This window comes from Oreochromis niloticus, linkage group LG20 (assembly GCF_001858045.2).
Source record: "Oreochromis niloticus isolate F11D_XX linkage group LG20, O_niloticus_UMD_NMBU, whole genome shotgun sequence".
NCBI lineage: Eukaryota > Metazoa > Chordata > Actinopteri > Cichliformes > Cichlidae > Oreochromis > Oreochromis niloticus.
The window spans coordinates 20,017,902-20,121,540 of record NC_031984.2 but is presented as its reverse complement, the minus strand read 5'-3'; the positions used below and the strand labels follow the sequence as shown (position 1 = coordinate 20,121,540).

At 40.9% G+C, this 103,639-nt stretch overlaps 5 protein-coding genes across 9 annotated transcripts; 2 read left to right on the top strand and 3 right to left on the bottom strand.

The window, feature by feature from the left end:
- Positions 1-7,981: 7,981 nt before the first annotated feature.
- l1cama (L1 cell adhesion molecule, paralog a) lies at positions 7,982-52,307 on the top strand. 4 transcript variants are annotated; one of them, XM_005478091.4, is made up of 29 exons: positions 7,982-8,134; positions 30,345-30,710; positions 31,839-31,853; positions 33,454-33,556; positions 34,044-34,246; positions 37,136-37,258; positions 37,621-37,791; positions 38,787-38,901; positions 39,190-39,374; positions 41,187-41,318; positions 41,399-41,545; positions 41,634-41,745; positions 42,087-42,250; positions 42,360-42,519; positions 42,691-42,815; positions 42,997-43,098; positions 43,981-44,178; positions 44,261-44,331; positions 44,426-44,651; positions 44,767-44,882; positions 46,079-46,295; positions 46,543-46,665; positions 46,930-47,106; positions 47,192-47,305; positions 47,447-47,596; positions 48,013-48,144; positions 48,850-48,922; positions 49,084-49,095; positions 49,461-52,307. In XM_005478091.4, exons 2-29 carry the CDS (start codon positions 30,581-30,583, stop codon positions 49,714-49,716), a joined length of 3,852 nt encoding a protein of 1,283 aa, XP_005478148.1. In that variant the 5' UTR covers positions 7,982-8,134; positions 30,345-30,580; the 3' UTR covers positions 49,717-52,307. The 4 variants fall into 4 exon arrangements, with proteins under 4 accessions (XP_005478148.1, XP_005478151.1, XP_005478150.1 ...); XM_005478092.4 differs by lacking the exon at positions 7,982-8,134 and adding an exon at positions 16,212-16,297; XM_005478094.4 differs by lacking the exon at positions 31,839-31,853.
- Positions 52,308-52,417: 110 nt separating this feature from the next.
- Positions 52,418-57,274, bottom strand: ribc1 (RIB43A domain with coiled-coils 1). Its single transcript, XM_003448234.3, has 8 exons — positions 57,081-57,274; positions 56,620-56,840; positions 56,240-56,457; positions 56,001-56,115; positions 55,596-55,714; positions 54,767-55,003; positions 52,729-52,895; positions 52,418-52,568 (listed from the first exon to the last, which is right to left on the bottom strand). The coding sequence occupies exons 2-8, from the start codon at positions 56,816-56,818 to the stop codon at positions 52,487-52,489; spliced, it is 1,137 nt and encodes a 378-aa protein (XP_003448282.1). The 5' UTR covers positions 56,819-56,840; positions 57,081-57,274; the 3' UTR covers positions 52,418-52,486.
- A 133-nt stretch (positions 57,275-57,407) lies between these two features.
- On the top strand, positions 57,408-70,249 carry LOC100708270 (structural maintenance of chromosomes protein 1A). Its single transcript, XM_003448166.5, has 26 exons — positions 57,408-57,786; positions 58,804-58,992; positions 59,359-59,471; positions 59,734-59,937; positions 60,474-60,712; positions 60,805-61,063; positions 61,200-61,340; positions 61,427-61,509; positions 61,627-61,726; positions 62,052-62,159; positions 62,281-62,466; positions 64,797-64,976; positions 65,078-65,224; positions 65,411-65,548; positions 65,637-65,753; positions 65,837-65,943; positions 66,047-66,188; positions 66,268-66,413; positions 66,521-66,674; positions 66,766-66,873; positions 67,044-67,200; positions 67,316-67,470; positions 67,619-67,770; positions 67,860-67,929; positions 68,041-68,151; positions 69,428-70,249. The coding sequence occupies exons 1-26, from the start codon at positions 57,678-57,680 to the stop codon at positions 69,506-69,508; spliced, it is 3,696 nt and encodes a 1,231-aa protein (XP_003448214.1). The 5' UTR covers positions 57,408-57,677; the 3' UTR covers positions 69,509-70,249.
- Positions 70,250-70,618: 369 nt separating this feature from the next.
- cacna1sb (calcium channel, voltage-dependent, L type, alpha 1S subunit, b) lies at positions 70,619-89,143 on the bottom strand. 2 transcript variants are annotated; one of them, XM_003448235.5, is made up of 45 exons: positions 88,688-89,142; positions 87,210-87,315; positions 84,954-85,093; positions 84,684-84,817; positions 84,382-84,534; positions 84,100-84,305; positions 83,909-84,012; positions 83,678-83,823; positions 83,515-83,596; positions 83,275-83,435; positions 82,956-83,181; positions 82,654-82,861; positions 82,168-82,288; positions 81,941-82,055; positions 81,757-81,856; positions 81,565-81,634; positions 81,132-81,264; positions 80,897-81,026; positions 80,751-80,810; positions 80,440-80,546; positions 80,221-80,308; positions 79,120-79,227; positions 78,942-78,994; positions 78,711-78,857; positions 78,309-78,510; positions 78,030-78,188; positions 76,905-77,015; positions 76,735-76,818; positions 76,102-76,146; positions 75,587-75,613; positions 75,368-75,493; positions 75,202-75,267; positions 75,003-75,094; positions 74,763-74,922; positions 74,509-74,636; positions 74,313-74,409; positions 74,129-74,231; positions 73,919-74,020; positions 73,693-73,826; positions 73,417-73,542; positions 72,923-73,134; positions 72,779-72,843; positions 72,509-72,555; positions 72,356-72,430; positions 70,619-72,125 (listed from the first exon to the last, which is right to left on the bottom strand). In XM_003448235.5, exons 1-45 carry the CDS (start codon positions 88,870-88,872, stop codon positions 71,814-71,816), a joined length of 5,556 nt encoding a protein of 1,851 aa, XP_003448283.1. In that variant the 5' UTR covers positions 88,873-89,142; the 3' UTR covers positions 70,619-71,813. The 2 variants fall into 2 exon arrangements, with proteins under 2 accessions (XP_003448283.1, XP_019205092.1); XM_019349547.2 differs by having other exon boundaries at positions 73,919-74,231; positions 88,688-89,143.
- A 907-nt stretch (positions 89,144-90,050) lies between these two features.
- Positions 90,051-93,750, bottom strand: tmem9 (transmembrane protein 9). Its single transcript, XM_003448236.5, has 6 exons — positions 93,590-93,750; positions 93,352-93,497; positions 92,162-92,253; positions 91,918-92,026; positions 91,562-91,693; positions 90,051-91,457 (listed from the first exon to the last, which is right to left on the bottom strand). Exons 2-6 carry the CDS (start codon positions 93,442-93,444, stop codon positions 91,314-91,316), a joined length of 570 nt encoding a protein of 189 aa, XP_003448284.1. The 5' UTR covers positions 93,445-93,497; positions 93,590-93,750; the 3' UTR covers positions 90,051-91,313.
- Between the last annotated feature and the right edge of the window lie 9,889 nt (positions 93,751-103,639).

The window sequence follows — 103,639 nt, the reverse complement described above, 5'->3', positions numbered from 1 at the left end:
TCACAGAAATGAGCACAGCGCACTGACTGCACAGTCCAGACCCAAAGCAGAAGTGACAGTCTGCCTACTGTAAAGGTCATAGTCTTTATTACCTCTGTGGTCGCTATCTCTCTACGCTTCACATCTGCGACCACCTCCCCTCCAAGCTTCTCCCTCACCTCCCCTCAGGGGCACAGCAGTAGGCACCTTGTGGCATTTTAGAGGAGCCAAGCCACCGCGTGAAATTCAGCCCTGCTGTAGTGCAGTAATTTTACTGAGTCACTGAGAGAGATGTGCTACAGAGAAGGCAAAGACTGCGGGACGATTTAATGGCACCACATAAAATCTGCGTATTTATCTTCAAATAAGGCACAGAAACCTTAACAGTGAATAAGCTCCATATCTTTGTGGGACTTTTTCCCATCTCTACTACATTACATTACACTTAAAAATGCAAATGATTAGATGATGCAACTCCCACGTGGTCAGTAGTAATACAAGATAAGGATGGTAAAAGGTCGTTTCTATTTTTGCGGTTTGGGAGGGAAGCCTTTGAAGTGAATGTCTGTAAACAACCATCACAGTCATTCCTTTGCTTTAACAACACAGCACGCAGCAACAAGTTCTATGCAAACACCTCAATTTGAATATCAATGACATGAATTTGAGTATACATAAGCTGCAAATGACCATTTCCGATCTGACTGCCAGGCCTCGATTTCTGGTACCAATGTCTTATCTGCAGTGGTGTTCCAACCTTTGGTGTACCACATCTGGTTTGTCTGAAGCTGACTCACGGCTATTTACATTTAGTTAACATGCATAATGAGATGGATTCTGATGAGTGAAGCGCCGGTCATATCTAGCAGCCATACCACTCCAAGCATGGGCGGAAACTAAATCAGAGTCATTTCCCCTCAATTACTGAGTGATTAACGCCAGGTCAGAGACGACCGGCTGACCTTCTGGCCACATAATGACTTTACATGGATCAATAGATCTCCAAAAACCAGACACACCAGCAACCCATGAACTGTGCAGTCAAAATCTCAGGGAATGAAAGTTGGTGAAACCTGCTCTGAGTGCTCACTTCTCACTCTTGGTTTGTCTTTTTTTTTTAATTTTTTTTTTACTTTTGTTACCTGTCACCTTTCTCCATTTTTTTCCCCTTTATAAAATAGTCACATCGACCCCCCCGTCTCTTTCTTTTTCCCAGTGCTGGCAGTACTGTTGACTCACTGCTATTTTCTTTTGCGTGTCAATGTGTTTAAAACATTTTTCTGTCACTCTCTGCGGCTCCTCCATGCATTTCCTCAATATTTTCTACTTGATTTAACTTTCTGTCAACCATGAACTCCTCTGTACTCTAGAGTCAGATTTGAGGCCATCTATCTGACAGCTACATCCTGGCCCTAATTGGGTCATGCAACTAGACAATGATCCCAGCAAACCAGCAAGAAAACAAGTGTTGCAATGGCCCAGTCATAGTTCAGACCTCAACCTTGCAGACCCTTAAGAGAGCTGTACATAAACAAATATCCACCAACCTCAATGAACTTAAGCATTCTTCTACACTGATGTGGAAACTAATAAACTTACAAAGAAACTGCATTGTTCCAAGTGGCATTGACTCACGGGCTGCACTGCTACCATACTTGACTTAATTTTTGTTAACTAACAGTGCAATATGTCACGTGTTGTTCATGTAGAACCTGGTGAGAGTCGGATGATTTAAAAAAAAAAATTATACCTAAAGCTTAGATTTTTCATGTGACTGTACATATATTTACATATATATTTAAATATGCTGAATTTAACAGTGACAGCAACATTAGTTGAAAAAGCTGGGCGAAGGTTAATAAAGTCTGGAAAGACGTTAAAGAACAAAAGTTCTGTCAGAGCTAAAGATGGTGAAGGGTTCATCAGTCATTGAAGAACTAGGGGCAATAGTTCAATAATTTAAGAACCTTTTTCAACATAAAATAAACGTATTTCATCATCTTACATACAGATTACAGTTAAAATGTTCAGAGGATACAGAAATATCTCTGTATGCGAGGGACAAGGCTGAAACCCCAATTTTCAATGGCTGTGATCTTTAGACCTTCAAATGTCACCATATTTAACTAGAAAATAGAGTTGCATAGTAAAGATTAGCGCATGGGCTCAGAAACACCTCTAAAACCCGCTGACAGTGATTAGTTGTCACTGCATACACATACAGTTGTAGTCAGAAATATGCATCCACTCATAATGGGCGTGAATGTTGTGGTAATGTTTGGTTAAACATGCTTTAGCACCTCGACCAGATGCTTTTGATCGCCATCGACAAGCTTCTGCCATAATTCTCACTTCTGCCATAATTCTCACTCTACCAAGAACACTCTTCTTGATAGAGTTTATTTAAATTGGTTCATTTAAATTTCCTGGCAGAGACCCGGCTTTTTTTGTTTTCTGACAAAGAAACTTTTCTGCAGAAGGCGAAATGCTTCTGTTCACGTGGGCGGCTACAAATTTCAGTCGAGTTTAAAGGGGTCAACTTTGGAGATGGGGCTTCTTCTATTCTCAAGCTAATGAGTGCTATCAAACAAATCACTTTTATACTGCAAAAAGAAACTGCTGCTCGTAGTCAATCATGATCACTTAAAAGAAGTTTACAGGCCTTTGTCTTTATAAGTTAAAAGACACTGAAGAACTATCAGCACCACTTTTAAAAGATTTGATGTGTATACACAAAGTTTTGTGTAGTTCAGAAAATCCCCCAAAAATTCCAATTCTTGTGTTTTAAAGTCATTAAAGATGTTTGCTGTACAATCATTACTGCCTGGAAAAAAAAAGGTTCAAAGAAAATTACCATGACATACCCATGATGGAAAGTTCTGAGCACAACTGTATGAAAGCTAAAACTACAATGCAAAGAAAGACACAAGATAAAAAAAACCCAACACTGCCTTCTCTGCATCCTTTAACACAGACTGAGGTAAAACGGGAAAACTGCACATCTCATAAAACCAGATATTGTATTGACAGTAGAACATAGAAAACATATGAAATGGTTAAACACACATTCTACAATTTTAAGAAAAATACCAGCTCATATTTGAATGGGACAGCAGCGACACATACCCCAAAAAGTTGGGACAGGGGGAACAAAAGGCTGGAAAAGTAAGAGGCACTAAAAAGAAACAGCTGGAGGAGCATTGTGCAACTAATTGGCTGCTGATGTGTCAAACTGTCTTCAGGCAGCTTGCCGTGATAGACGAGAGATTCAAAGCTTTTTGCATAACATTTGGGCTCAGAAGATGTTTTAACATGTCACAGTGGGAAGATCAATTAAACACATGCAAATAATTTAAAAAACTCAATTTTTAAAAGATTTTCTTTTCCGTAGGAAAAGGAAAGATGCTTTTGTCAGTATTAAACCTTTCATTATTATCTATATATAGCTCACTCTTTTTAACTCTATCCTAATTTAACCATGAAGAAAAATGTTTTTTTTTTAAAGCTTTCTTTGCTTTTCGAGCCAACCAGGAAAGACTTTACACAGTGTTTGTAGCTTTTTTGAGGACTATCTGTATTTATTTTTGAGTCCACCACGCCATCCTTGGTGACACACTATCCTCTTTTTCCTCCCTTAATCTCTTGTTCCCTCCTCCATCCCAGTACCTCTTTTCTCTCTCTCTCTCTTGCTGAAACTCCACACCCACATTGGAGCCCTTTGCTATACTGCCCCTGTCTGCTCGCTTCTTTTTAAGCTGATGAAATTGCCCCACCTTCCCCGCTCCCTCACCCCTCTCTGTCTTTTGCTGACTGTGTCTGTTTTTCCTGCAACTCCGGGCTTTAACTTGTTCATTCATAACCTTTCCTTCTCCCTCTCTCTCCCATCCTCCTCCTCATATATCATTCCATCTCTCCCGCCAGTCTGCTAGCTGACTCACTTACAGTCAAGTCGGGAGGAAGGAAAATGAGCAGAGAGCTTTTGCAAGGGCGAGAAGTCTCTCACAGATGAACGGGTTTGAGTGAAGGCCCAGCCAGCGGGTATGAAGAAGTGACAGCTGAGAATAAAAGTCTCCTCACAGATATGTTTATACTGCAAAGGTCGTGGAGGTGATTTTTATTTTATTTCTTCCTTTTGCTCGAGTCTCTTTAACATGAAACTGCTTTCAGGAAAGTGAAACGATCAGAAAGAGAGAGCAGAGACGTCACCCCTATTGATTTACTTGAGTGCAACTTCATACAAGCTGGATGGAAATTTTCCAACATCCTCCACTTGCAACTGCCTCTGGAATATTACTGCACTGGATTTTGGATGTGGACTAACAATCACTAATGAAACTATAAAGAGAATAATAATGATGATCCAGCTTTTGGGCTTCTTGTAAAGTTGTTGCATTTTGGCTTATTGGCCTCTGTTGTTGCTCTGTAAAACTGAGTTTTATTCACCGCTTTTCAACGTCTGCTTAAAAAATGTTACCAAACACAGATTTTCTTTTAGCATTTCTATTTTCTAAGGTAGCACTGCCATCTCTGCTCCATGTTCTTGTTCAGCCTGTAACCCAGTTTTAGTCTCCACTCCTGGCATCCAACCAAGCACAGATTTCACTTTGACCTTGCAGCCTTTCTTCAGCCATCCAGCCTCTCCTGAGAATAATGGCTGGGGTTTTCACCTAACTAGCATCATCAATCATTATTCCCATCCTTTCTGCTGCTGTAGCGGCTTTTGTCTGAATGCTTGGCAGATCCTCGGACACCAGCGGCAGATGGGCACCCTCAGGTTGATGAGGAGCACAAAGAGAAACTACAGCAGCTCAGAAACTACTCAGCTACATCAATGTTTCTGGAAGGGTCAGTGATTCTGCCAAAATGTAGAGTACTGTGAAAAAGTCTTGAGCTGCCCCTCATTTCTTTAAATTTTGTGACGAAAATGGGAAATATGTGCAGCAATTTTATTGAAACATGCAAATGTACATGTAAATACAGTATATGAGGCAAAAACAGAATTTGTACAATTCTAATGAGCCTGAAAATTAATCCTTGGTGTGACCACTTTATCCTCCAACACAGCGTGAATTCTATTAGCAAAACTTTCTCATAATTATTTAAAGGGTGTTCAGGAGTAGTTCTCCAGGCTTCTTGAAGGACATTCAAAGCTCTTCTTTGGATGTTCTGTTGCCTGTCAAGATGATCCCAAACAGCTTCGATGATGTTGAGGTCTGGGCTCTGGGGAGATCAATCCATGACTGATAGTGATCCATTGTGTGCTTTACTGTACATGTATCTGCACTGGCAGTGTGTTTGGGATCAGCTGAAAAATGAAGCTGTTGCCAGTGGTGCGCAAACATGAGACATGCAGCTCCAAACCAAGACAGAGCTTCCACCATGTTTTACAGTTGGCTCTAGACACTCACTGTTATACCTATTTATAACAAATTGAACCAAAACGCTCATATTTTGGATTAATAATATGTGTTCCTGCTGATTTTCAGTCCAGGTCTTGTGTAATTTAGTGTACCTTAGGTCTTCCTCTTTTCCCACTGCCTGGCACCACACTTCATCCCTCATCTGCACATGTCCAAACCATCTCAGCCTTAGCTCTGTGACGTTGTCTCAAAAAACACTCAGCCTGAGCTGTCCCTTCTCATTTCTAATCCATCCAGGTCATTACCAATGAATTTGAGCATTTTTAGCATTTTGATTGGAAAATTTGAACATCTTTAGCTCTGTCACCTCCAGCTCAGCCTACCTGTCTTTTTGCCACTATCCCCAAACCATACATCATTAGCAGGACTCACTACCATATTGTCTCCACCCTGCCCCAACTTTCTTCTTCACATCTCTTGTGCATTTACTGTTGCTTTGGATGGTTGATCCCAGGTATTTAAACCCATCTTCCTTCACTGTCTTGTGAAGCTCCTTGTGTATTCACCTTTCCACCCATTTTCCTCTCACATTTTATAGTAACTGCAGTTATCTTTTCCAGTCTTCATCCTCTGTATAGCTGTCCTCACTTCCTCCTTACTAATCCTCTGTGCTTCTTGACTCACTCACTGTCCTCCATCCCTTCCCCTCCTCCTCGTCCTCTCATCCTCATTTTCTTTATTCATCAGCTTGTCAGAGTACTCCTTCTATCTTCTATACACACTCTCTTCACTCTTTAGTACATTTCAGTCTCTACCTTTAATCACTCTCACCTGTTGCACATCCTTTCCAGCCTTATCTCTTCGTCTAGCGTCAACCTCACATATCCCACTTTTCCCATCTCTCTCAGTCTCTCTCTTTGATTCACAAAGAGAGAGATGCACTGCAGCATTAATTACTCTAGGACTGCCACCTCATAAACACATGTAAGAGAATTACAAAATAAGTAGTATGTAGTAGTAGAAGTAGTAATGATAATCTTAAAACAGCATGAGGGTAAACATTTACGCAGCCTGAAGGCAACACATGTTTGAGTTCAGCTAGGTTTGTGAAATTGTGTTAAATTAAAAGAAGCAACTGCTTAAAGGATTGAAACGTTAGGTGTCACCTTTTTGTAACGAGCTTGTTGACTTGTGGTTGTACTTTGTATTAGTCTGAGGGTCCTCGAGATAAAGAAATGTTAGAAATGTTGTAATGTTCTGTAGGCTACAATCAAATGGATTACCCGGAGTCAAGCAGGAGTCCCTGCATGATCAACCATGGCATTTCTATCTAGGACAGAACAAAATAATTTTATTTATATGGATTATAGCATAAATGTGAGTTTTTAAATGTGAGCTAGGAGTTTGGCCATTTTTAGACTTCACAGTGAAACTATTACATACAAGACTACTAATATAGTTTATAAGAACAGGAAACACGTTTAATAAGAGCGTGTGGAGTGCAGCTGGTTCGGTTAAGCAGTCTAGTAGGCAGTCAGAGGAGTGACATGATACCTCTGATTGAGAAAAACAAGTGTAGATGATACCTCTGGGTGGGAAAGAATTATCTTTCCAGTGCCAACCCCAGCCTACCCCTTTGTCCCATAATCCCGTGTTCTTTTGCAGGATTAATACACTTTTTTGTTTGTTTAACCTGACTCCTCTGTGTTTGCATTTTGGATCCTCCCTTTGAACGCCTTGCAGCCCTAAAGGGTTTTAGAGAATGAATGGGGATGGAGGAGGTTTTAAAATAGTGCCACTTTATTCAGTGCTTTAAAAGCAAATAAAAGAACATTCAGTTCTACATTCCTTGATTTTTGGATGAGCTGGAGGGGGAACAGAGAAGACTGAAACACAGATTCATGCTAGCAGGATGCAGCAGATAAAAGGACGTAAAATAAAAGACCTGCTTTATCCCGTGCGACAGATTATCATCACCTATTGTCACCTAGTTATCTTGGCCCCGACAACAAACACATCCAGACAGCCCCTGAATTACCCAACCCTTCATTAGCCTCGAATCAGGACATCTTCCCCCAAACTCAAATAAGAAATGGCAGATATTCCTGACACATTTTTATTCACCAGCGTTATGTAACATTCATCTCAGCTATGCCTGCGATTACTCTATAATGAACTGAAGTCCAGTGAAATTCTTAATAGTGCAATGAATTAAAAGAGCTTATGAAAGTTGAGCTCAGTGGAGCGTAGAGATTACAAACACAAAACCTCATATGGACATTATTTCACCCTGTAGTCTATTAGCCTCTGAAATGGTGCAGGGAGAGAAGGGAGAACAAGTGCTGGAGAGCCATAGGCTATTTCCTCTGTCCATTATTATGCCTGGCACTGCCCAGGTGAATACAAGAACAGTAAAAAGAGCTGCTGGACCCTTTAATCCTGACCGTGTGGAAGGAGAAAGGGGAGGACAGAGGGGTACAATAAAGGAATGGCCAGAATCCACAGAGAGTGAGGTGAGGAGAGTGATGGGAGGGAACAGAGGAGGAGGAGGGAGAGAGGCAGGCAGAAAAGGAAGGGTGATGTCACCTCTAACAGGCAGCCAATGAGAGTCAGGGAGGGAGAGTGAGAGAGAGAGAGGCCGAAGGAGGGTGTGTTTTTCTATCACTGCAGCATCAGCAGAGGAAAGGGGCACGATCATTTTCATAGAGAAGAGAAAGAAAAGACACAAGTAGATCAGGAAAAGAGGGCGAAAAGGACGGGAGGAGCCGAGAGAGCGAAGGAGCATCACTCTGCAGGTAAGAGCATCTTTTTGTGATACGGTGGGCAATTTGTCATCATATGGAGAGAGGGCGGGAGTGTGCTGGTGAGTGGATTAATTAGGCTGCTAGGTGGAGGTGGCTTGTTTTAGAATCGCACCTTTGGCTCGTCTCATGCTGGCGGTGAAAAGATGACCGTCTGGTTCGTGTAAATCACTTTATTCTTATTTAAATGTCTTCACATTGGGAGGAAATCTTATTTCCACCAGACTTGTTGATGTTTGGGGGAAAAAATCAAATTAGAATTTTTAAACATATTTAACTGAAAGAATAATTAGACAAATGTCAAAAAATGTCACCAGAAGTCTGTATTGCAGTGTTTTGGGGGAAATATACTGTAACACTGAATCACTTTTAATTGTTTAAGGAAAGTCAGGTGCCAGGAGTAACCTGTTGGTGTAGAATACTTTTAGAGGAAATCTCTTCTCTTTTGTGGCTGGATTTATCGCTTGCTGACTGAAGAGCAAGAACGCTGCATGCAACAGGCTCTCCTCTCATCATATTGAATACAGAACAGTTCTGATTGCCATTGAACCTTTACTGGTCGGCGTTACATTTCCCTTGCCTTTTTAGCTAATGTTCCCTAAAGCTGGCGTTTGTCTTAAATAAAAACTATGAAATATTGATTAATGGATATTTTTAAGTGCACTGAACCATGTTTTACATTTATAATACTCTATCAAATGCAAAATAAAGCTGCCGTCTGCTGCAACTGTCTACTGCATCACATTTGTAAAATTCTTCGCTTTGCTTCTCCTTCTGCCTTTTTAATTTAATATGAATATTCATTTTCTCCATGCATTCCCCTCCCCCAGCTGATATCTGGGTGGCTTAATGTTAAGTACAGCCTATGATTGCAATGTCCTCATCAGATTTTCACTCGGGTGTATAGCAAACGACAAAGCAGAGCAGACCCCAACAGTTTTTCTTATTTCCTACACACCTGCAGTGAGTGTTTTGTAGCAGGTCCGTGTGAGGCTGGGTAATTTAAACCTGCTGAAATAAGAGAAGAAAAGGAAAAAGAAGTGGGGTGGTGAAAGAAAGGCAAAGAAATTCAGAAATCAACAGGAGATAGACTGAGAGAGAGATATTTAGACTGAAGGAGACATCAGAGTGAAAATAAGGGTGGGGCAGCACACGCAGCAGACAGTGGAGGTGTGCCGACGAATGGAGGCGCTCACCTGGCTGTATGCCATACAGATGCCTGCTGTCAGCCTCTGCGACCTGTGAACCGTCAGTTTTTGAGCCCAACGAAAACAGATGGTTGCACCAGTTGTGTCAATGCTACAGATTATATACAGTATATCAATGTGTATTAAATGGATTTGCCAGAGACAGCTGCTGATGGTCATGAGATTTTCCCCACTTGACGGTTCTTCACTGCCTGTCTGGTGTTTTGTAAGTAACGCACGCATATCATGCACAGAGATGTGACTGGATTTTTAATAAAGCAGTGATTAAAAATCTGCGCGTATCACGAGTGTTTGTGTGCTAGTGCTGCCGTGAACCGACACTCTCCCCCTTCCTCGATGCCTCAGTAGCCTGGAGCTTGTCCCAGATGAACCCAGTCAAGGGACTGGAGGGGAAGGAAGGCTCTGTGCCTCACAATGACTTGTAACCATCTGTACAACATCCATAAACACACTGCACTGCACACATCCACACAATAGATCAAGATACAGCTGCTGCTGAAGGGGCGTGTTGGAGTGAATGAGAGTGTGTTTGTGTGTGTGTGTATGGATCCTCACTGTGGCAGCGATGCTCCAGAGACCCACTGCTGGTCATATTATCATACTATTAAATGCAGCGGATTTTGTATGGCAGTGGCAGTGAATCTCTAGACTGCGCTGGGAGCTGCTTGTGTAGCAGTGATATTGTTGTCAGAGTAGCCAGACTTGGACTCCGTCATTACCCTTGCTACAGTATGGTGCAGAATGTAATCTCCCCTCTGACGCTGGCTGGTTAATTGAGCTGTTTCATCAAAGAGATGGATGGAAACGGGGATTTATGCGCGGAGAGAAGGACGGACGGATGGGGATGTGCAATAAAAATAAGCAAAGGAGGATGGTGTAAGCAACATTTTAAAAAAAAAAAAGCTGAAGGAGAAGAAGAGGAGCGTCCTTTTGAAAGGCAAATCACTTTGCATCATTTAAAGCATGGTCACTCCTTTTAGGGAGCGGAGAGAAGAGCACCAACTAGGACGAACAAAAAAAGCAATGCCATAAGAGAAGACACCAAAAGGAAGAATTGTTTATTTAAACATAAATACTCTAAATATTATTGAAGAAGGTTATAGGTATGTAGAGGCCTGCAGTGCTTTGTGACATATTTATGCTTTTGCTGTATACGGTTTTTAATGTCAGGGACTGGCCCATTTCCAAATGCCTTTAGTCCAGCAGTGGAAGTCGGGAGCTGGTGTTGTGTAGGAGGAGAGGAGTGATTTGCTCTCAATATGCCAGCTAGGAGCAACTCCAGAGTAGAGCAGTACAGCTCTGGCCCTTAGCTCCTCAGCCACCTGTTATTGCCTCGGGGCATATTTGTCAGTCATCCCGCTCACCAAACACAGATATACGAACACACACAAGCATAAACACATCTGTACGGCACATCCTCAGCAACCCAAACAAACACTCTTCAAATACACGCTGCAGAGGTCCTGTTGCAGTGCGCCAAATTAAAGATTCTCTAATGTTGCCTACACGGCCTGATTACTTAAGCGTCTGCGACTGATCAAAGACCGCACTCATCACTTTCTGGGGATTCAGCCATTAAAGCGGCAACGGGGTAAAATAAGGGTTAAGAGGAAGTGCTCGCTCCTAGACTGAAGTGTCAACAATAACACTTTCAAGTCTGAGTTTCTTTTTATCCTCTTTTGAGAATAGCGGTTGTAAAGTTACAAACTCACAACTGCAGATTCAAAGGCTCGTGAGTGAAAGGCTCCCTTGAGTTATCTTCCAGTATGTGTGTGTGTCTTTTCGATGCTGTGTGTGAGCGTGTGTGTGTGTGCGCGCGCGTGCACTGTTCAGCATCAGGATCCTGTTCCTTCAGGATGCTGTCAAGATGGAGAGTGAGCCCCCCCTTCCCCTTCCACCAGCTGCAGCTTGGAGGCTGTTTGATTTAGACTGTGCAGATGGGAGTCGACCCACTGGGTGTCAAGTAGGGGATCGTGTCGACATGCTGTCAGGGTTTGGTGGGGAATACATTGTGGTGATTTAGGGAGCCAAGGGTCAGATAGATTGACAGGCCAGCAGGGGTAAATTATTATGGAAAAGTGAGGAGGAGGAAATGAAGCGAGCAAAGGGGAGAGGGAATTTTGCAAAGGTAAGGTGAGGCAGAGGGGGGCGAAACCATAAAGATGTAAAGGACTGATTTAAAAGGCAGGAGGATGGTATGGAGATGGGATAAATATGAAAGTTGTGCTGGAAAGTAGAGACGAGGCGTTGTGATCTAAAATCACTTTTCCCGCTCTTTGAACCTTTAAACATGGCTAATCCCTGGGACGGCGTGACTATCTGTAGAGTCGGGGGAATTCCCAATGGGACGGCTCACATTCACCTCTCTTTTGGGCCGCCTGGGTGGGGAAAAATGACTTTTTCAAGAGAAAATGACATTTTCTTCACAATGCCCATTCTACCAATGTGAAAGAGTTCCCCCCTCCCAAATATTCAAGTCCGTTGGTGATTATGGAGAACAGGAAGAAGCCAATAGGAGCTGAAAAGGCTATGCTCAAACAAAGAAGGGGGTTGGACGAAGCTGTCAAATGTGCTGAGTTAACCTGTTTACCACAGGATAGATCCCAGATGCAGCCTGTAAACAGACAGCCTGCATAGACTATAAGGCTGGCACAATTGATATAAAACCAATTCATATAATAGAGGTGACTAGCCTAGTTTATTTTGTAGAGCCCAATAGGTACACGATGAATCACAGATGTCCTACCATTATAAGAAAAACATAAATGGTTCCAGGATGATCTGTGTAATATTGAATTACTCCTTTTAATTTAATGTTTTTGTAGCATCAGAGCACCAGCTAAGCCCATCAGACACTGTTGAACCTGATAAGCTTGGAGAGGCCATGACAGAGGGGACAGGTAGAGAATAGTCTTAACAGAGTTAAGTCATTTAAATTAAGTTATTCGTGTGTAGTGTAAAATATAACACGCGGAGAATAAACATGATAGACTCTATATCCTATCAAGACTGAATATATCCGCATGATGGTAGCTAGCCTAATTCATTTCCGCCTGTCAAGTCAAATAGTCTAGATTGTGCATCACAAATATTAATTATAAATTATTATGATATGTAATATATAATTGTTAAAAAAATAAATAAATAAATTCCTGCACTGTGGAAAAAAGCCCCCACTTCATGTTGCTGCCTTTGAATGTCTTGTTTTTTCTCCTTCCCCCAGTCTTCGTGTGATGCTGTTGTTTGATTTCATGTCGTATCAGTATTCATACAATGATCAGACAAAACCGCATCAGGATCTTAATCAAAGTAATGGCTGAGGCTCCGATTAGCCTTCCCAGAAAAAGACTCAGACAAAGACTCATAAATCCATCCCTATTATACAATTGAACCTGTGATGGAGACCAAGGCCCAAATAGAGGCGTCATGTATGGAAACAAATTTAATTTGGCAGAGTGAATTACTTTATCACTTTAATATAGCTTTAGAAGTGATGGTATGGGAGAGGAGAAATGGCAGTATTCCCCAGGGTAACAAATATGATATTGGCAGTTAAAATTGCAAAACTGAAACCCAGGAGAGAAATTAATTACTGACAAACCAATAACCCAGCTGGAGGCCCAAGATATTGTGGAAAGAAACTCTTTAAATAAGATAATTAAAAATAAAAAAAATCGTTATCGCTCTATCATTATGTCGCAAATCGTTCTAATCCTGTGACTTCAATTTTTTACTCAATGTGTCTTGAAATGAAAAGATGTAAATCACACAGAATCATGCTGAAAAGCTGCAAAGCAATAAAGCTACACACTGAATATGAATTAGGGGAGATATGAAACTCTGTCTGTCCTCCCGGATGCTCTCCTCATCCTTTTTCTGTCTCTTGCAAAATTATCTCTTTGTCTCAGCAACATAGAGAATTCCCCTCAGCGTCACTCCTTGTGGACCACAGTCAGCTCTATGAAAGAGGCTTTATTGTCCACCTCAGTAGCTATAATTAGACTAAATTGACCCTCTGTCCAGTGTATTTCCCCACTGCGTGTATCTGTCTCTATGAAGTCTTCTGTTTAATGTTGAAGATGTTCCTCTGCCTAATTGTGTGCATCAGTCACAATTCACAGTGGCCAGATGAAGGAATTAATTATTCATCAAATACCAGTGTTGGAATATTGTTTTTTAATTTGTTAAAGACAATGTAAAGTATCTTTTGATGGATTATTCATTATTCACATTAAAATTTATGTGCTATAGCTTCTAGATAGCTGCAAAATTACACTACATTAAACTATATCAAAATCACTGATGTTGTTTTATATATATATATATATATATATATATATATATATATACATATATATATATATATATACATATATATATATATATATATATATATATATGTATATATATATATATATATATGTATATATATATAGATACACAACTTTTTGTTAAAGAGGTACAACAGTGAGTGTCTATAACCGTCTGTGAAACACGGTGGAGGCTCTGTCACGGTTTGGAGCTGCAGTTCAGCCAGTGCTGTTGGGCATCTTGTCAAAATGACAAATGCAGAAATGTACCACCAGATTTTGATCTACCATGCAATGCCATCTGGAGAGCTTCTGACTGGCAACTACTTAATTTTTCAGAATGAAAATGATCCTGAACAAACTGCCACTGCAGTAAAAGCATGCATGGATAGAAAAACACACAAGGGAACACCATCAGTGATGGACTGGCCTCCCCAGAGCCAACATCTGAACATCGCTGAAGCAAAGTGGGACCATTTTCAAAATATAAAGAAATGAGGGCCGGCTCATGACTTTTGCACAGTTCTTCATATTAAACACAAAATCTCAATGGTATTATCAGAGGTGGGGAAGTAACAAAGTACAAATACTTTGTTACTTTTCTTAAGTACAATTTTCAGGTATCTGTACTTTATTTAATTTTCTGACAACTTTTTACTTTATTCCCTACATTTTAAAACAAATATCTGCACTTTGTACTCTATACAGTACTCTTTACTGTAGATTTTCAAAACGGGCTCATTACTAGGAGTTATTGTTTCACGTCACTGCGAGCCTCCAAACATCAAACCGATTTGAACCTGAACAGTAACACCTGAAAGGCAGTCCTGCTCGTGTATTAATCACCGAGGATGTAAAAGAGATGATGTGTGCCAAAGTGTGTTGTTGTGGTGCTTTGGGTGTTGCACTACAGAAGACAAAGGAAGTGGTAGGTAACTTCAACAGCAATGTTTCTTTCAGCTCAAGAAACATCGGCAAACACAAACTGATTTTTAGATGATGATGCTTAGATTCATTGACTGAATTCCGCCTTCATAACAAGTTTATGTCATCTGGAAAAAAGACAGAATAAACTGTGTACTGTCAGTGTAGAGGATGGAAATCAGCCAGGACAACTCATGAAACATCTGCTGACATCTGGTTGAACTCAGTTGTGTAAATCCACAAAGAGCAGCAGCTCAGCTGATCACAGCCTGTCCACTAAGAAAATCTAATGGAGCGCTCAATAGAAATTATTGTGAATTGTGATTATTTTCTCCACACGAAGCCATTACAACCAACTTTAGGGTTCCCCCACCTGCTGAATCCTTTACTTTAACCTCTTCCCTACTCATTTTCCTATTTAGAGGCAAAGTCACCCTCTACAATTTAGGCAACAAAAAATATTTTCTTATTTTCCTTCTGATTCAAGCTGAATACAATTAGAATAATAAAAAAAAAAATTAGGCAATTAGGCATCTTCTAATATTATCTTATTATTACATTAATGTAGCACAAGGCTCAGGTAGCTTTGCACATGAATAGCTGGTAGAAACATCTTCTAATTTTTACTTTCTCACTTTGAGTATATTTCAGAGCCTGTACTTTTTTACTTTTACTTGAGTAAAGTTGAATCAGCACCTCAACTTTTACTGCAGTATTTTTTAACACTAGTATCTGTACTTCTACTTAAGTACAGAATGTCTGTACTTTTGCCATCTCTGGGTTTTGTAGTCACAGTAGTGGAAGTGGCTGAGTGTTATAGCATCTCACAAACACCCTTCATTTGCATTTCATAAAGAGATTTTGTAGGCGGGGAGGTATCTCAGCGTGTAGCATCAGCATGTAGCTCTGGACTAACATACCTTCTGAAAAAAGCATTTTTAGAGTGAGTTGTCTTTAAAAATGCATGTATAAAATGTAGGTCCTCTGGAGGAAAGCATTGTCTTTTTTTTTGAAAGCACTGAATTTTATTTTTCCTGACATCTGCAGTCAAAGCAACAGTTGACTGGACCACTGGTGAGATATGTGAGCATCACCTTTTTTGCTAGCGCCATGCTACCAAATTTAGCTCGGTGTGATAAAAATCTGTGTGACCATACTGACAACATCTCTGACCGCATTATGATACTTTGGGGAATTCACATGTCATCGCCCCATTGTGGCTTTCATTACACTGGCTGTTTATTAAGAAGGCACGGCCTCGTTGGTTTACTAATTTATTGATTTGTTGCTGAGAAGCTGGCTGCATTTTTAATGAAATCTGGGTTTGTGATATATCTCAGAACTGTAGGCTACTTCTGCGCTGTTGCTTTAAGTTACATCATGCAGCTCCTCTGAGATTTTGACAGGGTTTCTCAATACTTCTAGAATTTATTCTTCATCTGTACTCCGTGCTTCTCTTCTCGTTTTCCCTTCGGACCGTTCTTCTCAGTGTCCTTGGCATAACTTTCATGCCAGCTCATTTGTTTCCCATCATAACTGGATACACTTTTAAACAGTTTAGACAGACAGGCAACATTTTACTCGTACAAATGTATCTTTTGCACAGTTAGTATTTCATAGACGTGGCTGAATGTTTGAAACAACGGGGAGCCCGTTTGCCACACGACATGCATAATTGGGAGCACAGACAATCCACTTTTTTTTCAGACATTAAGGTAAGTGTGCTGAAGCGTCCAGTGACGGAGTCGCACTCGCCATTTTCTCACATTTGAAATACAGTGTGCTTTGAGTGTTCTGAATCCCTCTGATGGCTTATTTATTTGGAGTGTTTACATTTAAGTGTATTGATTTGCTTTCACTTGCCTCATTCTCGCTGTACTCCTACACCTCATTTGAATGAGCCATAACTGAAATAGATGGGGCATGAAGCGCAAGCATGAGGACAAACTTGCACTGAGACGGCATCTTCAAGTACTTCAGGCAATGCAAGTATCAGACTGTTGTATCTGTGATGGAAAATTTGATAAAAATCATCCCTCAACTTATGTCTGCACGAGAGCAGTTATGATGCAAAAATAACGTGTGAGACAGGAAAAATGTGGTTGAAAAAGAAACCAGCAGTGACACTAACTGAAAACATGATGCAGCGATGGGAAAGGTTGAGATAAGATAAGAAGAAATAAGGATAAGATCATACAGTTTTGGCAACGTCTGCACATTGAAGTACTCGTAAACACTGTGTAACTCAGGATGCGACCCCCACTCCTTGCTTCAAGTAAAACTTGTTGAAAATGCGATTCTGTGACTCTGTGGTCATTGCTTAAATGTTTGATAAAATTGCTCCTGACAATCTGTCTTCTCTTCATGTCTCAGTGATGTTGTGACTCTACTTTCTTGGAGGCGTTTTATCTGCTGTGTCAGCCATGATATATTCATTAGGGTTGGATTACAGAGAGTGGGAAAGGATCAGGTTTTGAGTGGGTTGTAATCCCCATACATGGGCCTAATTTAATCTTACCTACTGTGCCATCCTGTTACACACTACACCCACTGCATGTGTTCAAGTGCTGGCTGGAGGAGAGCAGATGGGGGGCATACGGGGTTAAAACAGGGTAACGTCAGACAAAAGAGTGTGAGACAACGAGGACGGATCGTAAGAAAAGACCTACGGAGAAGGAAAATTGATTATGAACAGCAGGAGAGAAAAAAATCAAAAGCAGAGGAGAAAAAAAAAGCCGAAAACATCAAAGAGAAAAGAATTATCTGATAGATGAGATTTGGTGAAAGGTGTCCAACTATAATGGTTGCTGGTTTCTTTCCTGTATAAGTAGGCAGAAAACATTTCTTACAAAAACTGTTTATCTCCGAGATTTCATTTTTATGTAATTAAAGACTTTAAATATCCCTCCCGCTATAAGACTGCAAATCCATCACACTGTGCTAGAAATTATTCATTGCAGTTATTAGAAATTCTAAACAGGGATGTCTAAAGAGTTAGTGAAGGAAACTGCTTAGGCATATTTTGTTTGGCAACTTCTCCTTATCTGCCTTCTGCCCAGTGTATCCAGGGATGCCTCGCCACCTCATTATATTTATTTGGCCAAGTTGCAAAATAATTTGCATGCCACAGAGACTTTACACAGCGACGAGAGCGGGTTTATATAATGTAACCTAACTTCTGTTGTTTTTGCTACCATTTCTGACCTACATCCCTCTCATCATCCATCCGTATCTGCTGCTAGCCAGAATAAAATAGGCCACGCTTCCCTGCTACACAATCCACACGCTATCTACCTGAAAAGGATCCTGTATGTGAAACTGTTCTTCTTATCCCCCCCTCTTTGTTTTTAAAATTAGGTTGGTGTTGCAGTCGTTTCAGTCTGCTCTCTGAATTGATTAGGGGTAATTGGGCAGAGCACTACAGAGAGCCTCTCACAGGCCCAAGTTGCAATAACACGACTCTATATTTTGCTTTAAAACGGTCTGTTTACGTGTGGCCAAACTCACAGGGCGCACTTGGTGCATCTATTTTGTAAACCATTTGTTTAAATCTTTGCTGAAGAGAGGATTTACTTGTGTAGCAGGACGCCGTGAGGATTGTTAATGTGAGGAAAAGATGAAAGGGACAGTCCCCAAGAGAAAACGCAGGAGCAACAAGAAGACAACAACACAGCTTTATTCAGGGGGGCACGTGCCACATGCAGGGAGATGAAGAGGCAACGGATGCAAAGCATAAACAAACCACATGGAGATGGATAAAGAAACTGGAGAGAATAGACCGAGGGTCCGGACATTGTTAATGAGCTTAACGAGGTAATTACACGCAAACGCAGAGACCTCATCCTCCAGGCCCTCACGCAGGTTGGGAGGGGAAAGGGGAAGCAGGCGAGAGAGCTGGCAGAGAAAGAGAAGACCTTTGTTATCAGTCACCTTTTAATCGTTTTGATTGAACAATCAAAGTTTGATCCTGCTCGGGGCGTGCGTAGGAACTGTGAGAATGTGGAGGTTGAGATGGAAAGGCGCTGAGAGAAGATAAAGAGGAAAAGACACAGGGAGCAGAGGGAGATGGGAGGGTAAAGGACAGAGAGCCCGCAGCGATTAAAATGTCACCGCGAGCAGAGGCAGATGCACACCTGTCAAGCACAAATTCGCCTGCACACCTGCAGACTGAACAGACAGCATGCGCTCTCTGCTGGAATGACTTTAATTCCCAGTGTGCATCTTCCACCTTCATATGTCTCTCTAGATGTTTTTCGATGCTAGTCCCCCTCCATAATCCTATGTGTCTTTTTGTTTCTCCTTTCCGTAGTCCAGACAGTTTATGTTTTATTTATGTATGCAGCGAACGCTGTTTTGACCAGTCTGTGGTTCAGAAGGGGGACAAATAAGCCAACAATAAAACGTTAGTGACAGGGCTGTTACCAGCTTTGCAGCCATCACACACGCGTCGCTTCCTGTGCTTCGACCCCTCGGCCTGCCTGCGGGGCCCGTCCACAAGTGTCAGGACAGCTGGTTTGTCCTTTCAGTTTCAATAAAGGAAAGATGTCTCAGAGTTATTTGAGACGTGTTGTCATGCAAAACCTGTGTTTGTTTGGCTAGTTGTAGCAGGCAGGAGTTGCTGACGTGCTTTGTGGGTGTCCTATATAGAAACCAGCAGAATCAGCGGGTTTAATCCGTACTATCATGGGGTGAAGATGAATTAGATATCTGCCACTGTTGCAGGGGATTTAGTGTACCAGAGCGTTACCCCGGGTCTTTTTCTCTATGAGAAAAGATGTATCGTTATGTTCTGAGTGCTTAGATCAACAGTTGGTGTGTGTGTGTGTGCATATAGACGTGCATTGTCAGAACATGTTCCTCAATGAACATAGCATCTTGTTGTTTAGCTGCAGGCGAAGGTTGCTAGAGTGTTCGGTGCTTCCCTGTGGCCTTTCTCTCTCTCTGTTTTCCTCTCTCGCTCTCATTGGAATTGGAGACAAACTCTTTCTGTCACCTTTCATAACTGAAGCAAAATGGGAAGGAAAGAGATATGCGAGACTATTTTAGGGACAAGGCCGAGGCTGGGGCTTTTTTGTTTATGGGGCAATACCCCAAGTGGATAGGGAAAAGAAAAGTGATGTGATGCAGGAGGAATGAAGCAAGGAAGATAGGAGCTGCAAAAGAGATGAAACAGCATCCTCACTTCTTTCTTTTTGTATTTATTTATTTTTTGCTTATTCACTCCGTCTGCCTCCTGGAATAGATAATATAAAGCCAGATATGCTTGTCAGTCCCTTTAAATGTCTGACGGGAGATGATGCAAACAGACTGATGCGCACACAGCCGGGACAGAACAGGTTGTCTGTTTACCCTCTTTCATATTGCGCCTTGCTGAAAATTGATGCACGCTCCGCAAAATGTCACGTCCTTGATCTCTTTGCACCACTACACACTGGTGCGTAGAGGGGCTGGAGCTGTGCAGAGACGCGGGGAGGGGGATTTACAGAGGGGTCTGCAGAGGAAACAGGGCTGTGCGCCTCAGATAACACTGCAGCCTTTGATGGAGCCTGGCCCTTCTCTGTTGGAGAGCGCAAGCTGCTCCGCCTCAGATACATCCCCACCTTGGACTCCGCTGGTAATGATTGGATTTAGTTACAGAGCAGAAATGGTTTTCTGATGATAATGATAACAGATGCGAAGGGAGTTAGTCAGCCACTTAGGGTCGAGGGACCGTATCGATGCTGTGCCAGCCTGCAGATTTCCCCTTAGACTCCCCTGCCTCTCGCAGGCTTGATAGAAGCTGATGGTGGAGGTTGATAGAACGCTACCTGTAATTGCATTGTGTATGATCCTAGAAGGGTGGCTGTAATGAAGATGTAGTGCAGGATAGCTGCATTCCACAAGCCAGCAGAAGCTTGGTAGGGGGTCTGAAGGAGTTTTGAGAGAGAAAAGGCGTGGTTTTCTACTTATAGCATGAAGCACTCAACAGGGAGCAGGGAACTGACAATAGAAGGGTAAGAGAGACAGGAGTGGAATTAAAAGACTTAAAAGTTGACAGCTGGGAATGATGAACTCTTTCAAGTGTTGGTAGCATGTAGACAAAACGAGAGAACTGGAGAAAGACGGGAGATCGGGGAAAGCGCAAGTGAAGGCGACATGCAGGAGACAGAAGATGAAGGTAGTGAGTATAAAAGTGCACATCTATGACGAAGGAGACAGGGGATGGGGGGATGGGGTGAGGAGGATGAACATGTGGGAGGGGGTAGGGAGAGAAATATTTGCACTGTGCCACTGAGCTGGAGTCAAGAGGTTGTCATGGTGATAGTGAGGTGAGAAAAGAAAAGGGAGGCAGGGGTATTGACACCTACACACACACACACACTGAGAGACACACACATATAAAAGCTCATACACACAAACTACAGCAAATAAAATTCGTCTTTCGTAAGAATACTGACCTGTCACATCTCGGGTAAACAGACTTTTTCACGGGGATGCACACAGAGTGGGTGTGCACGACTAAGCTGAGGTCATGTATGAAGCCTGGTAGTCATATTACTATGCAAACTCTGTTTCCCAGATCGCTTTGCTTTCTTTTATCCTCAATCAATCCCATTTGAATGGCATGCAAATCCTTTGAAACCGACTTTAGCGTTGCCTTTAGTCTGCTGCTGCATGCACCTGCCTGTGCGTCGGTGTGTGCATATGAGCCTTTCTGTGTGCGCAACAAGCAGCTCTAGTCGGGCACGTTTGTCTGAGCCTGTGCACATACTTACATAATAACCATCTGTAGATTCATATAAATATTAAAAATGATAAACCTACAGAGGCAACAGAAGGAAATGTAAAAAATAGAGGATTTTTTGGGTGTTTAAGAGAGTAGTTTTTATAATCTGAAACCCCGTAAACTTTATAACAGCTTGCTAGGATTAAGTCCCAGTTTTTTTCCCTCTTAAATAAAATCAGCTTCACGTTAACTATTAGGAATTCATCAGACTCGGCTGAAACCATCTTCAATCCTTATTGACTAAACCAAACGACTGACTTGCCTTTGTAGTATGGGGAAAGATTGGGTGTGTAAAAGGAAAAAAAAGAAAAGAAGCAAGCACTGCAGGAAGAAAAAACATTTCCATATTGAACAACAAACAAATCAATACCACTGCTCATTCATAATGCTGGCTCTTATATGAAATATGCTTTTAGTTGTGTACTGAGTGCTGACTGCAGCTGATGACTCGATAATCATTTTTAAACTGTTTGAAGTTTTACAAAAACCTAAAAAAAACAGCAAACATGATCCTCATCCCATGAACATTCTAAACAGCCACTTTGTTTCCACTCCATACTGTAGATATTTACCAGCTGTTTAGGGATGTTATCTCCTCTCTTGTCCCCAGAAGACCTTGTATTTGATTAAATGAGTAGCACTTAAAATGAGTGCAACTTTTAACAAAGTTAATGGGTTTGTTGAGAAGCTTTTTGTGTGACCTGGTACATCATTTTAAACATGTCAATCAGTAGACCTTCCAAGCTGTTTCGGTAGCTCTGCATTTCCTCTACTTCTATTACTGCAGCTAGTTTAGTTTGTGTTATATAGTTTTTTATTTTTTTTGCAGGGTTTCTCTTGTTTGCTTTGTTTTGGCAATGAAGTGATAAGTTGGAACATTTTGTGTGTGGGTTGTGTATGTTTTCGTTAATGTGATTTCTGTAATTTCCTGTGCGATTCCTTCATGTCTCTACAAGCCCAGTGTAAAGCTAGAAAAAAAAAATCCATCCTCTTTCCCACAGTCGTTCGGCCACTGGGGCTCTTCCATGCAAACGTGTTAGCAAAGCACTATGTGTGACCTTGCCCTGCCAGCAGCTCATTTCCCTGAAGTGGTGGAAAAAAACGGATTACATCCAACGTAAGGAGACCTTGACAAATGTGTCTGGCAAAGACTGAAGTCTTGGCATAAAGCTTTCTGCAGAGAAGCCCACGAGCAAATCTATCTACTAGAAATTTAAGCTAAACAAAAATAAAAATACCTGCAAAACCTGGAAAATGGAGACACAGAAACAACTCTCACATTTGTTTGGTATGAATCCACTTTCACTGAGGTACGGGGCTCTCTGCTATCTATCCTGTATGATGGAGGCTGTAGGCGACATAAACACTCCGCCCATCTCTTCAGGTTATGGTGTGCGGCTTTTCCCTATGGATGTGGCCACGTGTTCTTGTGTGTCACACAAGTGGCTGGCAGCTGAGTCCTGCAGCGCTATATAGGCCACTTATCACCTGACCTGAGGGACGACACCCTTTTCTCTGTCAGATGAATGACTGAATGCACAGCACTTCTTTAGAAATCACTACCTGCAGCACACAGCAGGCCTCCCTCCACCTGCTCTCTGCACTGATGCAACCCACACATATGCAGACATATGCTCCTATTCACACCTGAGGCTCATGTGATAACTAAAGCACTACAGCCTTCCCCTTTTATTTTTTCAGCTTTCACTGCATTTATGGATGGCTGATTCAATAACAGCAAGACCTATATGGAAAAATTATCACAGAGTCAATGTTTTGTGCCCATCTAAATAAAATGGTATAGCTTTTCAAGCATCATATGTAATGTTTGAGTGCCTGGTTTCCTGCTGGCCCTCTTACTTTTTTTGTTGCTGTAGCTTGTTTGTGATCTGCAGCTAAGCTGCTGCGTTTGGTGACAGATACTATACTAATGTTAGCTCCTTTTCACAGCCCAGCCTATCTCCAGTTTGATCCCCAAAGGCTTTAGTAACAAACAAACATAAAATCTCCTTTTCCCCCATCTGAGCTGGTATTTTTATTTATTTATTTTTATCTCTAAGGGATGAATAGCTGCATACAAACACATTTACTGAAGTATCTCCCCTGAATCTCAGTTCCCAAACAGAATATGTCCTCACAGGGGAACAAAAAAAGTGTCAGTGAAGGTCAAAATGCATGTCAAAATAAAAATAAAAAGAAGCAAAGTTATTTACTCTGGGGGACGAGGAGCGGGAGGAAGAGGCTGACTGTCAGAGATAAAACAAACAAACAAACAAACCAAACAAAAAAAAGAATGCAAGGAGTGTAGGATGGAGCAGGAGACATGAGAGGGGAAAGAGAGAAGGTCACTCGTAATAGCTCTTCCACATAATTTCATAATGCCATGATTGCCCCTATTTACTCTGGCTAACACCATTAACTCTCTGCTGTATGGACACTAAAGCATTATGGCACAAGAAATAGCTTCACAAGCTGTATACGATCACCACTGGATGCTCCTACAATACAGTTTACACAACAGTGTGCCTGTAAGATATATGATGTGCATAAGTGTGGAATTATTTCGTAGTGTGCTGCAGAACCATTGTGTGTTTTATCTTACCTAAGAGGAAGTGTGGTGTGTGTGTAGGTTGGGTGGAGGGTATCTGCATGCAACACATCTTATATCTTCAGCGTGACACTGAGGGTGTGTCTGTAATTAGCGCTCTTTGTGCTGCAGGCACAGACTCTGACTGATGCTGCTGCTAATGAGGCAAATGACGCCCACGAGCAGAAGTTAAGCAGCAGTAAGGGTTTATATTTGAGTATGTGTGAGTACGAAGTCACAGTGTGTGTGTGAGTGTTTGCATGCACATACAGAGCGCACAGCAGGCTTTAGTGTACAGAAAAGATTTGATTTGCTTCCTTCTCATTATCTGTGTGTGTGTTTGGTTTTTTTTAAGATGGAGTTTTCTGTTTCCTTTTAATTTTATTACGTTTAATTTCCAGGTGAAATGAAAGGAAATGGGAAGTGATTTTCATTGACCACATGTTGAACCTGTTTTACTCCCCCAGAGCAAAGTCTGCGCCCATGTTTTTAGCTACCCAGTCGCAAAAACATCTCCATTCAATTTTTCCCCGCTTTTTTGTACATACATACATTTTCATTTCCCACAACCAGCTGACTGACAGGCAAGACAAGTAAATTGTCTTATCAGTTTTGTACTTAAGTGCGCAGCAACTAGCATGCCAGAAGGAGAGAGTCAGAGGCAGCACTCCATCTGCAAGACTGGCTCCATTAGCTGATAAGAGCGATTAGCTGACCTGCTGACACACAGACTGATCTTCACTGATACACGCAGCAACAGAGATGGGCTTATGTGCACCTAAACACATGCACACCCACACACACACACACACAAACCGGGAATCTGATACACTATTACATGGGGTAACACCCCTAATGTTGATCATTAAAGAGCTTTTACTGGTCAGGGTTCCCATAACTAGATCTCTCTTCCTTTAATGTCATTTAGGATTCACCTTTCTTTAAAAAAAATCTCTGCAACCTACTTCTTTCTCTCTTTGCTTTCATTCACGATGAATTTATAATTTTTCAGACTTTTTTGTTCTCAACTTTGTTGTTAGCCCCACCCATCTGGTCTCCCGCCGGTGCTGCCCTTCTTTTCTCTTTGTTGGTTTTCCTTTCTCGTGCCTGCATCCCTTCTTCCCTCCATCCACCTCTCCTGCATCTCTCCGGACCTGACGGATATCTTAATGAGTCCACTCCCTTCTCCTTGAATTATTCACCACTATTTTTTCCTCTCTTTTTTTTTTGGTTGTTGCCACCATTCCCATTGTATCTTAAGGGGAAAAACATCAATAAATAAACCGCGCCAGAGGTAGCTTCTTCTGCAGTCTTGGTAATACGCTGAATAACTGTGAAATAAAGAGAGAGAGAGTGAGAACAGAGAGGTGAGGAGCACTTTGGAAATCTTGCACTGCTGTTTTGCAATTTAACTTTCTGTTGTATAAGTTTGTAAATTATTTAGCCTTATAATCCCTGAATTTGCAAGCTATAAATATGTGCAAACAGTGAATATACGAGCACACCCAGTAATTACACTTGTGTGTGTGTGCTGAGAGGAAAGTCTGTCAGTTTGCACCACTCAGTGCCTACGTGTGTGTGCATATGTAAGTGATACCGCAAACCCGATAGTGTCCATGTGTGTGAATAACTGAATTTGTATGTACAAGGGGGGATGCAGAGTGGAGACCATGTTGTTATGGCAACCAGGGTAGGGAGGGAGTGGGCGGTTGCCCTCACTGCTCCTCTGACAACCTTTATTTTCTCCTGCGTTGAGCCACTCTAATATTAACCCCTAATGCATGTCAAAACGAAGGGAGGGGGGTGAGGCCTGTAGTGAGGTGGGGTCCTCGAAAACAGGTGCGCGTTTTGGAAAATGATGGCGATGCTGTGCGGTGTGCCTTCTGCCATCATGCTTGACACCAGTGGGAGTAGTAAAGTATGCAACTGCTGAGCTTATGCTAATAGTGGTATTGATAAATTCGCTGTCTGTGTATCGTGATTTCAGATAAGCTGTAGCTCTGCAGCTTTTTCCAGCTACTAAATTTCCATTGGAGTCGACTGTGGATCATCAGTCTTGAGATATATGTTACTGGGCCTTTCAAACAAAGAGTGCTGGCATGATGGCACTGGGAAGAAGCTTTATAGCACAGTGGTTTCCCCCTGTGCTATAAAGCCACTTTTCCATTAAAGTTGCAAATATTGAATTAACCAACCACGCTGCCTATTGTCCAAGCTAAAGTGCTACACCAGCAGTTTATTAAAGTGATGGAGTGAAAAGGGGTTCAATGCAGAGAAAAGAGGAGAGAGGAGGAGGGACTCTGAAACGTATTGTGAAAAGCGATCAGAAGGGAATTGAAGAAAGCTTTTAGTGTCGGCTACCAAGAGGGCTGACACTGAAAGAGAGGAGAAGACTGATGATAAAAAAATGGTGACAGGAAAATGGGTGCTCATCATTCTTGGACAGTTCCTATTATAAAGGTGGGCTCCTAAGTAGAAATGCTTTTGCAAAATGCGAGAAAGTCCTATAAGAAAGGCAATCTTCACAGCGGTGAGTGATTAATAACAAATGACTGTGTTAAAATTGGGGAACAGAGCGGAAACAGGGAGCTGGTATTATTTCACATGATTTGTGGTATTTTTCTGCTGTAGCGACAAAGTGGGCCGGAGACTGGTCTCACTGCAACAGGCTCATGCATTAACTATGACCCTGCCAGAGAGAGGAAGAGGGGAGGGTCTGAGGGAGAAAATCAGACAGCCACACCAAAGGCAGCAGGTATGGACGGTCACTGTCAGTCTGGGACCAAACCAAATGTATGGCAAGGGGAGTGGATGAATTATGAATTTGGGTGAATTTAGGGCAAATTGTGCCGACAGGAAGAAGATATCTATGAATAATTCACTCTGTAGGATGCCTGATCATCTACCCCCCACTAGCATCACCTTGTTTCACAGACACCCCGCCTCGCTCGTACTCGCCATTGACCTTTGCAATTTCTCACTGCCCTTCTCCTGTAACGCCTCCAACCATCCGTCCTCTTTCTTTAGGTACTTCTCCCTTTGCTTTTGTCTAAATCACACCATCTCTCCCCTGTCCCTCTATCCACTTCTCTCTCTTAAAAAAAATAAAAAAAATCTGATGCTTCTTCAGACAGAAGAACCCTCAGGGAAGAAGAAGGGGTAAAGGGGGGCACGTATTCATTTATTTTTCTCCCCCCTCCTTCCGTCCTGCATCTTCTCCTCCTACACGTCTTCACAGCTGGAGGTAGTTAATATTTAAAAGCAAGGCATGACAGGACACGAGACCTGCACACATGCTTGAACACACCCACACATGTTCACTCGTGAATCCAACAGAGCGGTTGTAGCCGATCAAAATGTGCTGCAAATTAAAAAAATAAAAATAAACACATATATCTATATTTATGTGGCTTTCTGCGTCAAGGGGAAGGAATACCAGCTATGTTCATTAACAAAGTAGCTCCTCACACGAATGCATGAGGCTACGTATAAAACAGGAGTGAAATGATGTACTTGTGGCTGACTGGCATAATGGAGATGAGAATATATGTGAAAGTCAAGACCTGATTAGACTCCTGAGGTTTGATCCTGTGTTATTGCCCCACCTTCTTCATAAACAAGCGAGCCTATTAAGCACAGGAAGTGCCCGACAACGCCCAACATGTCTGCTTAATGCTAATTACAACATTTTGCAGAGGAAGGATGGGTGGGATCTTCTCTCTAATGGGTGACAGGGGGTGACACATCACAACAGCGCTGCAGTGGTTAAACTTTACTAATGATGGCAGTACTAACAGCATAATGCAAAATGTTTGAGTTATTTGCATTTTCTAGGCAAAATGCCTCAAAGCAAAGCATGAATATTTAAAGGAGCTGCTAAATCGACTCGGTCGATTCGGCTTGTTTGATACACGACCTGTTGGTGGCTAATTTTCAGCAACGTTGTAGCAAAACAGAAATGACCTTGCCCTCGGATCTCAACACAATGCTGTTCACTCTCCGGTCTCTCTGTGATTGAATGACTTTTGATGGTGCCCGTTGACATCCCAGTGGTGATAATAGTTTTTAAAAGCACTCAAACACCGTGAAGGTTCATCTCAGCCCAGCTGCGAGCAGCCATCCCAGGCGTGACCTTTGACCTCGTCAAATGAAGCAGGTAACAGGGATGGGATTGGATCACTGACAGCTGCACAGCGGACGCCCTGAAGAAGTGAAATCAGACATCTGCTTCAATGACAGTCTCTTGCTCCTGTGATAATGGAGCGACCACGAGGCTTCATGCTGTGTACACAGTGTGGAAGCTCTCTGTGTGTATGCGAGTGCGTTAGTGTGTTAGTGGGGCTGAGCGGGGCTTCAGTCTGGGCGATCGGCATGTTTGGGTGGCAGGGTTGGCCTCGTTACATGGCAACCTCTCAGCCTCAGTCTCATGTGACAGTCATTTCTTCACCATTCCCATCCCATTATAGTGTTCCCCTTTACTGCTCCTCCTCAACATGACTGGAATATTCTTCTGCAAGCTTTGCCTCCTCCTGACTAAAGCCCACTGGACCATGCCCTTTTATCTTTTTGATATCCTCTGTCAGACCACTCCAAGTGTCTGTCTGTCCTCTTTCCTTTCTGTCGGTCTGGTCATGCATTACAAGCTTCTTTTGTGTGTATCCCTGTGCGTGTGTGTGTGTGTGCACGTAGCACACTCCTTTGGTGAACTGTGATTGGCAGAATGACAAGGTATAGCATGCCTAATCATTAATCAGCGTCTTGCTTTGCTCCACACAGCGCTCCCTTGCCATCTCCTTGAATGCTAGGCAAGCTCTCACTTTAGATTACATTAACACCAGTATTAATACCCTGACTAGTCCTGCTTTATTCATCCCCCTCTAATGGTATTTTGGAGAGGCCGATTTAAGACCGGATCACTGTAATTGGCTCCCTGTTTCCCAAGAACAACAACAACTAAAGAGGCTTTAAGCCGACAGAAGGACTAAAGAAGAAGAGGACTAACAAGAAAGTGAATGATGCACACTGATTTGAAGATCTTGCACATGTGTGTCTATGTGTGTGAGTGGATGGATAGGATTAGCGTCACAGCTGTCACCCTTTGTCATCCCTCCTCTCCTCCCTCACATCTCTCCACCCAGCCCATCAACCTTTGCTCCCCCCTCTTTTACTCTCCCTCTCTCCGTCTCACCCCTCCCTTGCTCCTCTCCTCAATCCCACTTTCCACTTTTTATCCTTGCTAAAGTCTTCCACCTACTTCACCCCTCCTCCCCCTTCTCTCTCCATGTTTTCCATTCTTCTGACAAAGCAAGCAAGTGAGTTTAATGGCTCATTTAATCCTAATGCTGTTAGTTTAAACGGCCTAACTAAAGACTTCTGTTTGGTCTTTAATTTAATCTGAATGGATCTTTTGATGTAGACAAATCCCACATTCCTGTGTCCTTTTGTAGGATATTGTTCAGCACAATGTCTGCTGAGTGACACAAAATCCACAATAAACACATGACCAGCAATTATCCACTAGATACAAGAAAATGAACGATAATCACCACTCTCTATCGTCCTCCCACCCACCACGCTCTTCATGCTCTTCATCTCCTCTTCTCTCTGACCTTCCCCCCACTCCCCAAGGTCACTCATCACTCTGCCGTGGCAGTGCCAGCAAACAACGGTGAGCGGAGCCAAAACTCCTTCGATCAGGCTGCAGAGCTGCCAGATCAGCCCCTCTCTCTATTATCGCCACTTTCTTTTGTCTCACATGCACGTCTTAATCATGGCGTGCTATAACAGCTCTTTGTGTGTGATACTGAGTAGTGTAAACAGTCAGCGGGCTGCGCCACGTGGTGCCGCGGGGGAGGACAGCCTGCATGTTGTGGCGAGGACCGACTCCAAGGATACAGATGGAGAATGGATAGACTAAAAGGAAGGGGTGGTTTTCCTCACTCACCACGACTGATAGCATCTTTATCGCATACTTAGCACAATACTATCACCCCAGTACACTACAAACTGTTCAGTTCATGCAATGCAGCCCTGACCAGTCAACCTAATTATCAACTATTTGTTTGTCTGTCTTGCGTATCATCAGATTTATATCTCCATCACTCTGCATTTGCCTGTCTGTAGCCCATCTGGGTGCTGGGAGGCTCTGTTCAGCTTCTTGTTGTGGTATTCAGCCCATCTGTCCTGCTGACTGGCCTCTCCGTACGGGCCACTGGTCATGCAATTAAAACCAAATAGTTCTTTTCTTTTTTTCTTAATAGGAACAGGTTGGTGGTGACTGATTGGTTTGTTAACTCTATGTCTCAGTCTGTCTGTTGATCTAACCACATGGCTCTGGGTATTTTTTCTCCCATTCTGACACATGGCCCCTCTGTGCATCTCCTTCCCTGTTTTCCTCTCTATCTTTCAGAGCAGAGACCAGCAGGAGGGCGTGGACCTGGTTTGAAGGGGAACACTGAAGGAGAGGGGAAAACAGAGGGAGAGGACAAGAAGATCAAAGGCATATGAGGCAAAGCCAAGGCCTCTTGCACAAGAAACATTGCCTCACACTTGCTCAGCACGAGTCTGTGTGTGAGTGAAGTTGCTCCCTGTGTGCATTTTACTGTAAGTGTGTGAGCAGGTGGGACTTTGATGGGACAGTGAGCAATGCCTGACACGCAGCGACAGCAGGTTGGCAGTAGGGGGCAGTGCTCCAGCTGCCTCCTCCCCCTTGTCCTCATCCTTCTCTCCCTTGCAACCCAGCCCAGCCAAGCAGCCATAAATATTCCCCCCAATTGTGAGTACTGATTCATAATATTCCTATTAATGGGTTGTGAATGCTTCCATGTGGTTCAAAGATCTATTTGTTGTGGTAATTACATTGTTGCTTCATCAAAGGGCTCTAATAATAATCTTTTATCATGATTAATTAGTGCAAATGAGCTGAATGAACACGAGTTTCTCTTTCAGTAACCTCAGTATTCAGTGTTACAGAGCTCCGTTATGCTGTAAATACATAACAGAACACTAGTATTTAGAGCTGGGGTTTCTTTGGCTAGGCCTCCTTTGTGCCTGTGTGGCGTCTAATTGCTTTGCAGTTGATCCTCCCCTACTGTATTGATTAGTCCTACTATTGATCTGGTTTCTATGGTGCAAACCAGAATCTGATTGGCGAGTAATTCAATCAACAGTTGAGTTATACAACAAAAAATCCAGTGATGTTTATCCTCACTCCCCTCCTCGATGTAATATGTGGGCATTAGAAATACAGCTGAGTTTGTGGCCCCACAGGGAAATTGATCTTCATCTCCTCTGCTGCTGTCAACCTGCCCACAAAGCTCCAGCAGAGAGACAGAGAGAGAATATTTCCTCCACTGCTGCTTTTGTTGTTAACTCTTTATCTAAGACTACTTGCAGTGAGTCACAGCCGCCTACACTAATTTCAAAAGTGCCTGTATACAAACACATGCGCATCTCTCAAATGCTGATGAATGCAGTAAATCTACCCATATGGGTCCCCGAGGAGGCTAGGTGACAGCGAGGTGAGAGGGTTGAAGGGATGAAGGGAGGATGATGGTGAGGAGGAAGAGGAGGAGGGGGGAGCAGGTCAGAGATGCAAAAGGTCAAGGTGTCTGGTGCCTTTCAATTAGGAAGCCTGTGCCATGTCAATAAGAGTCACTGAGAATGAATGATTAGGATCAATAAATGGCATACCTTAGGATCTGTGTCAAGGAAACAGGGGTTAAAACCTACACCCTATTAAAGGCGATATTACACCGCTGCTTTGTTCCTATGTCATAAATACTATTCAATGCTATCTATCTATCTATCTATCTATCTATCTATCTATCTATCTATCTATCTATCTATAATAAAAATATTTTCCTTCATTTCCTTGACTCTGCCCACCACTGTGGACTAACAGACCGCATAAGAGATCGTAAGTGCTTTTACGTTTATTGATGTCTTAATGTGGATGCTGGCAATGTTTACTGCAAACACTTTAACTGTACATTTAATTTATTAGAATGTTTTTGTTTTCCATCCAACACGCATCAAACAAACTATACTTCAGTGCTGAACTTAAATGAGTCCTGGCATCAGTGTGCCCTTTCAGTGTTATGCTGCTAGTGTCTGTGTTTTATCCTGCGTTTGTGATCGCATGTGAGGACGTGTGTGTTTTATTTTCAACAAGCACCTGCGTCTAGGTTTGGGTGTGTATATGTGTTTAGCCTCATTGGCTCCCGGTAGGTGAAATTCCTGCAGGAGAAGGGAGGAGGAAGTTTGAAGAGCTGCTGTCGGTTAGGAGGCAGCGGGGCTGTCAGATCAAAGACACGAGGAAATAAAGAGGAGTTAAAGCACTAAGCACCAGCTCCTCTCCTCCTCTTCTGCCAATAATGGAGCAACGCCCGCAGCCCAAACTTCAATTTGATCAGCTGAGGAAATGGGCTTATTTCCCTGTATCAGTGGGAATTCTTTCATTAAATTGCTGCAGTTTCCCTATCCGTCTCTTTCCAAATCTCTGCAAACTTGCCCCTTGTTTGTTTTGTTCCCTCTCTGTCTCTGCGTCTTTTTGCTCAGTTTTTCTGCCGCACTGCATGCGCTCTCTCTTTGCTGCACGTTCATCTATCTCTGCTGTCTGCTTAGCTCTCCATCTTCATCGCCTTTTTCTCATCTACCGCGCCCCCCCTCTGTCCTTTGCCTTCCTTTACCCATTTACCTACATAATATAAATTTATCTCTGGCTCCAGCGCTGTCTCTTTCCTTTAAAGTCAAATTAAAGACTCTACTCACAAGTATCAAGCTGTGGCTTCTGTTCCACTGCAAAGGAGAACAGTGTGAATAGTTCCTGAAGATATGATATGAGAAAAACATTAAAATTTGGATTGATTTTGAACTATATAACCACAGCACTGTGGTTTATAACATATGTAAAAGACTCAGACATGTTGGTGTTGTGCCCAAAAACTAGTTTTTCTGTGCATATGTAAATGCCACATTTGCTTTATGGCTGCTGTGCACAGCCATGATAAAGAAAGATAAACCTGTTCATTTGGTCTTTAAAAAAATCCCTGCTTCATTTCCAAGCCCACTTTTTCCTCCCTCTTTCTGTCTCAGTCTCACAGGGGACACCGTGCTATATACCTCTTTTATATGAACTCTTCCTCTTACATTATGCTGTATCAATTTTCTCTCATCTCAACCCATTTATTCCTCCTGCTCTCTTGCTCTTACTCTTTCCCTTGGCCTACATTTCATCTCTATCTCAGGGGACTCTTTTTAAGAGATATTGACTGTATAGTTATCTGCAGCTGTTAAAATATGGAAATAAGTGGTGTCTCTGGTTATTCTGTGAAATTTGCTATGAGTCTGAGATGCGTCTTATGCAATCTGTATGTTAAAGCTGGAGATATAGCAGCATGCATCATGGACACTCATCATGTGAATCTAACAAAGCAAAGCCTGCAAGTCAGTTTGGGGTGTGTGCATTTACTTGTCTGTGTTGTGACTCGACTAACTACGACTTTTGATGTATACAGTCAAGAGGCCTCCAGTGATCAAAACACAGCCGGAGTCTGTCACCGTATTTAGCACTGAGGACTTCGTCATGAACTGTGAAGCCTCTGGCAACCCTTCACCCATGTTAGTCAACACACGCACACACACACATTCACAAACATAAAGATCATGGTTTGATTAAGAATGAAAATGCTATATTATTCACAGGGGAGACCAACTATTGGTTATCTGGAACAGTGACCTTCCTTCTCCTTGTTCAGCTGACATCTACATATTAGCATTACATGAGAGCACAGCTTCTCCCAGTCAGATTTCTTGTTCCATTTGGGGATAAATGTCATTAAGCCCTCGAGCAATCTTTTCAAAGTGTCTTAGCTGCTCTGAAGTGGAAAAGTGCTCCGATTGCCGAGGAAAAGATGAATATCACAATTACAGCACGAGTTCTAAGTCTGACTGGGGCATCTTGTGTAAATTTTGCAGCTATTCCTTTGTGCCCTTAAATTAAGCAACATGTAAGGACACCCTATGTGTGTCATCAAAGGGACAGAAATGACTGTGGATTTAATATTTGAAAGAAGAATCATTCAGCCTCTTCTGTTTTTTGTTTCAGCTTCCGATGGGCAAAGGACGGAGAAGACTTTGACCCAGGCAGTGACCCAGAGCTGAAGGTTTCTGAAAGCTCTGGCTCATTCGCATTCTACACACTTAGCAACACCATGGACACACTGAACAAGTACAAAGGCAAATATGTTTGCTACGCGTCCAATGAGCTGGGGACAGCTGTGTCTAACGAGGCCATACTGAACACGGATGGTAAGAGCACGACTCATGAACCACTGACCGCTTTGACGAAAGATATAGTCGTGAAATTTTTGCACCAATTTGTAATTGTTTGTCCTTGCCCTCAAGGCAAGAACAACATCATTGAAATACTATCAAAGATATAAAACATCTCTATGCTAAAGAGCAAACTGCATCACACCAGAGGAATTACCAATCTCTTAAATGTCATTTCCTGTGTTAGCTCTCCTATGAATGCCTTCAAGGTTCAGTTTTGAAGCGAGCTGCGGTATTTGTTGATTTATATATGGTTGATTTAAAAAGCTGTGAAGGGAGACAGTGCTTTTCCTGCTTTATACAGCGCTCATCTGTTAGCAGATGGGGCTCACACTGAGAGTTCAGAGTATTGCCACCTGGAACATAATTAGACGCAATAACGTGATAATCAGCATATACACAATCATCCACACACATACATGAGGACCCCTGAGCAAAAGTAAAGAGCACCTCTGCACATCCATCTACCTGAGTGACTGGCTCGCTCCTGGACGACCTCATCCCTCCACAGTTTCCCTGACAACGGTTTCCCCAGAAACGCTCTTGAGTTGATGTCATGTGAAGAAGCACTCTTCAGTAGCTCCTGTGAGGTTATCAACGGATGGGAGGAGGGAAAGCAAACATGTATCACTCACAAATTAAGTCTTTTACAAGACAAAAATAAAACAAACAATGGTACTATCTCTGTATTTGTAGAATCATCAGAAGTCAGTATTTTTAATGTTGCATAACAGCAGAAGAAAACTGATGCACGTCAGCTGAAAAGCAAATACTACTAGAAAAATTGTAACTCTGTTGATCTCAATAGATGTACAGATAACACATATTATACCACCTCTACATAGATATATGTACAACAATCAACACACCAGACTGCAGCCTAATAGTAGCACAGAAAAATTATAGTTATGTGAAGACTAATTAAATGCATGTACACACAGCACTACAGTGGCATGGTGGTTCGCACTGTTGTCTTACAGACTCCTCATTGTGTCAGTGTGAATGGTTGTCTGTCTGTGTTAGCCCTCCAACAGACTGCCTACCTGTTCAAGGTGCACCCCACCTCTCACTTGATGGCAGCTAGGATAGGCTGTAACGCCCAGTGACCAAGAAGTGAATAAATGGAAGAAAATTGTTATAAGCATGTAGGCACATCAGCTAACAGTTGAGATATCCATAATCCTAATAAACAAGACAACTTATTGAAGCCCCAGAATACGCTTTCCAAGTGTTATACCCAATAGGCCTGTTTTTAGAAATGTTTCTGGCAATAGAGAGTCTCTCTTTGCTGTTATTAATGCAACTCTTGTGCTAAAAAGTCCTTAGTCTCAATTTGCATGCTATGTTACCCACATACTGAAATAACCAAGGGCGTTTTATCAGGTCGACTACATATGTGGTCTTGTGTGAGAATCTGCCCAGCAGCTTAATTTTTTTCTGCCTGTCTGTGGATGTGAGACGTGGTCCACTTTAATCGTGACCTTAAAGTTCACACAGTAAAAAAAGAATGTTTGTGGGGGAAGGAAGTGCATTGAAATTTGTCTTAATAAACGTGCCGGACAGATTACTTGACTGCTTCATAGCCAGCTCTCAGCTGACAGTATTGACAATGAGCAGGATGTCTTCTGCTTATTTGAGCAGCTGGAAAATAGGCAATAGGCAGTGATCGAAACACCACCAGCTCTTTTGCAAAACTCCTCTCCAAAGATCCTTCTCACAAAATCTTTAGTTCCTTTCCTTTAAATTTCAAAACTCTTAATCTGCTTGGCTCATCCACAGACACTGCTATAGTTTGTCTGTTAAACATTAGTTTTTATTATTATATCTGTGGCTGTATCATGATTTGAAATAGGATGTAAAATTCTGCTATGTATTCAAGATTAATAAGAAAAGATACACAGCTTTGAAGGGAACCATCAATTTTTTTCCCTGTTAGAGCCATCACAGAATGATTTTTACAATCACCAACTGCTTCCACCTGTAAACTTGTTTTGTTTTTACCAATTTGGCAAATTTCTTTATTTTCACACACAGATAAGGAGCAGATTATCCTGGGAAAATGGAAAAGATGGTCATGTTTCACATCAAATATGTAAAGTTTCATTGAAAACAAGGACACTCTAATAAGAGAAAGTTTACTACATATTAGTTTATATGTTATTTTAATATGATGTATTTTTAAAAACCAACATTTAAAATCAAGTATTTTTTATTATTAAAAGAATGCATCTGACATATAACTGAGTACAACTTACAAAACAAAAATGTTTCTAATTTATGCATCTCACTGTGTTGCATATAAATCATATGATGAACAGTGTGTCATTTACTACTACGGACACTACAGCCTGAAACACGCTGCACAAAACTCGCCTCACAAGCCTGAAGCATAACTCATCCTCTTACCTGCAGCAATATCATATGCCTGGTATACATAGTACTTATAAATAATCAAATATAGTAAAGTAATGTTTATGTTTGTTGTTGTTGCAACATTATTACATGTTAAAGACATAGCACAGTTTTACGGACAAAGTTGACAACTTCAAAAATTACATGTTGACATGAAGATAAATTCATACATTCAAGTGATCCTCATACATACTCATACTTATAATTACAACCTAAACCTGTGAGAACTTTATCACTAGGACCAGCTCATATAAAATTACAGTATTTCCTGGAATATAATATTGTTTTACACATGTACAGTAAAGCTGATTTTGCCTTTGCAGTGTGATTGACCCGCACTGTATTCGTTGTTCGCGATGGCTCGTGTAAGATTGTCTTGTTGAACGTCTATATGAGCTCGTCCATCACCTACGTTTTTACAAAGACCTTTTTTCTGTCTTGCCTCCCTTTAAGTTCCCCCCTCCCAGCAGAAAGATAAAAAGGTTGATGAGACGGCTGACGAGGGAAAAAGTTTTATTCTGAAGTGTAACCCCCCACAAAGTTCTATGGAGCCTATCATTCACTGGATGGACTTAAGTGAGTACATTATCTTTCCATCTCTCTGCTTCCATTACATGCTTCCTGTCTCCAAGATTTTGTTGTCCATTTACCGCTTCAGAGAAAGCTAGTTAGCAATTTACTTCTGCATCAATATTATCAAAATTTCTCTATTTTGCAATATGCTGTATTTCTGCAACATTTTTTCTCTAGTGCTTTTTTACAATCCATGCAGGATCTACATTTTTCAGCTCCTCTCATCCTGTTGCATCTGTATCTCCTGCCCAATCTATATCCTGCTGTTAATACACCCCTCTGTTATTGTAATTATTTCTAATTCTTTTAAGCAGTTTCAATCATTTTGTCAACATTTTTCTCACTTCTTCTTTCCCTTCTTTCAGGGTTACGTCATATCGAGCTTAGTAAGCGGGTGATGGTGGGGAAGGACGGCAATCTGTACTTTGCCAATCTGGAAAGTTCGGACAGCAGGGATGACTACACGTGCAATGTCCAGTACCTGGCAACACGCACGATTCTGGCAAAAGAGCCCACCTCTCTGAAAGTCAACCCCTGTGAGTTTTGTTGAAGATTATCTAAACTCATCTGACTCAGATTAAGCTGATCTAACCTGAATTAAGGGTGGGTTCCAGTTAACAACAGCTTTATTCAAAATTTAAACCCCCCAAAAATTTCAAGGTCTTAAGGAATAAGAAAATTCAAGGCAATTTAGTTCACATTGTTGATTTTCTGATTGTGTCTGAAACAGGATCAGAAACAACAAAACAACAACTGATCATCATCTATTCAATGGCTTCTCTGTGGTTGAAACATGTCTTTCAGAACAGTAAATGAGAGTCTCATTGTGGTGCTAGATTTTTAATAAATCAGAGGATCCCAGTCAGTCTGGCCTAATGTCTGGAAATCTGGCTTATCTGTACCAGCGTTCCATGAATCCTACAACTATTGATACACTCGGAACTTTAAACAGGAGTTTAAATTATTCTCCAAGCGTGTATCATGGTTGTTAAAGTCATTCAGTTATGGAGCTGTTTTGAAAAATAACCACTTTACATTCATACACCTCTTAAAATCTAACTTCTTTCATTCTTAAGGATATATCTGCTATATTTAAATGCCATGTGCAGTATATTAGTTGAGGCCACATAATTAAACTACACATCACCATGTGGTGGCATGTTGTGCTGACCGAAGCAGTGACCAAATCCAGTAGGTCCCACTGAGCCAGCAGGGGGTCTTCCTCTGCTCAGCCCATATTGTAATGAGATTCAGTTCACACTGCGATGTGGCTGCCAGCAAGTGCGACCCAACTAGAGGTCAGAAAGATGAGCACATGTTAACATGAGACCTCTGTGTGTGTAGAGAGTCTAGATGATGGTGTTTTGTTAGAAAGCTAAAGTCTATCAACAAGAATCCACGCCCTGCATCTCTACTTGTGTTCCTCAGAGTCTTTAAAGTGGTTGCTGTGTCAGCAGCAGAGCAATCTAAAAAAATTACCCATGCATATGTATGAGTGTTTCTCTTTGTGGTTCCTCCTCTCTTTGTCCAGCCAACTCGGTGCTGCGGAACAGAAGGCCCCAAATGATGAGACCTACTGGACATCACAGCACGTACCACGCCCTGAGGGGACAGACACTAGAGCTAGAGTGCATCGTCGAAGGCCTGTGAGTGTGTCAGCCTGCACATGTGTGTGCTTCCAACCCCTTTAATCAGAAAACTTAAGCCTTCAATCTTACCTGTCTCTCATCCATCCACCCCCACCCTACGCATTATTCCATTATGTCTTTCGCTTCTTCCTGCCAACTCTGCTTCCTGCTGACATCTTGTCTTAATGGTCCTCATCATTCCTTCCGGCATTTCTCTTTCTCTCTCTGCCTGCTTGCTTTGCTCTATGTCCTCTCATTATTTTTCTCTCTTCTCTTTAATCCCTCCATACATGTCGTCCTTTCTAGTCCAACTCCAGAAGTGTCCTGGATGAGGAGGGATGGCGAGCTGTCAGAAACTCGGACCACCAAAGATATGTTTGACCGCCGCTTGCGCTTCACTAATATCTCGGAAAGTGACGGGGGTGAATACCAGTGTATAGCTGAGAACTCCCAAGGGAACACCAAACACATTTACATGTTGACTGTGGAAGGTATATCTCTTGCTTTTCCCTATTACACCCTCATTCCCTCACACACACATACACACACATATATATATCTTGAGAGATAGTGAAAAAATACACAGCATGCTATTATTTTCCATTACATATTTCTAGGTTGATATTTTAATCTCAATATATATGATGTGGTTTGCTGACCATTAGAATATTTTCTGTGTTTTTCTGTGGGTAGCTGCATAGACAGAGACCTCCCTCACTAACTTTTTTTTGGAACTGCCATAAATTTGGGTTGTTTGTGAGAGCCTGTTAAAAATAACATCAGTCACAAGAGATGCCACAGAAGCCGAGACGTCTTGTGGTTCACACTACACTATCAAACTGCAGAAACACCAGATCCTGCCATTTCCTCAGCTCCCCAGTGTCTTTCATAAGAATAGCTCTGCTTTGTAAACTTCCATGTTGAAACTAATGGGGCTCATTTTAAAGTGCAACCTCATTTAAAAAAAAAATCTATAACAATGTAACACAGCTGCTTGCAAAAATGTGCTTTTTTCATGTTTCAGAAGAAGTTTACCACTACGCTATATCGCCTCTTCTTTTAACAACACTCTGTAAACTCTTGGGCACTGAGGAGACCAATTAGTCTGAGCAAATTACAAAAACGTTTTCCAACTCCTGACTAATTAATGATGCGCCAAATGTTTGCAATGCCTGCCAGGTCCAGACTGCAGACATGACACAGAGACTGTTGTTATGTGGTTTGGCCTTATATCGCCGAATGCTTTCTCTGGGGAGGATGTTGTTTGGGTGGCAGCATATGTCCCACAAAACTTTTTATATCGCTGAGCATTGATGGTACCTTCACAGATGTGCTAATTATAGTTATGTACACCCGTGCCACCAGAGATTATGGCTTTTGAACAGTTTAGTCTCTTTAGTCTTTAGTGTGGAGGATTCACTTTTCATGCTTTCCAAGGAAGAATTGTTTCAGTTTGAGAAGAAAACTGAAATTAATTGAGAAAATGAGACTAACACAAGCTGCAGAGAAAAAACGTTACAGATTATAAACCAGGAAACGATAACACAGAGTTGGACACACAACAACACACATACACTTTGCACAAGAAATTCAAAAACTGAAAGCATCAATATTATTAACTAAAAAGCTAAAAAAAATAATCCCCCAAACCAGAATTAATAATAAACAAGGGCACTCAGAGTGTGCAACTGTCCCCGAAGGGCAAGGGCTAAAACATTCAGGTTTTATGCTGATGTCAGCATTGGTAATATGGAAATTTAGTTTAGTGTATTAATCTTTTTGTGTCATTGTGAAGTCATATAATGGATATTAAAAATTAATGTTTTAAAGAGCTAAAACAATGACTGATATATTGCTTGAAAAGTTTGGAGATGGAAACTAAAGCTTTTTCCTAATTCATGTGGTCCTGAGCTTTGCCCTATTACCTTGAACCATTACATACTAAAATGGTGTATTTAATTATTTTAAACCATATGTTTGAAGCAGAATTTGAAGAAGTCTTTGGCTTCTCTAAGTTGTAAAATCTTGCGATTTTAAGATATATTCATGTGGTGTGTGATTTTGCGAAAGTCAGTTGCATCTTTGTGATGTCATAGGGTTTTATATAAAACAAAGTGTGTTGTAAAGCTCCCTCCATGACCTTTTTTCAAGGTCAACAATTTTGAATTTAATTATGGACAAAGAGCAGTGTTGTGATCACTTGCTTCATTTTTTTTGCCTTTGTTGATTTGTAGGTAGTAGAACTTCAGTCTTATAGTATTTTGCTTGTACTGTTCAGGACTGATATATTCTGTCACTTGCAGCTGCACCTTATTGGATCAAGGAGCCAGTCAGTCAGCTATATGCCCCAGGTGAGACAGTCAGATTAGACTGTCAGGCAGATGGCATTCCCTCTCCTATCATCAGCTGGACCATCAACGGGGTCCCCATCTCAGGTCAGTGCACACACCTTAACATGCGCCACCACACATCTCCCGGCACTTAAGATGTACTGACAGGGTATACTCTTTAACAGGAGTTGATAAGGACCCTAGGCGTACTCTGACAGCAAGCGGATCTCTGATCCTGGAGGATGTGAACTTTGGAGACACTGCCATCTATCAGTGTCGGGCCTCCAACAAACATGGAACCATCCTCACAAACACCAATGTTTATGTCATCGGTGAGTGCTAGTTGTTACGTGCTGTTTGTTTAACTGAATTCAGAGTTTGTTCTCTGTGTATCTCATTTGTCTTTGTGTGATGTTTCAGAGCTGCCTCCCCAGATCCTTACCGATGATGGGAATACATATGCGTATACAGAGGGCCAGAAGGCTTTACTGGAGTGTGAGACCTTTGGCTCTCCTAAACCAAAAGTGATATGGTGAGGCGGTATTGCATATTCCAGCGCTTACTGGCAGATTTTCCTATTAATACATTTTAAAAAGGTGATATTATTGCGTGGGTAGGTCTTCATATGCATAAATTAACAGCTAAGTGTTGTTACATCTGGGCTGTGACTGTGAATTCTGTCAGTGTGGCAAATATCCAATCAGGCTTTGCTCCTTGTAGTAAAACAGGAAAAGTGGCATTTAAGTTATTCAATTTATCAGCCGCTGCAGTTGCTGAAAAAACTTCACCCGCCAAATTTCTGATGTGTGTGTTGGTTTTTAAATTGATGTGTGTGTGTGTGTGTTTGTGTGTGTGTGTGTCTGCGTTTCACAGGGAAAGAAACAACGACAGCTCCTTCCTTCTAGCAGATCGCAGAGTTAACCCTCTCAGCAATGGGTGGCTCGAGATCGCTAATGTCACCCACAGCGATGACGGGATCTACACCTGCACTGTGCCAAATTCCAATTTGTCAATCAGTGCTGAGCTGGAAATATTCAGTCAGTGACACTCACATGCTTAGAGACATAGTAACTCTTGGCAACTTTATTTATTACTTGTACCTCCTGCAGCTTGTCTCAGCATTGTATCGTTTGCTTTCTTCCGCAGATAGGACAGTGATACTGTCACCCCCACAGGCTCTGAAGGTCCAGGCTGGAGAGAGAGCCATTTTCACCTGCCTGAGCCTCGCTGACCCCAGACTCGACCCTCCTTTCATTCAGTGGAGAAAGAACAACCAGAAGCTGGCTGATTCCAACAATGATAAAAAGTGAGACATTTTTATATCTGAAAATAAAGAGGATAACTTTGGAAATCATAAAAGGATGATTATGCTTGTGAGCAATTTGCTTATTGGGGTGGGGAATGAAGGATAAAGGGGAAGGATGATGATAATAAATTGTAATTCATGATGATGATGACAATGACTGTATTTCCTCAGGTATACAATGGATGGACCGGATCTCAAAATAGCTGATGTGCAGCCAGATGATGAGGGAGTGTACACCTGTGAGATCATCACAAAACTGGATGTAGCAGAAGCCAGGGGTACCCTCACCTTATGGGGTAAGACCACTGACCACATATGACCACAAACTGACAAATGTCCAAACCCTGTAAACAACAGGCCTAAAAATCATTCTGTAGTATTAAACTCACTTATAACTTATAAACTCATTTAAAACCTTTATTGTGCATGTAGTGCATAGGTAGTCATGCTAGTAATAATATTGTTGTCCCCTATCAGATCGTCCAGACCCTCCTATCCTCCTACAGATCTCTGATCCTAAGGATCGTACTGTCACCCTCAGCTGGACTCCTGGAGACGACCACAACGGCCCAGTGACAGGTGCAGTACAAACACATATAGTTGCACACTTTTAAGCACTGACATGTACAAAACCTTATACTTCACCTAACCTTAAAAGCTACATATTAAGCCTATCTCTGTCACCACAAGGAGGACAAATCCTCATGACTGCAAAACCCCCACAACACAATCGTACAGACATGCACAGACATAGCTGTCTTTCTCCTACTTCAGAGTATTGGATTAGACATAGAAATAGGGAAAATGGAAGAATTAGGTCAGGACATTGTCCACAGTTGCTCTTTCTCACATGAAGCACACAGCAGGAGATCTGCCATATTAGATATGTTCTTAGTGCTAGAAACACACTGTTAGTTTTAGGCAAGCGTGGCATCCTTTTGGGGTGTGCGGGAAGCGGGACACATAACATGACAACCTGTGACTGTGTAAACAGACTGTCTCTACAACAATGACAAAAAAACACAAGAATACAGACACGCACACAGTTTGAGTGCTCAAATCGCTTAGAAAAGCTTATAGCTATCCTTATAGCTATACAATAAATTCAGTTCAGTTGTATTCATGTAGCGCCAAATCACAACAACAGTTGCCTCAGGGTGCTTATATTGTAAGGTAAAGAAAGAAAACAGAGAAAACCCCAACAATCAGGTGACACCCTATGAGCAAGCTCTTCGGCGACAGTCAGGAGGAAAAACTCCCCTTTTAGCAGGAAGAAACCTCTGGCAGAACTATGTTCAGGGGAGGGGCAGCCATCTGCCATGGTCGGTTCGGGGTGAGTCGAGAAAGACGGGATAAAGACAGACACAAATGCAGCTTTATGAGTGTTGAGTGTTTAGTTATGTTTCCATTACTTCCTTGGGATAACGTCCTTTCTCCATCATTCCTTGACTTTTGTCGTAGAGTATGTGGTTGAGTTTGAGGACCAACGTTCGAATGAGAGCGTCTGGAAAATGCTGGCCAGAGTTAGGGAAAACAAAGAACGGGCCGTTCTCTCCCTATGGCCCTTCATGTCCTACCGTTTCCGGGTCATCGCCATCAATGACGTGGGCAAGAGCGACCCCAGCAAACCATCTGGAATACACAACACACCTGCTGAAGGTAAAAGCCAGGGATCTGTAGCTATATGTTTATGAACTGTCAATCTCAAACAACACTAAACCACCTTGTTTGCTAATCCCAGCTCCAGATAATAACCCTGAAGATGTCAAGAGTGAGTCCATTGAACCGAACACTCTGGTCATCACCTGGAAGGTATATCTCTTACCTGAATGCATCATTTTGTCAAAGCGGTTACTGATAATCTTTGAGAAATGGTCTTATTTGGCTGCTGTTCCCATCTTTACAGAAAATGGACAAAACCGAGGTCCACGGACCTGGCTTCAAGTACTGTGTGCAGTGGAGACAAGCAGTGGGAGGTGGGCCCGACTGGCATGAGAAAAATGTAACAGAGCCGCCATTCCGTGTTGACAATGTTGGGAACTTCTCTGCGTATGAGATTAAAGTTCAGGCTCTCAATGAGATAGGGAGGGGACCTGAGCCAGACCCAGTCATAGGCTACTCGGGAGAAGATGGTACTATATTTTTTTTAAAAACTATTATTTTTTCAGCAGCACACTTTTCTTTTCCTGGGATTACTTCTACTTGGCATTCTAACCCGTCTCCTTCCTGTCTGTCGTTGGCGCTCAGTTCCTTTAGAGGCCCCAATGGATGTGGGTGTTGAAATAATAAACAGCACTACAATCAAAGTGACCTGGGCACCTATAGACAAAGAGACGGTCAGAGGACACCTGCTGGGATACAAGGTACTGCCCCAGTATCTCATCTGTTGTTTGGCCTGACGTATGCATGAATAATACATGAGTGGTTTTAAAGTGGAGGCAGACAGATCGTAGCTTAGCGGCGTCAGGGTACTTTGTAGTTTCAAGGTTGTAAAGCCCTTTCTCCCCCTCAAAATATATCTCACACTCTAGAAATACTCCTTAACTTTCCTTTTATTTTGGTCTTTTATGATTCATGTTCTAGTAAATGCTCCATCCCTGTTTTTAAAGTCTTAGAGAACCAAATGGGAACATCAACAGAGTCATAATATAAATGTAAATATAAATGCAAAAAATGTTACAGTTTCCCTCATTTGCTTGGGCTCAGTTACTGAATGAGAGCTAAACCTGTCGAAATGATGAAGAGCATCATGAAGAGCATTTAGTTTTCTTTGTTAGGCCTTTCAAATGTTTCAGAACACTTAAACAAATGTCTCATCCCAGCTTTGTGTGTTTTGAGATTTAATTATTTTATTTATTATTTCTATCATCCAGATAGTTTTAGCCTCCAAAATATGTTGGCATGTAAATCATCCATGCAGAATACTCCATATAAATGTCCAAATCTGTTGGTGTAAGCCGTATGAGTACTGGATAATATTAAAAAAAACAACTGACTGCAACAATGTTAGAGAGGAATAAGGATGTGTGGTGGTGAAGCAAGGAGAAGAAGTTTTAATACCTGTGGCCAACCATCCAAAGCAACGGACAGAGCACATGAGAGGGAAGAAGAGAGTGCAGGCAGGGTGGAGTGTCGGGGTAATTTGTGACACAAGGATAGCAGCAAGTGTGAAAGGGAAGGTCTACAAGATGGTAGTGAGACCTGCTATGATGGATGATTTGGAAACTGTCCTTCTAACAAAAATAATTAGGTTAGGAGCAATCAGGACGTGCAGGGTTAGAAATGAGAACATCAGAGCAACGGCTCAGGTTTGGAGACAAAGTTAGAGAGGAAAGGGGTAAGGATACGATGAGAGGGAGGGAGATAATCCACTGTGGTGACTTATAATTTGTTATCCTGCCAAACGGAAAACATTTTGAGCTGTTTTGGGAGATTCATCTTCAGATTCAGTAACTTCAAAACTGTTCAAAGAAATGTGCCTGAGCAATTGAGATAAACTGTAATTTTCCAAATATAAATAAAAAAATAAATCCTCATTTGTGATGTCCTCTTTTGCCAGATCCACTATACCAGGAAAGTGCATAGGAGCCACCACCGAGGCCGCAGGGCACAAGAGTTAGAAAGCACTGTGGTGGTGAAAACGGAGCCCAACGAGAAGAAGAAAGTGATCAGTGATCTGAGGCCGTTCTCCAACTACACCCTTAAGGTGACTGTATACAACATAAAGGGAGAAGGACCCTTCTCTGAGGCGCTGCCCTTTGAGACTCCAGAGGGAGGTGAGAATAAATGGGTTGAAGGGGCTAGAATAAGGCTAGAAAAGGGAGAAGTGATGACAAAGTGGTTAAAGATGTTTTATTGCAGATGATAAAAATAAGAGGTCAAGAAACATGGCAAAGGGAGAGGGAGAACTATAGGTATAAAGAAAAAAGAAATGAGACTGGTAGCAAGGGGTGATGACAGAGTGATGTGATGATAGATATTACTAAGTGCATTATCATCATGCATTTTTTGTATTTTTGCTAGTCCCTGGTCCTCCCTTGACCCTGACCCTAGACAGCCCATCAGAGACAGAAATGACCCTCCACTGGACACCTCCTGGCCAGCCCAATGGAGTGCTTATTGGATATCTGCTGCAGTACCAACAGAGTGAGCATGTGTCTATTTCAACCTTGCCAGCAAAGTGAAAATTGAGTAAAATCCTTCAAGTTGGAAGTTCTACTATGCTGCAATCAGGCATTGGAAAAACGAGCAATGCATCTCCAGTGAAATCAATAGTGCTAAAAATGTCAAAAGGAAATCATCCCAATGAGCTTATCAGTCAGTTGCTTGTCACCATGAACAATACATTATCCATACATGTGTTGACAACCAAAAAGTGATTAAATGGTTTTTTGGCACTGCTGTGGTCAGTTACAGAGAGTGATGACAGCCCCATGCAGGTGGAGACAATAGATGACCCCACAGTCACCCACATCACCCTGAAGAACCTGGACCATAAGAGCGACTACCGTTTCTACCTCAGGGGGCGGACTGCTGCTGGGGATGGAGTACCTATAACGATGAAGGGTGCCACTATGCTGGATGGAGGTATAAAGCCGATTCAGTCTTTTAATATGTAAAAGCTAATAAATGAAACAAAAATTTGATTTGCACTTGTCTGAATGCATTACAGTAGTTCCTATGGAGATCAGCCTGTCTGTGGGGGAAAACGCAGTTAACTTTAGCTGGGTACCTGAAAAGAGACACAGGAATGTTGGTTTCCAGATCCAATACAGCAACAAGAACGGTATAATATTCACACTTATCTGTGCATAAGTTACGCATCTTTGCATTCAACCTTTTAAAAGGATTATTACCTTGTGGGAGTAGCTACACAATCCTGAACAAGAAAAGAAAGAGACACAGGTTTCATGTTGTGCTTCTGCAGATGGCAATAAATGGAAGGCGACAGAGAAGGTGAACTCCTCTCAGTCTTTCTACCAGCTCCAGGGCTTGACTCCTGGCTCCCAATATTCTTTCCAATTTATCTACAACAACACAGTCTTCTTCAACACTGATATCAAGACAGAAGGAACAGGTACTATGAGCCTTCATTCATCCTCTTTCCTTTTATCCCTACTGCTCTCTCCTCTGGGTTTCCCGCAGCTAAAAATATAAAGCCTGATCCTACAGAGAGTGTCTTGCAGTTCTTTCTCTGCCTGTGAAGTGCTTTCAAAGACTTTTGTGAAAAGAGAGCTTGGTTAGCCATATGAAATGATCCATTACTTGTGTTTGTTTGCTGTATTTTGCTGTATTCTTTGGTTCCCTGGTGAAATGCCAGCCTGTCAGAATGCATAATGATCTGTCTCCTTTGCTCTAGATTCTACTCCTTCTTTTATCTTGGTCTCCCTATCTGTTTCATACTTTCCATTTGCCGTGTATTTCATTCCTGCTTCCTGTTACCAAAAAAACTCTAACTCCTTTTTCTACCACCTTCTTTTTTCCTCTCTTAAGGAGTAACAGAGATGCAGCCAAGCTTTGCAACACAGGGCTGGTTCATTGGCGTTGTGAGCGCCATTGGACTGTTGTTGCTGATCCTGCTCATCCTCTGCTTCATTAAGAGGAGTAAAGGGGGAAAGTACTCAGGTCAGTGTGACCTACCCTGATAAGTGTTTAATATTAGGAGAGCTATTAAACTGAAGCTTGACAAGCAGACATTCTCCCTTTTTAAAAAGTCCACACAAGCTTTGTGTGGGCAATGCTGGCCAGTCTGGCTTACTGCACCACAGTAAATATATTATATTGACTGGGGAGAATACTGCATGTTCTTTTAAATCAATCCCAAACAGTTTGATTAACTTTCAGTGGTTCCAACTGTAAATAACTGTCCCATTTCACTCAACCTGCTTTCTCATGCAGCTGTCATGTCAAACGTGAGACAGACCTCTAAGCTTACACTTCCTTGCTGTGATAGTAAGGAATAATCTCTGGCTCTTTCTGAAAAAGACAAAAAAAAGTAAAAATAATGGTCCATGTCTGACTGAAAAAACAGACTTTTAGCAATTTTCACATGAGAGAGAAGTGAAGACAAACCAAATAATAAATCTGATGATACCTACTGCCATTCTAGTTAGCTGTTATATTTTTAGAAAATCAGTGAGAACTTAAAACTATAATACAGATAAACTGATAATATCTACAGATAATCCAGCTTTTTTGCTCCACCTAATCATCCTTGATGTTATCTTGCTTTTTAATAAAACTTCACTGTTGAGATTTGAGACTTTAGATAGAAACAAGATAGAAACAAGATTAAAATTTGCCTGATAATGAAATCTGTCACATTCTCAGTGAAAGATAAAGAGGAGGGCCCGATGGACTCGGAAGCTCGGCCCATGAAGGATGAAACTTTCGGAGAGTACAGGTGTGTCACCTGAATGTACGCTGTTTCTTGAATGCTTTGTTATGTTTCTGCACATTGATTTCTAACACAGCCCTGATTCCCTCAGCACTGCTTGGTTTTCCTAACCCTCTCTGTTCCTTTCATTGTCACTCTCCTCCCTAATGCCTGCCCCTCTTATGCAGATCTCTAGAAAGGTATGCTGCGATATGATTTAATATCCTTAACCCACTTAATTTTTACCTCTGCCGATGCCTCATTTACCTTCTGCCTTCCCATAAACATTCAGACTAATTTTAATGTAATATATTTGTTTACTGATTCATATGGTGATTGCATTATGTTCAATCAACAGTCCAAAATCCTATAACATTCACCTCAATGTAATGTGAGACTCTGAAAAGCAAATAGTCACGATTTATAACTGGGAACTCACTATTTTAAAAAAATTACTTAAAATATTAGTACATAATATTCAACCTTTGGCATGCAGCATTGCATTTTTCGTATGTATCGTGTTAACATTTCTTACTTTTGACCTCTTCTGTTCTTCATGCTGCAGTGATCTTGAGGAAAAGCAAACAGCCAGCCAGCCGTCCCTGTGTGAGAAGAGCAAGCTGTACAGCGAAGACAACCTCGACTTCAATGGCAGCAGTGCCATGACCACAGAGCTCAACATGGATGAGTCTCTGGCTAGCCAGATCAGTCGTCCCAGTGGCGGTCCAGAAGGTTTCCTGCCAGAGAACGCCCCGCTGAACCCCACTACCTTCTCTCCCGCCACCAATGGCGTGCCCAACTCAGTCACCATCCTCGATTAACCCCCACACATCCACCGGGGACCATCAGACCAAAATATGTCAACACGTATGTGCCCATATGCTCCTGTTCCCTACTGACTTGCTGATCTGTACTTCGACGACTAATAAACAATCATATTCAGATGTCCCTGGCAGCCATCTGATTGACTAGACTATATTGACCAAAGGAGTGTCCAAAGTAGTGGACAGCGATAGTGATATAAGCCTGACTGACATGAACATGTCCTTTGACCTCCCTTCATTTTCCTGTGCAGTTTACAACTAATGAAAAAGACTAACATTCATTTCTCTCCCTCCTCTTTCGTTCTCTCAGCAAACAACAGCGCAGAAGCATAAAGACAGAATGTTGTACAGTTAGAAATATCAGGGGGTGTAGGTAAAGATGCAGAGTAGTGCATTAAAAGTAAAGGATGATGGTAGAACCCAGTGTAGGGAACAAGACAGCTAATGCTGCTGTACAGAAAAAAATCTTGAATCTTAGATATGAATCATGTTTGATGTACTTCCCACATGATTTTGTATGTCTAATTGCCATTTAATGTCTCCGATTGTACTTGCCAGTGACATTTTTTTGGTTTTACAAGCGTGTTTGAATACCAAACATCATTTTTTTTTGTTGCTGTTGTTGTTGTTGTGTCATTTTTTGTTACGTAATCATTTTTCATATTGTTTTCTACACTATTTATATAAAAAGCTACGACACATTTCATAGATTAACATGTTTTCAGCAAAATCAAGTGAAGCCAAGTTTCTTACTATTTGGACGCATTAAGTGGAACTTGCTGTGAAAATGCTGAGTAGCATCTGGTGTATATAGCTGCATCTACACTTATCTATTTAGCCATATTACAGTATTATAGATCCTTATAAGTTCCTGTGCCTGCTGGGTCTGCATAAAGCACCAGATTGATGTCATTACTCTCTCGCCTTCCCACCAGAAGTGTAATGTCATTTTTGAAAACAATGTTGTAATTTTTTTGTGTGTCGAGACCTATGTGTAGTTTTCTGTATCGCTGTCTTTGTCTCTTTCTACGCTGTATTAAAACATTGTCTCTAATTAACAACCTTTCATACCTGCTCATCTCATACTAAACAAACTGAGGCGCAGTATTTATGTATATTTCAGATAAGAGGGTGGCGTCTAGTGCGCAAACACTCTCTCAAGTTTTATTTTCAAACCTTCCTCAATGCAAGCTGATATTGTTGACAGTTGTAAAGGCTGCCATTTGATATATGATAAAAGTTAAAAAATAGTTGTTTATATCAAACAGAGAATGTATTCCTTTCAGGGTTAGGCAGACACTGTATTTACTTGCTTCTGAAAATAATCTGAGCTAAAAAGGTCAAAGGAGAGTAAAGTCACAGGAAGAGCCGGGACCATTTGTTTTCCCTCTGAATGTAAATACAACCCCTACAGAACCATGTTTGATATGAAAATGTGAAAAATGTGCAGGTTTAAAGCCACTTCACTTAATTTTAAAATGTTGCAAATTGTAGTTTTTTTCCTTCTCTGTACTATTGCTATGAATTCAGACTTTTCTGTTATCGACAAACGATCACAGTGAGATTTGGGTGTAGCAAAAACATACTCCATAGTTGAATAAAGGAGAAAAAAAAAAAAAGGAAAAAAAAAAATCACATTGTTATGTAGATGTTTTTGCAAACATATCGAAATTTGAAAACGGAAAAAAAAAAAATCAATTTAGTGTCACTTAGTGAAAGTAGTTACATTACAATTTAAGCTAGGATTGCGCTCATGCCCTTAATCATCCAGCAATGCAGTGCAGTGAATATCTGTGGAGTTTTTGTCTGATGAAGTTGTGCGGGGCAGAAATGCAGTGAGCCACAGGGAACACTTAAACGCAACACTCTCCCTTCTCAAACAAAAGCTCGCCACTGGCCAAACATCAACTGTAGTCTCCGAGGTAGAATATGAGATGTCTAAAGAGGCTAGTGGCACTGAAGGAGGTTTGTGTAAGCTCCCTGTTGTTGGTTAAACAGACACACTCAGGACAAATAAAGCTTTTAAAAAAAATCTATTTTCATACAGGAGCGATGAATGACGCAAGATATGCCAATATTCTAACTCAACTATCTGCTGCTAAACAACTGTGTGTCAGTGTTTGGAGGCAAATGTTAGCTCTGAATGAGGAATGAGTGTACACACACAGATACTCACTCGACTGCCGCTCACTCTTTGCTTTTCATGTTTTGTAGAGGAAACCTGGGGATGCTGGCCTTTGCTTTCTCACTGTGGTTGTTTTTTCTTTTTTTATATAGCTAAAGAAGAAAAATCGACTGAAAATGAATTCGTTTGTGTAGAGAAGCTTCTCTAGGACATTTAAGTGGAAGTAGATGAAACAGAAGGGGCAAGGGAGGCCAGGGGGTGTGCGCCGCTGCTGGGGATGATATGCCACTTCGCAGAGTGTGGGGTGCAGTATTAGCACAACATGACGATGCCTATATTTGTCATGGGTGGATGACTGGAGCTGTGGGTCTTGTACCACTTTTGGGGCCAATATTGTAACTGCATTATGAAGCTACTGCTGTAACTGGATATATGACTGAAAAATAAAGTACGTGGAACAATCTGTACCAAAAGAGGCTCCCATTTTTTGTCACTAATCAGAAATAACCGTGTTAATCTGAAGGAAATGTCTGTCACTTAAGTTATGATTAATGTTGATCCAGTTCACACTGATTCATTGATTAACCAAGTTTATTTAGCCCAATGCCACAGGAGGACAAGCTAATGTCAGGTCACTGGCAGTCAGCGGGAGCTGGTGTTGAATTGATAAAAGTAGTCCTTGGTGGGTTTGTTGGTGTACAGTCTCTTATTCAGGTACTCTTGCCTGGGGCAGAAACAGAAATTTAAACACAGTAAGTAGCTTGTTCCCCAAAATGTTTATAAAATCTGAAATCTATATTTCCATACTTTATCACCTAAGCCTAAAACACATTTGCTGACTAGTGTCTAATCAGAGAGTGCATGAATATGTGCGCAGTGCTTACTGTGCCAGCTGTTCTCGGGCCAGCTGCATGTTGTAGCGGTCCATCTGAATTCTCCGCTCTCTACTCAGCTCGGCTGCTGTCAGATCCTCCTTCTCGGCTTCTCTGGACAGCTTCAGCAGCTTCAGGTCCCAAGCTGCATCCCGAATCTTTTCAGCATCTTGCTGTTTCTGAAGGCAGAGAGGAAATAAATCTAAAAACGCACTATACTTGTTCTCCTAAAGGCAATTCTGCTTCATTATTTAATGATTTAGGTTCCCAGACTTCCTCAGATTTTGATTTCATGCTGATTTTGGGTGACTTTAACATGCCTGTAGATAACACTGAAAAATGCAAAGCTTCAGAGCCAAATAATCTGCTGGAGGTCTTATGGCTTGGTAACTGGATCCACTCAAATGTTTTTTTTCTGTGTTAGCACTTTATGTTTATGCTTATTCTCGCCACTATTGCATCTTGAAATCAATGTTGATCCTGTTAATCCAGGTCCAGGCACTAACAGGAAGTTTAGGGCCTTATTTTAGTACACTAGAAAGACTAAGAAGATACCATCATCCTGAATAAGGAGAAAACTGATATATGATGGTATATTTTTTTAATATCTCCAGCACACTAAAATAAGACCTTTTATTACTTGCTCAAACCTACTTTCAGTGCCTGGATGCTGGTTTGAGCACCGCTGGCTTGATGGACACTAGTAGTGCTCCTGTTACTTCAATGGCTTCCAATTAGTTTTAGAATTGATTTTTAGATGTTAGTGCTTTTTTACGGTGACGCAATGTTTGCGACCTCAATATCTATCTGACAAGCTAGTAAGCTACCTGCAGACCTCATGGATTATTTACCGAGTCTTAACCAATACTGGTGATGTGGCTTTTATCTTTTCTGATTCGCTGCTGAAACAACCTTCTGAATCACACCAGGAGTACTCCAACATTTGCAGTGTTTAAAACAAAACAAAAAGGAGGGACAAACCTAAGTTGAACACCTTTTCCACTGTGGGAGAAGAGCTACAAAAACCTGGGTATTCACATCAATAATAGACTAGACTGGAAATGCAACACTGAGGCTTTCTGGGTCATTTAATGAATTCAGTAAAACACTACTGTCTGTTACTGCTAGTGCAATCTTCTTTGTAGGTTTGTTTTGGGGTAGCAGCATCAGAGCCAGTGACACTGGAAAGCTGAACAAGCTGATTAAAGGCTGAGTCTGTGCTGGGGACTAGCCTGAAGCCCCTAGAGGTAGTTATTAAGAGCAGGATGTTGCACAAACTGCTAAACATACTGGACGACACACAACATCCCCTTCATGACCTACCCGTCAAGAGTGTTTTCAGCAGGTGGCTCCCTTAACTCTGCTTTAATAATGACTGATATTAGTATTTTAATATATTTTTTAAAGTATTTTTAGTTTAGTTATTTCTTTTTGTTTTATGAACTTTGTGCTTTTAATTCTACTTATTTCACTGGTTTTAAATGATCATTTATACTCATCTGTCATTAGTTTTAATTATCTTGATATATTTCTTTTATTTTATGGACTGAAGGTATAGATCTCATATAAATGTATATTTTTACTATTAATATTGCACTGTTGCTTTTTTGGTTGTTTTTACTTGTGATTACAGACTTTGTAGTTTTCACATTTCCATCTAATTTTTTTTTTTCAAGTCTAGGATCATTCTCTTTGTGAATGAGTAATCTCCTCAAAGCTGAAAAGTTTACAACCCTTTTTGAAAACAACCCATGTAGAAAAGTTGGCACAGATGTCAAAAACTCTTTCCCTTCATCCCAAAATGGTCGCGGCAGATGGCTGCCTGCCCCTGAGCCTGGTTCTGTCTAAGGTTCAACAAGAGTTTTTCTGTCCCACAGTGCCAAAGCACAAGTACTTGCCCCGCCCAATTCCCCCGCTGGCCACCTCTGAAGTCGCATTAACAAAACACACAAGTACTCAAGGGATTGTGTGCACATGGTATTCTACATACCATATGTGGGATACTGTGTGCAGCTTTGACTATATTACTGTGGAGTACAGAGTGTAATACCTGTCTCTCAAGGCATTGTTGTTCTCTCTCCTGCTGAATGCTTTTCAGCTGTTCAGGGCTCATTCCTTTCCACCTGTCTGGTAGAACCTGTGGTGGCCTCCCTCCTCCCACCTGTCTCTCTGTTGCCTCTGCACACTCTGTCATCATGTCAGATGTCATTGTATGCCACATCTCTGCCAGATTTTCCTGTTCCTCTCTCTTGTGTTGCTCCTTCAGTTTCTCTGCTTGCTCTTTAGCCTGTGTGTACAGAGCATGGTGAGGCTTTAACACAGATCCAGGGACAGTTAATTGATTATCCCACTGATGACTGATGATTCAGAAGCATTGCAAAACCCAGTCTCTAAAATGTGGTTACTCCTAGCATAGAGCTACCAGTCAGCCATATGGCGAACGTCGTCCTGAGAGAGCCACTCAGTCAGCTGTATTTGCTTGTGCATCATGAGTGGTTATTAGTGAAACCACTAAACACTATGAAAAAGTACAGTGACCTGAAGAATTTACAATGATGCCTCCCAATGGGGGATTCAGCCGAGTGCATTCAGGCAAATGAGGGAAGAGCTAAATGGGGGCTTTTAAAAACAGACAGTAACCACGCATACATCAAAGCTGTTTAACCATCCATGTTGCCTGGTGCCAAATAATATGATTGCCGCCATCCTGCACCAAGTGTGTGCATGCATCATTTGACATTTTCAGCTTGCAATTCCCACATGACAACATCATGTCACAGCTTGCCCCCCCCCCTTAGATTTTTGCCTTGAGGATTCACATTAGTGAGTGGTGTGTGCATATCTGTTTGTCCATCTGTGAGTGTGCACATATACTGTACCAGAGCCTGATTGTAGTTGTCGAGCGCGATGCGGGTAGCTCTCTTACACACCTCCTCGAGGGCAGCTTGCTGAGCCCCTCTCACATCTTGTTGCACCAGCTCTTTGCTCACAAGCATCTCTGTGACACACATGATTTGGGGATCATCTGATGTGTGTTTTTCACACCTGCATTAGCGGTTGTATGTGGCTCTTCAACTGCACACTTCACACTTACAGTAAGGCTCTTAGGGATGAGCATCCATCACTGTCACCTGGTAATAAGGGCTGTGCATGGGAGTGTATGATTGTTTGTGCAGGAAAGCATGAAGCATGTGTGTGATGTACAGAGGTTGTAGAGTAAAGGATGTAAGCTCATTAGGAATGCTAGTGAATGTGTGTACTTGTGTGTGTGTGTCTCTTTTCACCTATGTGCTTGTCTCGCATGTGCCTTTTTTCATTCTCATCCATCTGTGCTCGCAGATCTCGTTCTGTCTTTCTTATTTGTTCTCTCATCCTCAGCTCCTCTCCGACACCCTCTCCCTGTGCATGAAACAAGGACAGATGACCATAAGCGGTAACAATATTACATATTTAACCATTAGCTGGAGCCCCCCCCCCGGTCTTTAAAGCATACAAATCACCTGCTTTGTCAGAGCTGCCCTACCTTAAAGATTTGCATACTGGCAGGCCCTAGCTCATCCTCTGGAATGGCGATCTTGAATGCCCCCTTCAGGTCAAATTTAAGATCAGCATCACGAGAGTCCTCTGCTCGCTGATGAGTAGCCCAGTAATTGGTGAGTTCAGAATTCAAAACTCTTCGCTTCTCCTTTTCAGCATTGTTCTGCTGCACCAGTACTTCATCTTGGCATATTCTCAACTTATCTGTAATACATTAAAAATACACCTGTGACCAACCAAAGCTCATTAATGGAGAGGGCCTGAAACAATAAGGGGACCAGGGGACTTGCATTTATAGCGTCTTGCAGGAATTATGTCTGCAATTATACTGCTTTAATTCTACCTCATCCCTGTCCTTCAGTTTACCCAAAGCTTTGTCCCTTTGTTTCTCCATGTTTTGCTGGTGTTTCTTCTCCTGGACTTGTTGGTTTAGTGTATCTAGGTCGAGACCCATCACACGAAGCCGGGTGTTGAAAATGCGGGCCTTGCGTGCTGTTTCTGCAGCCTTACGCCTCTCCACAGCCTTTTCCGTGGACTCGTCTACAGGCAAATCCACTTTGTACATGTTCAAAGTTTGTAGTGACTTCCTAAAGAGACAGCATTACGACACTTATTATCAGAGCTGATAATCTTGCCTGAAAATAAATTATTAAAGAAATGACTATGCCGATTGAAATATAAAATCCTGGTGGGGTTCATCTTCAGAGCGATTTGCTCCTGTCATCACCTGATAACATCAAAAACCAATGCTTCTTTAAAGGCATATTTAAAGAATAAGTGGACTAAATTAAATGGCTTTTCCTTAAAAATGGACATACACCACTTACCGCTGACGTTATAAATCTGCTCAGTTTCTTTCAGTCAATATCAGTGAATGAAAATCTGCTCCTGTTGTGTTTGGAGACGCTTGGTAACCATGGAAACATGTGGACACACATCGATATGCTGGAAATACATAACGAGAGTGACAGGACCAGCTAAGGAAATGTCTTTTTATTTTTTTAATAATGTGTATAATTTGTAATAAAGTAGCATTAATAGTAGTAAAAAGTGATATCCAAGGCCGAGATAACAATCAAAACACGACAAACGCCAGACAACTAAATTTGGTCTCGCGAGAAACTGTGAGGTTTCGTGTCTCGCGCGCTTGTGGGTCTTCCTGTTGGATTGTAAAATGGCGCATTGTTGTCGCCGCCGTACCGAATATATTTGATAAAGATTATAATTTTTATTTTAATTTTTAAAACGATTGCGCAGATCATAATGTAACTTGTGCATAGAGCAGCAGTAGATTGACCAGAGGGGTTCATTCATTTCGTGCACACTGCGTCTTTGCAACAGCTTACCGGGTAAACATTGGTTGTTAGCATTAGCTAACTGCTAAGCTAATATTCACTGCAGACCAGCTAAACAAATAGAACGAGATGGGTTATTTAAAACTGATAGAGATCGAAAATTTCAAGTCGTATAAAGGAAGGCAGATTATCGGACCTTTTCACAAGTTTACTGCAATCATCGGACCCAATGGATCTGGTATGTAATGACAGCTAACATAAGCTCGAAGCTAATGCGAAATGCAAACTGCTAGCTGTGCCTAACGGTAAACAGAGCTCCACAGCCCCGCTCTATTTGGATCATAACTCTCAGTCTGTGCACAGCTGAACTGGACAGAGGTTCAACTGTTGGTGATGTGATGTATCGTAGTGTTTCATGTTTACATTTGGCACTATAGAATTTATTTAAACTTTATTTCGGTGTATTTATGGTTGTCAGTTTGTAGAATGTCGTTTTTGCATTTTTATTGAAGTCACTCCATTAGACCGTTTAAGCACTTATGTCGTATAGGCACGTAATATATTTGTAAACATTGGTGTTGGACCCATTACACAAGAGAAAGACTTTCAACGGTCTTTTCTCGTAATACAGTGCAATGCATCATCAAAACTATCTGGCCTGTAAGTTTAGCCATATCAACTCAAACAAAACAACGTGTAAAAACTGCACACTAATAGCCAATGAGATGGATTTTATTGCAGAACTGCTGTTTGGTACCAGACTTTACAAATAAAAAGTGAACCTTACTGTAATATTTACAGGACATGCATAGGATCTAATCGTTGTTTCCCCATCCCACAGTGTGCAACTAGAAAGAATTAAAAAATATATAATTTAATTATGTAACATTAAATAAAACAAATAAATAAAACTATAAGAATCTGAGATACAATGTACAAAATAATATTAGGTAACAAAGTATGATTTACATAAGGGATATTAAAGCCTATATATAGTTGTTGCTGTTTATGTATAAAAGCATGAGGCTTTCAAGGGTTCTTAAAGTATAAATGTCATTGCAGATCTTTGTGTACAAATATTAAGGTATAAATGAATCATTAAAAACCTATACACATAACTGCAAGTCCATGTATATTGCAGTGCAGTGCATCAGTATGAGACTGAATGTGTAGATGGCAGCAACATGGTCTTAACATATGCCTTTTAATATAAAAAGGTCCCAAAGTTTACTAAGATTCATCACAATGTTTGTAGGAAAGTCCAACCTTATGGATGCCATCAGCTTCGTGTTGGCAGAGAAGACAAGTAACCTGCGTGTGAAGACTCTGAAGGATCTAATCCATGGAGCGCCTGTAGGGAAGCCAGCTGCCAACAGAGCCTTTGTCAGTATGGTGTACCAGGAAGATAATGGAGAAGAACGTGCCTTCACAAGAGTCATTATTGGTACGAAGCTCCATTACCAACTGTCCTTGAATATAAAATTAACTTTCTTTTTGAATAGTTGTCTGTGTGAATTAAGAGACACTGATCTAGTAATATTTGAATGCTTTTCAGCTGAATAAAAGGATAGTAGTAAAGCTGCATGGATATCAGTTTTCAAAAATTGACTCATCATCTAAGAAAACATTTTTACACATCTTTGGCATTTGGCGTTTAAAAAATATTTAAAATCTGTTACATTTATAAATTGTAAATAAAATGCACTTTTTTACTGTAGTATATAAAATAATATAGTTTAATAGTATAGTATATTATTTGTGTGTGTTGATGATGAGCTAATGCTTGTTTTGTTTTTGGAATATGCACCAGGTTCTTCCTCTGAGTATCGCATCAACAGTAAAGTAGTGGGCCTGCCTGAATACAGCGAAGAACTGGAAAAACTTGGAATTCTGATAAAGGCTAGGAACTTCTTGGTCTTTCAGGTAAGATTTAATTCTTGTAAATGTTGTCAAGATCTTTTCAAAAGCAATTTATGCACAGGCAGTCTTTCATAGTACTCCTGTACTAATCCACTAGGTTATTTTGATTGGATAGTGCAGTAGTAAAGTTTTTAGTGTGTGTGCGTGTGTGTGTATATCATTGGTTTGAACGTGACTTGGCCAGTTAGACCAGAGATCAAATTAACACCAGGTAACATTTTATTTGCTATTTTAAAATTCAGTTTTGTCTTTATTTCCCTTTAAGGGAGCTGTTGAGTCTATTGCCATGAAGAACCCCAAAGAGCGTACAGCGCTGTTTGAAGAGATCTCCCGTTCAGGAGAGCTGGCCCAGGAGTATGACCGGAGGAAGAAGGAGATGGTGAAAGCAGAGGAGGACACGCAGTTCAACTATCATCGCAAGAAAAACATCGCTGCAGAGCGCAAAGAGGCTAAGCAAGAGAAAGAAGAGGTTTGCCATTTTTACTGAGTCTGCATAGGACCCAGAGTGTCATCATTAGTGTCTATGGTTATTTGCATTTACTGAATTCCTCCATACAGGATTCATTGAGTGGTATAGCCTGTTTCTACTCTAACAGATTTTAGGTAATATATAATTCCAGATAATGCAAATACTTGTCATTCATATGAATGCACCAAACTTCAACAGTAAAAGACAAACTAGGAACTTTTATCAAAGCTCAACATAAGCTTTCAGCAATGTAACAGTTTCAACTGCACATCCTGCATATAAATCTTTCCCACATATATATTTATATAAGAGATAAAATTTGGTGTTAGGTGAACAACACAAAGATGAAGTAAAGATTGTTACACTGTAATCGGCAGCAAATCTGTGCGTTTCTTATTTGAAATGACTCAAAAATAGCCTTAAAACAAACTTTTGAATTTTCGTGATTAGTTTTTTGTGTTATCTGATGGAAAATTGAATCTGTTACATCTCTAATCATAATTTGCTCTCTTCTCTATTTTCGTTCATTTTACCAGGCTGAGCGTTACCAGCGTCTTAAGGATGAAGTAGCCAGAGCTAGTGTACAGTTGCAGCTCTTCAAACTTTACCACAATGAGACTGAGATCGAGAGGCTGAACAAAGAGCTTGGGCAGCGGAACAAAGAGATCGATAAGGACCGTAAAAAGATGGACCATGTGGAGGAGGAGCTGAAGGACAAGAAGAAGGAGCTGGGCAGGCTGATGAGGGAGCAACAGACCATTGAGAAAGAAATTAAGTAAGTGGCATTAAATAAAATAAGTTTTGACATTTAAAGCTTAATGCACTATTAGTCATTTGACTTACATTAAACGGTTGACTTGACTACAGGGAGAAGGACTCTGAGTTGAACCAAAAGAGGCCTCAGTACATCAAAGCCAAAGAGAACACCTCACACAAAATCAAGAAGCTTGAGGCAGCAAGAAAATCACTGCAAAATGCCCAGAAGATGTACAAGAAGCGGAAGGCAGACATGGATGAGCTGGACAAAGAGATGAGGGCAGTGGAGCTGGCTAAGCAAGAGTTTGAGGAAAGAATGGAGGAGGAGGCGCAGAGCCAAGGCCAGGATCTCACCTTGGAGGAAAATCAGGTCTGATGTGTGAAAACTACATTTTAGACTTGCATGATTTATTTTGAAAAAATACCAAATTAGTTACAGGATTTTAGTAAAATTATAATGTTTCATGAAATTGAAACATGCACACTCTGTGTCTCGCTTCTTCCAGGTGAAGCAGTATCATCGTCTGAAGGAGGAGGCCAGCAAACGTGCTGCCACGCTGGCACAGGAGCTGGAGAAGTTCAACCGCGACCAGAAGGCTGACCAGGACCGCCTGGACTTAGAGGAGAGAAAGAAAGTGGAGACAGAGGTAAAGGAGAGAAAAATGGAAAATGATGGAAAAGTTTTATGAGCCAGAACAAAATTGATTTGATAGAAGTTGTTGTTTCTCTTTAGGCCAAAATTAAACAGAAGATCCGTGAAATTGAGGAAAACCAGAAACGTATTGAAAAACTGGAGGATTATATTGCCACCAGCAGGTATGCTGCTCTTAATTTTGGATTGTTTTGAACAGAGCTGTGGTAAACTTATTAATTTTATAGGTTTCTCTGGTTTACTGTGTGATTCACACCCTTTTTTTCTCTTTTCCCCATCAGGCAATCACTAGATGAGCAGAAGCGTATGGAGGAAGAGCTGACTGAGGAAGTGGAGATGGCCAAAAGGAGGATTGATGAGATCAATATGGAGCTTAATCAGGTACTCAATACACAGGAAAGAAAGAAATCAGCGCCAACAACAATTTGAATCTACTCTAATTGGGTTAGTTTATTTTTGCATGTGCTAACTCTGCTCCTAAAGACATCAGGCTTTTTCTATAGCTCATATTTTCCTGAACTGTACAAGACAAAGCATCATTTCTTTGTATCAATCAGTAGACTTGATTAAATAAAGCACTGATTAAATAAATGATTGCTTTGTGGGTCATTAATCCATGTTTGGGTAATACTGGATTCTATAAATTTCTTACATCACCTATAGTAGCACCTCTGATGAATCCCGTTATTATTGGACTGTGGTTTAGGTGATGGAGCAGCTTGGAGACGCCAGAATCGACAGGCAGGAGAACAGTCGCCAGCAACGTAAGGCCGAGATCATGGAGAGTATAAAAAGACTCTATCCTGGCTCTGTGGTAAGGCACCTTTGGCACTATACCCATGCTGGGTCTGCTTTTCTTTCCTTTTTGGTAAAAGCATTTAAACATTGAGCATAAGAGCACTGAACAAACCTCAGTTTACTGAATGTGTTTTCAGTATGGTCGTCTGATCGACCTGTGTCAGCCCACTCAGAAGAAATATCAAATCGCTGTGACTAAAGTGTTGGGTAAGAACATGGACGCCATCATTGTTGACTCAGAGAAGACTGGCAGAGACTGTATTCAGTACATAAAGGAGCAGAGAGGAGAGCCGGAGACCTTCCTTCCTCTTGATTACCTTGAAGTAAGTATATAAAAGTAATGACTCCACCTGAGAGCTTTGAACAATTCATTATAAAATTATGTCCTTGATGGGTGTACCTTGTGAGCTAAATTGTCAGTCTTGTAAAACTTATGGAATGGAAATTGTAGAAGCACAAAGCGTTGTTTGTCCATCCATACATCCATCGACTCAGACGTAGTTCAGTAGATGAACTACTTTACCTACATTATTGGTTTGAATTTGATTAAAATGTTATTTAATTTGAGTGAAATGGTAAAACATGATTGTTTGTTGTTCTATGGAGACTTTCCAAAGAATTCTCATGGGTCGCGTTTTTAGGTTTATGGGCAATGACCTGTGAATTGTGATGGGTCCTGAAATAGATGAGCTACTGTGTTGCTGGAGTTCTGATTTTAAATCTCTGCTCTGCTCTGGAGAATAATATCCAGGGTTCTTACGGGTGCTTGAAATCCTTGAAAACTTTAATACTGTCTTTTTAAGGTTTGAAAAGTGCTTGAATTTCAGATGTGGTGCTTAAACGTGCTTGAAACTGTAGTAACCGAATAGTTAACTTATCAGATAGAGAAATAAAATGAGTCGCAATGTGTAAAGGTAAAATTTCTCCGCCTGGGCCGCCTTGCACCTCTGCATGTCAGTCTGTTTCAATGTGTGACCCCGCCCCTCCCCCGAACAGTCGGGGATGAGTGCACTAACTGGAGGTTGCTGTTTTAATGACTGTTTGATGGAAAACGACACTGGTGGAATTTGCACTCTTGAGTCACATGACAGATGAGTCCTAGTAAATAATTTTTGAGTATGTGCTAATTTTTAAAACTATTATTATTATTATTTTGCTAGCTATCAGACTTGCTGGAGAAATGATTGAAATGCACTGAGTGTGATGCAGTATGGCAGGGCTATTATAATAGTTAGTTATGGCATGGTGGTTTCTGGAATATGCTGTAAACTTAGCTAACATTACTTAGTAGTAGCAGTAATGTGAGTTACTTCATTCAAGTGAAAGCTTTAAACGTTAATCTGATACTTAACTAGCCAATTTAAGGCTTAAGGAAATAATGGTAATGAGATAGACTAATAAGAGAACAAAAAAGAATAGCCACTTTTTTGTGCTACTGAAGTTCCCGGCTTTCATTCAAAATCTGTTTATCGTGAACACCTACACATTAAACAACTTAAAAATTATAAACTATCAGCCACTGAGACAACAGACAAATTTAAGTGTTTTAATATATGAATATTTCATACTTTCAGGCTGCCTAATTTTTTAAAAAGTTTTTAATAGCATATAACACCTTTGAAAATATGCTTCGTACTGAGTACTGCTGTGACAGTACTCATGTCGGCACTTATATTTCTGACCTCGTGTTTTAACCGATTAAACTTGATCTCCGCCCTTTTGCCCCCATTTTTCTGGGCGTGGGTGCTTAACTAGTAAAAAAAAAAAAAACATCTGTCTCCTATTTTTGTGTCACATAGGAAAGAAGCGTCAATCACTGATGAGAAGACCTTGCTGTGTGTTATTGTGGTGTTTGGTGCAGTTTTCTTGTTTTGTGGGGTTGTTGTTTTTTTCAAGTGGAGATGAATATCTCTAACAAGTTGATTTGTTCACATTTGCACATCTTAATTTTTAAGAGAAATGTGTGTTTTGAGTTTGTACACTATTTGCACATAAGGCAACCGTTTCCTTTTTCAGTAGTTTTGTGTGGTGCATTTTTCTTTTAAGTCGACCTAAGATGATTTGTTTTAATCTTTATATGGTCTTACTTAGTGAAACGAGTGAAACATGCATTCTTTTTTTTGGCAATCTAGAAAAGCTTGAAAATGGACCTTGAAAGTGCTTAAAAGGTGCTTGAATTTGACCCTGAAAAATAGGTGTGAACCCTGAATATCCCTATTGAGTGGAATTAAAGGTGATCAGCTGGATGATTATGTATCCAGATAGTATTTTGGTAAAGTTTCTCAGAGTTGGTCCTCACTTAAAATATTTAGCTGACCTAATTTTCCCTGCGGACGATAATGAAAGTTCCTGCAACATGTTTTAATGTCATAGAAAGAGCAAATTCGTGGCAGGGTGGGCAACATTGCTTTCTGTAATTTTTAAAGCCAAAATTATACTTCCATCTTTATTTTTTTAAGTTAAATGTTGTCACGCCTATAAAGAATCTTTATTTACAGACAATTTGAACCTTTTTTTCCCCCAGAGGTTCTTTATATAAAATGCTACTTAACTGTAAAATAATCCCAACCTCAGGTCATTGATGTTTTTTTTTCCTTGGTGCCATTCACACTGTAAATATTGTCTAGAAAATTTAAAATTTGTCTTTTCAAAGGTGAAACCAACCGATGAGAAACTCCGAGAACTGCGAGGAGCCAAGCTGGTGATTGATGTGATTCGCTATGAGCCTCCCCACATCAAAAAAGCTCTGCAGTACGCTTGTGGCAATGCTCTGGTCTGCGAGAATGTTGAGGATGCACGAAGAATTGCGTTTGGAGGGCCATACAGGCACAAGGTACTTAACCTAATTTAAAGATCGATGATTGGACAGTTCATAGATGTGATAATGCATAATAACTACTTCTACCTATTAACTCCTTATTCATCGGTGTCCAGACGGTAGCCCTGGACGGTACTCTGTTCCAAAAATCTGGAGTCATCTCTGGAGGTGCCAGCGACTTGAAAGCTAAGGCCAGACGATGGGATGAGAAGGCAGTGGACAAGCTCAAAGAGAAGAAGGAGAAACTCACTGAAGAGCTCAAGGTGACTTTAATTTTATGACCCACATCAGAGAGTTTGTTGGGACGACAGATTTTTAGTAAGAGTCACCATGAAGCACTTTATGCTGACTAACCTCTGACTAAAATAATTGTTGTCAATTTATACTCCCTTAATTATTAAATGAACAATTCATGAATATCCACTTAATTTTAATGTTTTCCTATGCAGGAGCAAATGAAGGCCAAGAGGAAGGAGGCAGAGCTGCGTCAGGTGCAGTCTCAGGCCCACGGTCTGCAGATGAGACTCAAGTACTCTCAGAGTGATCTGGAGCAGACAAAAACCCGTCACCTCTCCCTCAATATGCAGGTACGGCTCAGTAACAGCTTTCTTTCCTCTTACCGTTAGAAACAGTGACAGTTGCATTAACATTTTTTTCCGTTACTCTGTGATGCAGGAGAAGTCTAAGCTAGAGAGTGAATTGGCAAACTTTGGCCCTCGCATCAATGACATCAAGAGGATCATCCAGTCCCGTGAGCGGGAAATCACCGACTTGCGAGACCGCATGAACCTGGTGAGACTGGCACAGAGTGAGCTACATTTAGAAGTCAGTTTATGAACATGTAACATTGCAGTAACGATGTTTCTGTTTCCCAGGTGGAGGATGAAGTGTTTGTGGAATTCTGTAAGGAGATTGGAGTGAGGAATATCAGAGAGTTTGAGGAGGAAAAAGTGAAGAGGCAGAATGAGATTGCAAAGAAGCGGTGAGTTCAGTAATCCAGTCACTTCTGATGCAGGACAGTTAGCTAACAGTGAATCTGTCTCTGTTTTTTTTTAAAGCATAACTTAAATTTTTTTTTGTCTTAGTCTTGAGTTTGAGACTCAAAAGACCCGCCTGGGTATCCAGGTGGACTATGAGAAGAATCAGCTGAAGGAAGACCAGGAGAAGGTCATGATGTGGGAGCAGACTGTGAAGAAGGACGAGGCTGAAATCGAGAGACTTAAAAAGGTGAAAACACAGTTAAACGATGAAAATGTTTTGCCCTTGATTTTGACATCGCTTTTAATCCCACTTGCGTGCTTTGTAGGAGGAGCACAGACACATGAAAATCATTGATGAGACAATGGCCCAGCTGCAGGACCTGAAGAACCAGCATCTCACCAAGAAATCTGAAGTCAATGATAAAAATCACGAGATGGAGGAGATCCGCAAAAAACTGGGTGGTGCAAACAAGTCAGTGACTGCAGACATATGCACTTTAGTTTTTTTTTTTAATATCTTCTTAATAGGATTTTATGTTTGAGTGAGTTTGTTCTACAAACAACTTTTTATTATTCCAGGGAGTTGACTCAGCTCCAGAAGGAGGTCACTGCCATTGAGACCAAACTGGAGCAGAAGCGCAGTGACCGTCACAACCTGCTGCAAGCCTGCAAAATGCAGGATATCAGGTTGCCTCTTCGTTCTGGAACAATGGATGATATCAGCCAGGGAGAGGTACATTAACAAAGCCATCATTGCTCTAACTGTAATTCCATTAAGACCGAAGCAGAAAACGACAGCCGTCTTTTTGTTTTTACTGTTCAAGGGGAGTTCCCAGACCGATGAGTCCAGCAGCCAAAGGACATCCAGCAGTGTTTTGGCCAAAGAGGCTCTTATAGAAATTGACTACAGCATCCTGTCCGAAGACCTCAAGGTGGGTCCAAATAATATTATAACAATTTTCTTTACACATTAAAATATACCAAGTAGGAAAATGAGCAATTTGCAGCAGAGGTGATCTCTAAAGCTAAAGTCAGATTTTGTACTTACATTTTGTAGATGCATGTAAATTAATAAATTTATTCTTGTTTGATCTTCGTAAAGGATGCACTGTCAGAGGAAGAGATCAAGGCTGAGACGAACACACTGCAGCAGCGTCTGAATGAGCAGCAGAGCATCCTGCAGAGAATCAGTGCACCCAACATGAAGGCTATGGAGAAGCTTGAGAGTGTCAGGGACAAATTCCAAGAGACCAGTGATGGTGAGATGGCAGTCTCATGTTTGAAGCTGGGGTGAAATGCGGAAGGGGACAGGAAGTTAAAGACCTCTTGTTAAACTTGTATCCTATGCTCTTTTTATTTTCTTTCTTTTTTCAGAGTTTGAGGCTGCTCGGAAAAGAGCCAAGAAGGCCAAGCAAGCCTTTGAGCAGATCAAGAAGGAAAGATTTGATCGCTTTAATAACTGTTTTGAGTCTGTCTCCACCAATATCGATGAGATCTACAAGGCTCTGTCACGCAACAGTAGTGCTCAGGTATGTTTTTAGAGACTTGCCACATCACATATCATTAGGTATGTCTAATGCCAGGACAGGTAGCATTTATGTGTGGAATTTGGTACATGGTTGCATTTGGTATTTGGTACAAGTTGCGTTTACCAATCGGCGTATGTTTCTTCTTTAGGCATTTTTAGGTCCAGAAAACCCAGAGGAACCATATTTGGATGGTATCAATTATAACTGTGTGGCCCCAGGCAAGAGGTTCAGACCAATGGACAACTTGTCAGGAGGAGAGAAAACTGTTGCCGCCCTGGCTCTGCTCTTCGCTATTCACAGGTGAAACAAGGGAGATGTGCAGAGGAATTTTTAATACACGTATGACTCGATGGAAGTTGACAGTTTACATCTTTCTTGCTTCTCTGTAGCTACAAACCCGCCCCCTTCTTTGTGCTGGATGAGATCGACGCAGCTCTGGACAACACTAATATTGGCAAGGTCTGTTTAGAGAATAAATGTTGATATAATGAGCTGTTTGTTTGTTTTTAAATTAATATTTCTTGTGATTTTAGTGCATTAGCCTTAATGCTTTTTCTTTGTACCTTCAAGGTGGCCAACTACATCAAAGACCAGTCAATGGAGAACTTCCAGGCCATTGTCATTTCTCTGAAGGAGGAATTCTACACCAAGGCAGACTCTCTCATAGGTGTTTATCCAGAGGTCAGTCTTTTTTTTTGCTTTGAATTAGAGACGGATAAAATCCCCAAAGAGCAGATAAGCTTAGATCCAAATTAGTACTACCTGAATCACCACTTAAAAAGTGCAGCTGTGTAGTTTCAGCATTGTTTTAAAACAAGAACGCTACCATAACAAAACCACAACAAAAAAGAAGCCATAATAACTGAATAAAAGTAGATAAAGATCAAGCTTATGCATTGCTTTGTGATATTAAATTTAGCCCATAAATTAATGCAATTTATTATGTGTCACATAAGGTTATGCTATAGATAAATCTTTATGGTTTGTTAAGAAAATGTCCCCATTTCATGTATCATTTTTTATATAAACTCTACTCTAGCACTCACAATACGCCAGTCTCAGGAGACTGAGCCATGTATTTACTGCACCAGATGTCTCCTGCTGAGCATAATGGCTGTTGAATCTATTCACAAAGCAAAGAAGGAATTTACCCAGAATTCCCCAGTATGAACTAATGTCTGCAACAGAAACTCCTAATCAAAGATTCTCTGGATACAGTTATGTATTGATGTTCACAGTTTCTGAGTGGGTGGCTCATCTGTATCTCCAGCATGCAGGGTCATTAACCTTTTATCACCCGAGTATCACACAGGCTGTGTTTGTGATTTGAACTTTCTTAAAATAGTGGAGGGTTTGCAGTAATGTGAAGAGCACATGGTCAAATCTGTCTGTGTTTAGACTGTGAATGCTTTGTGCTACCATGATACACCAAATATCCCCGTGAAGCCCATCTTCTCTTCTTTCTGAAACTGCTCGGAAAAAAACAAACAAAAAAAAAAAAACCCAGAAAAAGTTCAGCTTCTCTGCAAGATATTCATTGCACATTGCACTTCCTAATATTGTATTGGGACCTATGACGTGTTTTAAGCTAAGCAAAGTGTTGACCCAACCGAGGAGATGCATTTGTGAGTATTATGCATATAAAGCTTTATGCAAAATACTAAAATATAGCCTTGAGATGGCTGAATTTTCAGTATTCAGGCTGTTTTTAGACGTTAAACTTCTGAACCTGGAGCTGAGACAGCAATAGAATGGAGTTCATTAGATTCATATAACACTGTATATTCTTCATATACAGACATGCAATAACATTCTCATCATAAACCACATGCAGTGTATCTAAGAATTAAAAGATCCTGTTTGATATTTGGCCAATAAAACCTAAGCATCTTGAGCTGTGAAGTCAATGCTGATTTGGAAACAATGAACTAATTTAATTTTTTTCTTCCATCAACAGCAAGGAGACTGCGTCATAAGCAAAGTGCTAACCTTTGACCTCTCGCAATATCCTGATGCCAACCCAAATCCAAATGAGTAAGACTAGCTCTCCCAGCACTGGTATTTTGTGAAGTTGGATGTTTCCATGGTTACTTTTTCTGGATTGCTCATTGTAACCTTGTAGTCACAGATGATGTATCCATTAGGTCTCACATGTTATTTCCTTTAAAAAAAAATACATTAGAGTAGTGACTTATTGAGCTTCAGTTGTTTTTTTTCTTTATAGACCATAATGACCGGGATGTATGTACATTTATAAAAACCAGTCCTTTATCAGTTTTCCAGTATAATTGTGTGGGGTGCTTTTTAAGAAGCTGTAGAATTTGTATCATGTGGTTAAATGTCTCGAACATCTCTAAAGCCAATTTTTGTTTTCATAACTTTTATACTGTTCATGGCCGTCTTTCCAGCTGTGTGCTTTAAAGCTCTTGCCTGTTTCCTCTTCTCTGTACTTAACTGCAATTTCATATGTGCGCCTATGTTTTTTTTTTGTTTTTGTTTTTTTAAGCTTAATCAGGAATCTGTTGTTACAGTATGATGGATACATTCCCATGTGCAAAAGCTAAATAAAACCTGCAGTTAGCAGCAGCAGCTGGCAGAGCTGTTATGAGATCATGGAACTGAGGCTATTACTGCTCTGCTACTTAGAATTTTTTTTTTATTCCCTGAGTAATATTCTGAATCAACTTTGGTAGGCAGGAAACTCAGCATGAGTTCGTGCTGAAACTGTTCGGCCTGTTTTATTGATTGCTTTGCTTCAATAAATTTTGAATTATTTAAACTCGTTTATCGTGTTTACTTCGTAATACATTCTTGCAACTCATTTGCTGTTTTATAATTTCATGGGGCTGTTTTTAAGGTAGCTTTCATATGAATGTGTTTGAACCGATCCACAATGCACCATTCATTTCGCTGCACTAGTTTATATTCCATAAGGGGGAATAGGGCTTTGGTAGGCGAGGCTATTTATAGTCTTTGTTTTCACACAAACGTCTACAGAGGCACCAATGAAAGCGTGCACTTTGCTTCTCAGTAAAGCCTGTGTCTGCATTAACTCGTTGCACAAGTATATTTCTCTCATTAGTTTTGATTATTTGAACACTTATCATTTTGTTGTCAGACGTCAGTCATTAAATAAAACCTCGAGAAGTACATCTTCTGGATGATTTATTTTTTTTTGCCAAGGTGAACATACCAAAGTAAAACCAAGCCTCAGTGGCACAGATTTAGAACTTTAGAATTATGATGGGAGAATAACTCAAACTAATAGTATCTCCATCATTTTAAACAATAAGTATGCATGACAGCAGGTCAGAGGATAATGTATAAAACAAAACAGTCCTGTCGATACCTGATGTTAAGCACAAACACGAAACAATGCAAAAATCCTATCCACACAGTTATGAATAAAATGACAAGCTTCAGTGACGTATCAAGCTAGATCAACCATACCCCAGGTATGCTGATGAATCTTTACTAAACTTCTTCCAGCACTTATTCATTACGAATTTATGTGTGAAACACAAAACGTGTAGCGTTAGAGTGACGTAAAAACTGTAGGCACTGCTCAACTGCTTCAGTTTGTGTTTGAAATTCATAAAATATTTATTATAGCTCGATCAGTAGTTAATAATTCCATTAGATTTACCTCAGTTTCCCCTCACGGTTAATATAACAACATTTGTGAACAAAAGAAATCTTGTTCGACACTAACAGATTACAACACTGTGAAATCCTAACAGATCAGAGGACACTGCTTCACAGCCTTCATCTTGCACTGTTAGCACCAGAGCCCCTTTAAGACGCTTAAATATTTTGGGGCCTGAATGCAAAGAAACCACTGGTTCCCCCTAGTGGAGTCCTGTGCCATTGTCCTGTTTGAACTGCATCACAGTAAAGACGCAGTAAAGTTACCTTCTGTATGAATTCACTGAGTGACATTTTCACCACAGGTCACTTTCTGACCTTCCTCATTCCTCATTAGTAAGACACTCGGCTCACTGACGTGGCTGTCCCAAAGGCTATGGAATGGATAACCTCAACAAACACTACAAAGAAAGAAGTGCATCAATCCATTTACTCTGAGACAAGTACAGCGTTTTTATTAATTCGTCAAATCTGAAGTATTAGATGTTTCATTATCAGATATATTGTTACTTCTCAGTTAATGTTTCAACCAAAACATGAAACCGTATCCAAACTGTCTGTAGGCACTGAGCCATCCTGACTGATACAGATTTTCAAAGAAGCAACAAGCTTGGTAAAGTGATGTGAGTTGGAGTCACACACTAGTGTTCAAAATACAAAACTGTCATGATAACCATGTAAAATCCAGGTGGCAGTCCCTACACTCCGGAGTCGGCTTCAGACGGTCCCCGTGCGGAGGGAACCGTGGGAATTGGACGTTTCTTTCTCCTCACAGCCGGATCTGGCCGGCCTGTTACCACTGTTGCCGCCGCTGGGGCAGGAGGAGGGACAGGGATGGGACGCCGCTTTTTAACGGGGGTCATGCTGCTGGAGCGTTCTTTCAGGATGCCCTGAGCCACACCCTCCATGTCAGATACTGAGATGTGCATGGCTTCAGCCATCTCTTTCTTCGTTAATGAGACAAAGCCCGGGTCCCTGGCCAGGGAGACCAGTCCACCCTTCTCTAGAGCCTAAAGAAACAACAACATTCAGGTTTGTGCTCACGTACAGTATTATTTTTAGTGTATTAATAACCATTGTGTTATGTTCAATTATACAATACTTTCAGTTATTCTATAAGTTAATTCAGTCCAGAACTAGCTTTAACTTAACCCGTCTCTGACAAACCTGACAGCAGATGTCAGACATGGCAATTAATTAGAGTAGAAAAGAAGACCTGATCAGCCACTTTGACACCTACCTCTTGGACGAGGTGGTCGGCTGCAGTGCGTGAACTCTGACTCTGACTGTCACCATAGTTAGGGTCATAAGGGAACTGCATAGAGAAGGTAAGTATTCATATATCGCCTGCATAATCTGTTCTTGGATGAGTCAACCTTCAATAAAATATTACCTGTGTTCTGTCTGTTCTCACTGTGAAGTTCCAGGCATGTCTGCTGGCTAAAAGAGGTAAAATAAATACATTAATGAATATATAAATAAGCAATTACGAAGCATTCCTATGGCTCATGTCTCAGTTTATTAATTTGGAGTTATTATCCGTCCAGAATTTTCCATGGCAACATTAAAAAGTCTTATCAAAGACCTTCATCTTTGATTGGACTTGTTTTGTGGTTCCGATTTAACATATGCGGCATATCATGTCTCGTTGCTTGTGCCATACCTGCCTCCTCATCCTCACAAGGATTGTAAAAGTCATCTGGAGTCCCTTCTCTTTCAAATGAAAATCTGAGAGGGAACAAAAATGATCACTCATAACGGCACTTGTATGGCATCATACTGATGAGGAGAGCACTTTGGTACTCACTCTGCAAAGGCGTTGTTGTTAGTGTTGCTCTTTGGTGGAGCTGTGGGGAAAAATTCTGTACCAGACACCAAGGCTGAGGCTGAGCTTGGTGGGGACTCGGGCTGGCTTTCAGCGAAACTGAGCGGCCGCATGTTGGTCACCTGTTGGGACTGAGTGTTAGCCGGCTCAGTGGAGAACGACTCTACCCGGTTACCAAACAGGTGGTGTGAACGCTGCAAATACAAAGCAAGATACATATTAATAATGAAATAATACACAACAATGTAAAGGCAGGTTTACTGAAATATTGTGTATTTGCATTTATATTTAAGCTGATATCATCTGACTGCTTTTCAAGTTTTCGGAAAGGTTTCTAATGAATGGAAATTCAAAAAAAGGTCTCCATCCACTAAAGATTGTTTTTTTTTTAATAAAACAAATAAAGGAGGCCATAACAAAGGTGCTGCAGAATGGGAATACGAATGCACCGTATTGTTGCTGACATTGTTTTGCACCTGATAAATGGCCTCTTCTCCTGCCTCCTCCATGGCTCTTTCCATCTCTTCTTCATTCTGCAGGTCTCCTGAGATGGCTCTGTGCATTTCTGGAGCTGCTTCTTCCTCTATACTCCTCAGACCCGCCTAGAAAAACATGGAGAATGTGGATAAATGAAGGACAGAGGAACATATCACCGTGAGATAAAGCTGAGTACTGCTGATATACAGTATTGAGTACATTTACTTGCACTGTAAGCTGAACTGCAAAAACGGAAAAGGAAAACCCCAGCTCACCTGGATCTCTGGACCTGAGGCACTCTTCTTAGTTGGACGGTAGCCGTAATACTCCTCTTGACGCTTGATGAACTTGCGCAAATGGTCTTGCAAAAGGAAGGTGGCGTAGAATTTCCCCACAGTCACCTCATCATCTATAACCAGACATAACATAATCACAGTGCGCTCTGTGTTCAGAGCTGGATTATTTTGTAAATGTGAAACATGACATATACTACTGCCTCACCTCCAATAGGAGGAATGACCTGGTCTAACAGTTTCATGCTGGTGCGCTTCCAGATCTTCTTTATAATGGCTCTCAGCTCCTCATTGGCCTGCTCAAAATTACCTGTTAGGAACGATTCAAGATAACGGAGGGTTGTTACAGTAGTAGCAGATGAGGGTGAAGGAAACATGTATGTTGTATAAAACATGTACAAGTCTGGGTACACCATACCTTCCGTTTTAATTTTGAGTGCAGTCCTGACCAGAGCGAAGAGGGTGGCGTTAAAGGTGACCGTGCCATCACTGTTGAGAGGCATGTTCATACCGACCAAGCGCTACAAAAAGCAGGAAAACTTTAATATGGGCTCCTGCATACTTGCAAGCACCACACAGTGTTACTTTATGCCTTTCTGTACCTTGCATGCAGCCCGGTGAGGACAGAATTTGCCAAAGCCCAGAGGAGGCTGAATACTTCGCAGCAGCGTCACCACATCCAGATGTTTGATTCTCCCCCTGTTAGATCAGAGAAACATCCCGAGTAATACCCAATTAAACAGCATCCCAAGGGTTATTTGAAAATAAATGAGTTAAGAAATGAGATTTCACACTCACGTAGCTTCGGGATCATATTCAGCCCAGATCTTTTTAAACTCATCCAGATGGTGTGGACCAAGCAGAGACCAATCACGGGTCAGATAGTCAAAATTGTCCATAATAACGGCTACGAACAAGTTGAGGATCTTGAATAAATGAAAGACAGGTGGTTAAATGTACAATGGTTTGAGCATTTCTATATTTTTCGTTTCATAGATCATCCCTATAATATGACTATATATAATAGATAAAGAAAAATGTTGAATTCTCACCAAGAAGGCACAGAGACAGTAGAAGCTGAGGAAGTAAAAGACAGCAAAATTGGACCCACAGGTGTACTCTTCTCCTGGCAGGAAGTCAGACTTGGGGTCACACTTTTTTCCATACATTGACGCCATCATGACCTCTTGCCAAGCCTCTCCAGTGGCACATCTGGATATGTAAACATAAACCAAACAATGAAATGTTGTTTTGTGTTCAAAACACATTTGAAGCCCAGAACCTGGTCTCACCGGAATAACATCAGAACAGCCTGAGGGAATGTCTGGAAGTTGTTGTTGCGGTTGATTTGGGTACCATCCACTAATGCTATCTTTCCAAAGATCTAAAGGTTGAAACAATGAAATTTAAAATTCAGTGTCATTCATCAATAACAAAAAATAGCAAAATGTAACCAGTGACATTTTTTTTTTACAGTTTTTTTTTCTGTACCTGCATCCCAACGACAGAGTAGATAAAGAAGAGCATCACGATGAGCAGAGCTACATGAGGCAGAGCCTGTAGGCAGAAAACAATGACATTATTAAAAAGCAATCACTCGGAAGCGCAATGGAGACTTGAAATAAAAAATCACGACAACAACGATTTCAATGATGACCTGGAAAGATTTGATGAAGGTCCACAGCAGGTTACGGATGCCCTCCGAACGGTTCAGCAGTTTGACCAGACGCATAACACGGAAGAGTCGGAAGAAAGTGATGGAAACAGAAGCATTTTCAGAGGCCTTTGGACACAAAGAAGGAATTTCATGAAATGAAACCTCAAGTAAAAGACAAAAACATGACTGGTTTTAAATGTCTGAAGAGTTCAGGCTTACCGCAATGACTTGCATTGGATTCGTCTCCTGAACAAAGCAGACGAAGAAGTGAGAGGTTGCAGCGGTATGTGTTGCATTTAATATAATGTTAAATATTATTAAAATATGACTTCAAAATAGGGTTAATATTAGAGTCATTTTCCACTTTTGATGAGTTACAAAGCTTTCAGATCAAAGCCGCTTGTAACTCATGCAAAGTAGACAAGCTACACACGCTTTATTTTGGACATATTAACTTTTTTGCAGTCAAGCAATGATTAATACTTCCTACCAATATAGTACACAGTCTTGAGACATAGCTGTGTTTATAAAAAACAGTATGAGCCATACTGAAACATAATATAGCCACGCCCTTGAGATTTGTTTTATATTCGCTATGTAAGATGACGCAGACAGTGTAAACAGAAAGGTTTTACCAGAAGGTTAAGCAACACACGGTCTGTTACATTAGTGCTATACTTTAGTGGCGTGCTCACACAGCAGAGCTCATGCAGCAGTGCAGATCAGATATTTACACAGCCATGGAGACAGTACAGTCCTCCACTATCGGCCAGGGCACTCTGTAGAGGATAGACAGATGAGCAGTGAGGTGCATGGGTGGCAGAGGGATTGATGGGGAGGAACAGGTGAAATATGGGCTTCGATTCAACAAAAGTGAAACTGCTGCAAGCTTGTGCTCGTGGATGGAAAAATTATGGCATTGCAGTGCAACCATGACTGAAAAACAAAAACTGTGATCACCAAGAGGAAACTGAGCAGCACGAGTAGCATTACCACATAATATAACACTGAATTCTTATTTGATATTGTGCTCTTTTTAAGCGCTCGCACAAGACATCAGATGGTGTTTTTTGTGATGGAAATGCATCCCAGGCTGCACAAGGCACCAAGGAGGGAGGAGATGGATGGGATGAGGTGGGAAAGGACGACAACAGTACTGACCATGTCCTGTGAACTAGTTCTCCTGGTGCCAATCAGCTGTTGAGCCACAATTATATGCTTCTGGGTAAGATTACTAAATAAATGCATGTGGTCATTCTAAATCATATGGCACTATTGCCTAAAAATGTCTTAATATAGCAAACAATAATGGTGCTCTTCAATACTGATATAAAATATGCATGTACGTAAATCTTATATGTACTCACATCGACTTCACTCAGGATGACGTCAACAACGCTACCAACAACAATAATGAAGTCAAACACATTCCACGGGTCTCCAAAGTAACCCTGCACAGACAGGTGAAGCATACTGACACATTAGGCAGTGGGAGTGGGTGGATAAGAATCCAGACAATAATCGTTAGAGCGTTTACCCTTGCTTTGAAGGCCATGAGCTTAAGAATCATCTCCACGGTGAAGAGCACCGTGAAGATTAAGTTGAGAATGTCTGACAGCTTTGTGACGTGGTCCGACTGATTACAGTGCTGTTTAAAGAGGAAAGAAAATAAATATATTTAAATATTTTAGCATTAACAAAATACAAATCCACATTCAACAATCCTATAACTAAACAGACAACTGTAAACAGACAACTGTTTAGTTATAGGACTGATGCCTAAACTACTTAAATAAGATTACAATTGTGATAAAGTAGGATTAGACTTAAAAACACATAAATTAGACCCACACTGACATTTTTATAATTAGGTCTGGTCTACACATTACATTCTCTGCTGCTTTACAAACCTTTTTTATATATTAACAAGCACCTCACATGCACATCATGGTGTGATGAACTGTCAAAGAATTATAGTGAATGCTCACGTAAACAACCCTCATGGTTTGGGAAGACTACACAAAATACTGATACCTGGTTACCAGACAAATACACAAATTAAAAATAGTCTGGAACCTCTCAGTTCATATTGAATTTCCGAGGGCCGTAATTAACAACAGACTCCATTATAAAAGATGGGCACAGTCACTGACGAGCTGCTGTGTTTCCCTGGGGAAAATATTTTTTTCTCTAATGCACGCTATCAAAGTAGCTATGTTTAACCTAAAAGGAAACTGAGGTGCGTATCCTGCAGAGGTGTCTGTGCACAAGCTGTGCACTGCAGTGTACATGTTGTTAGTGCAATTATCTATGAATAATCAGTAAAGATTCATGCATGATGACATGACCTGAATGTTAATTTTATGTTTGGGACTTTACACCTTAGTTTAAGTATTTGGCTCAAGTCATGATTATTTTGTGTATTGTTCGTTTTGTCAAAGGCAAATGTGTAAAAGTTTACTCAGAGTCTGTGGGTATCATTATGTGCAGAAGCCTCTTTAATAGGCCTACAGTTATTTAGAGCAACTTAGAGAAAAATGTCTGTCAGCGTCATCAGCTCCTCTCACATTCATCTTGGTCCTAGACTGAAGATACTCAGTAATGACATTCAGTATTTTCTATGAGGACCATTAATATATATTAGGCAACAAAATGTACATACCTGCATCCCCAGACACAAAGTGTTCAGCATAATCAGAAAGAACATGAGGTACTCAAAGTAGCAGGAGGTGACAATGTACCAGACCCTGTACTGGTACGGGTTTTTGGGTATGTAGCACTTCAGAGGACGAGCCTTCAGAGCGTACTGCACGCACTGGCGCTGAAGAGACAACGAACAGACAACAGACACATTTAAGGAAAAAAAAATGAGTTGCAACATGTTTTTATTTTGAATAATTAGACTACCAGTAGTACTGTCCTCTGCCTCATCTCAGTGTACCTGGTTCTTGTCCAGCTCACAGTTCTTATACTCCTGCTCACCCTGCTCCTGGAAGGTGACTATGACAAAGCCCACAAAGATGTTCATCATGAAGAAGGCTATGATGATGATGTAGATAATGAAGAAGATGGACACATCGACACGGTTGTTGAAGACTGGACCCATGTCTTCTTCAGCTGAATCTATGGCTCTGTATAAGAGTCTGCAAACAAATGTAGATGAAAAATGAATAAATCAGTGAACAGAGATATGGTCAAATGAATGACTTACAATATTTCCAGTCAATGGAAATACTCGTTTGTCACTTTCCACCTAACTCCTCACTCAGTCAAGTAAAAGTAAAACATCAAATAAGCTTATCACAAATGCAGCTGATCAAACCAAAACAGCTTTTGTGCTTACTTTGGCCAGCCCTCGAATGTGGAAACGGTGAACAGAGCCAGAATTCCATTGAGCACGTTGTCAAAGTTAAAGTCATTGTTGAGCCATTCTCTCTTAGCCACTACTGTGTCTTGCAGGGAATTCTCCATATGCTTCAAGTAGAATCCCCTGAGAGCAGATACAAGGAACATTAGTTAAAATAGACTGATGGTGGAATGAAATCTGCCATCTGATGAATGTTGGTTTCCTTACTGGCATTCCTCCTCAGTCACTTTGGACACATCTGTGCAGCTGTAGAATTTACCCTGAAAGGAAGTGACACAATTCAGCAGTTAGACATCTCTCTCTATATTTACTAAAGAGTAGTTTTGACTTATCACATCTATGGTATCTTAGGCCACCCGGCTTTAGTTCAGAATTTAAAAATTACCTTAAAGAGTTGGACTCCTATGCAGGCAAACATGAAATTCAGCAGCAGGGTGACCAGGACGATGTTACCAATTGTTTTGATGGCCACAAATACGCACTGGACCACATGCTGTCATATAAGACAAACAAAATCCAATAAACACTGAGGAGAACTCTAGACATAAAAGTGAAAGACATGATGTTAATTGATCACTCAAAATCCATATGTATCTGAAAATATCCGGTCATTTTCTTTTACTTTACACTTATATTCTCTTACATTTATTGATTCCTTTTAGAGAAAATTACTAGTTACTTTGCAGGTGAAGGTTGGACCACTAGACGAAACTACCTAACTCACACCTGGGGAAAATATGACCCCAAAGCCAGCAAACTGTCTTAATATGGCCTACAAAGAAAAGGAAAATTATCCCACCAAACCTAATGGGAGGTGGCCTTATACAATGAAATGAAGGGAACTGAATGGAGTGGGTCTTAACTCAATTTCAGTGCACTCAGTTTTGAGATACCAATGCAGTGTTGCATTTAAAACCATTGGTAAGGTAAATTTAGTTGGATAGGTATAGCATTTGGGTGGATTTTTCTTTTATGTTAGCAATGTTTTCATTGTAACCTGCACTGTGTTCTGCTTAACTTATCTAGCTCTTGTTTGGGATGCATTTTGATTTTCCCCTGCTACTTATGATTAGTTAATGAAGTATGAAAAGTCAAAATGTATCGTCCCCATATGAGTACTAAGGGTCTCAGGAGGATAAGTCAATGTGGCTCACTTACAAAAATGCTGCCAACCCCTGACGTTTTTACAATTGTAGTTGCTAAACTTAATACGGCAGTATTAGTGATAAACAAATACTCTGATTTCATATGCTGTGTTAAAATATCAGTTACATGGGCCATTTTTCAATAGAATGAGTACTTTTTATACTTCTATTACTTGTTGCTAATTATACTTTTTGACTTTTATGTAAGATTTTGAAAACAGAGTTTTTATGGATATCAGGCAACTTTCCACTTATTTGACTTTTACTTTTAAAGAGTCTCTCTGATCACTCTCACTCAGGCACACAGCTCTCGCCTCAAGCAAACTGTGCATGTGTTTTACCTTTAATCCTTTGGCTCTGTTGATAGCTCTGAGAGGCCTCAGCACCCTCAACACCCTGAGAATCTTCACGACGGAGATGGCACTGGATCTGCGCACAACAAGAACACATGGCAGAAAGCAGCCTTGAAATTCATATCTGAGAAAATAGTATAATTTAAGCAAAAAAATAACAATGGTGATCTTTTCATTTAACTTGAGCATCTTATCATGAAAACTCACTCCATTCCCATAGACAGAAGAGACACTCCGACCACAATCAGATCCAGAATATTGAAAGAGTTACGACAGAACGAGCCTTTGTGCATGAACGCTCCATACACCGTCATCTGTCAGTGAAATAAACAGAGAACAGTTGAACTGAGACTCTTTTTTAAGTGGTTGACCTTCAGTACAACAAGAAGGCCCCTCTAAACTTCGGTCTCAGAAAAATTACAACAAACTAGCTGGTTAATCAATAATGTAACATAGCATGACATTAGAGCTGGATCCATCAATAATGCTCTTTACTACTGTTACACTGTTAAATCTACCTTCAGTACAATCTCAATGGTGAACACAGATGTGAAGACAATATCAGCATAGGCCAAGATCTGAAAGAAGCACACAGAAAAAACAGTCACATTTGCCTTCATCCAACAGAAATTGTTCAGTTCGTTCACCTACACCTGGCTGTTACCTGGTTTCTGTAGGACTTGGGATCAATGGGGTCCTCAGCTGCCAATGAGATGGAGGAGAGCAGGATGAAGAGGAGGATTAAGTTGGTGAAGGACGAAGCATTGATGATCTTGTAGCACAATTTACGGAACCTTGATTGTAAAAACACACAGGCACAGGTAAATGTTTGCAACATTTATTATGATATGATATTGTTTTCAGGTTGGTGTTGAGCTGGATGATGGTCTGTTTCCTACTTGTTCTGAGGGCCAAAAATGAAAAAGGAGCTAGCTTCAGGTAACGGAACTGCTTCTTCCTTCAGCTGCAGATCCGCCATTGGTCGGGGCCGGGGGCTGATAGGGATTTCAGGCTCTTCCTCCTCATCATCACCTACAATACATAAAAAAGGCTCAGATTACTGGAGATATTCAAATGAAAGCCTGAAGCAAAGACCCGTAATGAGGCCGTAGGCTTCATATGGTAGTCACCAGGGGAGTGTGCTATAAACACAACACGGGGAATTAGCTGAGTCTAACTGTGATGACAGGTTCCTATACTTATACTGTAACACAGCCAAGACAGCAGCCTTGATAAACAGCTGGTGTAAGGAACACAAATTCTTGCAGTTAGTGACCTCCTATGGTACAATTACACCACTGGGAAAGGTTCAAAATTATTTTCTTGTATTACCTGGGAAATCAGCTGGTGGAAATGGATCTTTCACTTCATTGACATTAGACTCAAATTCATCGATTTTGAGCTAAAAAAAAAGAAAAAAAAAAAAGAAAAACAAGGATGTTAATTTCTTCTAGATACTTATGCTGCAAAATTACATGCATTTCAAGAGTAAAGAAGTGACATGAAGCCAGAAACAACAGAAACCTTGGCTGTGGTGGGCATGCCTTCTATCTTGGCCCTCTGCTCAGCCAGTTTCTTAGCTATCCTCTCTCTCTCCTCATCAGTCTTCTCAGGCATTTTTGCCCTGTATGGCAAGAAGGAAAAGAATTACATCGAGCAGATTATCTCAGCTGGCTTAAACTTTTGGTTTTGCTTTTTTCCCTTTCACCTTAGCAGCTTCTTCCTCAACTTCTCCTCTGCCTTTTCTTTCTGAGCTGAAGTCAAACTCTCAGCCTCTGCGAGGTTGTCGACGGCGATAGCGAGGAAGACGTTGAGGAGGATATCTGTTTGCAAAGAGCTCAGGAAAAGAAATGAACCTTGCCTGTTAACATTATCTCCATGCATAGTTTGAAAAAACAAAAACAAAATAATAGTGTGAGCATATGAGAAGGATACAGTTTCCACAGACAAAGAGAATAATGAAGTAGATGGAGACCAGAATGCCAGGAATGACAGGGCCTCCATAGGCCATGATTCCATTGTACATGATGGATGTCCAGTCCTCTCCTGTGAGGATCTGAGAAACGGTTAAGAGTTTAAAAAGCAGAAAAATGATTAATTATTGTCATGTATGAATGGATAGGACTGGAAATGAAATGTGAAATGAGCTTCATTTAAACTACTGAACGCAAAAATCTGTTTTAACAAATCAGTCATTACATCTGAGGCATATAGGGAATGATATGTGGGGATTCCAAATATCACATTACTTTGGATCTTTGACCTTTTCTTCAATGTCAAATAAAGTCAAACTATCATAAAATGCTTTTTATCTTTAAAATTATGCTTGAAATTCTACTGCCTCTGAGGTTTGAGCTTTCTGAGTGCTTCTTGTATTTAAAAGTTTAAAGAAGACCCTACGAAACCAGTGCCTGGTCTCACCTGAAACACACTGATCAAGGCCTGAGGGAAGTTGTCAAAGTTGCTGCGCCTGGCTCTGTGGTCAGAGAAGTTAAATTTCCCTCCAAAAACCTGCATGCCCAGGAGTGAGAAAATGACAATGAAGAGGAAAAGAAGAAGAAGGAGGGAGGCAATGGAGCGAACGGAGTTGAGGAGAGAGGCCACAAGATTACTGAGTGACTTCCAGTACCTGAAACACAAACGACAGGTGGTAAATGGCAACGGGTTACGCTATAATAGCTTATGCTGATACTACGGGGATATTATACGTGATCTCGACTTACTTTGTGACTTTGAGGATCCTCAGCAGGCGGATACACCTGAGTACAGAGAAACCCAGGGGAGCCACAGCACCTGCAGACAGCATGATCATCTCCAGGATACCACATAGTACCACAAAGAAGTCAAAACGGTTAAATAGAGACATGAAATATGCCCTGGGTCCCAGAGCATACATCTTCACAAACATCTCAATGACAAACAGCACCAGCAGCACCCGGCTAGCCACATCTGTTGAGATGATGGAAGAGATGGACAAATGAATAAGCAAATGGAATATACGCAAAACTATTGGTTATTGAAATATATATGTAAATTATCAACCTTGAAAGGAAGTCAGGCTTTCAGACTGGTGGTGGTACTCTGTGGCTATGGTCAGAGTGTTGAGGAAGACCAGGAACATCACCACCCAATAAAACGCCCTGGTTTTCACGTACACCAGGCACTTCATCCTGAAGAAACGGTTCCAGCGCCGAGCCAGGCGGCTAAGCACAAAAACCAACTCTAACTTGCTGTTTCATATTGAATGCCAGCATTTAGAAATGTTCACAGTGGGAAACTCACTAGTAATAGATTATTCGACTCTTGCCCTCCAGGTCATACAGACTGTCTGTGTCTGAATCTCCACTGGACAAAGGCAGGAGTCCTGATAAGAAAATAAGAGTTGTAATCGGAGATTGTCTTTGTTGACAAATGTTCTGAGGTTTGTTTTTTTTCTAGAGCGCACCTTTTCCTTCTCTATCAGCATCCAGGACTTCAGCGTGAGTGATCCACTCCATGTAGCCGTGGAGGTCCTCATCCAGCTGCTGACGCTCTCGTAACTTCTGGAACTCTCCACGTGACCTGGCCTTTTCTCGCTCTTTGGTAAACTCTCTGTGTGAAACAGCAAACAGACGTTATTCTATTCTTTCTTTGTTTAGATGAAAATGTTAGATTTACGGAAATAGGATAATCTTACCCACTGAGCACACCCAGAACCAGATTGAGCACGAAGAATGAGCCCAGCAGAATTAGAGGAACAAAATAGAGCCACGGCCATTCATTCCCTATGGCATCATTCACCTAAAATCCAGGGTGTCAGTCAAAATCAGTGAATTTTATTTGGCTGCAAACTGCACACTGAATCTGAGACAATATTCAGCCACTGACCCAGTAGAGCACTTTGGTCCAGCTTTCCATGGTGATACACTGGTATACTGTCAGCATGGCAAAGCCAATGTTATCAAAGTGGGTGATCCCGTTGTTGGGACCTTCCCAGCCGGGCCGACATTCCGTGCCATTGATGATGCAGCGGCGTCCATTACCAGCCTGAGCACAGGGGGCAGGCAGTTCTCCCTCTGCTGTGGCATAGATATCTGTGGGGCAAGTTTAACAGCTTAATGTAAAGACCCAGGTATAAGTATGTCTCACTCAGTGTTCTTTTAAACATACTTGTGCCTTTGTAATAGCAGGTCTTATGCATTTTGCACTTAAAGAGCTCCAGCCCCATGATGGCATAGATAGTGACCAGTAAGAAGACCAGCAGAGCAATGTGTAGAAGAGGCAGCATCGCTTTAAGGATGGAGTTCATTACCACCTGTAGGCCTGCAAGTGGACAAATAAACCCAGTTTGTTATAGAAGCCATAAGAAACTGGTACTGTTACAGACTCATAATACATGACTATAATGTTCAGTGTATCAGATGAATTTAAGGTGTATAATCTAGAATCAGCATGTGTGGATTGGTTCTTACTGGGGACTCCAGAAACGAGGCGTAGAGGCCGCAGTACTCTGAAAGCTCTCAGTGCTTTCATATCAAACCCCCCACCCTTCTCCTTTGGCACACCTGACACCATGTTTACAGTATCCATAAATAAGGTAAAGAGACTGCAGGAAAAGATGAGACAGCCGTAAGTGCCATAGCCGGTACACTGTTTATGTATATCAAATTATATTTCAGTTTTGATATATATTACATTCTTAACAAGTAAGCTGTCTACCTGCAGCTAAGACATCCTCTTACCCCATGAAGACGATGACAAAGTCCAATATGTTCCAGCAGTTTCGTAAATAGGCCCCTTCATGGAACACAAACCCATACGCTACTATCTTCAAGAAGCACTCCAACGTGAAGATGACCAGGAAGATATACTCCAGACTTTCCTGCAGTAACGGGAACAAAATGAGAACACTTTCAAAAAACTTTCACTCTCACATAATATTCTCTAATAAAGTATTAAATGATTGATTAAATCTTTTAAAGAGTAAAGTGACATGTGAAAGAAGAGCTTGGTTTGATGCTGTCTGACTGAGCAGCACACAAGTACAGAAAGATGAGTAAAGCCACTGGAGGTCAGCAAAGGCTTAATTCTTTCTCTTCTTGGGCAGACTTGTGAAACATATGCTAAGAAGAACAGCATAAAAAAAACAGCAAAACTGTTGCTGGCATTGTAGCAGCTCATTATCTTTTGTTTCCAGTTTGTTCATACTGATGGAGATTAAACATAACCTCCAGAAGGTTGAACAGAGGGACGGGCCATTGCCCGCAGAGTGAATGATGAAACATTTTGACACAATGTAGCAAGTGAGATGTGTCAGACAAAGATGAAGCAGACTGTTTGCAGGAGAGAGATAAAATGTGAGTGGCTGAATGAAAGCATCATCTGCAAATTGTCCCCATCTCTGTGCTTTTATTATCAGTGTTGACACAGGACAGGAACACAGAACAGGGATTTTTCCTCAGACTAGACGTGGTTATATATAGATCTGAATATAGATGTTGTAGAACAAAAGGCTGTTAATATGACAACAGTATGATAAAGCTTCAAGAATCCAGTAGGAATCCAGTCTTACTTCCAGTCCTAACAATCAGAAATAGAATAGAATAGAATAGAATAGAATAGAATAATCCTTTAATTGTCCCACAAGGGGAAATTTGGTTGTAACAGCAGCCAAAAAGACACATATACAAACAAACAAACAAACAAACAGTACACAGGACACAGAACAGAAACATACACAATTTTTCTTACATATTTACATTAAGGACAATGGTTACTATATACAGAGAATTCATTTGAGGTATGTACTGTAACTGACATGCAGTTTATTTCCCTTTCCCTAAATCAGCTCAATAATCTCTAGCTGAACCAGCAAACACTGGTCCTAATCACTGACCCTGCATCCATTAACGCGTGTACACACATTTATAGGCTTTTACTCAGTGTTACCCCGAGTAAAACGAATTCACCAAGGAAAGCTGCCCTGCTAGGCTACTGCGCATCAACATTACAAGCTATCATATTATTGGAATACGTGGCTGTGGTTACACGAGGCAACATTGGCGGATTCTCCTGTATCACCTGCATCAGTGGAGTGACGGTACTCAGGCTGACCTACTTCTAACAGTGAAAGAGGGGGTTGGTCCATCTCTTCTTGCATTTTCACCTGAGGAATGGCACCGTGAGAACTAAGGAGGATTTAGGAAGAGGGCCAATGAAGAGATCAGCTCAGATTTGGGTTCCTAATAAAAGTAAAATGGCTATAAATCACAAAGACTGACATGAACTTTAACCCAAAGATATATGTGGAGTATTATTGACTTAATGTAGGAAAGTAACCGATGGCTGACATTTGTGCTAAATGCCAAACCTCTAAGAGAAAGTGATCTATTTATCATAACATTGGTGTCAATAGGACACATCCAATAAGCACTGGCCAAATATATGCACGGTGCATGATCAGATATATGTTTTGCTCACATGTGCATCTTGTTTATCTTTATAGTCTGTGACCTGTAATACACTACCAACAGTTTCACAGCTTTAAAACACACACCTATGAAGCTGAAACATAATATCTTTCTGGACATACATCAGCATCGTCCACCTGCCACCAGCTTTTTTACACTACTTGAGAACGAGACACTCGATGACTCGTTCCTCTGCAGACACAGATGGGGCTCCAAATAAAGAACCGAGTTGTTTCTGGACACATTCAAATGGCGTTTGGCATCCCACAGCTTGTCACTGATTCAAAGCTGTAGTAAATTAATATTACTACACTCACTTGCTGATCAGAGCTGCACAGTCATCTACTAGTGATGGTAAAACTGAGCCTTCATGAGCCCCAAAACACGAGATTAATTTAGTGTTTCAATTCTTTTATGTATCATGAATATTATGAAAATGAAATATCGATATAGTCATCATTCACCACAGTGGCCTCTCATACAGTCATGTGACATGCAACAAAAAAAAAAGGCTCAATGTTTATTTACCAAATTTAAGTTGGTGTTGTTGGTGTCGTCTTCAGGCATGGGCAGGAACACAGCCAAAGCTACACAGTTTGCAAAAATGGTCAATAAGATGATGATCTCAAAGGTTCTGGAAGGGGATGCTCAGGATCGTGACAACGACAACAACAAACAGCAACAAAAATCAGAGTTTGCCCCCCCAAAATATCCACAAAGGTCTATTGTCTTATGTTTAGTATGTTACGATGTTAATGGGTGAGAGTGGGAGGATGACTTAATCTTTCACAAGAATAAAACGGTCAGTTTATTTATCTGACTAAGTTATTTTACGTTTGTGTTTCAGTGTAACAAATCCAGCTCTGCAGCAGCTCTGTAGGCACTGACTAGTGCCTTTAAATGCTGCCTGAAACATCATCCCTGAAGCAGCCCCCCTGGGTAGCCAGCAAAGTGTTCCACTTTAATGTAATCTTGCCTGCTGTGCTGCTTCATTCTCACCCATAGGGGGCTCTCTGTGAGAATTCCCCTGCCAGGTCAGCATGATGTCTCAGTGTGATGCCATGGGACAGCTGCAGAGCCCAAGAATATGACCAAACCATTTGAACACAGACTGTTAACCAGGAAAGAAATAAAGAAAAAAGTGGCTCTTTAAATTTTGAGATCCGTGTACGAGGACAGTTTTTTTTTTGGGTCTTCAGACTTTTTAGTAATTTTCCATAATTTGGCTCTCTATACAGCACCTAAGCCCTGTGTTACCAAACCACATACCAATGTGATTAAACTGTGGCGGTGGAATGACTTATGACGTGGTCCAACATACCAGAACGAAATGTCAAATAGAACAGATCTTTACACATCATCACGTTTTAACATGTGGTCACTCTTAAACTCAAAGTCTGTGTATCTGCATTTAAACGCTGTGAACAAGAGGTTCCTATCACTGGATTGGTATGATCAACTCATTCCAGTCTGGATCCAGGAATGACCATGAGGCTAAAAGCAGAAAATTGCCTACAGGGGCCACAAGAGCTATCAAAAGCCCGCGTTGTGCTCTTTCATCTTCTCCTACTTGGACGCTGAAGTCACTATTTGGACATTTAAAAAAAATAAGGAGCGAGTTGAATAAGACTACCTTGTTAATTGTTTTTTTGCCTGATGCTTTTGTCAGGTGATCTCAGGTTAACAGCAGGTGAAACTCCACAGGCTGCAAACTTGACTTTGATACAGATCAGAAACATTACAAAAGTCTTAACACTTCAGGGATCATCTCATCACACATTTGGAAGAGACCTGGCTTGAGCATGCTGACCACAGGTGAACAAGGCTATTAATTCACTGCCCTGCTGTCAGTATTTTTAAACCGGGGCTCCATGCTGCGCTGACTGTATAATGCCATGTATAATGCCTTGATATCCTTGAATTTCAAAGAAATATTTAAACTGAAATTTCTTCTAAAATACACACAGTTGTCTGAGGTGTGTGTGACTGAAAGATCTAAAGGATACTTCCACTCCACTATGTTGATGCAGGCTTTGCGGAAGGGATTTTTGAGGTTGAACAGGAAGAGAGATCTCGCGGGTCGAGGGTTTCCTCCAGTGGCCTGTAGTTTCTTAAGCTTCTCCCTCTGCTTCCTCTTCAGCTCCTCTTCATTCATGATGATCGGCTTGGCCGCTTCTGTGTTCGACGCCATCTTGATGCCTTCACCTTAGACAAGCTCCAAATTCCTGTGAAAGTTAATGTTTATTGTAAAATCCCAAACTCAGGTCCAGTGTGTCTCCCCTTTGTGAAAGCAGATCCTCCTCAGGCTCCCCTGGCACCCTCTTTCTTCTCCTTCTCCTCCTCCTCGCTCCTTTGTCGGTCTCACCCGGGCAGAGCCACAGGCCTCTCTGCCTGGCTGAGGGCCTCTGACAAAATAAGCCCACCACGTCCAGGAAAAATAGCAGGAGCCCAGAGTGACTGGAGGAGCAGTTGGCCTTGGTATAGTTTAAATTTAGATTATGAACCACCAGCAGGCCATGCTTGGGGATGATTATAAGGGTAGAGTGAGGGGGGGGGACTGTGTCTCTTTGTGTGATTTTGTTTGTGTATGTGTCTGTATATGTGTGGTTTACTTTACTGTCAACCTCTTATTTAGGATTCATAAGAAGTACAGAGACATGTAATCATTAAAAAAAAAAAAACACTATAATGCAGCTCTATGCATTTCTAAATAATAACTGAAGGCTGGTATTTAAAGGAATAATGAACAATAGGTATCCGTAAGTACACCCTAACCGCTGTAAGCGCCTCAGATTAAACAATAAAATCTTCACGTTTCCATACAGCCCATTATGGTGCCTTACAGACCGTTCATTGATTGTGTGGTGCGTGTAAATGCTAAATCAGGGTTTGCTGTTTGTGATATAGCTAAAAAGAAAACTGCAAAACTTCATCAGAATAATATTCAACACTGAATGATGGACTCAATACTCTGTAACATTCACTGTGACCAAATGATTTAGTGTTAATGTTGTTCATAACCAAACAATTTAAATGAAAGTCAACCAACCGACTATCACCAGCCCTTAAAACAGTCGGTAGAAGCGGCGCTGTTTTAAAACGTGTAATTCCCAAACCAGGACGTTTGTAGTTACACATTTTAAAACACCTTCTCAAACTGGCAACATGATCTTAAACATGCCACAGGTGACTGTTTTCCCAGCAGCTGAACACCACTCAACATGTAAGACTTCAATCTTCAAGCACCACAGACCAGTGCAAGAAGAACGCGCACTTACTGTGTACTTTGTCGCCCTCTAGCGCCATTAACAGGAACAGCAAATCTGAAAGGAGAAAAGTAATTGAAGGAGAAAAAAAAATTCCAAAACCTTTTTTTTTGAGGAATTTCCTTTTATTATTTCACGTCAAGCTAAACATATGGTTCTATAGCACACTTAGGCCAGAGATGCATATAAAACATTGACAGCAGGGATATTAAACTATAATTACAAATCAACTAATCAAAAAACAAAACAAAAAAACAAATCAATTAGAAACCAATAAACTTCAGTAGTTCATACGGTGTATGAGGTACAGTAATGCAAGCCAGTGTGCCTGTTTTTGCTGTACTAATAATTTCCCAACTGGGAGCTTCAGTAATAGGATGCGAGCAGGAATTCACTGACAGATAATGATGCACACAAGGCCCTTTCAAAGCCACGAAGCATCTGGATTCTGCCACACTAAACCACATTATCATCAGCTTTAGTGGTTTAGGGCATTCTCCTGTGATTTTTCTGAGAGTCCTTTTAAAGCTCTGCTAAATGCCTCCTTTTCTTTTTCTCTCTTTGCATGAAAAGAGTGTTTCGTCACATTGTGCTGCAGAAAAAAACAAAAACACACAGATGTGCTGCTGGGTTCAGTCAGAAAATTTAAAAATAAAATGAGTACAAATGCAAGCACTAGTTAACAATGGGTGAAATTTCTTAGTTGACCTTCCCGTCTGTTATTTTTAGAAAGCTGTAGAGTTTGGAGAAACACGATCTCCCACACAAAGAGAGAGACAGGAAAGGCACAGAGTGGGGCGCTGCTCAAATGTGAATATACAAAGTCCAAAATCAACAATCATACATTAAATTCATCCAGATTTAAATACCAATAAATAATTAGTGCCAAAACAATAGCAACAGCATTGAGACTGTATAGACAGAGTAGTCCTAATTAACTTAGCTTATTCTATCTGAGATCACATCATAAATTATGCTTGAAGGAAAAAAATTATAAATATTAACACACAATAAGCTGAAATGCTTTTGACAGCCAGTGCAAAATGGGAAAAGTTATTATTTTATTAAGACATTCAAAGCTGCACTGATGTCCAATTTGCTGAAAAGATTTGACATTAGGTCATCAGGAGTGCTTCAAGCATCAGTTTTCTTTAAACTGCAGCTTTGCCCATCTCAAGTTTTTACATCTAGTAAATAAACCAAGTTTAAACATTGTCGTGTTAGATGTGTGATGTTTAAATATTAATTCGGCAGATGCGGTGCACAGCAATGACAAAGAGGTTTTGTGATAGTGCCACTGGTGTAATATCAGACGGCCCAGGAAGGTTACGTACTCTAAACTTGGTGTTGAGGTCAGCCTTAAGGTTTAACTTAACAACTTGTGGCGGTCAAAGACTGTTTTGCGCTGCTCCTGGACCTGCTTTTTCCAGCGCTGCTGTGCTCCCTCAACCCGCTCCAGCACCGTGTTTCCTCTGGCCTGGCTGCTGCTCTCTGGCTGCGGACGCATCTCCTGAACACAAACCAGAGATGGTTTGAAATCAAGAACTTCAAACTCCACAGAAATCAAATAAATACATTGGAGTGTGCTTGGATGCTGTTTTTTTGAATGGTTACCTCAGAGTCTTCCTCATTGTGCAGCGGCTGGGTGTATGGGTCATGCTTGCGGATAAGAGGATCAACCAGTAGCAGGAAGAGCATGTAGAGCAGCAGGGCGCCCACAACCGACAGGTAAATGATGATGGTCACCTGTCATATTTAGCAAGAGTAACTCACTGAATCCAACATACAACCTTTGCAAACTATAAATTCTTTTCTTTTAAAAAACCCCAAAACAAAACAATAAACTAGAAAGGCTTTGCAATATTTTCAACGACTCATCTTATATGACAAACAATCACAATGACCCGCTTTGCTTGGGAATAAAAGCTGAGGAAGATATGTCGTCATATCCGAAGGAAAGTCAGTTGTACCTTAATTGTGTTGCTGCTTCGTTCTTCATACTTGCACTCACAAAGCAGACAGTAGGCTTCCACATCATGGCCAGGAACAGGCATGGGCTCCACTACATGCAGGCAGTTGCTGTGAAAAACATTAAAACGTTTGTCATTTCTACTGAGCTAAGAGAAAGAAAACCCCTAAAAACAGCAGCGCAGTGAAAGAGTAACGCCTTTTCTTTAAAAATCCATAAAAGTCTAAATAAAATATTTTTCTTACCAATCTTTCTGGGAGAAATTTCTGTTATAGATGTGACCGGTAATGTTTCTGTAGGGCGGGCAGATGCATTTGCAGCGGACATCCTCAAAGCTCTGCAAGAATTAAGGAACTTTTGTGAAAGTGGCCCCAAATTCAGCCCATCTTTCCCCTACAGCACTACTTGAGACGTCTCTCTATTATTAACACAAGCAGTTAAACAAACAAACACTCTGACATATACTCCAGTTATTCTAAGTCAAATGGCACAAACACACAGATGAGCACTAAATTATGAGATCCTCTATGGAAGTTTTATCTTTTGGAGTATTTAACAGTGCAAGAAGTTTTAAAACACAGCTTTTCTTTTTGGATGCTTACATAATTTTAATTTGGGCACAGAAACAAAATTATTTCACATTAGCCAAAAACTACCAGAGCCAAAACTATTAGCCTACGATACTATACATTTGCAATTTCCAACCAGTCTCACTCACACCTCCTGAGTGATCCCACGACAATTTCTCAAACGCCTCCAAATTCGATGGTCTTTTGGAGGCAGTTCTTCACAGGAGTGATGTATGTTTTGGGTCATTATCGTGTTGGAAAATAAAGCAAAACCCAGACCCAGTTTTGCTGCTGACTGCTTGACGTTTTCTTTCAAACACTTCACATATCCATCTTTTATGATACCTTCTACCTTAATGAGATTCCCAGTGAGTTGTACACCTTTTCCCTTTTGTCTCATCTGACTAAAGGACTCACTTTCTATGCACACTCATTCTCCAGGTTGACCTTGGCATACTTCAGTCTGCTTTGAAGGAGTCTCTTCTGCAGAACTGGAGTTTGTCTTAGTCTGCAACCTCGCAGTGTATTCCTACTTCTAGTTCTTTAAGACTACAATCCCCAATTTGGCTAAGAAATCCACGAGTGTCCTGACAGTAGTTCAGGGGTATTTACATAATCATTATTTAGATAAACTAATGTAAGACTAACATAAACAGGTATTCTTTAAGTAGATGTAATTGCATAATTGTGCTGGCAATATCGCCCTTGAACTATTATTTTACATTTCGTTATTTAACTATACAATCTTTATATTTCACTGAATAAAACTGAGCACAGTTTACTGAACATCTTCCCATAAACAAAGCAATACTTGATGAGATTTAATCCACAAACACAGATCCTCTGTGTACCAGCAGGTCTTTTACCTTAGCTCGAGCAAAAACGACAACATCCAGCAGAAACACGGTCACCACTGCGGCTGCAGCAAACATCCAGGATCTTCCCCAACCACACGACATTTCCCCAAAGGCAAAACACCTGGCACGACGACTGAAGGATCACCAGCAAGGCTCTGTCAAAATATAGCAGTTAGCTAGCACTGCAAGGCAGGAAATCCACGACACGAAATGTCGTAAAAACAAAGCTAGCAACGCGGTAACTTACGCTGTGAGAGTGAGGAAAACGTCTGTTTCTGCTTTGCATTCAGGTTGAAAGTGTGCTCTCACTTTGTTTAGAGCAAAGATCGACAAATGAATTTTGTCCTTCCTTATTCCGGACTGTCGTCACACATGAAGAAAACAATCCGACACCAAACATGCAGAGACAGCGCCACCTGCTGGACAAAATAAGAAGTAAAAATAATAATCAAGAATTCATATTTATCAAGCAGGTTACATTATAATCACTTACTGTCCCTCTTTATGTGGGACTGCACAACATTTTTATCCACCCCCGCCCACATACAAACACACATATCTTTAGACAGTGTCTCACATTTTGACTGGTTCTGCAGGACATGCGCTTTTCTAAAGTCTGGCTTTTACCAGTTGCATATGACGGGAAGACTTTTTTATTATAGTCAGAAAAAGGAAAAAGGTCAGCCTGTCTGATGTCATACACATCAAAGAAAGTTACCAAAGAAGTCACAAGCTTTGCAGATTTTATTAAATATGGTGGAAGCTACCAGAAAGAAAAAGGAGATGCAGCATATTTTGGAGAAACAGAGGGGTTTTGTGTGGGTTTTTTTTGTTTGTTCTTTTTTGTTTGTTTGTTTTGTTTTGTTTTAGTTTGGTTAGCTCTGCCCCCACACAGCAAGAAGGTCCTGGGTTTGAATCCAGTCTGGAGCCTTTTTGAGTGGCCTTTGCGTGCTGATCTGTCCGGGTACTTAAGCTTCCACCCACAGTCCGAAGACATGCATGGAGTTAGGTTCACTGGTAATTCTAACCTGCCTGCAGGTATTAATGGTTTTCTGTCTCTATGTGCTGCACACTGGCAACTAAGGTGTACAAGGTGTACTCTGCCACTTGCCCTATGACAGATGGGAAAGGCTCCAGCTCCCCTCCGAGTGGAGGAAAGTATTGTGTTAAGTGACACAGTATATGTGTGCCATGAATGAAAATAGCTAAAATTGTCAGATATGGCTAAAAATGCATGCCAAACTATGCACACCGAAACCCCCAAAACTTTACCAGATAGAAAAGCAGCTTAAGTAAAAGTGAAATGAAAGAGAATATGGGAGTATATAAAGACTATTGCATTAGACCATAACAACAAACTTAGTCCTCCCTCTATATCATATTTACCTAGCAAGAGAGATGAAATAACAATCCAGTAACTTGCACAATTGACTGTATTTTTGAGGTTTTGATCCCAGCATTGTTCTTACATCCCATAGACAACATTTTCCCCACATTCAGTTTGTTGGGATCCGGTCAGTGTACTTGCAGTCTTTCATTAATTTAATCAAGCCATTACTTTTCTGTGAATTATTGCACATTTTAGTCCTCAGTGCTAATTGCTTTCCATATTTGACATTTACAGTAGTGAGTGGAATTGTGAAACTACAACGCCTGGACCAAAGGTTTGCTTTCAACAGTTTAAACAGCATTTTTTTTTAAATTTTTTTATCAGCATTATAAGCAAACAAGCACTGTGGACTCCAAAGCCTCTTATCCATCTTTACTGTTGTCTTATCAGACATTAGTGATGTGATTAAAGTGTGTCATAGCTGAAGCTGTACATATACAGAGCTCAGATTTACAGAACTGCAGATTATAGAATAAGCAATTCAACTATGAAATGTTTACATTTTGACCACCTACAACATTAAAATGATGCTTAAATATTAATGTGTCTAAAAATTAGATATATCAATAATGCATAATTCCAAATAGCAATCATATGTATAATATACATGAAGCAGCCTTTATTTGTAACATTAATGTTTTTTTAATGACCAGAATAATCAAGGATATTTTATATTGTTTTGGTCAACACTGCTCTTGTGTCAAATCCAGTTTCCCTTTTGGAATTTGAAATATGAGTCTTAGCTTCTTGACCCAATCAATACCCCTATTTCCTGGTAATCCTGCTTTCACATCTCTCTGTATAGTAAGCTACTCATACCTTTAATAAGCCACAGAAATCAATGACTCACAAATTCTGCCTGAACCTCTTGAGCTTTCGGTCATATAGATCAATCGAGACCGTGGTTGTTTCTCTAATAAGCTACGATATCAGCGTGAACAACAGAGCACCGTCTGTGTGTAAACACTGTCGTTCATGTGACCTGTGATTCAACCACTTAAATCAGCTGCAATGCTGCCAAGAACTTGTTTATTCTATATATAGTATGGAGATTTGGAGTGCTGGGATTTCAGCTTCACAAAGGATGTGAACTCAGTCAGTTTATGTCTGCCTACAAGGTTGTTGTTGTTGAGCTATTTGTACGCCTAAAAAATGTGAGTGATGGGAGACTTAATCATGTGAAACACATACACAGATCACGGAAGAAATCCCGGAAATCCATATTTTTACTCATTTTTCATGCTGTACAAATTACTTATTTTAAAATCTATGACCGGGCACCATTTCTTCCTTTAGAAAACAATACATTAAAAAAGATTTCTACTCTTTTACTGAAATATGTCAACCATGATGCTGTTTTTTTTGGGTGGGAGTTAACAGGTGATACTTCACGGGCATTTATCTTTAAAAAAAATTTTTTTTTTTGCTGTTTTATTTTTATTCACAGTTAGCAGGTTTAGTTTTATGAAAAGACAAGAACTGGTCAGATTATGTGGAGAAAACCTTTCACCCAGACAATATTATGCTGGTGATGTCTTTTACGTTGTCAATGACCTTTTGCTGTTGATATACTTGGCAAGTTAGTTCTGAATGTTTTAAGTGTGTTTTGGTTTTTAATTGATTCCTCAATTGATTACTTCATGAACTCATGCATGTACTCCTTCATTCGTGTAATGATCTCCGTCATAATTCGACTCATAAACGCTTTAGATGGTGATTTGTGCGAGCTCTCTATAATATATTTCATTCTCTCACTTCTGTCATTGTAAGCCACTTAGTTCTCATCTTCTCTGATGCATGGCTGCCCTTTAATCCCCAGGCCAATTACAGCATAAATGACACTGACCAGAGCCTAGTGCCAGGTCTCATTATCAGTTCAGACTTCTTAAGAAAAGAAAGGGGATTGAGTTCTTCTTTGGGTAGACTTGGTAAAAAAATATTCATTTAGGAAAGAAAAATGAATCTAGTTGTTTATGTAAAGTGGTTTATTACCACTCAACTAAAAAAAAAAAGCGCTGTAATTGATGCGGACAGATACAAATATTTTGACAAAGTCTTTAGCCAGTGAACTGCGAACGCAGCCTGACTATAAAACAGCAAAGGGAAATGATCCATAATGGAAACACTGCGGAGAAATTCAACTCATAAACAACATCAGAGGGTGTCAAGTTCTCTTACTTGTCAAGGTACCTGAAAGTATCGACTGAATCACATTACTCAAAACATTCATTTTCCAGGGACCTGAAAGCATCAGGCACTTTGCCCACTAGGAGATGCTATAAGGCCCAAGGCAAAGCAAACTCAATCTCGACCAGCAGACGCTAGTCAAAGCAGACTTTGTAAAGATCTGGAGAGATGTAGATATGATCTAGGGCATATAAAATAAAACAAGAGAAAATATATTGTGAAATTCAAAGATAGAGCCACATAAAACCAATTAATTATTAGCTAAACAGCTACAGCAGCACTGTAGATAAATACCTACCTTATATGACTCACCTATAGGATGCTACAGGTTTTTGTCCTTAATCTAGCATTTTCAATACACCCCTCAACCTTTCAGTATGTTTCTTTTTGACCTTTATCACATCATCTGCAGTGTCTTTTTGCCCTCCTCTGTATCATGCTTTTGGAGAGAACACTGTTTGAATAACAAGACTATCTCTGAAGCGATATCTCTCCTCTCCTCTCCGCTGAGGTGGTGCATTGTGGGCAGTAGGACTATTCTAATGGACACACGTGGTAATTACAGTAGTGGGAGGTAGCAGACAGTGGTGATCCAGGGACAGCGCAAAACTATAAATCACAACTCCTGGTTCCGCCCTCCTGAGCGTAGCCGATCACAGTCAACCAAAAAGCAATTCTGCCAACATGTGTTTGCACATTTGTCTTCATCAGCCACTGGCTTGTTTTGGGCCCCTGGAATTGAATTTTTCTTTCCCATGGTAATCAAACAACGACTACTTCTTAGGTGTTTCACTCAAAGCCCCCTGCATTAGGTCTAAATATTAACCACATGTGGAATAAACTTGTCATTTTTTGTGTTTAGTTTGATCCTGTTGAAGTTACAGGAAAAAATATCAAAGAATTAATAAATTACAAGATGTTTTTTTAAAATAAAAAAAGCTCTGTGTGATCTTCAAACAGAGATAGAAGATAAAGATCACCTGTTATCAGTTTCAGTGATGGAGGTAGTGTGAGATGCTTGCTCGAGAAATGTTGTAACCAAAAGAGGTGGCAATAGCAAAGGTGTTAGAGCAGTAAGCAGTGATGGTGACTCAGAGTACAGTGTGTGTCCTGCTCTGCTTTATCTGTACGGACAGCTGCCTGTCAGCCAGCTGAGCCCATGCAGGGGGAAAGGTGTCTGCTGAGGAGCTGGTGTCAGCAAGGTGAGAGCCGAGCCCGGCTACGCTGAGCTGAGCTGAAATGGATGCAGAGGAGGGAGTGTCTCCTGCCTCTGAGGGACACCGATTTTCAGCAAGGAAACAGAGACTGCTGGAGCAGGAAACTCAGCCAGACAGAACATGAAAGCCAAGAGCGGCCATGACACATGATGGACACAAACGGAGGAAGGGAAGCCGTCCCCGCACTCACCCGCCCACCACTCGCTATTCCTCTCCTTTAGCAGTGTTGCACCCCTGCAGGAGGAGAAAAGAGAAACATGGCGATGATGCTTGAATTGCAGTGGCTCTCGGGTGAACTCTGCCCCCGTGTAATGTGTTGTCTTTGATGTTGCACAAGATGTTAGAGAGACGCAGGGAAACTTCAAAGAGAGCTTCATAGGCCAATTGCAGAATTGGTCAAAAAAGATAAATAAAACAGCAAGCTGCCAGAAATCCACACGCATCTTTCAAGGGAGACCAGGGGTCAGGCAAGAAGACAGCTGAAAACAATAGCAAGAAATGAAAGGTGACATGGATTGAAAGGTAGATAAATAGCTGCAGGGGAGGAAGGAAGTTTGTTGTTGGTATATAAGGATGCAATTTAGGTTGGAAAAAACAGCCTGCTGGTTTAACAAATACAGGCAGGCCGGTCAATAAACTGTCAGCTATTAATGTCTACTTTAAGTGACAAGGCCCCCCAGACTGATTTATAGAGCCAGCGATGCATAGAATCCTTACAGATAAAAAATGTTAGGCACCTGGCCGATCAAGTCAGCGAGCAAAACACAACACACACATGTCAGTCAGCAAAAAGCACCGATATAGATATCGATGTGGATCTTCTTTCAGAGTCAGCGCTCTCAAAACAGAAGGAGGAAGGTAAACAGCCAAAAGTCACCAAGAGCCTTTTTTTCCCCGACAAAGCGATTCCATGATCAGAAAATTTTGTCAGCTCTAATCCTTTGGAAGGAGACTCCACTCCTTCCAAAAGGTAGGGACAGAGGTTTCTGTGTGATAAGTTTTCCCTAATGAGGTGATACAGACATTGCCACACCCTTACTCCATCTCCTCATGTCAGTCTGTGATCTACCTGCCCCAGCTGCAGGCCACATCTGGAGGCACGATGGATTTCATCCACAGGGGCCTCCTTCGCCAAATGTCACTGTGAGTCATCTTCCTTTGTTTCGGCATTTGTTGCAATCTGACCTGGCAGCTCAGTGGTGCGCCACGACGGACTGCCACTGACACGTTCACATACACAAACAAAACTATTCTCCAGACATAAACGATATAAAGTAAAAATGTCTTTACAGGCGTGTCATGGTTCGTATTTGAGGAAGAGACAGACGACTGCAAAGTCCCAGTGTGTCAAAACAATGATTTTATTACAACACATACATGTGGGAAGCCGAGCACGATCACCCAAAAAGCATCGGTCTTCTCACAACAATAAATGGGGTGTGATATATATAACATATGATGACAAGTAATATGCGTCACAGCAGATAAAAAACATACATGTTCCAGTCATTCCAACCTTGAACATCTTCTAAAAAAAGAACAGTTCCTTCCTCTGTTCCTCCACTACATGTTTCCTGTTATTTTACCTATTACACTTATTTGGGGAACTGAACTGTCACGTATGCAGTTTCTTTGCTTGAAACTTCGCAATTTCAAGCAAAACAAGTCTAGACACTGTGTATGTGTGTTCAGACAGCCCATGTGTCTTAACCTCGGTGCATGACCTTACTCTGAGTCATCTGTTACCAGGCAGAACTCCAATGCAGTCGGTTGCTGAACACACAGGCCTCTATTCAGTTTCTAAGTTGTGCGTGATGTATTGTAAGCATGTATGCAATTCTTTCATAACTCAAGGTCACTTTACTCAATAGATCAGTCGGACCTCGCGCCGCTGAAGCTTCCGACCATCAATTAATTGACCGAGCTTCAACTCTTTAATTAGCACAAAAATGCAATGTGTATAACATGAATACAGTTGCACCTGCAATGAAAGATTATCATGTGATTAAGCTACCACCTGAAATACAGACTTGAAATACAGACTTTAACCTCAACAGCTTCAAAAAATGTGTCGATGAAATGATAACTAATGCAACATGAATAGTAACAGCAAAATAATTTTCTAATCTCTACAGGCGGTATGGTTGAGTAACACTTAACTATATTTGTTTGGTGCTTTCTGCCCGGAACAAATCAGACGTAAACCCTGTGATATAAGATCAAACTTGTCATCTCACAGCTTCAGAAATCAATAGAGCCCCACACTCTACCACTAATCTTCAACACACATGGAGCAAGCTCTGGATGACTGGTTCAGAGACGGCGGCAGGAGCAGAGCAAGGGGAGTAAAGGAATAAGGTAAGATAGAGGAAGGTGACAGTAAGGAAAAATGAGACGTGAGCTGAGTAATTCACATTTAAAGCTATTTATGTTAAGTGTCTGCACATAGTTCTCTTTAATTTGCCCCAAATTTTATTAGTATAGACTGATTTTTTAGATTTCTGCTTTCACACCAGTACAGTGGATGCATATTGGAGTTTGAGGTTTATTATGACATTAACAACAACATGTATTTACATAAATGCTTCTCTCAGTGACCCACACAACTCACTGTTGTAGAAGAAACATTTTATGATATCGTGAAGCCTTTGACAGCAAGGTCTGCAGCTATAATCTAAAGTGACGTAAATACATGAACGGTGTTTTAGTGTAACTTTTCAGTGCCTTACTACATACAAAAATAAAACCCATGTAGGATGGCGTAGGATCAGTGTAGGAAATGACAGAAATCAATTAAATATTTCAAAAATAGGAAAGTAATGTAATGTGTTTCTTCATAATGTACAAATCCAATGTTCGATCTGCGTGATCTAGGTTTGGAGCTCGATCTAGCTATTAAAAGCCAAACGGACACCTGGAGTCTCAACCTAAAATGTGTGCAATTAAGTTACAAACGCAGATCTGAAAATGTGGAGAAGCTCTGAAAAATATAAATAAAAACAGAATGCAAGGATTCACAAATCTCACAAACGCATAGAAAACATATCAAATGTTTCAACTGAGAAAACGTACCATTTTAAGAATGATACGACAAAGAAGACCAAGAACTGTCGAGCAGCTAGAATCCTAATCAGGCAGAAATGGGGCAACGTTACCCTGTCAAAATCCAGCAGCTGCTCTCATCAGTTCCCAGATGTTTATGGGCTGTTGTTAAAGGAAGAGGCGATGCTACACAGTGGCAAACATGACCCTGTCCCAACTTTTTTGAGATACGTTACTGCCGTCAAATTCAAAATGAGCTAATATTTTTCATGAAATAGTAAAATGAACTTGAAATGCTTTCTACAGTCTACTGTGAATAAAATATGGATTTATGAGATTTTTGTTGTTGTCAGTCTTGTAGCATCAGACCGTGTGATGTGTCTTCTTTTAAAAAAAAATTCTGTTTATCAAGCACTAAAGAATTTATACAATTTCTTTTCACATGTGCACTAGTGAAACCTGAAAAATAGATTCTCATGTGCAGAATTTTGATTGAGTGAGACTTAATTTGCAGTCAGTGCAGTAAAGGGCTCTACATCCAAAATTTCCTTAATGGGATTCCTTAATATTAAGCATAAAGTGATTGTTTTTAGTGGTTTTCTTTAACTCCCTTAGGTGAAACTGAGTTAGCCCACCCTATTTAACAGCCTCTGTCATATCTCATTCCCTTTCTGGTCTTTATAGACTTCATCGCAGGCCTTCTTTTAATGGAGGAGTAGAGAGGCTGTTTACCAGACGTGAGGAAAACAGAAAACAGGGATGGTGAAAAGACAAGGGAAACGGGGTAAGCGAGAGGTGGAGGTTTATAGAGTGAGAGAGAAACTGCAAAAGAAAAGGGAAAAGACAGAGAACCAGGAGGAGGTGGGGTTAGAGGGAGACGCTCCACTGCCTGGCTGACAAACACAGGGTCCCTCCAGAGTCAGGCAGATGAGAAGGAGAGGAGGAGAAAGGGAGAGGGGTGAGAGAAAAGGAGGGGAGTTTGATGTGGGCAGTCAAGCCCACCACCCACCAGCAGCCTTCCTCTCATTCTCCACAACTCCACCCTCCCGCCCCCACTCCAGCAGAAAATCTATGCCTGCTCTCTTAGTATTCCTCCCATCTCTTGCGAAGGCTCTGCGGAGGGGAGAGCAGACAAGTGGACTACTAGTGAGGCCCTGGCCAGCCGTGTGTGATGCTATCTGGGAGCTTTTTCCCCTCCTTCCCTTTTAGGATGGGGTGTTTGCTCAGGGCTGACAGGACAGACAGAGCACCCAGCCACTTGAAAACCTCCACCAGGGACCTGAACTGGACACATCCTATCTGTACACCCCATTTTCCTCTCCCTCCTTTTTCCCTCCCCAGAAAACCTGTAGATCAATGGGGTCAACTGTGCAGGTTGTCTATTCTCTGACTGAACCAGAGTGCACAGATGAACCAGGGAAGGTGTGGCGGACAAGCAACATAATTAAGATCTCTTCCTGAAGAAGGCTGCAGTGAAAATGCTTAATATTTATTCAAGAGCCACGTGTTCACTTAGATATAACCTGTGCCTGTTAATATGAGCTCTCATTGATTTCAGGGAATACAAGAGCACTGGTTGCATGTGAGTTTTTGTAATTTGTGGTCATCCCTTTTACTCTTCATCTAACACCAAGTTAGTGCAATACTATTACTGCTGCCTGTCAGTTCTTTGGTTTATGAGCAAGCAGCCAACATAGAAAATGTCATCCTGCCTCAGCTTTAGGCACTTCTGCAGGTAACCAATGTTAGCAGGACAGCATGCTAAGCTAAAATGGTGAACATAATCAGATCTGCTTTGCAGTCATCATGAACTCTGTCATCATGAGCATTTTAGAATGCTAATAATGTATGAACAGCATAGCACGAAATGACATACTGGCTCCTTTGAAAAGATTAGAAACAAATCCAGATGGAACAGATGAAGCTAAAAATGAGTGTTTCCACAATCATAAAAATGTTGATGCAATGTAGCAATGTTTTATTTGAGCAGGAAAAAAGAAAAGGCAGAGAAGTTGCAGACATGTGTTGTATCCTAATTTTGAGTAGGTATTGTACGTATATTAAGTAAACTTTTGCTTTATGTATGTGCTTTATGTATGTGTTATCACATGATGTGGCTTGCAATAAAAGCATAAAATTGCTAAAATGACATAGTGTGTATGTGCTGTTTGCTTCAAAGTGCTGCTAGCATGACTGTAGACTACACAAATGCAAGCACACTGTGGTGAAAGTTTTTTAGCCTTGTTTCAGATCATCAAACACATTTACCACCACCATGTCTGACTGCTGGTATGATCCTCTTTTCACGAAATGCTGTGTTAGTTTTACGCCAGATGCAATGGGATGCAAACCGTCCAAAAGGTTCTGATTTCTTTAGATGTGGTTCTGGGTTCCTTTGTCACTTCCTGGATAAGTCACCAATGTCTTCTTGGAGTAATTTTTGGTTGGGTGGCGACTCCTG

Excerpts from the sequence above, each read along its gene's own strand:
- l1cama (XM_005478091.4), top strand. The coding sequence starts at position 30,581 with ATGCCTGACACGCAGCGACAGCAGGTTGGCAGTAGGGGGCAGTGCTCC. Across the intron at positions 44,332-44,425 it reads CTCTGGTCATCACCTGGAAG|AAAATGGACAAAACCGAGGT; the intron begins GTATATCTCTTA and ends CCATCTTTACAG. Across the intron at positions 47,597-48,012 it reads TATCAAGACAGAAGGAACAG|GAGTAACAGAGATGCAGCCA; the intron begins GTACTATGAGCC and ends TCCTCTCTTAAG.
- ribc1 (XM_003448234.3), bottom strand. The coding sequence starts at position 56,818 with ATGTACAAAGTGGATTTGCCTGTAGACGAGTCCACGGAAAAGGCTGTG. Across the intron at positions 56,458-56,619 it reads ACAAAGGGACAAAGCTTTGG|ATAAGTTGAGAATATGCCAA; the intron begins GTAAACTGAAGG and ends AATGTATTACAG. Across the intron at positions 55,715-56,000 it reads CATGCGAGACAAGCACATAG|AGATGCTTGTGAGCAAAGAG; the intron begins GTGAAAAGAGAC and ends TGTGTGTCACAG.
- LOC100708270 (XM_003448166.5), top strand. The coding sequence starts at position 57,678 with ATGGGTTATTTAAAACTGATAGAGATCGAAAATTTCAAGTCGTATAAA. Across the intron at positions 62,467-64,796 it reads TTCCTCTTGATTACCTTGAA|GTGAAACCAACCGATGAGAA; the intron begins GTAAGTATATAA and ends GTCTTTTCAAAG. Across the intron at positions 64,977-65,077 it reads GAGGGCCATACAGGCACAAG|ACGGTAGCCCTGGACGGTAC; the intron begins GTACTTAACCTA and ends ATCGGTGTCCAG.
- cacna1sb (XM_019349547.2), bottom strand. The coding sequence starts at position 88,872 with ATGGCGTCGAACACAGAAGCGGCCAAGCCGATCATCATGAATGAAGAG. Across the intron at positions 83,824-83,908 it reads GTTCTGGGTGTGCTCAGTGG|AGAGTTTACCAAAGAGCGAG; the intron begins GTAAGATTATCC and ends TGTTTCACACAG. Across the intron at positions 81,027-81,131 it reads ATTTTTGGCCCTCAGAACAA|GTTCCGTAAATTGTGCTACA; the intron begins GTAGGAAACAGA and ends TTTACAATCAAG.
- tmem9 (XM_003448236.5), bottom strand. The coding sequence starts at position 93,444 with ATGTCGTGTGGTTGGGGAAGATCCTGGATGTTTGCTGCAGCCGCAGTG. Across the intron at positions 91,694-91,917 it reads GAAGCAGCAACACAATTAAG|GTGACCATCATCATTTACCT; the intron begins GTACAACTGACT and ends TAAATATGACAG. Across the intron at positions 91,458-91,561 it reads ACAATGAGGAAGACTCTGAG|GAGATGCGTCCGCAGCCAGA; the intron begins GTAACCATTCAA and ends GTTTGTGTTCAG.